Genomic DNA, 144,179 nt, shown 5'->3' with positions numbered 1-144,179 from the left:
CCAAAGAGGATATTCAGGTGGCCAACAGGGATATGAAGAGATGTTCAACAGGGCTTCCCTGGTGGTGCAGTGGTTGAGAATCTGCCTGCCAATGCAGGGGACATGGGTTCGAGCCCTGGTCTGGGAAGATTCCACATGCCGTGGAGCAACTGGGCCTGTAAGCCACAACTACTGAGCCTATGCATCTGGAGCCTGTGCTCCGCAACAACACAGGCCATGATAGTGAGATGCCTGTGCACCACAATGAAGAGTGGCCCCCGCTCGTCGCCACTAGAGAAAGCCCTTGCACAGAAACGAAGACCCAACACAGCCAAAAATAAATAAATTTATATATATATATATATATATATATAAAGAGATGCTCAACATTGTTAATCACTAGAGAAATGCAAATTAAAACCACAATGAGATATTACCTCACACCTATCAGAATGGCTGTTATCAAAAAGAACTCAAATAAATGCTGGAGAGGGTGTAGAGAAAAGGGAACCCTCATTCACTGTTAGTGAGAATGTAAATTGGTGCAGTTACTGTGGAAAACAGTATGGAGGTTTTTCAAAAAACTAAAAATAGAACTACCATATGACTCAGCAATTCCACTCCAGGGTATATATCTGAAAAAAAATGAAAACACTAATTGAAAAAGATACATGCCCCCTAATGTTCCTAGCAGCATTATTTACAATTGCCAGGATACGGAAGCAACCTAAGTGTCCATCACAGATGAATGGATAAAGAAGATTTGGCATATATATATAATAGAATATTACTCAGCCATAAGAAGAATGAAATTTTGCCATTTGCAACAACATGGATGGACCTGGAGGGTATTATGCTTAGTGAAATGTCAGACACAGAAAGACAAATACTGTATGTTTTCACTTATATGTGGAATCTAAAAACTAAAACAAATGAGTGTATATAACAAAACAGAAAGAGACGCCTAAATATAGAGAACAAATTAGTGGTTACCAGTGGAGAGAGGGGTGGGAGGAGGGGCAAGACACAGATAGCAGATTAAGAGGTACAAACCACTGTGCATAAAATAAATAAGATACAAGGATGTAATGTACATCACAGGAATTTAGCCAATATTTTATAACTTTAAATGGAATTTAATCTATAAAAATATTGAATCACTATGTTGTACACCTGAAACTAATGTAAAATTATAGATTATTATAAATTATATATTAATTTCAAAAATAATAATGGAAGTATCATTAAGCACATAAAATATGTTCAACAACTGTTGGTTGTCAGAGTAACTAAAATCACAGTGAGATATCACTACACCCCCACAAGGATAGTTAAAGGATAGTCAAGTAACATCAAGTGTTGGCAAAATTGCAAAGCAACTGGAACGCTTTGCACAAATCTTTTACATAAAATGTTACAATCACTCTGGAAGTATTTGGCAGTTTCCCTTAAAGTTAAACAAAATCCATGATTCAGCAATTCCATTCCAGATCCTCTGAATTTTCCCAAGAAGAATAAAAACATAAATCTACAAAAATGTTCATAGCAGCTTTATTTAGAACAGCCAAAAACTGGAAGCAGCTCAAATATCCACTAACAGGAAAATGGACAAATGAATATACATCCAATAAAAATAAATAAACAAATAACATGGATGAATCTTAAGAAAATGATGAGGAGGAAATGAAGCCAGACACACAAGAGTACATTAAGTGTATGATTTCTTTTAAATAAAGTTCAAGAACAGGGTAAACTAATCTAAGGTGATACAAATAAGAATTATTAACTCTGGGAGAGCAGAGACTTGCTGCAATGGGGCAGTTTCTTGAGGACGGAAATTGTCTGTCTTCATTGTGGTGGTGGTTACCTAAGTATCTACATTCGTATAAATTTGTCAAAACTAATCAAAACATGCACGTGAGGTTTGTGTATTTACTGTATGTGAATGATGCCTTAATTTTACAAATAGATCAGGATCAACCCAGTGAAATTAAAATTTTACAATGCAGTAGTTTCCTGTGTCAAATAATTAAAAAATATAATACTCCGATGAAGTCCCTCCTGTCATCAAAATCTTCCTATTGCTTCTTTGGCTTTTTAACAAAATCAAAGTACTTACTGTGATTTACAAGGGGGGCCTGATCTAGCCTTTTTCCTCTCCACACTCAGCTATCACTCACTCTAATGGTCACTTCATCTCAAACACCCTGGCTTAAACAGTCCAGGTCCTTTGCACTTCCCTTGCCCTCTCTTTAGAACACTCTTATTCCACATCTTCTCACGGAGCATTAATTCATGAACCTCTTCATTTACTCACAGCCCAGATATCTTTGTTTCAGAGACATCTTCCCTGACACTCTATCTCTTCCTTCCCATTGGCTGTAATTCTTCATAGCGCTAATTTTACCCAAAATTAAACTGCATATGTATCAGTTTGCTTATTGATCACCTATCTGCCCACTGGATTGTCAGCTTCTGGAGACAGAGACCTTGCCCATCTTATATTTCAGGGCTTAGAACTGCCTGGTGCATAGTAGATGTTACATACATACATGTTGACTAAGAAGAGTGGGCAGAGCCATGTAAGACAATTTCTCATTGGTTTGTACTTATAAGGTGCTTATTTCTACTAGAAAGTTGAGATCTTGTAAAACTCCACATATAAATCTCTGCAGGAAGCCCTCTGTTTCTCTATGTGGGACTTCTACTTCTTATGTCCACAGAAATGTGCTGTAGAATACATTACACAGTGTTTTGGATAAAGAAATGTACCAAGTTCACATGAAATTTTAGCTGCTCTTGACCTCAACTGGAAATTTGTGTGTGTGTGTGTGGTACGTGGGCCTCTCACTGTTGTGGCCTCTCCCGTTGCGGAGCACAGGCTCCGGACGTGCAGGCTCAGTGGCCATGGCTCACGGGCCCAGCTGCTCCGCAGCACGTGGGATCCTCCCGGACCGGGGCACGAACCCGTGTCCCCTGCATTGGCAGGCGGACTCTCAACCACTGTGCCACCAGGGAAGCCCGGAAATAAAAATATTTATCAGCAAAGAGGTATCTGGCTTGGGTCATTTTTCTTGAAAAATAAAAATAATTGTTTCATTTATAACTCAATTTTAAATAAATAGATAAAGAAGGGCAAAATCAATTAAACCTCAATTTTAAAAGAAATAAAGGAGAAAAAAAAAGAGGAAGGGAGGGAGGAAGGGATGAATAAGTAAATAAATTTGTAAGAATTCATCTAGGAAAGTCAGTAAATTGTAAAGATACTGAAAATCATGTAATTTGGCTTACTGGCTAGATGTATGAATTCAACCAGTAGCAGTCTGATCAGCTAAACATTAATAATAACATTCCTTTGTCAGCAATACCCAGGACCTTTCCAGGGCCAAAGTTACTGGATTTTACAAAGAAATAGCATGCTTTCAATAATCCTCCCAAGTCCTGACAAATAAATAAAATTTAGTTCCCAGGCACATCTCTGAATAGCTATGTGAAAATGGCTGTGGGATGTGATATGTAAATGTGACTATCATTCTAATTTGTATGTTTCTTTGATCCCACAACAAGAATGATAATAACCTCTCTTCCCCCAGCTTCTCTTATATGACCCCAATATGCACCCTGGACCTCAAGGGCCATTTCTGGTTCCTACATCCTGGTGAAGGAAGGTCACAATCCTTGATGTCTGGTGTGCTCTGGACCAGTGTGTCTCTCCCAAGGAGGGTGGCAGCCTGCATAAATGATCACATGGAGGACTCAAGGTGTCACCATTGGTGACATTTGTCTTTTCTCATTTTGCTGGGATTCCAATAACATCCTTATTATTTGGTGGACTAATACAAAGTGGTTAGTCTGTGTTTTGAACAGTGAAAATGCATTACAGAGGTTCTGAAATAATTGCACCCTTACTCCAGAAATCTATTCTCTGGTCACTGGAACATTAAAGACAAAATTAGGTTCCAGGAGCAGAGAGATCTGGGTTCAAATCCTGGTTCTAAAACTTCCTGCCTATGTGACCTTGGGCACATTACCTCACCTCCTTTTCCTCAGTGTCTCCATCTGTAAAATGGAAATAATAATGGTCCCTACTTCACAGGCTATGTTGAAGAAAAAAATTAGATACAGGAAAATATTTTAGCAAAGTGCCTGGAGCTTTTATAAATATGTATTTAGTATAATTTATAAGCAAAGGGCTAGGGAAGGTCTTCTGAGTGCAATGAGAAAAAGGAATTGCCCTATCTTGAGTAAAAAAGCTGTAGATGTTGCTATCTGTACTAGAAAAAAAGGAACTGGAATCTAAGGAGTTATAAATAATAAATAAATGTTAATAATAATAAATAATATTCATTGATGTCAGGAATCTTACACAAGTTATTGCTTTTAGACTTCACAACAACAAAATATAATAATACTTTCAATTGCTAGAGATGTAAACCTAATTCAAAATGGCTTAAGGCAAAAGGGAGAAAGAGCAAGGGAGGAAGAAACTGAGAAAGTAAGAAAGTGAGAGAGAGAGAGAGAGGGGGAAGATGTGTTGACTTTCACAACTAGAACATCAAGGAGGAGATTTGATATAGCTAGAAGACCTGCAGGTTAAATGATGTGTGAATGTTTTCTCTCTCTTCCTTGCTCCATTCTCCCAGCTACATTGTTCTCTCTTTCTTCTTATTTGCTGGCCACATTCCCTCCTACTTCAGAGAGGCTGTCTTAGTGAGCCAAGAAATTATGACTCTGGAAGCTCCAGGGACATACCCTTGCAGTATGCAATCCAACAGAAGGACAAACCCACCCTTATCCATGATTCCTATGTCAAATCTTAAGGAAGCAGTCTAGGTGGGCTCTAATTGAGTTACATGCCGACCATTTGTCCAGTCACTAGGCTACAGGCATGGGGTACCCCAACTGGCTCTAGAAAAAGAAGAACAAACTAAGCCCAGAGTTAGGAGGAGGGAGGAAATAATAAAAATAAGAGCAGAAACAAACTAAATGGAGAATAGAAAAAAATGAACAATACTAAGGGCTAGTTTTTTTTCTTTTAAATCAGCTACTTTGACAAACCTTTAGCTATAAGAAGAAAACAGAAAAAAGACTCATATAAATAAAATCAGAAATTACAACTGATGCCACAGAAATAAAAAGAATTATAAGAGACTACTATAAACAATTATACGCCAACAAATTGGATAACCTAGAAGAAGTGGATAAATTCCTAGAAACATACAACTTGCCAAAATTTAATCATGAAAACATAAAAAATCTGAACAGACCAATGAGTAAAAAGATTGAATCAGTAATAAAAAAACCTCCCAGCAAAGAAAAGCTCAGGACGAGATACCTTCACTGGTGAATTTTACCAAACTTTCAAAGAAGAATTAATGCCTTCTCAATTCCTTCTCAAACTCTTCCAAAAAACTGAAGAGGAAAAACACTTCCTAATTCCTTTTACAAGGCCTTCATTACCCTGATACCAAAAGTAGAAAAATGCACTACGAGAAAAGAAAACAACAGACCAGTATCCCTGATGACTCTAGATGCAAAAGTCCTCAATAAAATACTGGCAGACTGAATTCAACAGCACGTAAGAAGGATCATACACCATGATTAAGTGGGATTTATCTCTGGGATACAAGGATGATTCAACATAGGCAAATCAATAGATGTGATACACCACATTACCAAACTGAAGAATTAAAAAAAAAATCACATCATCATCTTAACAAATGCAGAAAAAGCATTTGACAAGATTTAACATCCTTTCATGATCAAAATAAACTAAAAACAGAAGGAAGTGATCTCAACAAAGGCCATGTATGAAAATCCCACAGCCAACATAATAATCAACAGTAAAAAAACAATGTTTTTCCCCTGCAGGTTAAATACCAGCAAGACACTCTCATCATTTCTACTCAACACAGTACTGGAAGTTCTAGTTAGAGAAACCCAGTCTACGCTCTTGACTATACTGCTATATTTGTGACAGCTGTCTCTAAACTAGACTGCTGTGGCAATAGAGGATTAAGTCTTAGCTCTAGAAGGCAGCCTTAACACCAAAGGAGAGATGTCTTAGGATGTAAAAGTGTTGATCAATATGAGAAAGAACTTTATAAAAATTGGGTTCTCTGAAAATGGAACAGAGATTCTAGGACTGTTCTGATCCTACACGCAGACCCTGGGAATAAAATGTCTGGAGGCACCTATGCCTTTATGGATGCATCAAACAGGCCCCAGAACAGAGCCGAGTTTCCAAGGGGGTCCCACATGCACCAGTGTGGGCACACATGCTCATATGCAGAGCTCCTGCCACTGGAAGGAGCTCAGAAGGGATCCTTTCCTAAGTAGAAGCACAAATCCCCCAACACAAGCCTGCTCTTGGTGGGCTGGGCTGTCTGAATTCCCCAGGGAAGGGGTGTCTCCAGCTAAGCCAAGGCTGGCTCTGGGAGAACCGTGTGGAGGCACAGACGGGGCTGCCTTTCCCTCTCCTGACCTGGCAAGCTGGCCATTTTCCCGGAAGCAGAGGCAACATCCTGACGGAGTGTGAGTGAATTCAACTGCCTCTTCCCAAGGTCATTGACAGAATGTTCTCTGGAAACATGAGAACATGTGGTTTCTTTAAAGCAAGAAAAAGGGAAACAATTTTAAATACAGAAGCACATGCTCAATGTGAAGGCTCAGCTGGCAGGAGGAAGCTGATACACTCCCTGTGGTATAACTGCCACTTTTTCTCAGAGGTGTTTTGGGGTTTTTTTGGCAAGTTTTTAGGTGTTTTGCTCCGGACTTTGTTTTCCAGTCATCTGCAAACAAACCCTGATAAAACTATGCACCCACCGGAGACTGTTCTGAAGTAGAAATTCTGACAGCTATGAGAAGAGGCTTATCGAACCTGGGTGGCCACCAGCCTCCAGGGTCTCACCCCACACTCACCTGGTGAAAAGAAGGGGTGTCCTGGCAAAGCCAGCAGCCCTGCCCAAGGGTGCTCTCCTGTCTCTCCTGCCACAGCCCAGAAAATGTTCGCCTATGGTTCTTGACTTTGCCTTTTCTCTGACAGCCACCAAACTCCCCACCAGAACCTTGATTCTCAGGATGAGTTAAACCAAACAACCATTGATTCTATTTTTAATGATTACAATCATAAACTCTTTGTTGTTTCTGCTGAATTAGATTGCCACAGAAGGAATTTAACTTGTAATTTAGGAAGAACTTTCTAATTATGAGAGTTATTAGTTTCTAAGAAAAATTACTAAGGGTTCCTTTCTGTCATTATGGACTGGGCATCTATCCAAAGATCTTTGGTTATTTAAAAGGACTTAAACAAAGTCAGGGGAATTTTTTATTTCTTTCTTTCATTGGTTTCTACATTATAGAATCAAAGAAAATCAGATCTCAAAGGAACCTTCAAAAGTAGAAGGTCCAGTCTTCTTGTTAAAAACGTAAGTGTGAATGTGATTTTGTCTTATTGTCGGTAGTGAAGTTTAAACAAGAAAGGACACTGAATGCAGCCTGGAATCCTGGACTGGATCCTAAAACAGGAAAAGGACATCAGTAGAAAAGCTGATGAAGTCAGAATAAAGTCTGCAGTTTAGCTAACAGTATAGTGCCAATGGTAATTATTCAGTTTTGCTGAATGTTCCATGGTTATATAAGATGTTAACGTCAGGGAAATTGGGAGAAGGGTACATGACTGCTCTCTATAGCATTTTTCCAATAGCATTTTTCTGTAAATCTAAAACTATTCCAAAATTAAAAGTTTCTTTAAAAAATGGAAGACAGATTTCCATTTATTAATATATTTCTGAGTCAAATTTGTTTTCTGTATTGAGTAATAATACATTTTTTAATCCTTTAACGTGTGTTTAAATCAGGATCTCTATTCAAGATTCCCAAGGGTTAAACAAATCAACACTGCCTTCTCATTGTCATTCATGAGATAAAATGAAAATTTTCTGAACAGTTAAAACCTTTATAAATGTTAAAAAGAACTTAGAGTGAGCACCACACATGGATACAAAAAAAGTTTGACCCTGATACTCCTAGGAAAATCAGCAGGCACCATAATTTTTTGAACAGAATCATTCTTTTAAAAAGTTTGCATAGTAGTAATACCTTCAATGAAAGAAAACAGAACTTTTTTTCCTTTTATATTTTTGTATTTTCTTCCTTTCATTATTATATATAAAAGAGCAAGAGTGAGAAAGCATATGATAAATATTTCATATTTAATATAAGATTTAGAATAAGCCAAGACATAACCTCTGGCTTCTGGAGGGTGGCGGGTAGGTGGGGTGGTGTTGGGGGTGATCAGGTCCCTGCAAAGGTCACATGGAAGAAGACAGGAGTTGGAAGCCTTGTGACCAGAGGCAGCCTCAGTGGGCTCTGAGGGTAATGAGACCCTTTTTTCTTTTTCCTGACTATGACCAGGGTAACCCAGCTCAGAATAGCTATTCAGTCCCAAGTGACTTGAATGTGCTTTTCAAAATAGAACCTAACTTCCGGTTAAATAGTTTCTGTCTCTTAAACTTACTTAATGTGTTATCTCCAACGCTACACTATGCCACCTGTCTCTGACTTTGGGCAAGGAATCCATGCACTGTACAGAAGGACCATAATACTCTATAGATAAACTCCTTGAATAATCTAGTTGTTTATGTCAGAGGTCCACACACCTGTTCCGGGAGCCAGATAGCAAAAATGTTAGGTTTTGTGGGCCACGTGGAATCGCTGGAGCATAGTCAATAGTGTTTAGTTTTTGTGTGCACTTTTAAACAGCCCTTTAAAAATATAAAAACCATCCTTGGCTTGGGAGGGCATAGAAAAGAGGCCACTGGCCAAATTTGGCCAGCCGTTGTAGTTTGCCATGCCTTATCGCTGCTGACAACTTCTTTAATTTTTACTTTTAATAAAATGTCTCAAAGGAAAAAAAAAGAATGAAAAGGCCTGTTAAAAACCTTTCCCTAAGATGACAAAATCTTCCTAGATTAACAGGGTCATTTCGCAGGTCGTGGTTTACTCAGACATCAGCCTCTGCAGGTTCCAGGCAGGAGGGCTGTGGATTTGCAGGGGGAGTGTGCCAGTAGCCAGAGGCTCACACTACCTCTGGTCAAGGACTTCCTCCTGAGTGCAGAGGATCCTGAGGGCTCTCCAGGATCTGAGGGTCTGGTCCCAGGAGCCCAGAGGACAAGCCAGCAGCCTCCAATCTTGGGTGTGGCTATGAGTCTGCCTGATACCTGCTCACCTGATGCTCACTCACCTGAGCTCAGTGGCCAGCTGCATTCCCTGCTTCCCCTCCCCTGCATTTCATGCCCTCCCCTCCCCAACCTGCTCAGACAGCACATCCAGGAAGCTCTAGTCCTGTTTCTCCTCTGAGATGCCCCTGGACTACAAGGACACTGAGACCAGGTGGACAGCAGAGGATGGTCCAGTCCTGATGGAGCCATCAATGGCTTCTCATCCACCATGAGTTATTCTAATGCTCTGGTTGCTCAAGGTGTTTTCGGCCCTCAGTGCAGCCTCTGAAAAGGAGGAAGGATGCAGAATGGGGGACCTATTTTGGATCACTGCAAGCCATACCTTCCATGTTACCGAGGTTGATGACCTCCACTGCTGAGAGCTCCACGCAGGCGCTCCCTTCCCATCATGTGGCAGGAATGTAGGACACTGACAGGTCCCCTGCTTCCTGCTGCTTCAAGCTGTCCATCCTCTGAGTGTGACTACAGACACTGTTCCTTCTAAATCTTCAAGGGTCCCAGCATGTTCTAACATTTACCTTCTCTAATACAGAAGATTGGAGTAGGGAACGTGTCTATATATTGCCTTGCAAGCTATAGTCTTCTTAACTGTAGGAGAAATAAATAGCAGAAGTCTTTAAGTACTTAGGTTCTATGTAGTTTGTGTGTCCGTATTTAACAGAAAGGTTACTCCAATGTATACTTCCTATTAAGGAGTCTCTTCATAATATCAAACATATACTGAAAGTGGAAAATCTAGTTACATCAGTTATTCAAAAAACAACTGTTGACAACAACCACAGCCTCTGAATTTGAACTAACATAAACACATTCTATAGCATAAATTATAGTTTAACAAATTTATATTAAATACAAATATGTCCAACAGCATTTGTGAAAAGACAACGAAGTGTAGAGTGATCCACACTTGTTTTTTACTAGCTCATTCTGCTGCAGGTCACCAGAAATACCAGAAAAATTTAACTTCAATGTAGATCACTGTAGGAGAATTGTGGGATATCACTATACCAAACTCACTTTTCCACTTGATAACCATGAATTGGAGAAAAATTTCCCTTTGTTTTCCTCCTTCATCTCAGAACTGAATCAGAGAGTCTGTGATCTAAGAATCCACATGCATACGCATTTTCTCAGTCTACTAATGATAAAACTAAACATCCTATCATGTTGGGGGAGGGGCTTTTGCTATCAAAGAAGACTTTTTCAAATCCTGAGAAATAATTATAATGAAGCAAAATTATGGAGCTATAGCAATTAAAGCAGTAACGTCCTAGCATATTAGACAGATAAATGAAACAGAACAGAAAGGCCAGAAATAGACCCAAGTGTTTAGCAATTCAGTATTTGATAAAATGTAATTATCGATCCGTGAAAAGATGGACTGTTGAATGAACTGACTAACCATTTGGGGAAAGAGACTGAATATCTATTTCACTCCTTATGGTCAAATAAATGCCAGATGGATTATAAACATTTAAATATAAAAAGGTGTGAGTGTTTTTATATATTGGAAGATAACAAAGGCATTAAAGCTAGAAATGATAGGTAATTTTTATATAAAAAATTGAAATATTATTTTTGGCATAAATACATAAACAAATGAAATATAGGAAGCTGAAAGACAAGAACAAATGGGGGGAAATATTTACAACATAACTGGTGAACATAGAAATAAGGTTTCTAATCCACAAAATCTTTTTATAAAGCAATACAGAAAAATTAGCATCTGGTGAAAATGCTGGGAAATGTAATGAATAGGCATTTCACAAAATAAGTAAATATGAATAATCAATGAACCTATAAAATGATACTCAATCTCTCTAGTTAAAATGATACAAATTAGAAATAAAAATGAGATCTTTCACCTCTCAACACTACATGGCATAAAGGCATCAATGGTGCTTGGAATTAATTACAACAGGTAGCAAACTCGCAAACTGCTGGCTGGCCCAAGGGCTTTGCTTGCCCCAATGGCACCTGTGTACCATGAAGAATCAGCACCCTTCCTCCAGGCAGATGCTGGTCAAGCAGAGTATGAGGTAGATTTCAGCCCACCCGATCCTGTGCTGAGCACCACCTGTGCAAGGTGGAAGTATAAATCAGACTCACATCTTTCCAGAGTGCAAATCAGCAACAAGCATCACAAATAAAACTGCACCTCCTCTGACCTTCTAACTCAGCTTGTAGGCATTTATCCCAAAAAGATCCATCAAGGATCAAAGATGCATAAACAGGGATGTTTGTAGTAAGGCTATTCATAATAGCAAAACTCTGGAAACAATTAATGGTATATGAGTCAGGGATTGGTTATAAACCATTTTTCATGCATTCCAGAGCCAAAATGTAGCCAATAAGAAGATAACATAAAAGTATTTCTAAGAGGAGCTTCAAGATGGCAGAAGAGTAAGATGCAGAGATCACCTTCCTCCCCACAAATACATCAGAAATACATCTACATGTGGAACAACTCCTATAGAACACCCACTGAATGCTGGCAGAAGACCTCAGGCACCCCAAAAGGCAAGAAACTCCCCACGTACCTGGGTAGGGTAAAATAAAAAAGAAACAACAGAGACAAAATAATAGGGACGGGATCTGCACCAGTGGGAGGGGGCTGTGAAGGAGGAAAGGTTTCCACACACTAGGAAGCCCCTTCTCGGGTGGAGACTGCAGGGGGCAGAGGGCGTAAGCTGCGGAGCCATGGAGGAGAGCGCAGCAACAGGGGTGCGGAGGTCAAGCGGAGAGATTCCCGCATAGAGGATCGGTGCCGACCAGCACTCACCAGCCCGAGAGGCTTGTCTGCTCACCCGCCGGGGCGGGCGGGGCTGGGAGCTGAGGCAACGGCTTCGGAGGTCGGATCCCAGGGAGAGGACTGGGGTTGGCTGCGTGAACACAGCCTGAAGGGGCTAATGCGCCACAGCTAGCCGGGAGGGAGTCTGCGAAAAAGTCTGGAGCTGCTGAAGAGGCAAGAGACTTTTTCTTGCCTCTTTGTTGCCTTGTCTCTGGTGCGTGAGGAGAGGAGATTAAGAGGACTGCTTAAAGGAGCTCCAGAGACGGGCGTGAGCCGCGGCTATCAGTGTGGACCCCAGAGACGGGCGAGAGATGCTAAGGCTGCTGCTGCAACCACCAAGAAGCCTGTGTGCGAGCACAAGTCACTATACACACCTCCCCTCCCGGGAGCCTGTACAGCCCTCCACTGCCAGGGTCCCGTGATCCAGGAACAACTTCCCCAGGAGAACACACGGCGCGCCTCAGGCTGGTGCAACGTCCCGCCGGCCTCTGCCGCCGCAGGCTCGCCCCGCACTCTGTGCCCCTCCCTCCCCCCCGGCCTGAGTGAGCCAGAGCCCCCGAAGCAGCTGCTCCTTTAACCCCGTTCTGTCTGAGTGAAGAACAGCCCTCAGGTGACCTACATGCAAAGGCAGGGCCAAATCCAAAGCTGAATCCCAGGAGCTGTGCAAACAAAGAAGAGAAAGGGAAATCTCTCCCAGCAGCCTCAGGAGCAGCAGATTAAATATCCACAGTCAACTTGATGTACCCTGCATCTGTGGAATACCTGAATAGACAACGAATCATCCCAAATTGAGGAGGCGGACTTTGGGAGCAACGATATATTTTTTTTCCCCCTTTTTCTCTTTTTTTGAGTGTGTCTGTGTATGCTTTGTGTGTGATTTTGTCTGTATAGCTTTGCTTTTACCATTTGTCCTAGGGTTCTGTCTGTCCATTTTATTTTCTCTTTACTTTTTAAACATTTTTTTCTTAATAATTATTTTTTACTTTAATAATTTTATTTTATTTTACTTTATTATATTTTATCTTCTTCTTTCTTTCTTTCTTTCTTTTTTCCCTTTTATTCTGAGCCGTGTGGATGACAGGCTCTTAGTGCTCCAGCCACACTTCAGGGCTATGCCTCTGAGGTGGGAGAGCCAACTTCAGGACACTGGTCCACAAGAGACCTCCCAGCTCCACATAATATCAAATGGCAAAAATCTCGCAGACATCTCCATCTCAATGCCAAGACCCAGCTCCACTCAACGACGAGCAAGCTACAGTGCTGGACCCCTATGCCAAACAACTAGCAAGACAGGAACACAACCCCATCCATTAGCAGAGAGGCTGCCTAAAATCATAATAAAGCCACAGACACCCCAAAACACACCACCAGACATGGACCTGCCCACCAGGAAGACAAGATCCAGCCTCATCCACCAGAACACAGGCACTAGTCCCCTCCACCAGGAAGCCTACACAACACACTGAACCAACTTTAGCCACTGGGGACAGACACCAGAAACAACAGGAACTACAAACCTGCAGCCTGCAAAAAGGAGACCACAAACACAGTAAGTTAGGCAAAATGAGAAGACAGAGAAACACAAAGCAGATGAAGGAGCAAGGCAAAAACCCACCAGACCTAACAAATGAAGAAGAAATAGGCAGTCTACCTGAAAAAGAATTCAGAATAATGATAGTAAACATGATCCAAAATCTTGGAAACAGAATGAAGAAAATACAAGAAACGTTTAAAAAGGACATAGAAGAACTAAAGAGCAAACACAGAGTGATGAACAACACAATAAATGAAATAAAAAATTCTCTACAAGGGATCAATAGCAGAATAACTGAGGCAAAAGAATGGGTAAGTGACCTGGAAGATAAAATAGTGGAATAACTACTGCAGAGCAGAATAAAGAAAGAAGAATGAAAAGAATTGAGGACAGTCTCAGAGACCTCTGGGACAACATTAAAGGCACCAACATCCCAATTATAGGGGTCCCAGAAGAAGAAGAGAAAAAGAAAGGGACTGAGCAAATATTTGAAGAGATTATAGTTGAAAACATCCCTAACATGACAAAGGAAAGAGTTAATCAAGTCCAGGAAGCACATAGAGTCCCATACAGGATAAATCCAAGGAGAAACACACCAAGACACATACTAATCAAACTATAAAATTAAATACAAAGAAACATACTAAAAGCAGCAAGGGAAAAAGAACAAATAACACACAAGGGAATCCCCATAAGGTTAACAGCTGATCTTTCAGCAGAGCCTCTACAAGCCACAAGGGAGTGGCAGGACATATTTAAACTGATGACGGAGAAAAACCTACAACCAAGATTATTCTACCCAGCAAGGATCTCATTCAGATTTGATGGAGAAATTAAAACCTTTATAGACAAGCAAAGGCTAAGAGAATTCAGCACCACCAAACCAGCTTTACAACAAATGCTAAAGGAACTTCTCTGGCAGGAAACACAAGAAAAGGAAAAGACCTACAGTAACAAACACAAAACAATTAAGAAAAGGGTAATAGGAACATACATATCGATAATTACCTTAAATGTAAATGGATTAAATGCTCCAACCAAAAGACATAAACTGGCTGAATGGATATAAAAACAAGACCCTCATATATGCTTTCTACAAGAGACCCACTTGAGACCTAGGGACACATACAGACTGAAAGTGAGGGGATGGAAAAAGATATTCTATGCAATTGGAAATGAAAAGAAAGCTGGAGTAGCAATTCTCATGTCAGACAAAATAGACTTTAAAACAAAAACTATTGCAAGAGACAAAGAATGGTACTACATAATGATCAAGGGATCGATCCAAGAAGAAGATATAACAATTGTAAATATTTATGCACCCAACATAGAGCACCTCAATACATAAGGCAAATACTAACAGTCATAAAAGGGGAAATCGACAGTAACACATTCATAATAGGGGACTTTAACACCCCAGTTTCCACAATGGACAGATCATCCAAAATGAAAATAAATAAGGAAACACAAGCTTTAAATGATACATTAAACAAGATGGACTTCATTGATATTTATAGGACATTCCATCCAAAAACAACAGAATATACATTCTTCTCAATTGCTCGTGGAACAGTCTCCAGGATAGATCATATCTTGGGTCACAAATCAAGCCTTGGTAAATGTAAGAAAATTGAAATCATATCAAGTGTCTTTTCTGACCACAACGTATAAGACTGGATATCAATTACAGGAAAAAGTCTGTAAGAAATACAAACACATGGAGGCTAAACAACACACTACTTAATAACCAAGAGATCACTGAGTAAATCAGAGGAAATCAAAAAATACCTAGAAACAAATGAGAATGAAAACACGATGACCAAAAATCTATGGGATGCAGCAAAAGCAGTTCTAAGAGGGAAGTTTATAACAATAAAATCCTACCTTAAAAAACAAGAAACATCTCAAACAAACAATCTAACCTTACACCTAAAGCAATTAGAGAAAGAAGAACAAGAAAACCCCAAAGTTAGCAGAAGGAAAGAAATCATAAAGATCATAGCAGAAATAAATGAAAGAAATGATAGCAAACATCAATAAAACTAAAAGCTGGTTCTTTGAGAAGATAAATAAAATTGATAAACCATTAGCCAGACTCATCAATAAAAAAACAGAGAAGACTCAAATCAATAGAATTAGAAATGGAAAAGGAGAAGTAACAAGTGACATTGCAGAAATACAACAGATCATGAGAGATTACTACAAGCAACTCTATGCCAATAAAATGGACAACCTGGAAGAAATGGACAAATTCTTAGAAATGTACACCCTTCCAAGACTGAACCAGGAAAAAATAGAAAACATGAACAGACCAATCACAAGCACTAAAGTTGAAACTGTGATTAAAAATCTTCCAACAAACAGAAGCCCAGGACCAGATGGCTTCACAGGCAAATTCTATCAAACATTGAGAGAAGAGTTAACACCTATCCTTCTCAAACTCTTCCAAAAAATTGCAGAGGAGGGAGCACTCCCAAACTCATTCCATGAGGCCACTATCATCCTGATACCAAAACCAGACAAAGATGTCACAGAGAAAGAAAATTACAGGCCAATATCACTGACGAATATAGATGCAAAAATCCTCAACAAAATATTAGCAAAGAGAATCCAACAGCACAGTAAAAGGATCATACACTATGAAAAAGTGGGGTTTATCTCAGGAATACAAGGATATTTCAATATATGCAAATCAATAATCTGATACACCATATTAAGAAATTGAAGGAGAAAAACCATATGATCATCTCAGTAGATGCAGAGAAAGCTTTTGACAAAATTCAACACCAATTTATGATAAAACCCCTCCAGAACGTAGGCATAGAGGGAACTTTCCTCTACATAATAAAGGCCATATATGACAAACCCAGAGCCAACATCGTCCTCAATGGTGAAGAACTGAAACCATTTCCACTAAGATCAGGAACAAAAGAAGGATGTGCACTCTCACCACTATTATTCAACATAGTTTTGGAAGTTTTAGCCACAGCAATCAGTGAAGAAAAAGAAATAAAAGGAATCTAAATTGGAAAAGAAGAAGTAAAGCTGTCACTCTTTGCAGATGACATGATACTATACATAGAGTATCCTAAAGATGCTACCAGAAAACTACTAGAGCTAATCAATGAATTTGGTAAAGTAGAAGGATACAAAATTAATGCACAGAAATCTCTTGCATTCCTATACATTAATGATGAAAAATCTGAAAGTTAAATTAAGAAAACACTCCCATTTACCAATGCAACAAAAAGAATAAAATACCTAGGAATAAACCTACCTAAGGAGACAAAAGACCTGTATGTAGAAAATTATAAGACACTGATGAAAGAAATTAAAGATGATACAAATAGATGGAGAGATATACCATGTTCTTGGATTGGAAGAATCAACATTGTGAAAATGACTCTACTACCCAAAGCAATCTACAGATTCAATGCAATCCTTATCAAACGAACACTGGCATTTTTCACAGTAGTAGAAAAATAAAAACTTCACAATTTGTATAGAAACACAGAAGACCCTAAATAGCCAAAACAATCTTGAGAAAGAAAAACGAAGCTGGAGGAATCAGGCCCCTGGCCTTCAGACTCTATTACAAAGCTACAGTAATCAAAACAGTATGGTACTGGCAAAAAACAGAAATGTAGATCAATGGAACAGGATGGAAAGCCCAGAGATAAACGCACGCACATATGGTCCCCTTATCTTTGATAAAGGAGACAAGATTATAGAGTGGAGAAAAGACAGCCTCTTCAATAAGTGGTGCTGGGAAAACTGGACAGCTACATGTAAAAGAAATAAATTAGAACACTCCCTACCACCATACACAAAAATAAACAGAAAATAGATTAAAGACCTATATGTAAGGCCAGACACTATCAAGCTCTTAGAGGAAAACATAGGCAGAACACTCTATGACATAAATCACAGCAAGATCCTTTTTGACCCACCTCCTAAAGAAATGGAAGTAAAAACAAAAAGTAGAACCTAGTGAAACTTAAAATCTTTTGCACAAGAAAGGAAGCCATAAACAAGACAAAAGGACCACCCTCAGAATGGGAGAAAATATTTGTAAATGAAGCAACTGACAAAGGATTAATCCCCCAAATTACAAGCAGCTCATGCAGCTCAATAACAAAAAAACAAAGAACCCAATCCAAAAATGGGCAGAAGACTTAAGTAGACATTTCTCCAAAGAAGATACACAGATTGCCAACAAACTCATGAAAGAATGCTCAACATCATTAATCATTAGAGAAATGCAAATCAAAACTACAATGAGATATCATCTCACACCAGTCAGAATGGCTATCATCAAAAAATCTACAAACAATAAATGCTGGATAGGGTGTGGAGAAAAGGGAACACTCTTGCACTGCTGGTGGGAATGTGAATTGGTACAGCCACTATGGAGAACAGTATGGAGGTTCCTTAAAAAACTACAAACAGTTCTACCATACGACCCAGCAATCCCACTACTGGGCATATACCCTGAGAAAACCATAATTCAAAAAGAGTCACGTACCAAAATGTTCACTGCAGCTCTATTTACAATAGCCAGGACATGGAAGCAGCCTAAGTGTCCATCAACAGATGAATGGATAAAGAAGATGTGGTATATATATATACAATGGAATATTACTCAGCCATAAAAGGAATTAAAATTGAGTTATTTGTAGTGAGGTGGATGGACCTAGAGTCTGTCATACAGAGTGAAGTAAGTCAGAAAGAGAAAAACAAATACAGTATGCTAACACATATATATGGAATCTAAAAAGAAAAAAGAGAAAAATGGTCATTAAGAACCTAGGGGCAAGACGGGAATAAAGACGAAGACCTATTAGAGAATGGACTTTAGGATATGGGGAGGGGGAAGGGTAAGCTGTGACAAAGTGAGAGAGTGGCATGGACATATATACACTATGAAAAGTAAAATAGATAGCTAGCGGGAACAGGGAGATCAGCTCGGTGCTTTGTGACCACCTAGAAGGGTGGGATAGGGAGGGTGGGAGGGAGGGAGACACAAGAGGGAAGAGATACGGGGACATATGTATACGTATAACTGATTCACTTTGTTATAAAGCAGAAAGTAACACACCATTGTAAAGCAATTAAACTCCAATAAAGATGTTAAAAAATGTATTTCCATAACATGTTATGTAATCCTATAACTGAGTGATAAAACATCTTATATAATCACACATTTATATGTCTCTGTATGCAGAGAAATGATTGAAACTACATCAAGAAAAGTTTGAGTAGCTGCCTCTAGAGTTGTGACTTGGGATGACTTTTATATTTTACCTCTTTTATTAGATATATATTTTCTTTGGAAGTCCAGAGTTCTTTCTTGAGTCATTTCTGTGTATAAATTCTGTCTTCATTTAACCCCATCTGTCTAGTAGCCCCCTGACATTCCTTGCAATCTATTTTGTCTTTGACTCAAATCAAAGAGCCCCCATTTGGAGAGGAGGGAGACTTGAGGGTCCACAGACTCAAAAGTCAAAGTATGTATTGACAGATAACTTCAGTCAGTCACTCCTTTCTTCAATTTCTATATGGCAACAAATTTCACAACAAACTGTGTTAATAATATAAAAGATACATTAATTTGAAAGCTTTTCATTTTTAATTTCAAAAATAAATACAATTTTTTAAAGCAAAAAAAGACAAAAACCATTCACCCATTTCTCCTGTCCCCCACCTCCCCTGGCAACCACCAGTCTGTTCTCTGTACCTTTGGGCTTATATATATATATAAGATTATATAAGATTATATATATTAGATTATTAGATTATATATTATTATATATTATATATATAAGTATTAGATTATATATATTAGATTATATATATTATATATATTATTAGATTATATATATTAGATTATATATATTATATATATATTAGATTATATATATTATATATATATATTAGATTATATATATTATATATATATATTAGATTCCATTTTTAAGTGAGGTCACATGGTATTTGTCTTTGTCTGACTTATTTCTCTTAGCATTATGCCCTCGAGGTCCATCCATGTTTTAACAAATGGCACAATTTCATTCTTTTTTATGGCTGAGTAATATTCCACTGTGTCTATACACCACATTTTCTTTATCCATTCATCCACCAATGGACACTTAGGTTGTTTCTATATCTTAGCTATTGTAAATAATGCTGCAATGAACATGGGGGGGCAGATATTTTTTCGAGTTCGTGCTTTTATTTTCTTCAAACACCAAGAAGTGGAATTCCTGGGTGATATGGTAGCCCTATTTTCAAGGTTTTGAGGAACCTCCTTACTCTTTCCCATAGTGGTGGCACCAATTTACATTCCCGCTAACAGAACAAGGGATCCCTTTTCTCTACATTCTCACCAACATTTGTTATTTCTAGTCTTTTTGATGATAGCCATTCTAACAGGTGTGGGGTGGTATCTCATTGTGGTTTTGATTTGCATTTCCCTGATGATTAGTGATGTAGAACATCTTTTCATGTACCTGTTGGCCATTTGTATGAATGAAAAGAATGACAAGTTTTCATTTTTAACTGAGTTTCAAGGTGGCAACTGCAACCCCATATCAAACCTGAAAATTCAAATCAGTCAAGTTTTTCAAACATTATTAAGGGAAGAGATATATGGGAAATGCAAGCAGGAAATGCCCATTCATGGAACTGCAACATATTTTGCATCAGAATATGTTTCTTTGTTTCTAGGCATACTTTTTCTAGGTACACTTGAAATAGATTATGATTCCCAGGGTATAAATATTTAATAGAATTTCATACCAATACGCTTAATGCTTTACATTAGAAGACTTTCTTAAAGTAATATTTTCTCATCAAGTTATTTACTTTATATTTAACTTAATTTCCTCCACAAATCATTCACCATCTCCCTAAGACCACATATAGACTTAAAGAAACAAAATTCATTTGAGTACTACTGAACTAAAAGAAAAATACCAGTCATTTTTTACAAAGTGTCAATTTTTTTTTTTTTTTTTTTTTTTTGTGGTATGCAGGCCTCTCACTGTTGTGGCCTCTCCCGTTGTGGAGCACAGGCTCCGGACATACAGGCTCAGTGGCCATGGCTCATGGGCCCAGCCGCTCCACGGCATGTGGGATCTTCCCGGACCGGGGCATGAACCTGTGTCCCCTGCATCGGCAGGCGGACTCTCAACCATTGCACCACCAGGGAAGCCCAAAAGTGTCAATTTTATAAGTTTAATTTTCTACTGTCTGAGATAGGCAAGTACAATCTCTAGCATGCATGCCAAGGAGGGTGCAACAATTATTTGTTTGGTTCAGGGATGAGCAGGTCCATAGGGACTAATGTTAGTTAATGGGAATAGAACATAATGAAGTTCACATCTAAAAGTGTTGTTAAAAACAATAGAGGTTCTGGAGGTGAGCAATTAAAAGGAAGATGGTAACTTAATAATACTAGTAGCAATAAGCAAAACAGACCAGCTGGAAGATTAACAGAACCAGAACAAGAGGTAGCTAAAAAGAGCCTTCCTGGGTAGGAGCAAGCCTCAAAGCCTAGTAACATCTGTCCCTGCAAAGAGAACTGACTTTAATTGGATCAGACAGTTGAGCAATTTATACCCAGGGCATTGTTGAAAACAACAAAGAAATCAGCAGGCAATTAAAAGAAGTTAAAATCTTGGTGTGACACCAACAGCAAACCAGTCAGAAACTCGTCAGGGAGATCAGGGAAAGACAAAGTCAAAGAGACCCCATTAAGACCACAATCACTCCCCATGGTCAGAGATATTGTCCCACACCCAAGGCTGTGCCCTCAGAGGAGTGACATCACAGGCTTCCCACAGCCAGGAAAATAGTCCAGCCAATACCAGACAAATGCACCAGCACACAGGCAAACATCAACAAGCGCTGGTGGAGAGATCAGTCTCCAAACTTGCTATGTATAACCTAAAGTGTTCAGTTTTCAACCAAAAAAGAAAATGAGGCATGCGTAGAATCAGAGAATCATCACCTATACACAGGAATAGAAAGCAGGCAACAGAAACAGCCTTTGTAGGCCCAGACGGTGGGCCTAGTGAACAAAGACTTCAGAGGAGCTATTATAAATATGTTCAAAGAAATAGAGGAACCATAAAAAAGAAAGAAAAAGAAAGAAATTGAAGAAGACCTAAAAAAATGGACCATGTTCATGGATAAGAATATTTAATGTTTTTAAGAGGGAAATGCTCCCAAATTGATCTACAGAGTTGACACAATCCCTATCAAACCCCAGCTTCTGTTTTTGCATAAATTGACAAGTTGATCCTAAAATTCATATAAAAAATGCAAAGGAACCATAACAGCCAAAACAATCTTGAAACAGAACAAAGCTCGATGACTCAAACTTCCCCATTTCCAAGTTTACTACAAAACTACAGTAATTAAGATTCTGTAGTTCTGGTGTAAGGACAGATACACAGATCAATGAGATGGAATGGAGAGTCCAGAAATAAACCTTTATGTTGATCTTCAACAGGGTGTCGAGATAATTGTGGACAGAATAGTTGTTTCAACACCTACTGTTGGGAAAACTGGATATGTGCCTGAAAAAAAGCTGAAATTGGACCTTTGCTCCAAACTATATATAAAAATTAACTCAAAATGGATCTGAGACATAAAGGTATGAGTTACAACTATAAAAATCCGAGAGAAAAACATAGGAGCAAATCTTCAAGATCTTGGGTTAGAAAATGGCTTCTTATATATAATACAAAACTACAAGCAAAAAAAGAAAAACTGAGAAAACTGAACTCCATCAAAATTAAAGACTTTTGTTTGGTATATGATACCATCAAAAAAGGGAAAAGGCAACCCTCAAAGTGGGATAAAATATTTGCAAATCTTATATCAAATAAGGGACTTGTATCCAAAATATGTAAAGAACTCTTACAGCTCAATAATAAAAATGAGTCAACTGAAAAGTGGGCAAAGGATCTGAATAAACGTTTCTCCAAAGAAGATATACAAATGGCTATAAAGCACATCAAAAGATTCTCAGCATTATGACATAAAGGAATGCAATCAAAGTCACAGTAAGATACCACTTCACATGCACTAGGGTGGCTATAATCAAAATGACAATAACATGAGCTGATAAGGATGGAGAGGAATTGGAACCCTCCCACATTGCTGGTGGAAATCTAAAAATGGTAAAGCCACTTTGTTGTTTTTTTTTTCTAATTGAAGTATAATTGATTTACAATGTATTGGTTTCTGGTGCACAGCAAAGTGATTCAGTTATACATATATATATTGATTTTCATATTCTTTTCCATTATGATTTAGTACAGGATATTGAATATAGTTCCCTGTGCTACACAGTAGGACCTTGTTGTTTATTTATTTTATATATAGTAGTTTGTATCTGCTAATCCCATACTCCTAGTTTGTCCCTCCCCCACCCCCTTTCCCCTTTGGTAACCATAAGTTTGCTTTCCATGTGAGTCTGTTTCTGTTTCATAAGTAAGTTCACTTGTGTCATATTTTAGATTCCACCTATAAGTGATCTCCTGTGGTATTTGTCTTTTTCTGTCTGACTTACTTTATTTAGTATGATAATCTCTAGGTCCATCCATGTTGCTGCAAATGGCATTATTTCCTTCTTTTTTATGGCTGAGCAGTATTCCATTGTGTATATATACCACATCTTCTTTATCTATTCATCTGTTGATGTACATTTAGGTTGCCACCATGTCTTGACTATTGTGAATAGTGCTGCCATGAACACTGGGGTGCATGTATCTTTTCAAATTATAGCTTTCTCCAGGTATATGCTCAGGAGTGGAATTGCTGGATCATATGGCAACTCTATTTTTAGTTTTTAAGGAACCTCCATACTGTTTTCCATAGTGGGTGTACCAATTTACATTCCCACCAACAGTGTAGGAGGGTTCCCTTTTTCTCTGCCCCCTCTCTAGCATTTGTTATTTCTAGACTTTTTGATGACAGACATTCTGACCTGTGTGAGGTGGTACCTCATTGTAGTATTGATTTGCATTTCTCTAATAATTAGTGATTCTGAACATCTTTTCATGTGCCTATTGGCCACCTTTATGTGGTAAAGTCACTTTGGAAAACAGTCTGGCAGTTCTTCAAAGTGTTAAACATAGAGTTACCATATAACCCAGCAATTCCACTCTTAGTTTTATATCCAAGAAAAAAATAAAACATATATCCACACAAAAACTTGTATACAGATGTTCATGGCAGGATTATTCATAACAGCCAAATAATATCCACTATCTAGAAAATAATAAAGAACACTTCCTCCTCTTTCACCCACACCTCCCTTCTACCCCTTCCCAGTAAAAAAAGGAAGGGGGAGAAATAAAAATGTAAGTTACCAATAGTAACCGAACAAGAAAAGGAGAAGAGCTTAACTGGATGAATTTAGAAAAGTGCTGGCTCATCTACAAAACAGAAGTTTGAGAGTATCACAATGAGGTCATGTCCCCACCTCCCAAAAACTACATCTTGTGAGTCTACAAAATCCTGACAATTCTCTCCCAAATCTTGAGAGAAGAAAAAGGTGTAATTACAATCTAAACCATCAATCAAACTTGAAGGTAGAAACTTTTGGGATATGGAAGGTCTTTGAAATACCTACTTCCACTTCCCTTATCTGGGATTCACATCCCAGTTAGTGGTCAGCTAGAATTCTAAACACATTGGAGGCCACCACTACATGGCTTCTCTTATCAGTGGCAACATACCCACCCCAGGTATTGATAATTAACATAGGGATGTTAAATATGGACTCTCATTGGGGGTATTAGGGCCATTAGAAATATATGATTGCCTAAATTATTTTAAAGACACGATTCACCTGTGGAGTCATATGAACTGTAATGTATCTACTTGTTAATATGTTTTTTAAAAAATAAATATCTGTGTACAGGAAAAAAATACCTACTTCTGCTTCTCAGGAAACTCCTGAAGATTGTGTTCCACCAAAGTGATGGAGTGAACTAAGGGAGAGAAAGCATGGAATACAAAAAACACGGACTCAAAGATTAAAAGAAATGTGAATGGAAGCACAGAGCAGAGCACAGAGCATAAGAAATGAATCCTTGAGAAACAGTAACCACCAGCTGACCAAAATTGTGCCCAAATTTCCAGCCCAGGTTCATATCACCTAGGTGGTCCCAAAACACAAAAGCTGAGAATTTACCTTAAATTGTCCAAACACCAGTTGCACCCTAGGCTTCTGACAGAAGCTAAGGCAAATTCTCTCTGAAAGAAAGTACCTTCTCCCTAGGCCTCAATTAATCTCCACAAATAATTTTTCAAGGACAATGAGTGTCTCACATCCAATGTAACCAAATACACAAGGAAGCCAGGCACCATGAGCAAGAAGCAATGGTAACACTCAGACAACATAAGTGTACATTAAAGACTTCATAAGGTGAAATTAACACAGCAAAACCACATATAAAATATATATTTACTATTTTCAAAGAAATATAAAAATAAGGGACCTCCAGGTAACAGGAGACTTTAAAAAGTAAAGGTGTCAGGAGTCCCTGAGACCCTCTGGGTGCAGGGCTTTGTTAGGAGGGCTTCCAGGACTCGGCATATAATCACAGCTAAGATTTATTTCAATGAAAGATAAAAAGCAAAGTCAGCAAAAGGAAATGGCACATGGGGTGAAGGAAGAAAGGCTGGGAGAAATGTGTTGACTTTTAGGAGGATTCTTTTTCTAGGCATTTGCGTGATGATTTTAACTTTTAAAAAAGTCATTAAAAGCATACTAATTAACTTTCAAGATGACTCAAAGGTGGGAAGGACTGCAGCAATGCTAAAGGGTGGCTTAGAGATAGATCCAAAACTTCATCTCATCTCCCACTAGCATTCCCTAAGGAAACGTTGTAATCTTAGTAAAAGCAAGACAGATGACCCTCCTGCCCATTTCCAACAATATTGCCAGAGGATCTGCAGCCTCTGTTTAGACAACAATGGATATTTCATTGGTTATTTGCAGTAAAATTAAGTCCAGTGGTTAACAAATATATCCATAATAAAAATCTTTCACTTGGAATAAAAATTTCGTGGCAAAAATAAATGGAAGAGAATGTCCCAGTGGGAAATGCTGAGGGGCTCCAACCGAGTGTAAATGCTTCCTATCACCTTATTTTTCTCCATGGCAATTATAATCTAATACACTATATATTTTATTTTATTGATTGTATTTTGGTTCAGGTACAGCTTTTAAAACAGGCACTGTTAGCCACTGTTACCAAGAATGTGAAGGGCTTGAAACTTTTATGGGAAAATTTTAAAGAGGGTTAACAGAAAAAAGGGGGGAGGGGAACCACATAAGTGTTTTTAAACTATTTTAAAGACTACGGAGAAGGATGAAACTTTAATTAGGATGAAACAGAACCGTTCGTGGGTAAGAAGGAAGCAAGTTTAACTCACTGTCAAGAACCTTGTAATAATTAAAGCCCTCAGAAAACTGCCTTGTTGGACAGGCTGGTCTCACCCAAAGGTGCGCTATAAAATCTGATGTTCACCTAAGGCAGAAGCCACCTGGCAGGATGACAGGGGCCTTCTGATCACCAGTCAGCAGAAGCGTCTTGGGTTGGTAACTGGGAATACCCGCACAGTGAACAAGATTCTCTTCCCAAGCAATTGCACAGCAAATGAGCGTGCCCCTGAGTGCCTGTCCGTCCTTGTAAGGATCAGGCAGCAGGCAGGCCAGGTGGCAAGAGGCTCCTGTTGTTGGCCGCGCGCCCTTTTTTGGTATGAGGCCCCCTTGTCCAGGCCTTCTGCGCCCGGGAATTGGCAAGGATCGCCCACCCGGCTCCTCTCTCTTCTCCCCTCCGGCCTCCCGCCTTGTAGGCCAACCCCGCAGGCTGGGTTCCGGCGCGCTTCGGCCGCCGCTGCCCTGCCCTGGGCGCTGGGGGCGCACATGGCACACTGGGCGCTCGCGGCGCAAGGGCTGCGGGGCGGTCCCGGGTCGGTGGAGCGCGGCGGCCGGGAGGAAGTGCGGGGCCTGCCTGGGAGCGTTAAGGAAGTTGCCCAAAATGAGGAAGCGCCATGCACTGGGCGACTGAGGCGACTCCGGCGGCAGGAGCAGCGAGGAGGAGGGGGCTGCTCGGCGCGGCGCCCAGAGCTGCCCCCTAGTTCGCGCCAGTCCGGTTCCCGGAGACCCGCGCCCCGCCCTAGCCTCACCTGATACAGGTAGGTGTGGCCGCTCGCTCTCTCCGCTTGGGCAGTGGACGCACCTTTAGGCTTGGGAAGGCGGCGTGGAAGGGGAGAAGGCGCCGAGAGAGGTGAGGATGCGGCCCTTCCTCCTTGGCCCGCGCAAGGTCTGTGCGCCTATGCAAACCCAGACGGGTACGCCTAGGGCCCTCGTGCTTTGATAATCGGAGGGAACATTCGATAAAATTTTTCGATTGAAAACTAGTCAGTTGTGCCACCTTTTCTCCTAAAACTAGTTAGTGCCTCTTGGGGTCCAGCTTTTGTACGGGGAGCCGGGCCTGTGGGTGGGGGCCTGTGCCGAGAAGCCAAAACTTCAGGTGCTGCCGCGAGCGCAGGGAAGTGCGGAAGCGGCTGGGTCCTGGGAGACTTAGCTGGAGTCCGCAGGCACAAGAAACTCCGTGTCGGGGTCTCGGAAAGGACACATTTTCGTTTGGCCATTCACAGAATGCACTGGAAAATTCCACTGTATTTGTCGAAGTGACTCAATGTAGGGATGTTTATATGCCTGCAAAGGTTTTATTCATACTTTTACTACAGAAAGAAAGAGCAGTTGCATAAAAACATGAAAGTTTCTGAACCACTACGACAATGTAGCATCATTGCCCTTTTTTCCACATTTTCATGGTAAAATAACTTCATCAGCCAGTGAATGACTTGAAGAGCAGTGAAGTTTTGTGTAGTAAAATGTGAATTTGAGTTAAAGATATTTTTGGCCGTATGGCTTCAAAACCTTAAACCCACCTAAATAACGATACAAAAGCGAATTTTTTTTTTTGGTTTGTTTGAATATCAAGAACTAGCAAGACAATCACTGGAGAAGTTAGAGTTTCAGTCTTTTGGCTGTTTGAGGTGCAGTTGCTTGGGAAAGAGAATCTCATTCACGGTGCAGAGTGTTCCCACTCATTAACCCAAGACGTTCCCGGCTGGTGATCAAAAGGCCCATGCCATCCTGCCAGGTGGCCTTTGGAAACAGGATTGCAGGTTATTTTAATGAGTTTGCTTGACTTGCCAAAGATTCCCGTTTAACCCAAGTAAAACTGTTGACTGGAGTTGTTCATTTTCTTAAACCCTGGAGGCATTTCAGTGTGTAATTAAGACTTGGAGATGTAATTTAAAGACTTGGAGATTCAAATTGTCACATCTGAATCTTCACGTTAAAAAAGAAAAATCATGGGATAATGGAGAATTCCTGAAAGAAATGGAATTGATTCTAGTATTTGTTTTCTTTGTTTTAGTAAGAACAAATTCATTGCTGTTACACAGGTGGCATTTTACTTAAATGCAATTTAATTCACTGATGTGCATATCACATCTCCCTCTCCCTGCAAAAAAAAAAAAAAAAGGCGAAACAGTGCCTGGATATGTTTGTCTTTGAGGTAAAAGATTTAAATACTTGTAAAGTATTAGGTATTTTAAGTGAGAAATCTTGTCTACTAAAAATATTTTATCAAATTATTTTGTTCTGTCTGCATTGAACTTTTGATCTGTTTAGGGAAATTTTGCGCTAAAATAGAAACATTTATATTCTTTGTATTTGGAGTGCTTCAATATGTAGGATTTTGTAAATCATCTTAATAACGAGAATGTTTTTAATGTTTTAAGCCAAGGATAAAAGTGAGGTGTATATTTTAGCTCTTTATCTTTCCTGAGGGATGAAATTGTCAGAAAGATAATTTTATCCCTAGATTTGCATTTCAGAAATAAGTTACCTTAGCCTTCTTTAGGTTCATATTTAGTATTCTAAGTGCAGGTCTGATTTCTCTATTAAACCAAAGACTTCTTAGTAGGACATCACTTAGCACATAGCATATCCATAATCATTATCCAAAACCCTTGTGCCAAGATATGTTTTGGAATTCAGGATTTTTGAGAATTTAGAATTCAAATTTAGAATCTGAATTTCAGCCTTGAGAAAGGCATTTCTCAGAATTTAGAAAGGTTTGCATACATACTGATGCCATATGTTACACACCACTCCAACACAGCCTGGGCAGCATCCTATAATCCCACATGTTAATATTTCTGCACAAACAGTGTGAAAAGTCTCACTAAGTGGAATAAGAGAGGCTACAAATAGCCGTGTGTCAATGTCACTAAATGAGGTTCCCTATAAAACTCACCAAAAAACCTTGTTTTTCAGCAGTTTTTGGAGTTAGGGCTATGGGACTGATTCTGTATTAGATTCTGTCAAGCTACTGATTGCTTTTGAAAGCAAATTACATTTCTACTGCCCAACAACTCACACTTTACAGTAATTAGATGGGTAGTTCCCCCCTTTCCAGGAAGCCTGAAATAGCAAGACTTTCCTGAATTTTCAGTGATAACAATCAAAATACAGATCCTCCAAGTGAGAATACGATGTTTCATCCTTACTGAGAGACTTTCCAACAGCAAAGTTTCTGACAGTCTGATTCTAGAGAAAGAAGGCAGTAGTTACTTAAAGAAGGGCTATTACCACCCTTCACAGCTACAGCATGGCCTTGGAAGAAATACTGTTTCCTGTTCACTTTGCAGCTCATTCTATCTCTGTCTGTTATCTGTACCTAAGGAATGGCTGGGTACTTTGTACAATCTGAGCTAATTTTTGCTTTCTCAGCTTTTCACCAAATAAATTTTTTTTCCAACGATTCCCTAACTCACCACCACCCTGCCCCCCAACACTTTCTTCCACTTCTGGATTGATTTACCTGCAAATGAGTAGAGAGAAAATTAGGAACTTAGGCCTTTGGGTAAGAAATTTTTTAAAAATGTCTGCACACTGAACATTGCTTTTCTTTTACAGCAGTTGAAATCAAAAGGCAGAGTCTTAAAGAGAGATTGGAATTAAATTGTCTGACTTAATTATATCTTACCATCTTACTCTTCTACCTTGGAATTGAACAAGTTGGGTTTTCTTTTTTTTCCACTCAGAAAAAGAGTTTTTTAAAACTGAGGAATTGTAGGAAGATTAAAAAAAAACTAGGCTGATTGGATTTTAAAGGAAAAGTTTATTCATTCATTTTGACTTTATATTAGCAGGAAAGTTTTCTACTAGCTTATAATTTTGTCTGGCAAAATGTTAGCCTGCGTCGGTTTGAATTTTTATTTTATTTTTACTTTAATAAGAGTTATGTAAGTTTTGCCCTATGAATCCTGAAAGGTGGTTGCATTGGAATCTTAAGTATAGTCAAATTTAGCCACTGCCAAAAATACCAGTAGAAGAAAGAATATTTAGTTTCTATTATAGTAGGTTTAACAACTCAAAAGTGACTCTTTCTTGATTCATTTATTTCTGGGAAACTGTGTATTTGTTTTGGTGGCTGCCAGAGGCTGATGATGGGAAGAGGAAGGTGAGGATGATTTAGAATATTGTTAACACCTCAATTACTAAGGGGGATATACTGAAAGCTTTTATGATGGACAGTATCTGGTAAGCAGCATCCTCTGTCCTGGGGGTACCTGTCTCTGGCCCTGGAGTCCTGGCTCCTGAAACTGGAGAAGGCAGTACCCCTCAGTGCTGTGCTGGAGCCCTGGAGGGGAGCACAGATGTGGGAGGACACTGGGCTTGCAGATTGGCATGCTGAGTGTCACATCTTTGATCTGAAGAGAGTCTGGGCAGGCAGCAGGATTGACAGGAGAGTGTAGGGCTGATGTCAGGGTCAGTGAGGCTCAGGCCTGGATACAGTCAATGGGGGGAGTGTGGAAGGAAGGAAGAGGGCCAAGGGCCAAGTGTTAGGAAAAGTCACAATTTAAATATTGGTTTGTTTAGTTATACTCAGAATGGCTACAAAGAGCATTTGAATGTCCAACAGTTAACCTCCTACATTCCCACTCCATCTCTTTGTCTTAATTGCTAAATCTTCATGCTGTGTTGGTCAGCCCAACAAGTTATTAAATCTATCCGTTTCTGTTCAGTTGTCATGGAAATCTTTTGGTGGGACCAGAGTTAATCTTTCTTTTTATTTAATTTCAATTTATAAGAATACCTTCCAATGCTCTAATACTGCTCCCCAAAAGCAATCTTTTAATCTTTTTAGCTCTTTCTTCTAGAATTTTCCTTCTTATTTCCTGATGTTATGTTCACTTGTGCTTTTTTTTTTTTAATGTATCAGTTTCAGACAATGTCTCCTGACTTCCTACTCTGAGAAATAAGTGCATGGCAGCCCTAGACTCTTATTACCCAGGATAATCTTTCTACAATTTAAGGTTAAGATGCTGTTTGGTGTTTGTTTACCTTGCTGTGGTTATATTTACTGCTAGAGCACAGTATATAATATAGTTCCATTTTCTTTCATTTGCTCCATGTTGTTTTTCCTGGTGTAAACTCTTGTTTCATTTTTGTGTTTTCTCAGTTGGTCCTGTACCTGTTACAATTCTCTCGCCAACTCTCTGACACAAAGCTAAACACCCCCCCACTTGACTCAGTTTCCCACTGAGTCAAATATACCAAGCAACCTATCAGTTCCATTTCTCTCTTCTTCTGGAACCCTCTGCCTCCTTATGCCAGTCTGACGGTTTCTTTTCAGTCTTGCTACACACCTATTAATAACTGAAGCATATTTTGGGGAGTTGGTTAGCTAAATATATTTTCTGCAAGTTGCTGCCCTGTATACTTTTTGGAGTCTTAACATAACTCTTATCAACATTCATGTAGCTTTCAAATCCATTGTAAATCCATTGTCATAATTGTTGAAAACATTTTCCCCAAACTTTTGATTTCTATGGATATTTGCTTATTTATATAACTTATTACTTTTTGTAGCTTTTGGAACTTTTATAATTTCTCCCGTCAGGACATATCCTGAGTCATGCTTCGTGAAAGATTACTTTTAGCTCCAATTTAGCGGTTAGCAGCTACGTTTTAAATCAGTCTCAGTGTCACCTCTGTATTTGCTCTGACCCTGATGGTTTATTATCTGATTGATGGGAATATGTATTTTCCTGGGACTAGGGAATCCACAGGGCTTTAATCAGATGGCCAGCCTCGATTCCCTGGACTTCTGAAGTGGGTGCTGTGCAATTTTAAATGGTATTCCCGAGGAAGCTTTCCTTGTTGAAGTGAGTGAAATGAGAGACAGAATAAAGTTGAGTAAGCAGGGTAATTGTCGTGGGCTTGTTCAGAGCCGTTGTGCAGGTGTTGTGCATGGTCAGGACATACGTCACTGAACTCTTACACCCCTGTGGTCATAGCATGCATTCATTGGTTCTTGGAGCACCTTGGGGACCAGGACTTCCACTTTGGGAAGACCAAGTCCACTTTGGGAAACACTGGGTAACCTGCTGCCCCTTTACAAGATCCTCGGGCTTTGCTTAGGTGGAGGCAGAATGCCTCTTAAATGCTAAGGGTATTTTTTAATTAATTAATTAATTAATTTTTTGGCTGTGTTGGGTCTTCGTTGCTGCGTGCGGGCTCTCTCTAGTTGCAGCGAGCGGGGGCTACTCTTCATTGCAGTGTGCGGGCTTCTCATTGCGGTGGCTTCTCTTGTTGCGGAGCATGGGCCCTAGAGCGCATGAGCTTCAGTAGTTGTGGCGCTTGGGCTCAGTAGTTGTGGCTCACGGGCTCTAGAGCACAGGCTCAGTAGTTGTGGCGCATGGGCTTAGTTGCTCCCCGGCATGTGGGATCTTCCCGGACCAGGGCTCAAACCCGTGTCCCCTGCATTAGCAGGCAGATTCTTAACCACTGCATCACCAGGGAAGTTCCAAAATGCTAAGAGTATATGAATCAGTTGATTGCCCTAATGCTTCAAACTCACAGTCACTGAATATTTTTATCAACAGTGGTTGAGAGTAGGGGGGCTGAGGTCCCACTGGGTTCAAATCTCACTGTGTTTTCAAGCTACTGTTTTTAGTTTTTGTAGATGGAAGGATTACAGAGGATTTCACTGTGATGTACGGTGGAGATCATGCATGCAGTGCCCATACCTGGCCTGTGGTTAGAACTGGCACAACTGTCACAGTCTCTCCCAGGTGGGTGGCTCTGGGAGTCTGCCCCTGTAGTCTTGGCTGGAGGCTAATAAGAGCAGTCCCAAATAGGTCACAGATGAGTAAGTACTGTCTCTGAAGTTAGTTTCTCTGGCCTCCAAGATGGGAGAACTTCCTATCATTTTCTTTTTGAAAAGTGTTAAATTGCATAACTGATGTCTAAGTACATATCCATTGGTGAAGAATTCAGATATAACAGGCGACATTGAAGCCCTCCTTAACCACCACCCTCAGCCCCAGCCCATCCCCACTGAGGGAGGGCAACTTGGTGCATATTCTTCTAATCTTTCATCCTGTGCATTCATGCATGTGTATATATGTGTGTATTTTTAGACAATGTAGTGGTGGTGGTGGTGGTATGTGTGTGTGTGTGTGTGTGTGTGTGTGTGTGTGTGTGTGTGTGCCTTCTTAATACCAATATCATCCTGCAACTTTCTTTTTTGAATCAACAGGATTGGGGGAGCCCTTCCTATCAGTGATCATCGTGCTTTATTCCAGGGTGAAAAATGATTGTTTATTGATAGACATTTAGGACTTTTTTCTAATTTTTGATACTGTACACAAAGCTGCAGGGAATGCACTTTTTTTTTCATTCTTTCCCTCTGTTTTACCCTTTTCATTGCATTTCATGGAACTGACAGGTTAATCACTTTCTCAAGAAGGATCTTCAGCCCTGTCCACCCTGTTATTCAGGCCATCTATTGAGTCATTTATATTTTAGCAAGCACAGAAGGTAGTTAATTATTTATTTTTTAAGTGATACATTAGGCCCTTGCCTAATATTTGTTTTTATTACTGGTTCCAGCATAGATGTTCTCTTCTTGCTCCATGACCTCTGTCTTCTTTGGCACCTACTCATCTGTTTGCCCATTGGGTGCCTTCCTTTGTGCGGTTAGCTTTCCTGATGTGCTTGGTACTTCTAGGATGTATGCTGGTCTTGTTTTTGAGGTGCCCTAGGAGTTAGTCTTTTAATGCTGTGTGTGTTGCATGGCCCTCTTGTAACCTGTCCCCCATGAGATGTGAGGAAGGTGAGATGTGAGCAGGGCAGGACGAGCCAGTAACCAATGGGGGGTGGTGCAGGTGCTCTCTGTTCTTCATGGATGTGGCCATACCCTGCCTCTCCAAACGCACGTCTTTCCTGCAGAGGGACTCCTGTTGCTCTTAAGGGTGCTGGCAGCTGAGGAGTTGGAGAGAGCTTGGCTGCCTGCCTGCTCCCCGCTCTGCTTCTCCCTCACCCCATCCCACCCAGGCTTTGTCATTTCCAAGGCACCACACCCTTGGCTCTTCACAGCCATCCCCAGCTGCCTGTACTTAGGCTGTGGTTTTCCTCTTCAGTTTGAGCCCATCTTGCTTTGCTTCCTTCAACGATAGCAGTAGTTTCCAGCCCACCGGTAATATGCCTCCTTTGCTCTCCAGCGTGGTTATGGATTTATATTCTATGTTATTGTTTTCAATGCTGTTTCTTTTCTTTCTCTGCATTTATAGCTGATGTATTTACTTGAAGGGGAAGTCCACCACTTCCTTTTTTTCTTTCTTTTTTTTTAGCAACACCAATCAGCTGATGGTCATAGCTGTGAAGGAAGTGACAGGGAGGAGGGAGAGGAGCTCCCTAGAGCAGGCATGAATGGCAGGCTTGGGGCTTCTTTGGTCTTCACTGTTGTCCTGGGAGCTGGGCCAGCCATCCTGTAGCTTAGGCAGGAAGTGTGTCCAAGGAGAGGGCTGCAGTGGTCAAGTCTGTACTGATTATTAGGAAATTGCTAGTCCCAAATCATAAGTTTCTTAGAAACATGTTTAAGGACGCCAGAGATATTAGAGGGAGAAAGGATCTTGGAGAATGTCTAATTCAACCTGCTGGTAAGCAGTGAGGCCCAGAAAGGTAAAGTGACTTTCACTTATCCAGCCGCTAAGTGATGGTGCTGTGATTCGAAGCCGAAAACCCAGGTGTTTCTAATCCAGAACCAGAATTCCTATCCACTACTCCAATGAGGAGCAAAAAGGGACCTGCCATCATGCCTGGTGGTGAGAAGATTTCAAGTCCTATCAGTGGAGACAGGAGCCTGAGAAGGCAGCCGGAGGGCATAAGCCCAGTTTTACGTGTTGATTTCACTCTTTTACCAGGAGTTTTAGAAAACTTTATTATTATCTTTATAGCTTTGTGTTGAGAAATTAAGCAAATTCAGTAGGAATTGGACAAAAAAATCCTGAATCAATGAGAGGTTAATATGAGAATATCTGATGCTTTTGCATACATCTCCTTCCAACACAGATTGAGCTGACTTTCAAATTTACCACCCAAAGGGCACTAAAGTAATGTGAGAAGCTGGTTTAAAAGGACGCACCAAGCCTTTGTCTGCACATCAGGCCTGCATCTCTGTGGCTGTCCCCACACAGGACAGAATTGCTACTCTCTGCGCACATTACTGTCCCTAGAGTTGGGGAGGGTGCATACATGGGGTCCTGAAGGTTGGAATGGAGGAGATAAAGGAACATTTCAAAAGTAGTTCTATTTCATGGTGGAAACACTTGTGATGCAGGTGGGATTTCAGTGGTTCAGTGAAAGAAAGGCAGCTTGACAACTGCAAAGAAAAGATGCCTTCTAGAATGAAGCTGGAAAAGTCATGTATGGTTTCCCCGAAGGAGCCAATATCTGCAAAGATGTGTGCACGATATTCTTTCTAGATTATCCCTTCTAAGAAAACTCTGGCAACTGTCAGTATCCATTAATAGAGGAATGGCGTATTAGTTTGCTAGGGTCACTGGAGCAAAGTACCACAGACATTTATCATGTCACAGTCCTGGAGGCTGGAAGTCTGAGATCAAGGTGGGCAGGGTTGGTTTCTCCTGAGGCCTCTGTCTTTGGCTTGTGGACATCATCTTTCTGTATCTTCACATCTTCTTCCCTCTATTGCATGTGTCTGTGTCCTAATTTACCCTTTTTATAACGATATCAATCATAGGGGATTAGGGCCTACCCTAATGACCTCATTTTAACTTACCCCTGTAAAGACCCTATTTCCAAGAAAAGTCCCATTCTGAGGTACTGGGGGTCTGGAATTCAACATATGAATTTGGGAGGGGAAACAGTTCCTCCCACAGCAGGTGGTTAAGTGGAGCCTGGTCTCTCCTCCCAAGTGGCCTTGCTGTGCTGCCATTGAGAGCACAGGGAGCTCTCCGGTATCATGATGGAGAGATTTCTAAGCCAGCTGAAGTGAGCTTTGTGCACAGATGGTTATGGAACATGATGTACATGGACACCACACACAAAACTAAGCAAATTAAAATGCTCAAGAAACAATTGTCCTTCCACCTTAGATTAGCATTATTTTTAAGAAAAGAAACTTATGAGACCCAGAGAAAAAAATGAAACATAAGAATGATGAGGAGAGACAAATTCTATAAGATCTTAAGGCAAAACTGCAATGGAAAGTGGGGCAACGGACACAAATTTCACGTGGAAATTAGTGCAAACAAAGCAAGGGTGGCCTTTCCCATCAGTCAGGAAACGGAGCATGGGTTATCAATCAATGGTCTTGGGAAAACCAGCTGATAATTTGGGAAAAATAAAGCTTTGCTCTGTATACCAAAATAAGTTCCGAATTTAACAAAGAATAAAAATATAACAGTGCAATCATAAAAGTGCTAGAAGAAAACAGGTGAGTTTTAAAATAATTGTGGAGTGAAGGCCTTTATAAATATGGTAGGAAATACGGAGCCATAATAGAAAACAGTTGATAAGTATGGTTTTCTAAAATTGTAAGCAAATCCCTATACAAATGAAAAAAATATATATAAATAAGTGAGGGAAAAAACCTATAAAATATATTTATTTTCAAGGTCTGTGGTAAAGGACCAGTAGCCTTCATATGCAGTGAGTTCTTTCAAATCAATGAGAAAAATAAACACACTCCAATACAAAGATCAGTCAAGGACGCAAACAGGCAACTCAAAATGTAAATGAACCGAAAGCACACAAATGTGCTTTGCCTCTGTGTAATCTTGCATTGATTTAAGGGTTTGCTGTGTGGTGAGGTGTGGGGAAAAGAGACACTCCCACAGGTCAGCACCAGCAGGGCGGTTGGGTAACGTCTTCTGAAATGTAAAGCGCACATGTGTTTTGATTCAACAATTTCACTTTTAGGAACTTTATTACACACATAAATTAACAAAGGTGGGGAAATATATGTGCATACAGTAATTCATTGCAACATTTTATTTTGTAATAGCAAAGAAAGAAGGAAGGAAGGAAGGAAAGAAGGAAGGAAGGGGGGGAGAGACAGAGAGAGAGAGAGAGAAAGAAAATAAAGAAAGAAAGAAAGAGAAAAGGAAGGGAAATATGTATCATGCCTGGTTAAATAAACTATGGTATATCCATGCATTGGAATCATATGTGGGCTTTTTAAACATGTGTAATCTTGTAGACCAAAAAATAAAGATGTCCAAGTTATATTCAGTGAAACAGCGAAATGTAATATATAGCTATATTTTTAAAAACACGTACATGCACATAGCAATGTAGGCTCTATTGGAATGTTATTTACTACATGTAGATGCAAGTCTGCCTATACCGATGTGTGTGTGTAAATATGCAGAGAGATCCAAAAGCAAAGGTACCAAACTGTGAGTAGCAGTTGTCTGGGGAAGGCAGTAAGGGAATTGGTTTTGAGAAAAAAGTGCAATGTACATTTTTACTCTGCATACAGATGTTTGAAATGATCATGATAAAATGAAGTTTGCTTGGGGATCTGGGGGCTAAGTAGGATGAGACCAGGAAAAGAACTAATTCAGCAACAAAGCATTAATCATGGCTGTTGGGACCATTCTGTCTCCAAACAAGGCATTAGGCTTGGAGAGGTTGGGTCGTTTGCCCAGAGTTATACAGTCGAGGCTCTCAAGTGTGCCTGTGCACAGCCGTCACCCGAGCTTGTCTGGCCCACTGATGCCCAGCCTGCCTCCAAAGTTTCTGATGTGGTCTAATGTGTGACCTGCCTTTGGAAATTCATGATTAAGGCCTCCCCACCAAGTACAGCAACCAAGGTTGAGAACCACTGGTTTAGAATGAGTTAATGGGATTGTATAGCACACAGGCACATCTTTCAAGTCTAATACAATTTCCACCAAATTTGAATGTATTGGTACACTGGGTATAGTGGCAGCTGTGTGTGCCTTTGACTGTAGAGACTTTGGGCATATTAGCTGGTGCATCCCCACTTTGTGTGTGTGTGTGTGTGTGTGTGTGTGTGTGTGTGATAGAGCGAGAGAGAGAGAGAGAGTGAAAGATTGAGAGAAGGAGAGTGATTGAGAGAGAGAGCTCACATGTTTCTATGCCGTAAACGCTCCATTTCTTGGGAACGTGGATTCATAAAGTCTGGAGGCCTGTGGCAGTTACAGAGGCAGGCATTTGAGGGAGGATGTCAGCGTGTTCTCAGCACACTGCTGTGAGACTCGTGGGAGGTGAGCGCACGTTGAAACAATTCTCAGAGAAAGAATGTGCGCACTGGTCTGATAGAAAAGCCACCAGTAACATATTCTGCCCAAGATAAACTGAATGATTTCCATCTCTCAGATTAGTTCTTAGTGTGACTCCAAGTCCACTGTACTTATTTTCTGTCATCTGCCTGTTTCATGTGAGATGGTTTTTCTCAAGAGAAGGATGTAAATGAACAGTCTCGCTGTGGGTGGAGAGCCAGGGCCTGGGTTTCTTGGTGTCTGTGGCTTCTGGGCCTCGAAGCCTGCAGCAGATGGTGACAGAGGGGCTGCTCCCACTATGGGCCATTTGGGGACAGTCTGTGGCTGGGCCTCCTGGTACTGACCCTGTCCGTCCAAGCACACACATGGGAGCACCATGCAGCACTCACATGGGGAGACCCTGGGGCTCACCAAGTGCACCCACATCTATATTTTGTACTAAAACTTCTAGGACCACGACTGTAACCCATAAACGTCCAGTTCTGAAAGCCCCTCTGGGGGCAGTGTGGGTGGCGGAAGCAGACCAGGCACACACCTCTGATTCTGTTACTGACCAGGATTCTTGGCCTCCTTAAGCAAAAGAAATTGATCAGAGGCCAGACAAGAAATTCAGGCAAGGCTTTATTGGGGCCCCTGCTGCAGCAAGGGGGAGCGGGAACAAGTTAACAGGTTCCCTTGCTTGCTCCCTGAGGTGGGGGGGTGAGCTGTTTCCTTATATGGGGTGAGGGTAGGGGTAGGTCCGGGGGGTCAGGCCAGAGGGGTGACTTAGGTGGGCTGCCCACCCCTTTGGTGGTGCTGAGTGCAGGGGGCATGTGCAGTAACCTGCTTTTGTTCCTGACCCCCTGCTTTTGCTCCTGGCTCTTCAGAAGTGGCAGTTGGGGCTTTTTTGGTCTTTTTTGTACCTTCTTGTCCATAATTTGCCCCAACTGCGCATGCATATGGTTATTTTTAGTCTCTTATAGTTTCTTTGTATTTTGTTCCTGGAGGAGACGTTTGTCCAGGTGTGAACATTGCAGCAAAGGGTCCCAGGTCCCGGGTCCCAGGTCCTGGGTCCCAGCCTGTCTCAATTCATCCTTCCTTGAAACTCCTTCAGCTCTGGCCACCTCATCTTCAAAACTAGGCCAGAAAGACCTGCCCCTGGGTGGTTGTGGCACCCAGAGACCCACTGTGCAGAGTGCCCATCAGAATGGCTTGCAAAGAGGTGCCCTGCAGAGCAGTCGTATTTGGGTACAGGAAGTCAAGGAGCTACGTAGCCTCTGGTTACCTGGGGATTGAAAAGGGGGTCTTCTGGGGACAAAATGATATTAGAAGACTTTATGGGAAGGTCACAGAAAGAGTGGCTCTGGCCCAAGTGTCATTTGACTCTGAAGCTAATGAGTATCTATTCCCTGGCGGTACACCTGGGAACACTCCTGGGTTTTAACAGGCAGCCCTTAGGGAGCGTGCTCTCCTGTCCCCAGTGATTGGACAAGGATACCTTGCTCAGGGGGTCCTGGCAGCACTCTCACCTGAAGTGCTAAAATACTGTGTAATGTTATTTTGGCCCTTGTCATATATTTTTACAACATCCGTTTGGAGACCATGCTGTGGACATTTTTGTGAGCTCTGTGCTCCCAGCATGGGGCCCACTGTGCATGTGTAGGTGCTCTTAAAGTCCCCTCCTTACATTTCAATATGTCACATAGGATTTGGATACAGTAAGCTAGATATTTGGAGTAAAATGTGTCTCTCGTTAATAGAAAGAAAACCTAGAGCCCCAAGCCTGGCCCAAGTAGGAGAAACATCTGGAAGGGAGAAGTGTCTGGACCATACAGCTTATTCCTCAGAGTGAATTTATAATATTCCCTTTGTCGACCTGCAATCCCATCACGTTGGTCCCAGGGAGGTGCTGCCTGCTGCTCCACCTCGGACACCTAGCCCAAGTGAGGACAGACGGCCTCTCCCCAGCTTCCCTGGCAAGGACCTAGAACTGTGCTGTTCAGGACATTGCCACCAGCCACATGTGGCCATTTACATTTCAAATACTTAAACTGAAATAAAATGTAAAAATCAGTTCTCAGTCACAATGGCCACATTTCAGGGGCCACTAGCCACATGTGGCTGGTGGCTCTGTGTGGGGCAAAGTAGAACAAACATCTCCATCATTGCAGTACGGTTTTTGGGACAGATTAACCAATCTGTGTTACACCTGAGCCCCACGCGATTCTTCCTGGGGAGTCAGGAGACACAAGCTTCTACCGCCTCCCACGTTTCCTAGCCCTTGGTACTACTGCGTGTGGACAATGCATCATTACACTTTTCCATGTGTGGACCCCGGTTGTCTCCCATTTCCTTAAGAGGCTCTGACCCTGGAAAGTGGTGGTGGCATCAGAATGCCCACATCCTTCAGATGAGACCCCAAGTCTTGTCCACAGGATCTGGCCTGGCCCTTTCATCCTCAACACAGCGACAGTCTCCTACTCACCACAACAGCTTCCACCAACACAGATACACAGCACACACCTACACGTGTGTGCACACGCACATGCAAACAAACCATGGCAGTCTGGGTAAGTGAGAGGTTACTAATGAGTAACATAGGAAGGGAAATGGTTCCCAGTTGTTTTCTTGGAGCGGTCTAATTGGAACCCACCCTTGGAGAATACTAGGCTGGGGTTAAGCACCCTTAGGTTCAGTATAGTTTCTGAAAGAATAAACTAGTTTTTTGTTCAAGAGGATTTAGAGGTAATGGAAAAAACTTTAGTACTGACTAATTTCTGTGCAGTAAAAAAAAAAAAAAAAAATCCAATGTCATTTTCTCAAAATATTTGGAATCCAAGGTTCTGTCCACTTTAAAAGGAAGATTTGAAGAGAGAGTGTGCTCCTCGTCAAGACAAAATGAGGAAAATGCAGTGCTTACCACATGACCATGTTCTGTTTTTGCAAATACAAGAAAACAAGACTCATTTCTGGAATGTGCATTTGAGAACTCCGAGGGCAGTGGCAGGGGTGAGGTGGGCTGAGAGGCAGGTCATCCTGTGAGAGGCAGCACCCGAGGAGCCTGCGATGGGGAGGGGACAGGTGGAGGGGCCCACCACAGGCAGGGCGACCCACTCCACCTGGGCGCCTGCCCCGTCCACTAGGCTCCATCTCTGCCTCATTCTCATCCTGGGTGGCAGGGGAGAGATGCGCCATTTGCCTGTCTCTGGAATTCCTGTGCTGCTCAGTTTCAGGAGAGATAAAACACCACAAGAGAAGCAGTTGGAAGGGTTTGCGAATTATAGAACTTCCTTTCATGATTCAGCCCGACATCAGGAAGTGGAGCAACACGTATGCTATTCCCAAGCTGACTTCACGCCCCGGCCAATACGCATGCGTGATGGGCGAGGCGAACACGGGCAAGATTCTTTTACCTGAATTACTGTGTTAGCAAAATAAGTACGTCTCAAAATCAGTGTGTGTGAGGAGGTTTTATTGAACTGAAAGTGGTTTCCTGAATGATGCCTTTCCTGTTTCTCCTTTAGAATTCTATGTAAAACTGAAGTTTTTACTCTGCCCATCTTCCTCCGTTCCATAACCCGTGCTGCTGCTCACTGCAGTGGTCACCTCTGTTTGGATGTTTTGAACCTTCCATACAGAGGTAGTAATTCTAGAGCAGTGATTCTCAGTCCTGGCTGCTCATGAGAATCACCCGGAGAACTTAAAAAAAAAAAAAAAATTAGTGCTGTCGGGGCCCCAGCCCTGGAGGTTCTGAGTTAGTTTGGGCTAGGACCCTCTCACCAGTACTTCAAGTACCCTGGTGGTTGTCACCTGCAGCCAGGGTAGAGAATCACTGCTCTGGCCTAGAGCTTTGCTATTGAACTTGCTGTTAAAAGCACTCTTCTGTGATTTTATGTGCATACCCAACACCTGGGGCAGCAGCCCAGGCCCTCAGACTTAGACACCCCTAGGCTGCTGTGGGCCCCGAGTCTGCACAGATAAGAAGCATCTGGAGTGATTTTGAAGCCGTCTTGGAGGTGTAATGGGCCTGCTTGGCCTTTGGACTCTTGGCAGAAGCGTTAAAGCCTTCTTACTTTTCACAGTCCTCTTAGTCCATGTCCTGAAATTGTGCTGCTTGTAGACAGCCCTTAGCCCAGCTGGACCTTTTGTCTCTGGGCTGGACACTCTTGCCTCCTCTGGGGACCTCAGCTCTCTCTATGCTGGCTGGGAACATGGCCCAGGAGAAGTCTGAAGCCCAGTACTTTCCTCCCCTTTATAAGATCCTGGATAAGAGAATCCAGGAGAAAAGTCCTCTTTTATTTCTGGAAATTTGCTTTATGACTCTAAACATCTCTTCCACTCCTTTATTTAAATTCTCTACTTCAGGAACGTCCATCTTGCATATTTTAGATCTCCTTTGTCCTTCTAGTCCTTTTCTGTTGAATTCTTTCACTCTTTGTTCACCTTCATTTCATTTTTCTCAGGCTACTCCATCCTGTCCACCACCTTCTTCACAGTGTTAATGTCTGCTCTCTTTTTGCTGTTTGAAATAATAGCCATCATTTGTTTCCTGCATTTTCCCCTGATCTCCAGCTTATTTCCCATGACTTTTCTTGCCTTCCCGTCTCATCCCCTGCCTTTCATGTCTCCATTTAGAGCTACTGTTTTTAACAGTGACTCTTCTGTGAAGTCCTTTGATTCCATGGCTATATGTGTGGTTGTGATTTCATCTCCCCCTTGGGAAGATTTTCTGACCAATGTTCTTTGTGTGCTATTTGTTTCTCTTGTTGCTTCTCTCCTTTTATTCTTTTAGTGTAATTGTACAGATCCAGGGTAGGTTCCTCATCTTGGAAATGAATCATGTCAGGGAGCGGCCCAGCATGTGTTCTAGCCTAACAGAATATCTTCCTCATTTTAAGTAATGCTGTGTGTGTGTGTGTGTGTGTGTGTGTGTGTGTGTGTGTGTGTGTGGAGAGAGAGAGAGAGAGAGAGAGAGAGAGAGAGACAGAGTGGGGGGGAGAGAAAGAAAGAGAAAGGAAAGGAAGGAAGGGAGAGAAAGGAAGGAAGGAAGGAAATGAAAGAAAAGAAAGAAAGAAAGAGAAAGAAAGAAAGAAAGAAAGAAAGAAAGAAAGAAAGAAAGAAAGAAAAAGAAAGAAAGAAAGAAAGAAAGAAAGAAAAGAAAGAAAGAAAAAGAAAAGGAAGGAAGAATTGCTTAAACATTTACTTCTTCCCATGGAGGCTGCTAGCCATTCAGAATCTCCTCTCCACCCCTGGGCGGTGGCTGGCTTCCTCCTGCTCTATAGAGGCTACACATCTGCAGGCTTTGAGGTCTGCAGCAGCACCTCCGCTTCCTTGACCATCTTCCCTAAAAGTCTTCGTGCTCCCAGAACAAGCCTTCGCTGCATTTTGTTGTTCCTCTTGGGTTGTTGCTCCGGGTGAGAGCGGTCTACTACTTCCATGACATTTCTCTTTCTTGTTCTTTTTGGGGGGTGATTTTAGAGAGAAGGGGGTTGTGACATCTTTACTCGGTCAACATCCAGGCTATCTGATATTTTGATATTCATCATACAGGACAACTTTAGCGTGTTTGGCATTTTTGTCAAACAACTAAGTTTCTACAGGAACAGTTAAGAACAAACAAACAGAAAACTTCAGAATGACCACAAAAGTTCATGTGGCACTCTTTGCTTCTGCCAGCCTCTCTGATCTACCTGGCCAACTGGGGCCGTTTTATTGGCTGGTTTCTTGATCTGTTCATTACGTTGATTCACTGGCCACCTTCCACGAGCCAGGGATGGTGGCAGGTGTTGAAGCTACAGCTGTAGCCAATATCCTTCTCTGCTCTCAAGTTGTTTACAGTCAAGTTGAAAGAAAGAGCAGGCCCAGCACCAGGACTTAATCAGATGTAACCTCATTTATTCTTCACAATAACCATTTAAAAAATTCAGAAAAGTGCAATAACACTCTTAACAAACACTGCCAGTTTACCATTTTTGCCTTTATTTCTTCTAAAGAAAGAACATCCCAAATAAAGTAGAACCCTTTTTATGGAGAGTAACTTGCTCAAGGCTGGAGAGCTGGTGAGCAGCCGGCCCCTCTAGGTACAAAGCCTGTTTATTCTTTTATTTACTTTGCTGCATTGCCTTGTGTACGAGGCATTGATTGTGCCATGTTAGCTGTGCGGCTCATCTACAGCAAATATCAACACCTACGATAGTAAGCCAGACGGATTTTTCTTATGCAATGGACTGATTTTTAGTAAATGTAAATAAAGCCTACATTTTTGAGAGTGCCAAGAAACATCTTGTTAGAGAGTGAAGCAAATAAAGGGAAAGGTGGTTATCAGAAGCTGAGATGAATTGAGATGTGAAATTTCCAAATGTTAGTATCTCTTTACCCTTGTGTTGATTTTTACAGTAACTCATACTTTTTCATCTAGTTTGTGACCATTGAGGCCCCTTGTGAATATTCTAGAAGTCACTCAAAATGGATAATGAATCTAAGACTTATATTTAGCATTCTGCAGGTTCCATATTTGCAAATTCACCTACTCACCAAAATTTATTTGTAACCCCCAAATCAGTACCCATGGTGCTTCTGTAGTCCTTTGTGGACATGTGCAGAGCAGCAAACTACTTGAGTCACCCTACATGCGTGTTCCTAGCTGAGGCTGAATAAGGTGAAGCTTTGCCTTCTAGCTTCAGCTCATCCTGTAAACAGTGTCATTTTGGGGGTCAATTGAGTGGTACATTTTAATTTTTGTGCTTTTTGTTGGTGATTTTGCTGTTTAAAATGGCACAGCGCTGGGGCATCCCTGGTGGCGCAGTGGTTGAGAGTCCGCCTGCCAATGCAGGGGATACGGGTTCGTGCCACGGTCCGGGAAGATCCCACATGCCGCGGAGCGGCTGGGCCCGTGAGCCATGGCCGCAGAGCCTGCGCGTCCGGAGCCTGTGCTCCGCAACGGGAGAGACCACAACAGTGAGAGGCCCGCGTACCGCAAAAAAAAATTAATTAATTAATTAAAAAAAAAAAAGACACAGTGCTGAAGTGCTGTCTGGTGTCCTAAGCACAGGAAAGCTGTGTTGTACCTTATGGGTAAAATACATGTGTTAGATAAGCTTCATTTAGGCATGAATTATGGAGCTTTTGCTGTGAGTTCAGTGTTAATGAATCAACAGTATATATTAAATGAGGTATCTTTAAACAGAAGCACACATAAAACAAGGTTATGTATTGATTGGTTGACAAAAATGTGACCTTAGGCTCTTTGGAACCTAGCTGTATATTTCCCTTAGGAGCAAGGGTTCAATATTTGCTAATTCAGTGTTTGTGGCAACATTATAAAACATAATTATCACAAATAATGAGAAATGACTGTATTTTATTATTTTTTTAGTACAAATCAGGGAAATGATTTTTAAAACCCAGTTAGATGTGACTGTTTTTATGAGACATATCTTTGAAAGAAAAGAACTATTTTAAAATCCAGTGAAAATCTCTTTGCCTTGCATTTTGTATTAGTTAATTAAATTAGCAGGTTCTTCTTGAGCTTCTACTGTGTGCCTGACACTGTTCTGGTACCAGAAGGACATTGGTGAACAGGTCCAGAAGTCAGATCACAATCATCAGGATTAAAAGTCCTGACACTTCATCAACATGATTTTTGTTTAAATTTGGTAACAACCTTAGTGAGTTCTCAAAACAAGAGTCTGATTCTCACACGAGTGTTTTCTTATGAAAGAATAGTTTTTCATAGCAGTATTTTTAAGTAAATATCTTTCTCATAACCAGGGACTGATTTTATGGCAAGTTCCCTCCCAGCTGCACAGTTGGAGGCTCGTGATGAAATGCTGTAATACACACACACCAGAAAGTCCTCGTGGCTCCCAGTATTCAGACCCCTAGGTCATCACAGGTCATATTGGCACTGGCTGACTCAGAAGGTTGTCAGGCAGAAACTGCTCTGTGCAGCAGGGCGACAGCAGGCATTTCCCTCCAGTGGGGTCTTTACTGCATCATACAGCTCAGGTGTAAAGAGCCAGGTCCACACCCAGAGCATGCCCAGGAAGCCAGCTATCTCTTTGAACAACACTCAAGACAGCCTAAAGGTCCCACTGGAAACAGGCCAAACCTTTGGTTTTTATTAGATATTTATAGTTCCTCCAGTCCAGATGCAATTTATAAAATTAAATGCTAATTAGCATGAGCAAAAGTGGTGTTGCCTAAATAGGTGGGCACCACATAGCCAATGGGAGAAGGGCATCCTCTGGTGGGGCAGAGCCTGTTCTTTAGGTAGGAGATGTTGAACCCAAGTAATTCTTGTGATAAAGGGTCATATGTTCCTTGGAGGGTAAAATGTTGGTCATTTTAGCAGTTGGAGGTTTCTGGGAACAAAATACTTTCAATGATGTCATAATAGAGAATGTTTTTTGTTTAAGGTTCTATGTTTTCAAAGTTTCTTGCACCTTATTCTTGATCCTCTGTATCACTTTATGTGCTAGGAGTGTGTTTGTGTCTAGGGTGTGTGGTCATCCCCACTTTTTCCACTAAGATCCATAAAATACAGAGCGTCTTTACTGATCATCATTGCCCAGGGCTGCAGTTGATGTGCCTGAATATAATCATGGGCCCTCGTGTAGTCAGAGTGGTGGCTGATGGGGACAGGCTGCAAATTTGTCTTTAAAGCCCATATTATGGAATGTAAGTTTTATGCTCATTTTTTAATATTTTTGCATGAAAAAAAAGCTTACATTTTTATCATGAATATTTTCTCATATGCAGACACATGGAGAAAAGAGTGTAATGATCATGTGTATACTCATGACTTAGTTGTGGTAATATTTTTCCATATTTTTTTTCTGAAGTGCATTCCAAGTAAACTACAGATATTATAAAATTTCACCCCTAAACACTTTAATGTTCCTTTCTGAAAAAAGGCATGATATCCCCCCTAACACAATTAGCATTAGGTGACATTTGTAATTATGGCATCACCCTAGCTGCAGAACCACAGAGACAGGTGAAGAGGAATGTGTGAACACACCATCCTGGGAGTGATTGGATAAGAAAATCTACGTAAGGAGGTCATTTCCAATAGTGAGGGTGTGCACTTAGTCGTCACCCTGCCTGCCACTAGGACACTTATCCTCATGGCCAACCCGGGGCATATACCAGGTGCCAGGCTACATGCTGTGAGCACTTCACGCAGGTTGGCAATGGAATCCCCACACTGCTCTTTGGAGGTGGGTTTCACCAAGATTCTCGTCTTGCAAATGAGGGAAGCTGAGGCTCAGCTGCGTGGCTTAAAAGTAACAGGTCCAGTGTTTGGACCCAGGGACTCTGTCTTAAGCTGGAACTCATGAGCCTGTCACAGACCACCTCTCCACTCCATGTATGCAAGGCTTTCTGTGACTCTACAAGAGGGTTCTGCCTAAAATAAGGCACAGAAAATGCTGCTTGACCTTGCTCTTCAGGTGAAAGTGAAAAGTGAACATTGCTGTCAAAACACAAGGCCCTTAATTTTGCAGAGTTATTGTAGTTTTCTTGGTGTAGACCTCAAATGTTGTTAAAGGTTGTGCAGAGGGAAAAAGAAGGGAATTAAGACAATAAGGCCCACAACTTCTCTGTAATTTGGGACAAGATTATGGTTTATTAATTAGCCAGGTAGACAATAACACTGGTCAATATCTAAATGGGGCATATCAAGGTTTTCTAAATATATTGTATTTGGGGGAGTGTGAAAAACAAATATTTTTTTCCTTCTACATTCCAGACCTGCATGAAAAAGCAGAGACCTAATCATTTGAGGCAAAAGTAGTTTACGACTGTCTCAGAGCTCCTGAGGAGAAAATATGGAAAGGGTGTACACTGTGTGTCAGAGGATGTTGGGTTCTCTAGTGATTTGGAGTGAAATAGTGTGGAGTGGACTCAGGACCCCGGAGCACCTGTGGGCTGCCTTAGATTTGAGATGAGCAGTTGGGACGCCTGTCTGGATAAAACTGCAATCACATCTCACTCACTCACTCATTCATTATTCATTTGACAAATGTTTATGGACCAGAAAATCACGTCTGAATCATTCTTTCATTCATTCATAAATTCATAGGTATGATGTGGTTATGGACCATCGATTATGGAGTAATCACATCTGGATCATTCATTCATTCTTTCATGTGACAAATGCTTATGGACCATCTGTTATAGAGTAATCACATCTAATTACTCATTCATTTATTCATTCATCTGACAAATGTTTGTGGGCCATCTCTAATAGGATAAATACCAGGTAAGGGTGAAAGAAAAGAGACACCATCTTCCAGTTTCAGCTTCAACAAATAAAGAACTTAAAATAGGTGTTCTCACTTTTATTCTTAGAATAAGAAAGAAGCTGGACTAATTGTGATTCAGTGATTCTTCTTAGACTATCAGAGAACTGAAGTCTTAGGGCAGATTGTCACCTAGAAGTCTGGAAGAGACAGGTGTATTTAGAAACACCAAAACCTGCTTACCTGGCCTGATGCTGCTGGAGCGCTAACCAGGCAGGAACTCTTAAATGGTCACTTTGGTGAGGCCAAGTGTGGACTAGTTTGAGAGAGAGAAACTCCAATAGGTCACAGTCTCAGAAGCGTCTCCACTTTCTTGGGCTTTACCTGTAGAAACCTTGTTTTAAGGGTACCTGGGTTATGTTCTACTGAGGTATGGTAAGACACAAAGACACAGAAATAACTGTCGTGAAGATAGAAGTTTTTATATTCACATATCTCTAGAAATAGCAGGCACAGCATACCATGCTGGGCAACATGGGGAATCACCAGGTTTGGTCAGGAGGCAGAGGGAGAGGGGAAAATGTGGACAAGAGCCTTTGTTGTGGTTTCTATGGGAAAGAACAGGTGAGGTAGGGTAAGTAGGCTTGGGATTGGCTAGTTTGAATGATTTCAGTGGGCTATGGTGCATAGGGGCTGTCCCTAGTTGCCTGGTACCTGACCTTGGGATGATTGGGGCAGGGGAATAGTGGCTTGACATGTAAATGAGGTTGGTGGGGGATTGATTATTTCAAATACAAAAGACACACTTTTAGGAGAGCCCAGATGAAAAAAACAAAAACAAAACTCTTACCTACAGAGGAATAAGGATAAGAATTATAGCAGACTTCTCATCAAAAACAATGCAAACAAGAATTGGAGTAGTAAAAGATATGAAGTGTTGACAGGAAAAAAATAAAAGCAACAACCTAGAATCTTATATCCAGATAAATTTACCCTTCAAAAGTGAAGGAGAAATAAAGACTTTCTCAAACAAAAACAGAAAATTCACCACTGGCTGACTGGCCCTACAAAAAATACTAAAAGAAGTTCTTTAGTGGAAGGAAAGTGATATAGGTCTGAAACTTGGATCTCTCTGAATAAAGGAAGAGCATTATAAAGAAGAGAAAAATAAAGGTAAAATAAGATATTTTGTTTTTCATAATCTTAATTGGTCAAAAAGTTAACTGTTTAAAGCAATAGAAGTAACTGTGTATTGTTTGATTATAGCATATGGATACATGAAATGAATGACAGTATTGTCTTAAAGACAGGATGGAGGAATTGGGAATACTATGTTACGGGGTACCTGTATATATGAAACAGTATAGTATTATTTGAAAATGGAATTTAAATTTTAAAATGTATTGATATATTGTAAACTACAAGACAACCACTAAAAATTTTTAAAAGTTATGCTGGGAAGATATAAAATGGAATCATATAAAATGCTTGATTAAAACCAGAGAAAACAGAAACAGAGGAGAAAAAATGCAGTGAATTAAAAAAAAAACAGATACAAACATTGTAGATATTAATCCAATTAAGTCAGTAATCACTTTAAATGTAAATGGTCTAAGCACACAAATTAAAGTACAGAGATTGTCAGAGTGGATCAAAAACCAAGACCCAACTGAATACTGTCTACAAGAAACCCACTTTAAATGTTAAAACCCATATAAAGTAAAAGTAAAGGGATGGAGGAAGATAGTCCATGCTAACACTAATCAAAAGAATGCTGGAGTAGCTATATGAATTTTAGACAAAGCAGACTTCAGAAAATGGAAGATTATCAGGGATAAGGAGGTATGTTACGTAATGATAAAGGGATCAGCTATCTAAGGAGACAGAGCAATCTTAAACTTGTGTGCACATAACAAAAGAGCATCAAAATACAAACACTGATAAAACCGAAAGAATAGACAAATCCACTATTACAACTGGAGATTTCCATCACCCTCTGTCAGTAATTGATATATGAAGTAGATAGAGAATCAGTACGGATGTAGATGACCTGAGCAGCCCTGTCAATCAACTTGATCTCCTTGATACTTATAAGATATTCAGTCCAACAATGGAAAAATACAGGCATAGCTCGTTTTATTGCACTTACCTTTATTGTGCTTCACAGGTTTTGTGTTTTTTACAGATTGAAAGTTTGTCATAACACTGTGTCAAAAAACTCTACCAGTGCCATTTTTCAACAGCATTTGCTCACTTCATGTCTCCGCATCACATTTTGGTAATTCTCACAATATTTCAAACTTTTTCATTATTGTATAAATATTTGTTATGGTGATCTATAAGTGCCTCTCCTTAAGTGTGGGCTGTGCAGTTTCTTCCTTCCAAGGAGGGTGGTATGGAAAGGGGATGGGGTGGGAGAGCAACGTTAGAGTGGAGAAACCTGACAAACCCCATTTGCCAAGGATCAAAGGTTAACATCAGTGGTGATAAGTCATGTTGATAGCACGCACCCTGGTAAGATCTAAGGAGAAGGGAACTTTACCTCTGTGTTCTTCCTCCCCAAAACACATAACCATCAGTCTAACCATGAGAAAAACATCAGACAAATGCCAATTGAAGCACATTCTACAAACTACTTGACCAGTACCCCTCAAAACTGTCAAGGTTATCAAAAACAAGGAAAGTCTGAGAATATGTCATGGCCAACAGGTGCCTAAGGAGGTATAACAACTAAATATAATATGGTATCTTGGCTAGGGTCCTGGAACAGAAAAAAAAATACATTAGGTGAAAACTAAGGAAATGCAAAGAAAGTAATAAAGTATGAGCTTTAATTAATAATAATTTGTCACTATTGGTTCATTAGTTGTGAGAAATGTACCATAATCATGTAAGATGTTAATAATAGGGGAAGCTGGACGTTGGGTACATGAAAGCTCTCTGTACTATCTTTGCAACTTTTCTGTAAATCTAAATACATTCTAAAATTAAAAGTTTATTTAAAAAGTAAGAGAGAGAGATGAATAGATATAATCTCGGCCCTCCTCAGGTAGACAGGAATTCATCATATAATCAGACACGTCTAAGTAAAGGTAAATTAAAATTTAGTCAGAACAGTGGTCAGTATTGCAAAACAAAGGCACATGGTACCTTGAGGGGAGCTGGATGGTCTGAGAGCATCCGAGGATGCTGTACAGAGAAAGCCCAGTGGGAGTGAGATCTGAGGGAAGCTGATGTGGATGCTGGGGGACAGGGGCACGTTTATCCTGAGATCAGAGAGTGGACAGTGGTGGATCTTCAGCACAGAAGTGGTGTAATCAGGTTTTGTTTGAAGAGAGGACGTGTTTGGAAGACTGCAAGATAAGATTCGTGGAATTGGTGATGCACTGCTTTCAGCAATTCGGAGGACAGCACTATCTGAGAGGACTTAGGTTTTCGTCTGTAGCCATTACATGGATGGAGTCCTTGAGCCAAAGTTCCTGCAAGTTCCTGGTGATGCTGATGTTGCAAAAGTTCTGACTTGCATTTGGATGTGCTGATAGAGGCGCCTTTTCACATCCACCTGAGGGTCTCTAAAGGCAGTAGCTAAGAGAAGGGCTGGCTTCCAACATTGGTCTCCCACTATTACCTGTGTGTTTTTTGGAAAGTAACTGACCTTTTTGAGCCCAATGTCCAAGTCTGTGAATTGGGGGTGACAGTAGCCGCTACCCTTAGGGATGTTATGCAGGTCAGCCAATGCCCTACGAGGGAGCTGCTTCTGCTTGTCATCCTTATCATCTTCGTCATCATCCTTCTCACAGTCATCCTGGTCAGCATAAACCTCTTTGTGGCTTGAGTTTATCACCTGTAAAATGGTAATGCTTTTTGCATTGAGCTGTCATTTTTGCTGGCTTCAGGTGCAGGTTGGCTACTGTTACTTTTCTGAACACATCCTTGGGAGTCTCCTGGCCTCACCCCTGTAAACCACCCACTGAGCTCCTTCCAGCTTCAAGTGTCTGGAGAGCGTGTCTCTCCATCTTGCCTTTCACGGATGTTTCCTCACCTTTTCAGAGTGAAGCCTGGCTAGGCTCTTCCCAGCTCTTTTTCCAAGCGTGGGGGATGACGCAGCCTGGAGTGAGAAATTCAAAATCATTCTTCCTGCAGAGGGTGTGGATATTTAGGAGATGCTTGGAAAGCACCTCCTGACTCAGCTTGAAGGACCTCACCAGAGGTCCTCTGTGGAGTTGTGTCTCTTGCTGGTACCATGAGCGGCTGTTTGCCAGGAGTCCTGGGAGCAGAGTCGGAGAGGGCTGGCACATGTACTCTGACCCTACACTTTTGCCTTCCTGCCATAATGACCTGCTTACCTCTCCAGTCTCCAGCCATAAATCAGTATCCTGAGTTCTCTGAGAAGGCCTTTCCTACGATTCCTCTCCTATTTGATCCAGCGTTCAGGTGGAATTTGAACTTACAATGTCCTAGGGCTTTTAAAAATATAAAATAACCAAGATGATTTTGGTATACCCCACCTAGCACTTCAGGACAAAGTTCGCTTAGCAAGAACTCTTGGGAGAGTGCATTTCCTGGCTGGCTCAGCGTAACAGGATCAGCCATCAGTGCAATCTGTTCTGTTGGGTTCCATGTCCCTGGGGTGTTCTTTCGCACCCGCAAGTGAAGGAGGCTGGTTGCGTGGGGAACTGCACTTCTGCTTTCTGGTTGGTTTGCCGATTTGGGAGGAGAAGGCCCACTTCCCTAATTGCAGACACAGTGCGGACAGGAAGTATTCCAGCTGGTAAGGCTTGTCTTCTGCTTTCTCTCCATTTCTGCTGTTCTCCCTTTAAATACATCTGTCCATCTTGGGCTCTTTTCCATCCCATACTCCATGCTGTCCTGGGCTTCTGATTGCAGACCTACGCTTGAATCCAGAAAAGGAAGGTGGGTCAGATGTGTCTGAATCAAATAAATCCAGAAGGGTGACCTCAGAGTTCTACCCTCTGTGGCTGCCCACAGGAAGGATACCACACTCGTGCTTCAGTGAGTTCATGTCTGTGCTCATGTGTTGCGTGTACTCTTCCCTGTACAGCCAGCCTTCTCCCACTGACCGCATGCCCAGAAGAGCCGGGGCTCAGGTCTTTGCCATCCTACTCCTTGCCTGCAGTTATTGTGTGGTCAGATCATCTCTCTCTCCCTCATAGAACCTTTTGCCACTTGTTTAAGCACGGGGTATATATATGTCACAGGTTTATGAAAGCTAAGAATACGATCATAAGCTTCTATAATATTTTGCCATCATGAGTCACTCACATTATTCTTTCACTGACTAGAAAAAAAGTGATGGCTATTTTTAATGTAAAAATTATCTACAGAAAGTAAAACTTTCTGTAGATGATGTAATCCTTTCATTTAAAGGATTTAAAGGCGTGTTTCATTTAAATCAGGTAGTATGGTTTTTCTAGCAGCTGCAGGGTCCCTGTAAATATTGTGTGAATGAGGTGGGGGGACAGGAAAGTAAAATAGTGCCTGGAAGCTAAAAACTTTCTCCAGGTACCACCACAGGGGACAGCAGAGGCCAAGTCACTGCGAGATGACCACGGCCTTGCCAGGAGCTCTGTTCTCTGAGTGGGAAAGGGTCTTGGAAGGTCATCTGAATCAGGACCAGGGGAAACTCAGTCATTTTGCTGCCTGTTCAGATTCCCTGTGTGGTTTGCCCATAGGAAGAGAATGCCAGTGAGGGCTCGCAGCCACTTTCAATGTGAGTTCTCTCATCTATGACTTTGTGTGTTGCTTTTACCTTTCCCCTAAGCAGAGTGGGTGACAAGGTGGCTTTCAGGACACAGTGGCTGAGTGAAGTTCTCAGAGGGGTGGGGGGATGTCCTGGGACGCACTCCGGGGCAACCTGGGCCTCAGCCCACTGACAGCAACTACACTTCTCCTCTTCTGCTCAGGAGAGCATGAGAGGGCATCACCCAGTGACAGCTTGGATAGGGTCCCGTGCTCATTGATTCTTCACTAAGTCTAGCTCATTTTTTTTTTAACATCTTTATTGGAGTATAATTGCTTTACAATGGTGTGTTAGTTTCTGCTTTATAACAAAGTAAATCAGTTATACATATACATATATTCCCATATCTCTTCCCTCTTGCATCTCCCTCCCTCCCACCCTCCCTATCCCACCCCTCTAGGTGGTCACAAAGCACCGAGCTGATCTCCCTGTGCTATGCAGCTACTTCCCACTAGCTATCTATTTTACGTTTGGTAGTGTATATATGTCCATGCCACTCTCTCGCTTTGTCCCAGCTTACCCTTCCCCCTCCCTGTGTCCTCAAGTCCATTCTCTAGTAGGTCTGTGTCTTTATTCCCATCTTACCCCTAGGTTCTTCATGACATTTTTTTTTCTCTCTTAGATTCCATATATATGTGTTAGCATACGGTCTTTGCCTTTCTCTTTCTGACTTACTTCACTCTGTATGACGGACTGACTCTAGGTCCATCCACCTCACTACAAATAACTCAATTTCATTTCTTTTTATGGCTGAGTAATATTCCATTGTATATATGTGCCACATCTTCTTTATCCATTCATCTGGTGATGGACACTTAGGTTGCTTCCAGGTCCTGGCTATTGTAAATAGAGCTGCAATGAGCATTGTGGTACATGACTCTTTTTGAATTATGGTTTTTCTCAGGGCATATGCCCAGTAGTGGGATTGCTGGGTCATATGGTAGTTCTATTTGTAGTTTTTTAAGGAACCTCCATACTGTTCTCCATAGTGGCTGTACCAATTCACATTCCCACCAGCAGTGCAAGAGTGTTCCCTTTTCTCCACACCCTCTCCAGAATTTATTGTTTCTAGATTCTTTGATGATGGCCATTCTGACTGGTGTGAGATGATATCTCATTGTAGTTTTGATTTGCATTTCTCTAATGATTAATGATGTTGATAATTCTTTCATGTGTTTGTTGGCAATCTGTATATCTTCTTTGGAGAAATGTCTATTTAGGTCTTCTGCCCATTTTTTGGATAGCTCATTTTTAATCACCGCATCCTTGTGCATAAATCCGGCCTCATGACGAGCATGCCTGTGACTTGGTGCCCTGGTAGAGTAGTGCAGGGGTAACTTTCCCTCCCTGATGGAGTTGAAGCTGAGTTTTCCTGCCCCGGGCTCAGCAGGCACACTATGGGGGACTTTAATTTTCTTCCCTGGTTCGCTTCGCTGCCGTGGCAGCCGGCAGCCCAGTTTCGGCCCATCTCCTGATTCCCTTCCTCCCTACATCCTGGAGGGAGACATACTCAACTCTCTTTTCTCTCTGCCAGTTCCACTTGGGGAGTGATACCTTGGATTACGGCAGAGGTTCTCAAACAGGAGAGTGCTTGAAAATCACCAGGAAGTCATTTAAAATCCAGACTTGCCTTCTCTACCTGCGGGCCTGAGCTGGGTCGGGACCCGCATTTCCAGGGCTGAGCCTGAAGTGCACGGCATGGGCATGGTGAGTTCCCGCCTAGAAGCTGCGTCTGCAGTGGTCCTGGCCAGTCACACTGGGTGGTGAGAAGAGGTATAGACAGTAGAGACCCTGGATCTTCACAGTCCTGGGCATGGAAGCAGGGCCTCTGGAACAGATCCCACCACCCATGAGCCTCTTATGCCTACTCACTGTCTGGAGGCAGGAGGTCCCCTTTCTATTCCACAGGGCACCCAACAAAATGATTTGCATTTAGTAGATGCCCAACAAACATCCTGAATGAATAAATGATTCATATTTTAAAGTTAAATTCACTATGGTGGGCTGGTGGCTTATCTGTAACCAAATATGTTGAGAGTGAATGTTTATGTTAAGAGTTAACGTTTATGTAGGCGTAGTATCCGTGAGTTGTGCTTATTAGGTCGAGGGAGCAATATTAGGTGGACATAGTAAAGAGGTTCTTGAACATCTCTTGTGGAGTCTGAAAATCCAGATGTTGTTGGTTGAGATACATCAGTCTTTCCTTGATGTGTTTTCAGGACCTTCAGGGTTTTTGAAGGCAAAGCAAAAAAACTCAGTTTTGAAGGTTTGGATAATGTTTTCAAGTATTGGAACAGCCCCTGTTTTCTAAATATTAGTGAAACATCATGTTCTTGCCAGCCTTAGACTTACTTTCTGTTTCTGAAATGTGTGTGTCTGTACCTGAGAAACTGTGCCGTACCACAAATGCAAAACAGGGGCCACTCCGCGGAAGTCGCGAAGTATGTTTCTGTCTCGGAAGACCAGGTCTACAGCAGCATGACCGGCCCAGCAGGCCTCAGGGGGCCTGGGGACAGCCCTTCATGAGGCCAGCTGGTGTCACTCAGGAGGCCGGGTGGACATGGGGCCAACTCAGGCTGGGTCCTTGGGTTCTGTTTCTCCGTGTTGCGGCTGCAGATGTGTTGACGAGTTTTCTTTTTTTGCGGCAAAACCCTGCTGCAGAAGGCAGTGCCCAGGGCCCTTTGCAGACTGATGGAGGGCAGTTGTCTGCAGGTGCTGTTTGGGGTGGATCTGCATCACCTGCATCTCCCTTTGCCTGGTCATTTCTTGTAACTAATCAGCCAGTCCCTGACTGACCCAGGAAGAACCCTTCTCCCTCTGGGCCGGGCTCTTTCCTCTTTCTTATGAAAATCAGTCAAACCCACAGATGAAATTTTTCCTTTTACCAAAGTCCTGGTACTTCATTTTCTCAGCTTCGACCTGCAAAGGAAATTCCCAGGCAAATTTTATCAGGGCTGCTTTGCATTGAGGTGGCTGTGTGGCTTTGAGCATGATAAGCCAAGCTATCTTTTTGCATCTTCCTGATTTTGTTCCCCTATATGGTAGGGCAATGGCAGAAATTGTCCCCAGATGTTGTCTCCCCAGGGTACCATTTACTTCTTGCCACTGTCACCTCAGTCCACATTATGTGGGGAAACTGTGGCCCAGTGATGAGAAATCAGCCACCTTTAATGTGCTAAGCGCTGTTGAAATGTTCTCCACAGGAAGTAGAAAGGGCTGAACCCTGTAGTCGAGAGGACAGCACCTGCAGGAGCCATGGTTTGATGGGTCTTAAGAAAAGCAGAAGCCTTGAAGCGCAGGTCTGGGCCAGTGATAACCAGGGCAGATAGGGTTTTAAAAAAGAACTTGAAAAAGAATAGACACATGTATAAGTATAACTGAATCACTTTGCCACACACCTGAAACTAACGCAACATTGTTAATCAACTATACTCCAATATAAAATAAAAATTTATTTAAAAATTTGGAGGAAGAAAAGAACAAAATGTATATAAGTAAGCAAATGATCGTTTTGTAGCTGATATTTTAGCATTCAAGTGTTGGGATTTTTATGGAATCTATGATTAAGGTATACATTATTATTCAATAAAAATATTCTACACTCTTAAAAAATTTTAAAAATAAAAATTAAAAAACATTAAGAAAAATTAAAAAAAAAAATAAAGTACAGAGACATAGGTTACCTCTTCTGGTTCCACACCAAGTTTAAAAGCACTGAAATGGAGGCTTCCCTGGTGGCGCAGTGGTTGAGAGTCCGCCTGCCGATGCAAGGGACACGGGTTCGTGCCCCGGTACGGGAAGATCCCACGTCCCGCAGAGTGGCTGGGCCTGTGAGCCATGGCCGCTGAGCCTGCGTGTCTGGGGCCTGTGCTGCGCAACGGGAGAGGCCACAACAGTGAGAGGCCCGCGTACCGCAAAAAAAAAAAAAAAAAAAAAAAAGCACTGAACTGAACACAGATTTGGATAATAAGAATAATACATTTAAGAGCATGGTCTTATATTAAGGCATCATCGTGTATCTACCCACGAGGTGGGGGCTTTTCGGGGCAGGTGGGGGAGAGTGGAGGAAAGTCACTTATAGTCGATCCTCATTATTCACGGATTCCATATTTATGAATCCACCGTCTCGCTAAAATAGATTTGTAACACCCACATCAATACTCACCACACTTGTGTGGTTATTTGTGGACACGCGCAGGGCAGTGAAAAACTTGAGTCGCCCAAGACATACGTTGCCAGCTGAGGTTGAATGAGGAGACACTCTGCCCTCTTGTCTCAGCTCATATGCAAACAAGGGTCCTTTCCGTGGTCTGTTTAGTGCCAAGTGTGTTGTATATTTCTGTGCTTTTCTTATTTAGAAGAGCCCCAAGCATAGTGCTGAAGTGCTGTCTGGTGTTCCTAAGGGCAAGAAGGTTGTGATATGCCTTACAGAGAAACCACATGTTAGATAAGCTTCCTTCAGGTGTGAGTTATGGTGCTGTTGGCCGTGAATGCAATGTTAATAAGTCAACAATATATATGAAATAAGTTTCTTTAAACAGGAATACACATGAAACAAGGTTATATATTGATCTGTTGACAAAAATGTCGTGGACCAGAGGCTCGCAAGAACCTAACCCAGTCTTTCTCCAGGAGCAGTGTTTCAGCATTTGAAAATTCATTGTTCACAGTGCCTTTGTAGAGCCTAACTACTGCCGCCAAAAATGAGAGCTGACTGTGCTTTGTTTTATGCATTAGATGGAAAGAGAACAGAGGCAAGGGTAGCAATATTGACATAGTGGAGAGAGGAGGAAGAAGGGAAGGAAAGGATGCTGTGTAGGTGTGTGAGTTACAGTTGTCAGAGATAGTAAATTAATCTGAACTCTGGGATCTGATCCTGGTTCCCAAGCCTTGCAGGGCTTGGAGTCAGTGCCTCTGACAGTCTTCAGCGGGTAGAAGTAGGGAATGAAGGAAGGCAGACTGAGATGGCAGCTCCTAGGGACACTCGCCGGGCACAGGTACTTCATTTCCCTCCCTCCTGACCTTAGGGGTTTATCTCCTCCTCTTCTTCCCTCCCTAGTACCAGAAAGTTTTATTCGAACTCTGCCAGAACCCAGCATCTAATTACTTCCCTCACTCACTCCCCAGATTTGGGGGCCTTGTTTGTCAACAAATCATTCAAATATTTATGAAGCCCCTTTCTCTCATGTGACCCTATTCCACATGCTGCATTAGTTATCCATTGCTACATAACAGATTACCCTAAACTTAGTGGCTTGAAGCAGCAATAATCATTTAGCATCCCTCGCACTGTCTGTGGGTCAGGAATTTGAGATGGGTTGGCCTGGATCAGGGTCTCCTATGAGGCTGCAGTCACATGTGCTGCATAGTCTGAAGGCTCATTGGGCCTAGAGGACCCTCTTCTGAGGTGACTCCCTCCTATGGGTGGCAAGTCCATGCTGGCTGTTATCTGCAGGCCTCAGTTCCCCAAAGAGCTGCTTGAGCACCCTCACGACTTGGCATCTGGCCTCTCCGAGGGTGAGAGACCCAGAGACCAGGGGTAAACTGTAAAGGCCTTTACAGACTAGGCTCAGGCATCCCACACTCTCACTGTGCAGGCAGCCCTCAGTCAGTGTGGGAGGGACCACACGAAGGCCTGGAACCAAGAGATGAGGATTGATGGCGTCATCTAGGAGGCTGCCTGCCATGTATACATTCTATAATTCTCTACCGAGCTTTGCAGGGTGGAGGCCCATTCTTAGGGTAGCCTCTGTTCTAGGCAGTAGGGAACAATACAGTAAACATACTGATCCTTAGGGAGTATCTGTTCTAACGGCTTTCAAGATGCAGACAAGGAAAAAATAGGTTATAAAGCTGAGGTGGGTGGGCATGCAGAGCCCAGCCCCGCTTCATCACGTTGACTTCACTCTGGTTGTCCTCTGCTGGGGACGAAATTTCCTTGTGGGTTCCAGACAGCTTTTTCAGCTACTAGCCTAGATGTGAGCAGCTGTACCTAATCTTCCACTCAGGCTGCCCCCAGTAATGTGACTTTTTAAAAAAAATTAGCTCAAATCTTATCTGAAACATTTTGTTTATGATGGCAAGCCTGGGCTATTCCTCTTAATCTATGAAACTGCTGTCTGATAAGCTAGAACTTAGTGATATTTTCCAAGCTAAATGCATTTTAAAGGGCAAAGGTCATGCAGGCAGCCTTGGTTCTGGGACTGGGGAAATGCACTGTGAGAGTCTAGTTGGCAGGGGAGATTGTAACATGTCAGGAAGTGCAAAAGGATACAGTACTGCATAGATCAAACGAGGAAGACATGAGAGTGCTAGTTGGATTCAAGGGGCTAATCGTAGGTCACAGGAATTCGTTTCTGCAGGCTCTGGGAGGGCTGCTGGTGGGGCTCCTGGGGGGGGGGGCAGCCAGAATCAAAGCCCAGGGATGATATAGGCTCTATTCTAGATGTAACTCCTCAGAGTGCATTGGATGGAGGATGAAGCCTTACCTGACTAGGCAGGATTTTAAAGTAAGAAAACATTGTCTGTGGTTCCATTCAAGCCTCCATCTTGCCTTTGTGAAGGTGTCTACTGGGGTTGCGTGCGCACACACACACACACTCTCCTTTCAAGTGTGGGCTGCCCATACCTCCCCTTCACCATTCCACCATGAACCACTCCTTCTCTCTTTTATTCAGAACTCCCACTTGTGAGGTACCAGTTGTCATGGGCACCCCTCCACACTCTCCATCATGACTGCGGTGAGTTACGGCGACTTTGGTGCCACCGTCATCGCTCTCACAGGTGCAAAACTGTGATGCTAATGTGCCCGGGTCACACAAGCTGGGATGGGACACCAGCCTGTCCGGCTCCCAGACTCTTCTCTGCACCCCTAGCTCTCCTACAGGGTCAGCGCACATTTACTTCCACGGGGCTCTGATCCTTTCCACCCCTCCCTGTCCTGTGCTCAGAGTGATCATGGTAATAAATTAGATAGAGGGATATTCATTTATCTAATTTATTGGTGCAGGTGCTCGAGCAGTGGAAGGAACACATCAGATTTGTGGACAGGCCAAACCACTAACACAGTGGCTTCCAGTCAAGGGACATTTGGGGACACTGCCCCCAGGAAACATTTGGCAATGTCTGGAAATGGTTGCCATGATTGGGGAATGGGAGGAAGCTGCTGGCATTAGTGGCCGGAGGCCAGGATTGCTGCTACCCCAGCCTATAGTGGACAAGACAGCCCCCAGAACAGAGAATGATCCAACCCAGATGTCAAGAGTGCCGAGGTTGAGAAGCGCAGTGCTGATTTAATGAAAGGTGACAGATGGAAATGGGTGAGACCAACAAAATGAGTGTGAGAGGGGGCAAATGCAGCGGTTTTAGTGTGTAAATCAAGGGTGGGGGACGTGCTTTGACTACATGTGAAAAGGGCAGCTTTTCATTTGCCAGAAACCCAGTGTGGATACTGGGAGCTGAGGCCACCCATGGCTGCATTTGTGGGCTACCGACAGCAGCCCAAGAGGGGCCTGTGCACTTGTGTGTTTAGATCTCGGTGGTGGTGGCATTGAAGCCAACTATACCTTTAAGAGGGTCTTGGGCAAATTGGAATTGTGTGGGTCTCGAAGGAGGTTGGACGCATGTTCTCCGAGGTTCTCTGACTCTGCAACCATGCTCTCCACCTGGGCGAAGCAGCAGCTGCACAGTGAGAGTTTATATTAGTAAAGCAATGGCATTATTCACTGTAGACACTCTAAAAAGGAGAGATCAGCAGGTTTCCATTTAATAGGTATTTTGTGAGCCCCTGGGAAGCCCCTAAGTGTTGGGGATGCAGGTCGATACTTCCAGACCTTGGACCTTACCTTGTATGAGGGCAGGCTTGTGGTGAATGTGATGCAGGAAATAAACCTTTTCAGGAGATAAAGATGAACCGGGTCATGAAGCCACCTTAGACTCGGCCATCAGCATGCACCCCTCTGAGGAGGTGACATGAGTTGAGACCACAGGCCTGAGAAGGAGGAAACCAACCATGGGGGAAAGTACAGCGTCTGGGACAGGAAGGAGGGTGGTGTGGCTGGACGTGGTAAGCACGGGTGAGATGGGAAAGTGGTCAAGGTGAGGAGGGGGCTCGGGCCAAACCAAGTAGGGCTTGAAGGCCGGAGGAAGAGGGTTTGGGATGTGTCTGGGAGAGGGAGATGGCTTGCTAGCATCACTCTGCCTGCTGTGTGGGGAATGGTCCATGAGGAGGGCTGGGTGGAAGGGAGAACTAATGGGTAAGACTTCCATCCACGTGAGTGAGAGATGATGGACCTTCTACCCAGGGAATGTCAGGGGAAAAAGAGAGAAGACATGGCTTTGGGATATGTTTTAGAGGAAAACTGATAAGAGATCCCTGGAGACCAGCTGGTCCAACCTCCTTTGAGATTCCCCAGCCCATGATGGAGCCCATTGGTCTCTGAATGGAGCTCACTGCTTCTCAAAGGGACATGTTCCAGGGTGGCCTGGACACATCTGAAAGAAAACATGTTCTTTTCTAAGCTAGTGGATTAGACATGCATGATGAGTGAAAAGGAGGGATCCTGAAAGTCTCTAGGGTCTCGTCCTGAGCAACTGGTTAGAGTTGGTGTCATTTCCTCAATTAGAAGGGGCTCAGGGAGGACCAAGCGTGAGCAATTGAAAGTCCCATTTTAGGCACCTGAAGGTTGAGTTGCCCTTTAGATGTTCAGGTGGAAACGTCAGGTAAGCAGCGTTTAGGTCAGGAGCTCAGCCTGGAGAGATGGATGTGGGATCCATGGGCACGTCATTGGCAGTGGGGCCATGTGCTGGGAGAAGATGCAGCTGAAGACCCAACCCTGGGTTGCAGATTAAGTGAAGGAAGGAGCCGTGGACTGGGGAGGGGTCGGCCAAGAAGAGGGACTGACCCACTGAAGTGGGAGTGCTGGGTGGTATCCAGCACTGCTGGGAGGTCAAGCAAGATAGGGCCAGAGGAGTGACCTTGAGTTTGGCCATTTAGAGGTTGGTGGCATTGGCAAGAGCAGATTCATGGAGTGTGGAGTAAAGGCCAGGCAGAGGACAGTAGGCAGAAGAGGATGGGGCAGTGCAGAGGCTTTGACAGAAAATACAAAAGAGGCCAGTAAAACCAGCCAGGGTTCTTCCTCCATACCCACTGTCCTCTCAGACTTTATGTCTCTTTTCTCACTCTCTAGGTGTATGTTATTACATACTTGGGTACATATAACCTTTTAAAAACAAAACTAAATTGCTCTGGACACATTATTTTGAAAGCTGCTTTCACTTAATCATACTGTTATCAAGTCCAAGATCGACGTACAACAGGCCAATACATAGAGAGATGAGGTATTGGGGCGAGGAATAGCAACTTTATTCAGACCGAGAAGATGATGGACTACTGTCCCAAAGAACCATCTAACTGGGGTTTGGATGCTAGTTTCTTTTCTAGAGCAAAGAGGGGGAGGTGAGGAGGTAAAGTAAAAAAGGTGACACTAAGTTGTTGCAAATATTTCCTGGTTCTGGCCAGACTCTGCAGGCAATGTGTTAATTTCTTCTTTTCCTGCGGCCATTCACAGGTGGGCCTTGTCAGGATATTTCCTGTGAGCTAAACGAAGGTATTTTAGCTTAACACTCAGGCATGGGAGGAAGGGTTTCCAGAGATGGGCCATTATGTGTTTTCTAAGCTATGGGCAACATCTCTTTAGTGATTAACTTGTAGCAAAAGCAATAGACTACAAAGGTTAAAGTAAGAGAAACACATCCAATATGGAGTCAGATTTGTTCTTCCCTATTACAATACCTATTAATCAACAAATATTTTTGACCACCTGCTGTGTGCCGAGACAGGGCAGTGAACAAAGGCATCCTCTTCTCACCTCTCAGAGCTGGCGCTCTGGTGCAGGGACCGAGACAAGAATCCAATTCAACAGCAAGTTACACTGTGTTAAAGGGTTGTTACCCACGGAGGTGTGCTCTGGAGAAAAACTAAGCCAGGAAGGGGGATAGGCTGCCCAGGCATCACAAAACATTATTTTATGTTATAAAACATTTTTCTAGTGTGAAATCCACCTTGAACCTGTGTCATAAAAAGGCCCCAAAAGGCAAATGATACTGTAGTGTTATTATTTTTTTTAATTGAAGTATAGTCGATTTACAGTGTTGTATTAGTTTCAGGTATACAGCAAAGTGATTCAGTTATACATATATATTCTTTTTCATATTCTTTTCCATTATGGTTTATTACAGGACAACAAATATAGTCCCCTGTGCTACACAATAGACCCTTGTTGTTAATCCATTCTATATGTAATAGCTTACATCTGCTAGTCCCAAACTCCCAATCCAACCCTCCCCAATGCTGTAGTGTTTTGAGGCACTCACCTGGCAATAGCATGAAGCCTCACCTTACTCAAGAGCTACCTGTGCACCAGCCGAGGTGCTGGGGGTGTTTGGGGAGGAGATGGGGGGCCTGGTCCATGGGGATCAACGGCCTCTTTTGTTTCTGTTTTGAGCTTTGGAATAAAGCTGATTTATCACAATAAAGTGATTTCACACATGGCGAAAAATAACTGGGAATTTGAAATAGACAAAAAAAATAGGTAGCAAGTTCTAGGCACTGTTGAGGAGAGTATTATCCCTGTGTGTGTTAAACAGAGTTTGAGCTACAGACTTTCCCTGGGGTCCAAAGAAAAGGAAGATTTAAGCAGTGCCTGTGAGCAAGTGTGGACGGAGAGGGGCCCAAGTCAACGGGCTTGTGGAGGGGAGTACACAGCACAGCGGGGAAGCTGCTGTCTGTACTTATTTACCATAGTGAGCGAGAGCTACTGTCTGAGGAACAGGGCTGAGAGCAGCAGTGCGGTCACGCAGCTTCTGTGGACAGCAGCTGCAATGAAGGTGACCGTCTCCCATCACCGTGGCCTGTGTTGTGGAGAAGGCCCCGGGTGGGCAGTGGTGGGAGCCGGTCCTGAGAAGGCATCGCAGATGTTGTTCATCTCCCAAATTTAATAGCCCAAGAATGTGCCCTAAGCTGTCCTTGCAGTAAACCATCTCTACTGTCAAAACCACCACCAACGGCAACGGCCCAGTGCATTTGCTCAGGCCCTCCAGCCCAGGAAATCACACCATTATAAGAGGGCTGCTTGGCCAGGCACTGCTGACACTGAGGGCAGCCAGGCTTTTCCCCTCCCAGGGAAGCCAGAGAGGTACCACCCGCTTAGGGGTGAGTCTGACATGCACCATCAGAGCCATTCAGGGGTATCCCGCATGGGCCTGGAAGATGGGCCTGGCAGGCTGCCTTTCCGCCTGTCTTCTATCTTGTCATGTTGGTTCGCTTCAATGTGGGATTCACAGCAGAGGGCCAGCACCGATGTAAATCTTAGTGGCAAACTGATGAATTTTAAAAATGATAGTTGTTAAGGTTTATGTAAATTAAAAAATATTTGTAAACACTTACAATATTGTTTTTGAAGACTTACTGTTGAGGCCAATGGTGGGTGGCAGCTCTGTGAGAAGTCCCAAGTACTAGGGACAGCTGAGATCGAGGGCGCATCTGGGGCAGGTGTGCAAGATGGTGTGTCCCTCAAGCAGAGGGAGTGTGTGAGCAAGGAGCTAGGAGGGGACAGCCGTGACCTGTGGACCGAGCCTGCTAGGAATGAGGCTGATAGGCAGAGAGGGATGGGGCAAGCTGCAGGGAACTGTGGGCCTACGGGGCAGATGAAGCAGAATAGGAGGGGAGGGGATGGCAGGGCAGCAGGACATCAGTGCTTACAGCAGTGCAGCTGGGAGGGTGCATTAGAAAGGGCAGTGGTAAGAGATACAGAGGGAACGGAACACACACCACAGCCATTTGGGAAACCAGCCTGAGAGAAAGCAAGGACTCTTGAAGGACTCTGTGTTCCTGGCTGGGGGGCCTGGGCTGAGGAAGGCAGGTGGGTAGTACATGGAGATCTCAGCCTCAGATACGGTCAGGGGCCCAGCATCAGCGTCACCCAGATTGTTGGCACTGCAGCTCAGCTGGCCCCTGCGCTTAACAGAGTTCAGGTGATGTGTAGGCACGTGGAGGTTGGAAAAGTGCTGAGCTGCAGGGGACAGGAGTTGGAAGTGCAGGTGGGCTCACTGTGCGTGACAGATAGGTGAGGCCCTGGACGACCCACTGCAGGAACAGAGCAGAGCATGAGAAAGGAGTCCAGAGCCCTCACTCTTTGGGGGATGGGGGGGCAGGGGCTGAAACTGTAACACAAATGGCATAGAGGGATTAGCCTGAGAAGAAGAAAGAAGCAGAAGGGAACTACTGCTCCCCAAAGACACATCTACTCACTGTCTTTCCAGGGATGTCTTTTGGTTAATAGCAGATGTCTTTGCTTTAAGAGCAAATATGGATGGTACTTATAAGAGAAAACAAAACCTTGCTGGAAGATGAATGTTTAGAAACTTTGACAAAGAAAAATTAGTGATTGATAGTCAAATATTAAGAGAAGCAAATGAGAAAATTATTTGTACAATCTAATTATAATAAAACCCATGTCTTTTGGGGGGCTCACTCAGGAATACTGATTTGGCAGTATTGCCTGGAGAAAATTCTGTTACCTCTACCAGGCAGGCACTATGTTCTACTGTCTTTTGTAAGGTAAGTCCTGTTGAGAAGAGGCTGTTTCACATAATCATGTGTGTGTGTATCTGTGTCTCTGTATGTGTGTGGTGTGTGGGTCTGTGTGTGTTTCTTTGGGTGTCTGTGTGTATGTCTGTGTGTGTAACATGAAGGGGTATGTGATTTGCTCCCTAGATGCACAGATGCAGTCATCTAGATACTTTTCCATTGATGAAAATCCCCTTTTGGTTAAAATATACACTTTTTTGGACTGGCATTATAGATCCTTCTCAACTACAACCACAAATGATCAAACAGTCTTCCTGTCAAATTGCATTCACTGCCTTCACACTTCCCCTCTGAAGTGTGTTTCTGTTTAGTGCGAGAAGTATCTGTTTTTGGTGACAGGTGTCCTCATCAAATGTGGAACCTGCACTATTTATTTGATACTGTTCCGGCGGATGGTACAAGGCGGGTGCCAGGAAGTGGTCCGGAGGAGGGTGGGAAGGGGACAGTGTGTCTCTGAGGCCTGGGGCTCTGGGAGGATGGCACTTTCATGGCTCAGGGCAGCCACTTGCCCGTCCAACCTCCTGGCCAGAGGTTTGACATATATAAATGTGGCCAGTGCTCAGCTCTCTGGTGTCCAGCTATAGCGTGTGACACAGTAGACCCTCAATGTTCACGTAGAAGGAGTCCAGTGACATCTTCACTGCACATAACTCTGACCAGCATGAGTGTTCTTGACAGCTGCATCTCCAGAGAACAAGGGGCTCGTCTGGGTTCTGCCCCTGTGCCCTACTGACTGTCAGAGAGCTCCTAAGCCCTGTTTTGGAAGGGGACTTCTCTTTTTAGTTTGTCTCTTAGAATTCTCTGTCCCCCCACCCCGACCCACACATGCACACAAAAGATTAATTTGACTGCATTGGTCCAATGCTCTGTTTCTTGGTTCAATACTGAGAGGGTGTGTTTGGAAATGTAATGGTTATGTGGGCAGAAAGGACGAGGGCACAGTTAGTTCAGGCTCTAGACCCGAGTCTCAGAGGGAAGAGCTTCCACCTGGCGGGAGGACTTGTCTCCTTATCTGGAGGGTCGGTGCTCTAACAGTGTCGTGCCGCTCAGGTCCTGACCACTGCCCCGTCTTTGTTTTGCCAGGTGGACACTTGAGGGGAAGGCGCAGGGATGGGTGACAGCGCTAACCACCTGCCCTTCTTCTTCGGCAACATCACCCGGGAGGAGGCAGAAGACTACCTGGCCCAGGGGGGCATGAGCGACGGGCTCTACCTGCTGCGCCAGAGCCGCAACTACCTGGGCGGCTTCGCCCTGTCAGTGGCGCACGACCGGAAGGCACATCACTACACCATTGAGCGGGAGCTAAACGGAACCTACGCCATCTCGGGCGGCAGGGCCCACAGCAGCCCCGCCGAGCTTTGCCACTACCACTCCCAGGAGCTGGATGGCCTCATCTGCCTCCTCAAGAAGCCCTTTAACCGGCCGCCCGGGGTGCAGCCCAAAACCGGCCCCTTTGAGGACCTGAAGGAGAACCTCATCCGGGAGTATGTGAAACAGACATGGAACCTACAGGTGGGCGGCAGCCGGTCCCCTGGTGGCGTCGGTGCACGGTCTCGTGTGCTCGCGGGCCCTGGAATTCCACACAGGCACCCAGTTGCATGAGAGCCATGCAGTGGTGCCTCAGATAAGCAACCTATTCCTTAGTCATCAGCGTGGGCCCCCAAATGCCTCACTCCAAGAAGACAGCCTTTCCTCTTTTGCGGTCACACTTGAGAGGGTGGGCCCCTACAGTGCCAGCCATGTGGGTTTCTCCACCACAGGAAACCACTGTTACCCAATTCGTGCTGGGCCCTTTCAGAGAGGCATCACAGGCATATACTGGTTTTTATTTACCCAAGAGGGTCATACTGAACACACTGATTGGCACTTGATTTCACACCTTCATAATATCTCTTGCAGAACTTTCCATGTCGATAGACACACAGCTGCATCAGCCTGTTACTGGCTGCCTGATGGTCCCTCCTGTGCACCATAATTTATTTTACTAGTACCTATTGATGGACACCTTCATTGTTTATGAGTAATCCTGCTAGTAACATTCTCCTAACGCTTTATGCAGCATCAGCAGGATAACCCTGAACAGGTTGGATTTGCCACAGTGAAGGATTCGGACATATTGACAGGTTGTCATCCAGAAAGGTCCCAGAGGTTGTGACAACTTACATTCCTGCCACACTCTCAACAGCACTTGATATCAGGAGCCACCAGGCTGGCTGATGGTCTCCTGCTCAGACCCACGTGTTCAACCATTTCCTTGTGTTTCCTGGATGTATGTTTTCTATATATCCATGTGGATGTATGACACTACAGGCTTTCTGAGGATTCTATACACCGACTTCTTTACTCCTTTAATATGTTCTGCACTGAATTCAGTCTTGCAAACAGATACTATGTATTCAGTATTTTTCATCAGTATTCATTACATAAGTCTTAGACCATCTTTTTACTCTTTTATAAAATCAGATAAATCAGATTTATTGAGGTGTAATTTACACACTGTGAAATTCATCCTTTTTAGGTATATGGTTCTATGATTTTATTTTTATTTATTTTTTTTTGCGGTACGCGGGCCTCTCACTGTTGTGGCCTCTCCCGTTGCGGAGCACAGGCTCCGGACGCGCAGGCTCAGCGGCCATGGCTCACGGGCCCAGCCGCTCCGCGGCATGTGGGATCTTCCCGGACCAGGGCACGAACCCGTGTCCCCTGCATCGGCAGGCGGACTCTCAACCACTGCGCCACCAGGGAAGCCCCGGTTCTATGATTTTTTGACAATCACATGGCATCATGTAGCCCCCCACCCCAGTCAAGACATGGAACAGTTCCATCACCCATCAAGCATCCTCATGTTCACCCCCAACCCCAGCCCCTGGCAACTCCTCATCTGATTTCTGTCCCTATAGTTTTGCCTTGTCCAGAATGCATATAAATGGACTCACACAGCTTGTAGCCTTTTCAGACCAGCTTCTTACACTCCACATAATGCATTCGTGAGTCAGCTGTGTGTCAGGGGTCCGTTCTTTATTATGGCCGAGTAGTATTCCACACCCTTTTGCTTTTGCCCTCTGCTCACTTTGAATCGGATGCCTCTCTGGTATGTAACTATTACTGCTTTTGTTTTTCATTCCATCTGTGAAGCATGACAAAATTTTCAAATTCACCTTCCCTTCTGCCTTCCCTCCCCCCTTCCATCTCCTCATGTGGGTTGGTTATGTTTTTATTTTCACTTCTGATTCTTTTTATAACTTGGAATAATCAGCTCAGGTTGTTTATTTACTACTGTGAAAGATATCTATTTCTCTCCCACTAAGAACAGTTGAAGAAGTGAATTCACCCAGCTGTCAGCCTTTTTCTCATTTTTGTTTTCCATGTTCTCAAGCTTTATCTCCTCTTTCTGTGATCACATCTCTTGCAGTTACAGGCAGCAACATGTGTAAGTGCTCAGAGTGAAGCCTTGTAGAGGCAGACAGGATAAAGCACGTCTTACATCTTCCTGATTGTTATTATGTGATCAGGGTCTAACACAGAACAGTCAGTTCTAGGAGGCGACTGACTGGAAGAGGGCAGGAAGACCATTCTCTAGACCTCATGGATTATACCAGATGGTTTCTGAAGCCCAATGTGGCTTTTAAAGGGCCCACCTCTGTATCCTAAAATCTATTTTGTTAGTTATATACTTGAAGGCACTTAAATAATATATAAGATCTATTGGCTTTATTTATTGAATGAACATACAAACACATAAATAAATGTGATTACATTTTACCACGTCAGGACTTAGGATAGATTGGAAATGCTTTCTGCGTCTTTCTCGTCACTTTTGCTTGGCATGGCTTCACTCTCTTCTCCTCGTGGCAGGGTCAAGCTCTCGAGCAGGCCATTATCAGCCAGAAACCTCAGCTGGAGAAGCTGATCGCCACCACAGCCCATGAAAAAATGCCCTGGTTCCACGGAAAAATCTCTCGGGATGAATCTGAGCAGATTGTCCTGATAGGATCAAAGACAAATGGAAAGTTTTTGTAAGTATTGTGTCTTTTCCCTTCACCCAGTAGCTCCAGGCCTGCTTGGACAGTTAGGGGTAGCTCAGCCTCCACGTTCCTGGAGTCCTGGTGACCCTGGGGAAGGGATCGTGTGCTGTCATCAAAACACGTGTGTTGGTTGGCTGCACAGACATCTCAAATTGAAGCCATCTCATGGAATTCAGCATTTGTTTTGCCCAGTATGGCCCCAAAGTGAACACTTTTCTTGGGCACTGAGGGACATCATTGAAGAATATCTATTCAGCCACGTATTCTGCTTTTAATGACAAACATGGGATGCATAACACCATCTGTGGCTATCCATCCAAGCTAAAGATACTGCAGTGTGTTTGCTCACATTTGCCCCAAGATCTCAGACTTTTCTTCTCTTTGGGGAGAAGTACCAATAGGATGGATAATAAAGAAAATTTGCTGGGAGTCGCTCATATGAAAGGTTAGTGCAGGAACTTGATCACAAGCAGGTGTGCAGACTCTGGCCTCATAATCTCAGAAATGAGGTGTGTGTCTCAAGGCCTGCTCACTCTTATCCTCAGTGCTCAGTGCACCTCAATCCTGGAGGTGCTGGAGATGCAGGCTGCCTTGGGGCAGGGTCGGTGGTCCAGAGAGGGCAAGGAGCTGTCTTGGACAGGTGTCGACCTCATTCCCCTGAGGTGCTGTGGCTGGTGGGATGCCGGGGGGCTGCCAGCCAAGGCATGTTCACCTGTGTTTGTCACTGCTCAGTGACCCCCGCCCCGGACATGATGACTGGGTGCCCCGATCTGGCCTCAGACACTTACACAGCAGTGTAGCCCCATGACCAAGGATGTGGAGTCACACCCAGCTGGCACTGTAAACTTTTCCTAGAATTGAAGTGTTTTCTCTGAGTATCCATCTATGTAAAGAATTTTCCTCAGACTTTCCCATAATCCCTATTATTTAAGAAATGATCTTAAACACAATACTCTTTAAAAAAAAAAAAAAAGATCCTAAAAACAAGTCCAGAGCAGCCCAGGCTGGCACACTGCATGACTGAGATGATGGCTTAGTGGATGCAGTAATGGCCACTGGCAGAAATCATGGGACAGAGGGATATTTTTTGCCCTCAGTGTGGCACCTATCAGCTCATTTTCCCCTGAGGTTTGAACTTTTACCAACTTCTTAGGAATAATTTCCAACACACCTGTCATGGGACTGCATACATGGCATCTTGGTACGTTAAGTCAGCCCCAAGTTGGGTTATCCAAACAGCAAGGCGTCTGCCCTCTCACCGGTTCAGAAGCCTGCACTCAGACTCTCGCCAGGGAACAGCTGCGTTCAGGGAGACCGCCTGCTCCCCACTTAGACAAGGGGGTGTTGCAGGGAGCACCCACCCTGGGACAGCCCCACAGTTGTGGGGTCCTTCCAACTGGGTCTTCTCCGGCCTCATCCAGGTTTCCCTAAAAAATGTGTCTCCTGCCTACTTTCCCATCATTTAAACTGACTCGTCCATCTGTGGACCAGCATTTATTGGTGTCCACAGTTGCGTGAGGCACTGGAAACCAGCTCCATCCTGGGCATTGGAGACGGAGGCGTCTGCCTCGTGGGGCCCACATGTCACTGGCAGAAGTAAACACTGAATGATTGAACAAGAGTTGCACAGTGCATCGGAGCATTTAAGGAAGGGACTAGAGCATGCTGTGGTTGGGGGTTCTGTTTTATGCTGGATGGCAAGGAAGGGCCTGACTGTGAAGGAGACATTTGAGCAGAGACCTGAAAGCAGCTGGGAGCCATCCTGATGAGGGAACAGCATGTGTGGGTGCCCAGAGGCCAGGAGTGTGCTAGGAGGGCCAGGCCACCACGAGGTCACTGTGGCTGGTGCAGAGTGAGAGGGGGAGAAATGGAGGATAGGGGCCAGTTTACTGAGGGCTCTCGGGCATTGGGAGGACTTTGCTTTGGGAAAACCAGTCTGTCCAGCTTCGGGAAGGTGTTTGGGCGGATCCAACTGAAGTTCAATGGGACCCGTCTGGCTGCGTGTAGAAAAGAGCCAGTGCAGGGCTTCCCTGGTGGCGCAGTGGTTGAGAGTCCGCCTGCCAATGCAGGGGACACGGATTCATGCACCGGTCCGGGAAGATCCCACATGCCACGGAGCGGCTGGGCCTGTGAGCCATGGCTGCTGAGCCTGCGCATCTAGAGCCTGTGCTTCGCAACAGGAGAGGCCACGACAGTGAGAGGCCCGCGTACAGCAAAAAAAGAAAAAAAGAAAAGAGCCAGTGCAGAGGTGCAGAAGTGAGCATGCTCACCAGCCACACTGTGCATGTTTTCTCTCCTCTTGAACTATGGCATGAAATCCATTTGCGGTAGCAGAACCCCTGAGCCAGAAGGGACCTCACTGCTAATGGTCTAAATCCCTTGATTGTCAGACAAGGACTTAGGCACAGAGGAGCTTGCCCAAGGCTGTCAGGCAAGTAGGAGATGAGAGCTGGAATGCGGTGTCCCTGGCATGTCTGAGCTGAGAGGAAGCAGAAGCAAAAGCCACGTCCAGGGCGTCCACTGTCTCTGGCTCCACCGCTCTCCCCATGCAAGGCGTGGTGCCAGGGCACGTGACTCAGAATGCCCACTCCCCCCTCTTGTCTCCTGTCCACACAGCTCAGCTGGGACAGTTCAGGAGTGGCTTTGTGAAGAGTGGCTGTCAGGGACTTTGTACTGTCCTTGGAGAATAAAGGCTCTTTACAGAGGAGATGGACAGTGTGGCCTATAGACCCTCCCTTGCAGTCATCTGTGGCATTTCTAGAGGTGGCTTTTCATCACCTGCTATGATGGGCTGAATGTTTGTGTCCCCACAGATTTGTAGGTTGAAGCCCCAGCCCCCAGTGTAACAGATTTGGAAGTGGGGCCTTTGAGAGATGATTAGGTTTAGATGAAGCCATGAAGGTGGGGCCCCATGATGGGATTATCTATGAAAAGGTGGAGGCTGGACTCTGCCTACAGCAAAGAGGCAAGGCCATGTATGTGAGCGTACAGCCAAATGGAGGCCGTCTACATGCCAGGAAACAGGCTTTCGCCAGCATCGTGATCCGAGACTTCCAGCCTCCAGAACTGAGAGAAAGAAACGTCTGTTGTTTAAGCCCCTCAGCCTGTGGTATTCTGACTAAGGCACCTGCCTACGTCTGCGGTCTGGCTGGCCAGAAGGGAACACCAGACAAGGACCCTCAGCCCAGGTCCTGTGGGTCGGGGCCGGAGCTCTGCCTCATTCGTGACATCAGGGATAGAGGCAGAGTGGACAGGCTGTGTTGGGGATGAGTCCCCTCAGCTCTCTGAGGCCTCATATGACAGCACAGTTTGCCATTTTGAGAAATTAGCTACAGCTCAGGCGTGACTACAAAATGGATTTGTTAGGAAAGAGAAACAAAGCTTACTTTCTGAAAATGTTGTATCCTCTCCCCCAAAGGAAGGATCCAGAATTGGTGGGGTCCAAAGCATATATAATTTGGAGACCCTCTTTAAGGTCCCTCTTTAAGAGGGTCCCTCTTAAGACCCTCTTTAAAATTAGATACAAAATACAGTATATTTTAGAGTGAGAAAAAATCACAATGATCTACAATTTTTAAAAGACTAATCAATACCTTAAACATACAAAATTTAGAAAAAGTAATATTTTTATTTTTACTTAAGTTCCTGACACATGTCTATAGCACCTTTTATTTTTTACATCTTTTGACGGCATAATGTTTGCCTCTTCATTTGACAATAATTTGGTAGCATTTTCTTCATTTTGAAAAAAGAAAACTCAGTCCTTCCTCTAGACTCACACCTCATTCTGAGTAATGCATGTCCATTTTTAGGATCATTGGCAACTCTGGAAAAGGAAGTTGGAGTGGAAGAAAGAGTGGTCTTCTCTGGCTGTGATTAAATATCTTTTACAAATCATACAAAACTCTAAGGCCGTGTGGTCACACTGCTGGGCCCTGCTTGGGCCGAACGAGGCCGTGGGGACGGGCTGTGTTCAATGGTTCTCTGACTGTCCAGTTCAGAAATATCTCACCATGTGGTTCGTGCAGGACAGCTCAGAGCTCACATTCACAAGTGCTGCTCCAAGAGCACATCACATCTGCTGAAATGTAATGTACTAGTCCCTTCGTGTCATCATGTAAGGGATCTCAGAACAAAAATGCTCTAAAATTTCCATGTTCTGCAAACGAAAAACAATGGAATTGTCACTTGTTTTGTGCTTAGTACCCAGGAAAACATTTTATTGTTTTTGGCTAAAAGTCCTTGCAAGTCTTACAGAGTGAAGAGTGAGTTCTAGGTGACCTTTAAAATACACAGATGGCAGCTCTCCAAACGGGTGAATTAACATGGCACAGAAAAGATGGTATCTCAGATTTGTCAAAGGAGTCATCAAGCCAGTAAGTCGCCAATGCCATTTTCACTGTAGTTCTTATTCTCTGACTTTAGAAGTATGCTGTTAAAAAAAAAAAAGCTGCAAAAATAGCCTTTCATTCCACAAAATAATGCATTCCACCAGATGTGTGCCAGGCATTGTGATAGGACTGTGACAAACAAGATAGACTTTAGTCCCTGCCTGCACCGTGCTTACAGCCTAGGGGAAGATGTTAAATTCAGAAACACGTACTGCAAAGTGTGTGACGTGTGACTACATGTCCCGCTCCGTCCATCACGGTCGTCCCATCTAATGACACTGTTGGCATGTTTATTTCTGTTCACTTGTTTGTTGTCCGTCAGTCCCACTTGTTCTGCATGCCCAAGTGCAGGGACCGGCCTCCATCTTCACGGGTGGAGCCCCAGTGCTCAGAACAGGTCTCAGTGGTAGGAATCTTTTTTCTGGGGAAAGGGACATTTCAGCTGTGTTCTGAGCAGTGAGGAGAAGAGAATCAGTAGAGAAAGAAAAGAAAGTGGTCCTGGGCAGGAGGAAGTGTCAGTGCAGAGTCTTAGGGGTCAACACTGCCACCTGAGCGTGGCCTGGCCCAGGAGCAGGGCAGGAGTGACAAGCTGTGTGAAGGAAAGGCCATCCAACCAGACAGGAAGTCCCTCCTGACCCTAAGGGGTGGACCGGGGAATGGATTGTCCACTCAGGGAGAGGGAAAGGGGGCCGATAACATGATGGGAGGGGGTACAGCAGGGGTCAGCAGGGCTGTCTCAGACCAGAGGGTCATCCTATTTCCACACCAACTGTAATATTTGCCAAATGATCCTTAAACTGGCTGATTAGATTTAGCTGAGGCTGAGGTGGTAGTAAGGCAGTTCTGGACTCCATCAGGAGGGAGGAAGAGCCACAGCAGGATGAGTGCCGGGGCGGCTGTGCCCAGAGCCGCTGGGTGAGAATGGTGGAAGGCAAGAGGTGCTGACTGCAGGTCTTATTTTGGAAATGCTTGGTGAACGCCAGGCTAGCGTTGCCGTGGGACTAAGAGGTGGAGGGGATTGAAGGAGATCCCAGGAGAGCAGGTGGGGACGAGGTGCTGCCAGGTCAAGTCTCCTGGGCCAAACCAGTGGTGCAGTCAGGTCTGGGAGACTTGTGAGGTCCTGAGGAAGACCCTGACCTCTGGGCTGGTCCCCTGGATTGTGAAGAGAGGGGAATGAGGGTTCTGCAGGGGGAGAGATGGCGGAGAGTCAGGTCTTAGACCAGGACAGTAGTTTGCAGAAGTCAAGAGCGAGTGTTGCCCATGCCATAGCTGAGTAGTGTGGGCAGGGCAGGAAGGTGAGAACAAAGGCCTAGAGGAAGCCCAGGAGAGTTGGAGTCCGAGGGTCTGAGAGGCACACGTGCTGGGGAGTGTACGAGCTGTGACCTGTGGGCTTCGCGGGTCCTGAGGTCGTAGAGCGTTACATCCCCTGCAGTTGGGGGTGGGCCTCAGCACCCTGCGCTGGCCTGTGGTTGTTGCATATGATGGGTGGGACTCCTCGACCCGTGCTTTCCTCATGACAGCTCTTTAATATGTGACAGTCATCCCAGGTATCCTGGGGCCCTGTATGCAGAGAAACAAGACAGTGCAGAGGCCTCTGAGCAGGTACCAAGTAGTGGTGCCGTTTATCTTTCACATGCCCTCCACAGTCAACCACCTTTCCAGCCCTGCAGAACAATTGAGTTCCCTGTGTGATGTGCTCTTACGTGCTCTGCATCTGAAATCCAGGTACCCCAGATCTTCCTTCCCCTGTCCCTTTCAAGGAGAAATAAACACTTGAATCTTTCAGTCATCCCTTCTTCATTAGCCATTTTCTAGATGGAGTATGACATTCTCATTGTTTTCTCCCATCCTCCCTTCTCTTTCCTTCCCTTCCCCACCATATCCTTTTCCATTATAGCCTGATGCCCCTCACACCCTCTCCTCCTTTACACACATGTACGGGTACACACACACACACACACACACACACACACATACACATTCACTTATTCATGCCTCTAATGTTCGGGGCCCTGTAGGAGGCCTTCCAGGGGAACCTACAGGTAAAACAATGAGCAACATGCACAGATGGTCCAATGAGGGCATACACCATTCTGTACACAACTGGGTACTAGAAGATTTGGTGACAGTGGCTTTCTAAGGAAAAGGGTTTTGTCCACCCAGAATCAGGAATGTGCTAAACCATGTGGTCCTTGTCCAGGTTAGACCTGGCTTGGGGACACTGGGTGACATACCGGCCATCCTTGAATATTAGAACAATACCTTTCACCAATGCCCTCCCCCTCCCTCTCCCCCTTCCCCATCAGGTATACTGGATGGCAGGTGGATGCCTCTCTTTGGAAATAGCTATTAGTAATCTTTTTCAGTGCAAGTACAACTCAGTGTAAGGTAACCAGGATAAAATGTATTCAGAATATGCTACATTTTTTCAGAGACATTGAGATAGCTTGTAAGAATATACACTTGTATTCCCCATGAGCTAGGAACAAATGTAAACTAGGAGAAAGGATGAAGAATGGAAACGGTACCTTCAGTGGGGTTCCACAGGATGGATACAAAGTCCAGGGCAGATGATGTAAGCAGTGATTCTCAACCTTCTGTTTGTGTGCAAACCACCTGGATGCTGGTTAAAGCACAGATTGCTGGGTCAAACCACACACCCCCACCCCCCAGTTTTTAACTCACTAGGCCTGAGTTATATCTCAGGAATTTGGATTTCTAACAAGTTCTCAAGTGATGCTGGTCTGAGGACCACATTTGAGCCTGCTCAAGATGCTGGATGCCTACCTAAGCTCTGTTAAGAATAGTGATCATTTGAGATTTTCCAAGTTCATTGGAGGGTCTTTAACCATATGTGCATTAGGGAATGTTCCTGTATTATTTGACTGGTTGAGACAGAGTTAACCTTGAAACTGCTTCTATTTGTAGAAACTTAAGTTCAGGCAAGTGCAGCCACTTAATAGCTCTGTGATTTAGATAGCTTAATTCATCTCTCTGACCTCAGCTTACTGAATGATAAAAAGGGGAAACTACTGTGTTACCTGAGTTGTTACAGAGATGAACAAGGTAATATGTTTAAAGCTAAGCCAGTGGTTGTCCTGTATCTGTGCTTCCTACAACCATGGATTCTTTCATCAGTTCTGGAAAATACTCATCTATTTTTTTCAAATATTATCATCCTTCTTTCTTATCATTTCTTCCTTCAGAGGCTCCTATTAAACATGTTTTAGACCTTCTTAATTCATCCTCTATTCTTTCTTAGTTTCTATTGCCTTTTCTCTTTGCACTGAACTATGTAATGTTCTTGGATTTGTCTTCCAGTTCATTAATTTTTACCTCATCTGTATCTAATCTACTTTAAATCCATCCACTGTTTTTTTTCCATCAGTTATATTTTTTAAAAATTTCTAGAAATTCCATTTGTTTTTGTTGTTTCTCAAATAGTCCTTTATATTTTTGAGAGTATCTTATTGCTTGCTAGTTTTTGTGATTCCATCTTTTGTCTCTTTGAATATTTCATGTATAGTTAGCTTGTATTCTGTATCTGATGATTCCAATATAGAAAGTCCTTAGGTGTATAAATCTCTGTCTCTCCTGCTCTTTTTCCCTCCCTGACCTCTTTCTTATAACTCCTGTTTCCTTATGTTTTGGGTGATCCCTTTGAGCTCGTATTTGATTGATATTCATCTGTGGGACTCCTCAGTGTTCTATGCTGGGAACACTGTGCTCCGGAGTTGAAGAGGTTTTCTTCTTCACCGTCCTTGCTTTAATGGGGGAATCTCAGGTTCAGGTGCCCACCTTGCTGCTGGCCCGGGATGTTCTCCCCCTGTCCACTGCAGCACTGATATTGGTATTTGTCCTTAGGCAAATCTCACTTTTTTTTTTTTTTGCTCTTATTTGCCACTCACTTTTCCCTGCTTAAGTTATAACTCACTTTTTGTTATATATTTAAATTTCAAAAGTGATCTCTGGGTTTAGAAAAAACCTTATTCATAGATGAATGAGACTGCATGACCCTCATATGCCACAATAAAAGCTGAGTTCTGTGAGCGCTCTTAGGTGTTGCCATCATGGATCAAAGTGTGCCATTTTATTCGACACGTGTGGTTCTGCAGCCGCAGGTCAGCATAAAGTGTCATGGCCTGTCTGAAGTGAAAAGTTTAAAGGGGGTTGTGGACTAACGTCAGTATCACTTCATTGGTCTGATCAAGGTCCCCATGAAGGTGGAGGAGAAGCAGCATGACCTAGTTTCACCTCATAAACTAGAGCAGAGGGAGAGAGAGGGGAATTGATAAAACTTTTTAAAAGGCAGACGTGTGAAAGAATAGCTTGGCATGGCCCCATATTTAGACCTGTGTTCCATATTGATCCTGCTTTCATTGCATGTATGGAATGCTCACGTGCCTAAATTTTGCTATAGTGCAAAGCAAAAGCACCCAGAAGTTGCATTTCTTCTTGTCTCCCGTGGATCATTAGTGCTGATACCTCTCCTGAGTCTGGGGGTGCTCTCAGCGTTATACTGGCAGGCATACTACTGGGCGTGCCACTCCCATATCCTCTCCTTCCTTACTCCTCAGCTGCTGTCTCGAAGCCACCATTGGGCCCCATGCCACAGTATCTGACCACCCGATACAGCGTCAGCCCTGGAAGTGAGCCCCTCCCTGTCTCTTTATACAGCCCATTCCGGCCATAGGCACACAGCTTATCCCAGGCACCCCCTTTCCCCTCCAGCCAGCCACGCTCTACTCTGCCCATGGGAAAACAAATGCACAGGACAGTGAGAATGCCTGGTGGACTAGGATGTGCCCCAGCTGTCCTGTTCTGTCTGCAGCAGACACAATGCACTGTCCCCAGACCTTGCTGGGTGGAGGTCACCTTGAGGGTCCCAGCACCTCCTGGTCCTCACTTCCCTGTCAATATCTGGGCATCATTACCACATGTTTTCTCCGATCCAGGAGGTCATAGGAGGGTGGAAAAGGGCTTCAGCCCCCCCAGGCTGTGCCTGGCAGAACGAACACTCTCCCCACCTCAGCTTGGCCAAGTGCTTGGTGTCTGTGAGGTGCAAGGCCTGCTCATCGCAGAGCCTGAGACCATCCACCCGCAGAGGCAAGGTGGCTCTCCTGCCCTCTCACCAAAGACCTCAAGATGGTCTTAAGGCCAGTTAGGACAACTTCACAGTTCAAGAGCGCTGAAGTCCCACACCCTGTCATAGCAAAACACAAATCTGTCGTGAGCCTACTTGTTCCAAGAGACTCACTGGGAAAAAATACAGTATTCTGGGGCTTCCGGGAATATGCCTGAAGATAGTTGACCTGGAGGGTGGAGGCCAGCAACCCCAAGAGAAGGTGCAAGACTAGTCTTTGCTCTTTCCCCTTTGGGTGTCCATGTGACAAACCTGGCGGGTGTCCCAGGGCAAAGGGAGGCTTTCTGAGGAACAGGAGGGGACCAGGAGGAGGAGCTACTTCAGCTTCCAAACCAGCATTTTCCGTATGTTAGATTAAAAATAGCCCAGCCCAGGATCTGCCTGCAGCCAGCAGACACCCCACAGTTACTGGCCGTTAGTGTCACCAAGCCTCTGGGCTTTGCCACCTACAGATGCTGGGCCTGTGGGTTTCCCTTCTCTGCCCTCGTTTCCTGCCAGCTGCTTCGGGGGCTGCTCAGGCTGCATGTCCACAGCCTGTCCCTGTGCCTCCCGGTCCTTAGCTTGTGCTCACCAGGTAGCTGTTGCCACTGGCATCCCGGGAGCTGAAACAGGTTGCCTGGCTGGAGCTCTGGGAGAGAAACTCCTCTGGGACCTATTCTCGGGGGGAGCCTCAAGGAAGCGTGTGCCTTTGCAGAAATCACTGCCCAAAAGCAAGAGATGCTCTATTTCTGCCTTGCATCAGCTCTCTTTTAATGCTGTTTTTCTTCTGAAAATACTAAACACACAGAAGAGTGAGTCACTCTGTAAGTGCAGCTTAATGGATAATTCTAAAGCAAACACCACTGGAGTCAAGAACTAAAACACAAGCAGCATCGCGGAAGGCCGCTCACTCACACCCACCTGTTACAGGACACCACTTCCTGCACCCTTGTGTCCAGCATGCCCTGGCTTTTTTCTTCTTTTTTCTTTCTCGTCACCACCTAGGACCTAGGCGTACATCAAAACCGTTTGCATTTGCCTGTTTGGGAACTTCATGCATGTGGAATCACAGTATACGTTTTATACTTGTAAGAGTCATCTGTGCTTTGTATCACTGCCATTTGTTTGTTTTATTCTATGACATTCTGTGGTATGAATACCCCACAACCTACTTACTCTGCACTTAGTGAACACTTAGGCTGCTTACGGTTTTTGATAATCGCAGATAAAGCTGTTATAAGCATCCCCACATACTTTATAGGTGCAGAATGCACATGTTTTGTATATCTTGGAGTGTTTTGCTGACTCAGAGGGGATAAATAGGTTCAATTTCAGTAGAGAATTCCAAACTGTTTTCCAAAATGATTGAACTGATTCATGCTCCCACAGGCAGTATACGAGGGTGCCTATTGCCCTCATTCTCAGAAATATTTAGCATTTTTGGTCTTTTTAATTTTTGCCAGTCTGAAGGGCGTGTAATGGTATTTCCATTGTGGTCTTAATTTGCATTTCCCAGTTTCTAATGAGGTGATTGAACCATCTCCCCAGACATTCTGTGATCCTCCATCCCAGTTTTAACAACAAAAGGTCAATCAGGGCATAAGGCAAGGTGGAATGGTTGGGCATTGGACATGGATCTGGAAAACCAGAGTTCAGATCCAGTTACTTGATTCCAGGACCCTGAGGTCCAAGATACAAAGGACTTTAAATCAAAGAGAGTGGTATTTTGGAATGGCCTATGAGCATCATTATCCCAAGGTCACCTTTTATATGCATATACGTAAATTGATATTGCTTCATATTAAGAATTTGTATAGTTCTTTGTACCTCCAAACTATCCTATTTGTTTGCCACGGATGCTTATAAAATAAACAAAGCGGGTGTGAGTAGCCCCCCATTATAAAATAGCTTCCCTACAAGATAGACTCAGTTATCCCTCATATAAAAATATGTTTTTCCTTTTCTGTGTGGTGGTTTTTCGGTTTGACAGCAACCAACTGGCCTTAATGGGCCGTGTAACCGTGAAAGGGAGCTTACACTTTGGGGTGCCGGTGACCTGGTTGGGTTGGGAGGAAGGGATGTTTTCACAGAGCAGAAGGTTTCAGAAGTGGCCCCTACCGATGCCGAGGCGGGTCTGGGCATTTCCCGCCACCCACACCAGCTGCCCTGAGCACTGGTGCATGGAGGGAACCCGTTCATCATGCACAGCCAAGCACGACTTAAACTTATTTTTAAAACGAGGTTCCAAAGACACAGCTCATATCTCAAGTCCTGGGTTAGCTTTTTGAGGTGAACCTGCAAGGCCAAGGGTGACCACGTCAGCTTCCAAAGTGCGTCTTGTGGATGTGGCCTCGTACAACCGAAAGGAGGCATGAGAAATTTCCCGTCAACATGGAAATACGACGGCAGCTTGGCATATTTGAACTCTTCCCAAAATACAGTGCATTGGGCACATTGCTTAACATTTGGGGGCCTCAGTTTCCTCATTTTAGAAAGTGCCAAGGCTGGAGAGGCTTTCTGGGACAGCTGGGACCTCGGTGACTCACTCTCTTGCAGATCTTGTGATCCCAAGGGCTTGAGTTGCTGAGAGGGGAAGATGGGCTGAGGATGGCGATGACTAAGGAATTCAGCTGGGGAGGGGCTTCACCTCCATTCTGTGCCTTTGCAGCCCCACCTGGCCTGCGCCCTCCCCAAGTCCCACAGGCCCTCCCCGTGGGTGGCAGGTCCCCCTGCATCACAGCGGGTGCCTCTCTGCTTGGTATCAGACTCACAAGACTCATTTCCTGAATAAGGGAAGGGGGTGGTGCCCAGGAGCACCCACTGGGACCAGGAGGTGGAGCCTGGGCGCCCAGCACAGCCAGCGCAGACCTGGCTCTGCTTGCTGCTCACCACCCCACGCTGGAGGACATTTTCTTCTCCTGGCAACGTCATCTGACCGCATCACATGGAACATTTTAAATACCCGTCCTGGTCCCGCCCTCCCCTCCCTGCAAAGGGGAGAGCGAGCTTGAGGGAGTGAAGAGGGCTTTCAGCCCCCTCCATCTGGGGTCCAGAAGGTTCCTAGTTAAAATGCCCACGAGACACTCCCCCACTCCATGCCCACCCTTGGCTAGACAGGGGAGCTGCACTCCCTGGAATTGGATCCAAATGCAGACCTCACTGAAGAGAGGAGGTGAGTGAAGAGGGCTCTACAGACTCCCCAGCTGCGGAATGCTGAGGGTCCCACTTACTGGTATGCTGAGCAGCATTGCTGCTCCAGGCAAACAGAGGACTTGCCCCCAGAGCCCAGGCCTCTCCTGATGCCCACCCAATGCTCCCCAGCCTGCTGGGCTTGGCTGTGGCCTGTCCCTGACCATAGCATTTCCTTGTCTGGAGCTTGCGGTGTCACTGAGCTGTGGGCTGGGCCTCCCTGGGTACAAAGTCCTTGACCCCTTGTCCCCGAGGTTGGGACGCTGTTGCAGGGTGCCTCCCCAGGGCGCTCCTCCCTTCCAGGCGGTAGGAGTGATGGTGATGCGCTGTCTCCTCTCTTCTAGGATCAGGTCCAGGGACAACGGGTCTTACGCCCTGTGCCTGCTGCACGAGGGGAAGGTGCTGCACTACCGCATCGATAAGGACAAAACGGGGAAGCTCTCCATCCCTGGCGGGAAGAATTTCGACACACTATGGCAGGTATACATCATCCTCAGAAAAGAGAGGAACCGGCCCCTGGACCTTGTTAGAATATGCCACCTGGGTCCTTGCCAAGACCTGCCCAATCAGAGTCTGCTTTTCAGCCTTCAGGTTCCTGGATGACTGGTCTAGGGTCATCATGTCAGGTGACAGAGGCTCCCATAGCTTATCCAGGGCCCCTTAGCTCTTGGCACTAGGAAGTGGTACCCACTCAGGACTGTGCTTAGTTTCAGCCAGAGACCCAGCCTTGGGGCGCTAGAGGCATTTCTTTCTAAGACATTCTGCCTGGAACCCAGAACAGCCTATCATACAAATACACACAATAGAAAGGTGTGGATGGCTGGGAAGGTAGGCCTAGAAGTGGCTAATCAGACTGTTTTTTGAGTTGTGAGAGGCCAAATTTAATATAAAATGCCAGGTGCCATTCTCACTGCAAAATGAATCTTGCTGCAAAATTAGGGCAACCTGGCAGTTGAACCTGCGCTTCAGGCCGCCACTCGTATAGGATTGTTCAGCCCTGGTCTAAAAAGGGGTTCTTCTTGACCTACCTGATAGTAAACCCGAAAACAGAGAGTAATTTGGGAGTTTCTTAGGCACTAATGAGCCCTAATCCGGTGTTCATCCCTGCTTTCCATTGGGCACGAATGACTTGGCTTCATTCTAAATCACAGCTCCATGAGGAAATGGCAAAGCATCCTATAAACTGTAGTGGGTCCAGAGACAGAGAAAACCAAGGGACTCTGCCATCCCAAGAGCAACAACTACGTTGAGCTTTTGTAGGTGCGGGACATCATCGGGGATGGGTTCAAATGTCCACACCAGGCCCCACCAGCAACCTCATGTGTGGTTACAGCAGGAAAGGACCCGACTCAAAATCTTGCCTTTTTAAAAACTGTGATCAGGGATCCCCATTACCTTTAAAGCACTTAGAGTAACCACCACACGGTGTATTTTGGTTCCTAATGCTGTAGTTGGGGACAAAATCTTCTTCTTTGAATGCTGGGTATTTTAATATTTATTCATATTAGTCATAATGCTGACATTGTCTTTTGGTTTGTAGATCATTAGCATGTAGATTATTATCAACCACAGACTTTGCTTTGTTTTATGGTATCGCTTTGAAAGAGTATTTAACCTATTAGGTACTAATGCCCAATGCAAATCAGAGAGATGAGTAGGGAATGTTGCCTTCTGGTATTAATTTCCCATCAGAGTCTCTCACTTCCTACAAGAATTGTTGATGGTGTGCATTTAAAGGCGCTGGAGTGCATCTGTCAACCCAATGCTTGAGGTTCCTGGGCTCCATCACTGGTACACAGCCATTATACTTCTCCTGAATGACCATTTTCCCTGTCTGAGCCCAGTCACAGTTTCCAAGTCTGCATGCTGACTATAATGTTAAACATCTTTAATTGTTGGAAAGTTCCTTCCCAAGACTGTTTCCCATATTTACGCTTTCCCATTTACTGATTCCTCCAGCATCTCACAGTATTCAGCCTTAATTAAATCTTTCCCCTTGTATATATGTTTAAGAAAGAGCATAAAAATGCCAGCAGTACCTTCCATTTTTACAAGTGTGATTTCATTGGTTTTCCTTGACATCAACGTAAGGTACCTCTGTGCCCTTCCTCCACCCAGGAGTCTGAGAGGTGGTAACTGCTACACTACTCTAGTATTCCTTTCTTTAGAGCTAGAGTCAACACATCCGTGGACCAGATCTGCCCCTGGTCTGCTTTTGTGTAGTACTTGAAGACAATGGCTTTTATACATTAAAGGGTTGTTTTTAAAAAAATAAAGAACTGTGTGACAGAGATGCCATGTGGAGTGAAAAAGCCTAAAATATCACTATCTGACCCTTTACAGAAAAAGTTTGCAGACCCCTGCCCAAGAGGGAAATCCTAACATGTATGCCCACCTCCCAGACACCCTTGTGGCATAGATTATCTGAAAACAGAAGCTTGTAAGGAGATATTTGAATGACATTGGAGAGATGTGTGATATTTCAGCTGTTGTAGGGACCTCAATACTATTTAGCCCTAGAACACACTATTGCATTTAACAGAATAGAGAGAACTTTGATGTCCATCTCAGTAGCGTGTTAGGGCTGGTCAGATTGAAACATTTATTAAGAAGGTGGATCTCATGTTGTGTTCTTTCCACAATAAAATAAAATTTAAAAAACAGAATGCTCCCTGGAAGGATAAAATATATTCATTCAACAAACATTCATCTAAATAGGTAAGTTTTGAGAGGAAAGAAGATTCAGAAGCAACAAGTCCTTAACTGGAAAAGGTACCAATAAACAGATAAGGAAGAAATATCAGATAGGAAGATTTTAGATTGTCTGAAGAGGAAATGTCTGTATGAGAAAAGTAAATGTGAAAACTAAGACTGTCTTCGTATTGCATAATTTTGATTAGATATAAATAAATCTATTTGCCATTCATTTATTTTTTAATGTAGCAATCAGGCATCATGATTCATAGTTTTCTGGGAGCCATTAGCCGAGGCTGTCTATATCCTGTCAACATAAGGCCATTTGCCAAAGGGTCAGCTTTCCCCATGTCCCAGCTCTTACATCACCTGTGCTGTGATGTCTTCTCTCTGAAACTTTTGGGCTGAATTGTTTGGTCCTTCCAAAGCCTTTGCCCACAGCACTATTACACCATTAATCACTTTACATTGTTCATTTATATCTCTCTCCACCGAGAAAGTACGTCAACTGTAGGATGATTCACCATAGTTTACCTTTTGTCCTATCTCAGGACCTAGCACACAGCAGAATGTTTGTTTAATGACCGAATAAATGAATGAACATTAGCGTGCTGAATTCATTGTTATAATATCACACAGATATGGGAGAATATAAACAAATAAATGCAACTTGCTACCCAAAAAAAAAAAAAGAAGAAAGAAAGAAAGAGGGTGAGCCAAGAGCAGAGTCCAAAAGGGAAGGTGGCATGTGGACTTCTGTCCAGAAGTCTGAGGGTGGCAGGAGAGAGGCATGGGAAGGGATCAGGAATACCACCAAGGAAGCACCTTCTGTTGTTAAGCGCTGTCCTTGAATCACTTTTAAAGTCCAAAAGGGGAGTCAGCTGCTCCAGGTCAGGATTTCTCCATTGCCTGCCTCCATTATTTATTATACTTTCTTACTTTCTTCTTTTTCAGCTCGTCGAGCATTATTCTTATAAGTCAGATGGTTTGTTAAGAGTTCTTACAGTTCCATGTCAAAAATTTGATGGGCAAATGGGTGAGTAGCCAAGACATTGGAGTCTCACTCTTTCAGATGTTGATAATAATCAGCCTCGTTTTAGATTTGGTCTGTTGCAAACTCAAACAAGATGGGATGAGGCTTTGTTTCTACTGATTGATTAAAATAATGTCAGATTGCTCCAGTTTTATAGATATCGTTCATCAAAAATTAGCTGATAAGTTTAACTTTAAAAAACAAATTCATTTTAATTGCTTATGTGAGAAAGATGAAAGAGGGTATCAAGAAATGTATGCAGAAAATGTACTCTACTCCTCAAGTAATATTTTACAGTCACATTGATTGATCTGCAGTGGGGAAGGGGATAAATAGTTGGTTTTCACTAACATAGCAGTAACTGTCCATGTTCTTTCTAACCAGGAAATATTAATTTCCGTCCACAACTTCCAAGTTCCCATCCCGTGGTAAGTGTTACTTAGCCATGCTGTTAAAAGTGAAACAGTTGTATATTAGCATGATGAAAAGCATGTTTAGATAACAGGAGTCATGGTAATTGTTTTCATCACACTTGGTAAACTGGGATTGTGGGTGTCAGCTAGAATCAGCCTATTTTCAGATCCGAGCTAGCCAACTTAACTTCTTAGGTAGGTTAAAATTCCTCCATTTTCTAAAAGTATACTAAATGACCATGCAACCCAATGTTAAATCAGAAATATGCCTCCTGGCAGATTTGGGAAATGTAGCATATTGTTCGGGCTCAGTCCCTGGTCCGTCCATGTGGAGGCATGTGCACGATCAATGTGACCACGTGCATGATGGTGTGGCAAGCCAGGTGTGTAAGACATCTCACTGAGGTTGACTGCCCGACTCTTTTGGTTAAATCAACCGAGACATTGTTATCAGAAAAATCACCCTTTCCAGGAGAGCTGCTTTGGCCATACCTTGGTGGAGGAAGGCTTGGAATGGGGATGCTCTGTGCCATCACATGAGAGAAGCCCTTAGAGAAGTATGGAGTCAGGGGCTTGGCCAGAACCCACATCTCCCTCCATGTCAATAGGAGGTGAGAATTGTGGTTTGTCCACACTTCTCCACGTGGGTTTGCCCAACACATGCCTGATACTCCCAAAAAGAGAGAATTCCAGCTCTCTCCTCCCTCCAGACTGTTATGAGTTGACACACGGATTTATACTCCAAGCAGGAATGATGTCCTGCTACTTTAAGGGGGACCTCACTGTGGACATTTGATGCCCTTTGATGCCATCTGTGAGGAATGAAAATTACCCCATCGTGAGCTGTGCACTCTATACCTCACTTTCTGCCTGTTAACCCTTAAAATCTGCAAAAGGCGGAATGCCCACTCTGCCCTCTGAGGGAGCTATTGACTTGCTCAGAAGCTGCAGCTATGCTGAACCAGGCAGGTTCTCCGGGCACAGCCCCTGTCCACAGACTGGGGGAACTGGAACTTGCTAAAATACCGATGAACTTTGGGATCAACCTCTAAAATATAGCACCTTAATGGAGTCATCATTTTATTTTACCCTTTATACAGCTCATGGGCCTGGCGAGTCAACTTTAAGGTTGTACCCATCATGAGACAGGTCCATTTTCTTCTAAGAGGCATGAGGGCTTAGGGCTGAGTACTCCTAAAAGAATATCAAGCCCTCTATTTAACCTTGCATCACCTAATGGCTTCAAGGAGTTGGACATTTTGGGAAAACTTTTTATTGACTAGTGAAAAACATATAGGAAAAAAATGCATGTTCCCTAAGGGCCAAACTCAGTGAATTTCCACAAACATCATGGAACCAGCACTCTCAAGAAGTAACAAAATTGGGCATGCAAAATTAGTTTCTTTAGGATGATTTGTCTTGAGTTTGTGACTTAATAATTCTGTATGAAAAGTCGGCTATTTAATGTAAAAGCTCAAATTTTATAGCCTTCTGTGGAAAATATTGCCAAAGTATTTTTCCAGATCCTTCTGCTCAAGTGGTCGGCTTTTCCTGAAGCCTTTCTAATGATCATGTGTTACCCCTAGTGCATCTCATCAACAGAATCTGGAGGGCGTTAGTGTAATTATAGAGCAGGTTAAAATAGCATGTCATGTAATGTAGCCTGTATTTGTTTTCTGAAACATTTATTGTTCCTCTTTGCCGTTATGGTTTCTAGACTTGGTCAGCGGGTGGAATAATCTCAAGAATCAAATCATACTCCTTCCCAAAGCCTGGCCACAGAAAGGTGCTAAAACGTCCCCTGCTTGCTGTCCCTGACTAAGTGGTAGGACAGACCCGCACTCAGCACCCACACTCTGCCCTGTGGCTGCCCACTCCGTGTGCCCTGCTGCCGACCCTCCTGCTGCTCTGGTCTCATGTCCCTGCCATATGTAGCCCTCCTGGCCAGCCCACGCCCTGCTTTCTGTGTGGTCCGAGTCCCTTTCCTGCAAAGTCCATCACCGTGAGTGTGCTCTCTCCGCTATAACGTGCTCTTGGAAGTCATTTCAGTCCATGTGATAGGTGGGAGGGAATTCTCATATGGCAAAGTCTTTTCAAAGCAAGCCAGAATCACATGCTGCCGCGTTATGGTAATTGACTAGATAAATTACATGTTGGCAGAAGGAACAGCCAAGGTTGTGTGGATCCTGCCCAGGGACTACACAAGGCCATTGGTTTTATAAATATCAAGTGCCACAGTAACTTCATTGTGGCTGTAGAGTTCCAACACAGAACTTTAAATATAACATGTATAAAGACAAGGTGGAATTTGAGAATTAGAAACGCCATTTTTATTTATGAGACAGTAAAGCTGACATATAGGGGCTTCCCTGGTGGCGCAGTGGTTAAGAGTCTGCCTGCCGATGCAGGGGACGCGGGTTCATGCCCCGGTCTGGGAAGATCCCACATGGCGCGGAGCGGCTGGGCCCGTGAGCCATGGCCGCTGGGCCTGCGCGTCCGGAGCCTGTGCTCCGCAACGGGGGAGGCCACAGCGGTGAGAGACCCGCGTATCGCAAAAAAAAAAAGCTGACATGTAATGCATTTTCATAGTTTGCTATATGATTGAATTATGAAGGAAATAAAAAGTTCTTTTTTAAAGATTTTTATTTATCATGAATCACCTCCCTCAAAAAATGTATTTATAACTTGTATATGGATTGCTTTTTTTTTTTTACTTTTCAGTTTTATCATTGGGGTTAAAATTGATTATTTTATTAATAACTCTTTCCATTTTCATATCGGTTGGTATTTTTCCAAACATTTCAGCATATAATTGAGTGTCAGTTCATGAAGCAGATTGCCTAAAGTACTTATTAGAAACAACGGAAATAAAAAGCATAAAAGCCCTGAGATTTTCTTTCCAAGTGGCAGTCATATTCTAGATGTTCTCAATCTTGTTGACCACAGAACAGAGAAGTGAGTTTAGTGTGGTGTTTGAGGGGAAAAGTTATGTAATAAACCTGAATGGAATAACTGTCTGTTTTGATATCATGCTCCCAGTCAGTATGGATCAGCTCGTGGGAAACATCAGCCATGAGGGGGCATCCCTTTTGCGGGGGGGGCGGGTGACAGTGACGGCTACCCATGCCAGGGTGGCATGTTAGGAGTTGGGGACCAGGTTGTCAAGGCAATACACGCTCTATGTTGGTGTCCCTTTTGCCCCATGACTTGGTGTTTGTTTCAGGCCACCAGGGCCAGTAGGTGATTGAGGCGTTGACCTTGAAGAGGTCAGCATTCCCCATGATCAAAGGCAAAACTCATGGAGAGTTTCCACAGTGGCCACCTTCTGTCCCACCTGGCCCTTGACCCCTGTTGGCATTCGCCCCTTCTCCTTGGACAGGGCTCACCTGGTTGCCAGGATGGCATCTCACAGGACCATTGTCTGGGGGAAATAGGTCAGATGGTACCCCATCAACTGAGGTGATTCAAAATGTGTTCTGGTTCAGGGTGCTTTTCAATCATGAGTCATCTTTTCAGGAGTCCTGATCAAATGCTGCATTGACGAAGCTTCATAGCACAACTCAGGGAGGGACACTGAGTTGCCCATGCATGGTGCCCTATCAGCAGGCCCAGAACCTTTCGCTCGTCTGGCTTCCTTGGCCTCTCCACGCACCAGGTCTAACTGGCAGCCATGGAGGAGCCCCCGTGGACGTGGACCACGCCCCTGGCTCCCACCGCTTGTTTCTTCATTGTTCTCTTTATGATGGCCCACAGCTGGTGTGCCAACACATAGCCCTTCCCCATGCACAGTCCCAGAAATGAGCAGTTTCACTGCAGAGTAGACAACAGCAATCCACATTTATCCTAATTCTGTGGTTTCCAAGGGCATCATTCAGGGTTCACCCAGAGAAGCGTGACCAGTCAGAGATTTATGCGTGAAAGACACACAGCACACTCACACACATACACACACATAGGTACCTACATAACACACACATGTACATATTTATACATACACACATCTATATACATGTACACACACACAGATATACAGACTTATCACTAGGACTTGGCTTACACAACTGTAGGGGCAAGTTCAATGTCCATAGAGCAGATCATCATGAAGCGAGGATGAGCAGGGTGGAACCACTCAGGGAAGAGCCAAAGCTATCATTCACAGCCAGCCAAGGGTCAGTCACCCCTCTCCCCTTGGTGCCCTTTCTCTCTTAGGAAAGCCTCAATCTCTTCTAAGGACTCTTGACCGATTAAGCCAGCCCCATCCAGGATAATCTCCTCAAATTAAATCAGCAAATTAAGGATTTTAATTACCTCTGCAAAATCCCTCCACAGCAGTACCAAGATCACAGTTTGATTCATTAACACAGGAATATCATTCAGGCTAGCCAGGTTGACACATCAAAATGCCATCACCCCAGGAAACAGTAACCCAACACTGTGAGGAGACAAGCCCCACTCCCACCCCTGTCCTTGTCCCAAGCAGGCTGAAGCCAGCTCAGGTCACCCACAGTGACTAAAGAAATATACAGAAAATAAGTTTTAGTAGATCTTTAAATTAAAGAAGAACATGTCTAAGGAAAGTTGAAGAAAATATCAGTAAGACTGCCTAAAAATAAAATATGTGTGGATAAGAACCATAACATCATGAAAAGAAACATAATAAACTTGGAATAAGTATTAGTAATGATGATACATATATAAGGTTAATATCTTTAATATGTAAGGAGTTTCTATAAATCAATGAAAGTTTTAACTGTCTAACAGATTAATGGACAATAGTTTATAGTAAAGCAAACATAAATAGCTCTTAAACATAGGAAAAGCTGTTCCATTTCATATAAGAGAAATGCAAGTTAAAACTGTGGGGCTCCCTTATGTCCGCCTGTGAAACTGATCCAAATAAACAAGCTTGGTGACACCACACAACAAGGGTAAGCACAGCTGTAATTCATTGGAGAAGTGTGAAATGGTACAATCTCTAAGAAAGGCAATCTCACAACATCCATCAAAATTGAGAGTACATATAACCTCTTAACTGCAATTTTACTTCTAGGTATTTATCATACAGATATTCTTGCATTTATGTGTAATCATGTATATATGAAAATGTTTATTCTAACGTTGTATCATTGACAAAATCTGGAAATAATTTAAAAGTCAAGCAATGAGAAATAAATGAAATCAGCTACAATAAAATTCATATTGTGATGGGTAGCTGAGATCTAGAATTGTTTCCAAAATACAATGTTAATTGAAGACAACAAAGTCATGCACGTATATATGTGCTGATATAGTGTAGAGTGTTCCAGAAGAATACAGAAAATACTGATAACACTAGTTGCCTTGGGAGTAGGAAATGGGGTGTCAAGCAGACCCACTTTTCATAGTAAACCCTGTTGTGCCTTTTAAAATTTGCCCCTCCTAAATTATTTAATCAATTTTAAAGGATAATTAAATATTAGAAACTAATCTGATTAATACTGTGGAAATACTTTTCTGGCTAAAAGAGGGCTGTTGTCTATTTATTTTTAAAGCATGCTGTTGCTGCTTCTTTTTATTTATTATTTATTTATTTATTTATTTTTAATTTTTGGCTGTATCGGGTCTTAGTTGCGGCACATGAGCTCTTTGTTGAGGCATGCAGGATCTTTCGTTGCGGTGCGCGGGCTCTCGTTGTGATGCATGAGCTTCTCTCTAGTTGTGGCATGGGGGTTTTCTCTTCTCTAGTTGTGGTGCACAAGCTCCAGAGCGCGTGGGCTCTGTAGTTTGTGGCACGCGGGCTCTCTAGTTGAGGCGTGTGAGCTCAGTATTTGTGGTGCACGGGCTTAGTTGTCCCAAGGCATGTGGGATCTTAGTTCCCTGACCAGGATTGAACCTGTGTCCCCTGCACTGTAAGATGGATTCTTTACCACTTCCCGGGACCACCAGGGAAGTCCCTGTGTAAATTTATAACAACTTTGAAGTATGCATTGAATTTTCATAAATATCAATAGTTAATTGATAAAGGAAGGATTGTGTGATTTAAGCAATGGATTAAAAATATTTTAATTGCTCACCAGAAATATTTTAGGAGAACTAATACTTACGTTTTCACAAATAGAAGGGGAATTTTCCATTATTTAACCAGTCATGAGAAAAGACTTGTGGGAATTATGTCAGATATCCCATTTGTTAAGCTAAGGTGTAAATAATTTTCTTGAATTTGTTAATTTGATCAATATAAATAGTTGTTTTTAATAATTCAGGCACAAAATGGACATGCTCGAACTTGAATTAACTCTAGCATGTAGGTAGTTAATGACAAGTGTTTTTTGATTTGCAGAATATTATTAATCAGATAATTTGAAATTCCAAAATAAAAACTTTAGAGCAGGTGTATTTTTCTTCTCTTTAGAGATTAGTATATTTTAACACTTAAAAATATAAATGGATTTAATTGAAAAATAAAAGTATAATTCACCCTCTCCTTACCCCCTGCCATCACTTACTCTAAGGACTTGTAGTCCTTACAGGAATAAAATTTCTCCTGTTTTTAGCCTTGGAATATTTTTCTTTGCTACTTTAAGTGCATAAACCTATCCTTCTATTAAGGATGATTGGCAGAGTTGGAACAACAGCAGCCTTAAAGACTGTGCTTCTGTTTCACAGTTCAGAGGCACAGTCTCTAAGATGAGACATAGCATTCACATTTATCTTAGTTGTGGAAAAGTGTTCCAGAATTTCAAGTTAAAACCCATTTTACATGTTTTATTCCAACACATACATTGCTGGTTGGAATATTTTAAGACTTTTTTTTTTTTGTGGTACGTGGGCCTCTCACTGCTGTGGCCTCTCCTGTTGCGGAGTACAGGCTATGGACGCGCAGGCTCAGCGGCCGTGGCTCACGGGCCCAGCCGCTCCGCGGCACGTGGGATCCTCCCGGACGGGGGCACAAACCCACGTCCCCTGCATCGGCAGACAGACTCTCAACCACTGCGCCACCAGGGAAGCCCTAAGACATTTTCATACATGATTCACTAGTGTTCAGCTGGGAGAGAAAGAAGAATCCTTAAGTCATACCCATTTACTTGGTAATGTGGGAGCAGTGGACCAGACCCCTGAGAAAATATTTCCACATGATTATAAAGGGCCAGATTTTAGATCTTTGCTTCTAAGGTGAGGGAAGATTAACTATGAAGGTGAAGTGTTTATTTTCATGGATGTGAAGCAAACCTAAGATTATCTCATACCCTGGCCAAGAAGAGTCTGCCTTCACCTGTGGAACCTTAGTCCCCATTAGGACCACGGTCATTCCACCAGAGACCAGAACCATGTCTGGTTTGGGCAGCCAATATTTCTGAAGCCTACTGGCTCTTTTTGTCACTTCAGTTGTGACAAATATGTTGTCATCTTTATTACTGCTGTTGCCTGATTTGAAAATGTCTTTTAAGAAGTCTAAAAATTAAAGTCTATAAATGGCCATCAGAACATCTAGCAATACTCCCCAATCAGGAAACTCTGAATTAGCCTACCAGCTCCATAACAGCGATATTTTTTTCTCTCTTTTGTTCACTTCTGAATGTGCACTTCTTAGAAACAGGCACGGAAAGAATATTTGTCAAATATATATCCTACTTGCAGTTAAGCCTGGCCAGTCAGAGATCACAGATCATAATTTATAACCTAAACAAATATTCTTTTTATTGTTGTGGAGTGATCTGTTTTTACCTGAATTTGCAAAACTTAAAAGAAAAATCGCAAATTGCTCTTTGGAAGGTGGAAAGCTAAGGTAGCTAGTGCCATCTAGTGGTGTCTTTCAGCTTTGACTTCTGTTTCGAATACCAGCAAAAATGAGGAAAAAAGCAACAGTCAACGTTTCATTTATACCTTGTTCTCTGTGTAGAAAAGGGGATGCTATTGATTAGGGCAGAATAAGTTATCAAATACAAGGAAGAAAGAATAATGACAAATGATAGACTGGAGCAGCAAACTGGACCAGCAATATGTTTTTCATTAAATTAAAATTTCTTTAAAAATTCTTTAAACTCTTCAATAATTTATCATTTTGCCTTAGAGCTCATTCTTTACAAAGTCCTCAAATTCTCCTTTTCAACTGAGCATTTGATTCCAGAGGGCTTTTGTCATTGTTTTACTAATGGCATATTCACCGAGTACTCTGGGAAAGATGAAACTTGTATTTTGTATCTTCATCTTCATATAAAGTCAATACTACCCTTTTAACAGACACAGCAGAAAACCTCCCATTTCTTCCAAAGAACAGTCTCTCGAGTGTAGTTCCATCCTCTGTCCCAGTCAGGGCAGGGAGGGCCGAGGGGTCTGCACAGGGAGCTGATGTGGTTATTGAGGGAAACTCAAGGCTCTGCAAAGGCTCATAGTCAAGTAGTGGTCCATGTGGGCAGCATTGAAATGAAGTCCTGAACCACCTCAGCTTAAAAGATGGGACCCAACCTTTCAAAGAAGACCCCCAACCCGTTTCCTTATCCATAGCCAAGACAGATGAGGGGTGAGCACCACACAGCTAATCAGAGTATATATTACTGTGTCCAGGGCTTTAGGCAAACTGTGTCCATCCCTACTGATTCTTACTCCTTGTGCCCTAGTATCCTTTTCAGTACTTTTTACACCCCTACCTCTGTTTTTAAATTCTCTCCCACAGGATTCATATGGCAGGTAATTGCATTTTGACTTAATTGTAACAGCCTTTATGAAGTCCTGCTCTGGAGAACATTCCATCAGGGATGGAGAGGCTGCAGCCCCAGGATACATCTCTAAGTGAACAAAGGGTGGGAGGTCTTCCAGTCAAGAGAAGGGGTGCTGGTGCCCTGTCTTTGTCCATGATGGTTGGTCCTGGTGTCTTGAAGTTTTGTCTCTTTGGATTCAGAACCTCCCTGCCTCGAGGGAAAATCAGAGAAATTGAAATGATAGTCAATGTGAACCTAAAAGAGACCTTTTTTTAAAATTTGAAAGCTATTTCCATCTTAGAGTTTGATTGCCAGAGAGAATTGAGCAGAGCAGGAGGATGGCAAGCCTTGGGAATTACCTGGTTTCTCCTAGGACAGTTCTGTTGAGACAGGATAATTATTTTATAAATGAGAAGTGAGCTCACAGCACGTCCGATAATCTCGTAATTATATGTAAATTTTTAAAAGTGGTATATTGTCATTTGGAATTGTCCACACCTATTCTTTGTTAATATAAGAACTTGAGAGAGAATTCACTTTTAAATCACATTAAGTTTACACTTCACATCTCCCAGTTTGAAGGGTATCTCCATTCATTCATTCATTCATCATGTGTTTGTTGAACCCATTTTTGTTTAGCATCAGTGGTGGGTTGAGTGAACCAAATTTAGTAGAAAAGCTCTAATTCAGTGAATAAATGACTATGCCCCCTGTAACTTATATTCTGTTTTCATTCTTGCTATATCATAGCTACTTCTATTAAACAGTTTGATAAGAATGCTGAGATAGTCGTCAGAAAATGGATCCAGTGACACGCCATTGACACATATGAGCGAATGTCCCATAGGCTGTCAGAAGGGCCTTTGCCCAGTGAGCAGTGGCTCTGTAGAGCTCAGTAGGCAGCAGGAAGGTTTGGAGACAAGTGGACAAGTGGCGGCAGTGATGCACTGTGACTTTGTTACTGTACTTTTGGTTCCTGGGCTTTTTGGGATATCAGGAAGGCAGCAGAAGGTTCAGTGTGTGCCAGGAGATAAGTGACTGTGTAAAATTAAGCTTACTGTCTCTGTTTCTTTAAATTTCTCCAAAATCTGGCAGTATCTCATTCCTTTGTGGCCGGTGTTTGGGCACTGCTAAGGTAAATAGATATATAAAATTTCCACTCACTCATGCCAAAAAAATAGTTTGAATCGTGGTTTTCCCATGAACCAAATTTAGTAGCAATATCCTTGTTTTAAGTTGGGGTGAAGGTGGATCAGACAGACTTTGAGATAGAGACTTTCGGAAGGGAAAGGATATAGGAATATAACAGTGGATTTTTTCCCCCATTATTTCATGCTGCAGGCTGCTGCAAATTGAATAAATAATAGGGAAGGTTGCCATTAATAATGGCCAGCAAGGCTTTGTTTCCATACGCTTCAGTTAACCTGCTCTGAGTACAAGGAAGAATTACTTTCCTTCTGGCTAGCAAAAAGAGGCTTCCCCATCTCACAGGGTCCATGATGATGATGATGGTTACGACAGTGATGAAGATCGACAGCAGGGGCAGTGGACCCTGGGCTGCTGGCAGCCGCTTCCTCTTGGGACCTCTAGCTTACTGACCAGCGCTACCCTCTGGCATCTACCCAAAAGTTGCTACATCTCCATGGATGATAAAGATACAAGAGGATACTAGGAAGGCATAGATATTTGGAGTTGGGGAGTGGGTGGGAGCAGCTGGTGGATACCTAATGTTTCTTTTTAAATAACTTCCCTACAATATAAAATTAAAGAGAAAGAAGTAATGGAGGAAAACAAATCCAAAGGGATAATGAGAATTTTCAGCAACTTTTAGTAAGTGGAAGTAGGATTTGAAAGGGCATGTAAGTAGGAAGGAACACCACCCAAACAGTTATGATTAATTCTCTCACAATGGGACCCCTGCCTGCCCCTTTCTTTGTGGGAGCAAGAGCTTTATTTAACCCTCACAGCATCCCATCAGTTGCCCAAAGAATGAGATAAGCCATGTCGTTGTTATTTTCCCATCTCTTTTCCTAGTTCCTTCCTTTGTCTTCCCTGCTTAAGTTAAAATGTGATTATTTGGAAATAAACATAATTACGCAGATCAACTCAACAGTGTTATCCCTGAAGAAAAGTGAGCTGTTATCATTTGTGTGCTTCAGGGCTCCTCATCCCAAAGGCCAGAAAGTTTGGTGACGTTCAACCCTTATGAGCCAGACCGAGGGCCCTGGGCCAACGAAAGAGGTGAGAGATGCACCTTTTGTCCCTGGGTGTTCACAGCACAGAGCTGTCTCCCACAGTCCCTTGCCGATTGCAGGGTGGGCTCACCCCACTGTCAGCAGCTGTAACATAGCACTGGTTAGCAGCAAGTGGTCCTGTCATCTGGTGGCAGGGGACAGATGCCACGTGTCTGTGAGCAGTGCTGTCTGTTGGATGAAATGGTCTGTACGGCCTCCATCACAATAAATTGGCCACGTTGAAAATATCCTTCAGTCCTGCTGCTTCAGGATTTCTCACCTCTTGCAACAATAACTGATACTGCTCAAAGTTTCCATTTCTAAGATCCTGTTCTTGGAAAAATGTCTGTGTTCAGGAATACGTTTCAGCAGGAGGTGCAGAAAGAAATGGGTGACTGGTAAAAACTGAAGGAATGTCTGAGTTGTTGGAATTCAACACATGTTCAGGGAATTGTAGTGATTCTGTGAGGCCAGGAGAGGATAGGATTCAGAGAGGCACCCCCTCAAACTCCATAGGCCTCTACTAGACTGATCAGAAATGGGACCTCTGGGTGACCTTCTTAGGCTTTCTAGGTGGCCCCAGGTTTTTTTAAATTGGTGAACTTGGTCTGTTTAATGCTACAAAAAAAAAGCACCCCCAAACTTAGGAGCTTAAATCAACCGCAATCATTTAATTATCTCATGCAGATCATGAATCTGGACAAGGCTGAGCTGGTCCGTGGTGGCTCAGGGCCTCTTGCAGGGAGATTGGGGGTGGAGCTGGGCCAGCAGGGGGTGGAAGCTGTGGTGAGACTGGGGCCAGGGCTCTGGCGGCTGGCCAGCATCTCCCTGTCTCCACAGAGCCTCGGAGGCTCTCAGTCTGGTCTCTCCGCCTGGGCTGACTGGAACATTCTCACAGCATAGAAGGGGTCGGGGCAGTCAGACAATTGCATAGCGTCTGAAGCTTCAAGAGGCAGATTTCCAGCAACCCAGGCAGAAGGTGCATGGCCTTTTAGAACCTTGCCTGAGTATATCACAGACATCACTTCTGATATACTCTGTTGGTTGACATGATTACAAAAGCCACTGAGGTGAGGTGACATAGATTCCACCTCTCAATGAAGGAGGGTCACAATTTTCAGACATAGTTTAAAGCCACCACGGCCCATTAGGAGGGCCCCATCCGTCTTTGCCTCTGGCAGGAAGACCCTTTCTCGATGTTCATTAGTGCAAGAACAGGAGTCAAGTACAACAGGGATGAAGGGCTTTTTCCTACCCCGCTACCAGCTGCCTTGAGTGCCTTGAGCGCTCACAGACACCATAACTGCCCAAGGTAACCAAGGTCTTAAAAGGCAAGCTGTGAGCCCAGGAGGTGGTGGTGGGGGGGACGATAGCAGTTTCATGGGGGATCCAGCCCCAGAGTTGTGCATTTCTTGACTGCGTTGCAGAAGCCCAGAGAGAAGCCTTGCCCATGGACACCGAGGTCTATGAAAGCCCCTATGCAGACCCCGAGGAGATCAGGCCCAAAGAGGTCTACCTGGACCGGAAGCTGCTGACCCTGGAGGACAAGGAACTGGGCTCTGGGAACTTTGGGACGGTGAAGAAGGGCTACTACCAGATGAAAAAGTAAGTCAAAGCTGTGCTCTGTCACAACACACTCATTCTCATGTGAGCTTACATTCTAGAAACTACCACATACACATGTATTGTGTTTATTTAATCTCAAATGCAAAATTTAACCTGGCATGACTAAATCCTTTGTTATCAACACTGTAGTTTTTGTTCTGTTCTGGTACAATTGAAGTGAAAGCATCCATTATATATATTAACTGTGTATGTAATAATTATATACATATTAGTTTAGATGTATTATGTGTCCCTTCCAGAGAATTAGAAAATAGAAACAAGCAAAATATAAGAAAATAAAAACATCCTATTTTACCACTCAAACACCCCTACTGTTAACAAACGTGTCTATATTTTTTTGATCTTTATATGTACACACGTGCACCTATGTACTAATTAATTAAAATGCAATCATTCAGTGATAACCCAGTGTTTTCACTTATTTTCTTTGATTTTTAAAAATTGTGTCTCATTTCCCTTAACCAGAAAATTATTGATTACAAATATCCTTAGCATAATTATTTGCTTTATCCTGTAATTTCAAATAATAGTATATATTACATAACAGAATTGCTAAATTACTAAAAATCTCTTTGTACTTCATTTGGTCTTTAGAAGGAATCCAACAGGGAATGTTCAGTAAAAGTACTGGTTCCTAAGTACTTTGAAAAATACTGGTTTCTAAAGTCCTTTGAAACAAATCTCTGAAAATCTGTTTGATAGGAATATAATTGAGTTTGGTTGTTTGATGCTATTTTAAATTTAAGGAATTAGTGTAAATTTTTTTTCTTGACCCTTGAATCATGTAAATGATTCAAGGGTCAAAAATATAGACAAAAGTATGCACAGAAACTTACGCTTTTAATCCTGCCCCTTCCACCGTATGTGTGTGTGGATACATGTATATATATATATATGTATGTGTATATGTATATATATATATATGTGACTGCTATGCTTATTTTTAAATATATATGTATACATATATATATCACAGTTATTTTGTAAAATGAATATAAATTATCCTGTATTAAGGTATAGATTTTCTCAACTAGTTTGTGATACTCAAATTCCTTGCTTAATTAAATATATAAATTAACATAGATATAACTATAGATACATAATTTCAGCTAGAGATTTGGGGCGAGGAGAGGCCATATAGGTGAATTTGGGGCAAAATGATGTCTTTACAATCCTGAGTCTTCCAATCAATAACAGTGACCCATCCTTCCATTTACTTGGGTCTTTTATTTCTCTGAGAAGAGTTGTTTAGTTTTTTTGTGTAGAGGTCTTGTACAACTTCTTTGTTGGATTCATTCATAGGTATTTAGTATTTTTGATGTTAATATATGTGGTATAATTTAAAAATTCTTACTTGTTATTTCTTGGCATTGCTTGAATGCAGGAATATGACTGGTTTAGTCTGTTGGCCTGATACCCAGCAACTTTGCTTAAAGTCCCCTATTATTTCTCACTTATTATTTCCAGTAGTTTATCTATGTATTCTTTGACCCAGAAATATATCTATAAATAACAAGTTTTATTTCATCCCATCCAATCCTTATATTTTTATATTTCTTCCTTGCCTTATTGTACTAACTAGGAACTGTGGTTCAGTGTTGAATAAAAGTGGCAGTAGCCTCATTCCTCCTTCCTGATTTCAGGGGGAAAACTTTCCACATTTCACCATTAGGTTTATAGCTACTGTTTATCAGATTATGAAAGTTTCCTTCTATTCTACTTTTCTGAGGGATTTGTTTTTAATCCTAAATGTGTATTACATTTTTTGTGTACTTCTTCTCCTCTGCTGCTAGGACCACAGGCTTTTTCTCCTTTATTGTGTTCATGTGGTGAATTACACTGATTGACTTTCAGATGTTCAACCCACCTTGCATTCCTGGAATAAACCCATCTTGTTCATGAATTATATATTCATCATATCTTTTTCATAAATCACTGAATTTAATTTATTAATATTTCCCTTTGAATTTTTACATCTACGTTCGTGAGGGATATCAGTAAATTATTTTCTTGTAACTTCTTTTTTTTTTAATGAGGTTAATGTCATCCTCATAAAATGAGTTGAGAAGTTCCCTTCCTCTTTTTGTTTCTGGAAGAGTTTGTGGGTGTTCTCTCTTCCTTAAACATTGGGAAGAATCAAGAGGTTTTTGCTTGTTAATTTTGACCCCTACCTCACACCATACATGAAACCAGTTCCAGGTGGATGGCAGACTGAAATGTGAAAGGTAAAACAATAAACTGTCTAGAGATAGCATAGGATAATATTTCCTTGGTCTCAGGAAGAGGATGCAGGGGTCTCCTAGGGTGCTGGTGATGCTGTGTATCTCTATCTGTGTAGGAGCTATAGCATGTGTCCAATGTGTAAATACTCTTCTGAGTTCTGCACTGAAGCTGTATGTTCTTTTCTGAATGTATGTCAGACTTAGTCTGTTACTCTGTTATTTTACCTATTTTATGGGATAGTTCTGTTTTTATTCTCCCATTTCAGAGTTCAACAAAAGAGGTATATTTCTTGTATTTGTGGGAACTGTATCATGGAGAGATGCAGTTTCTTAAATCATATGTAGTTAAGTTCCATTCATTTATTTAAGCCCCACTATATCAGAATATTTTCAAGAGTTGAAACATGACCCAGGTGGTGTTTTTATTAGAAAATGGAAAGTAATTAGTTTTTTTCAAACTTGTTGAAGTGTGCTTAAAATTAGCAAAGCTCAGTTTTTATAAGTTTTATAAATGATGAGCTTTAACAGTATATGTTTTTTAATTCTCCAGCTAGAAATTCATTGTAACATATATTAAAGGCATGTTGTATTTACATACATTACACATAATCTGAGATGATAAATCTCAAGATGTTACTGGAATTCATGTATGTCATAGTTTGTAAAGTTTGTTGGAAAGTTATTTAAATACTCTACAATGTGTTGGCTTTCTGCTTGGTTGTGGCATTCTTCAGCACTCTCCCATTATTTTTAACCAATTGAGTGTTACTCTCCTTGTCTATAAAATGAGAGAACATGATTGGAAAATTAGTCATGTATAAACATGGCTTCTTAAGACGCATTTCCATTCTGTGACAGATATTTCTCTAACATCATTTCTAGCATAGGAATTATGCTTCATGAAAGATAGTTACCTACATGTGAGCCACTTTGAAAGGCTTCTTATGTGTTGTGATTTCTTTTGCAGAGTTGTGAAAACAGTGGCTGTGAAAATCCTGAAAAACGAGACCAATGACCCCGCTCTTAAAGATGAGTTATTAGCAGAAGCAAACGTCATGCAGCAACTTGACAACCCTTACATTGTGCGCATGATTGGGATATGCGAAGCCGAGTCCTGGATGCTGGTTATGGAGATGGCGGAACTTGGTCCACTCAACAAATATTTACAGCAGAACAGGTATCCTTAGGTACCCCAGAAGCTCATACTGTGAGGGGCAGGGCCCACCTGCCCAATGCACATCATAACCTGATTTCTACAGGAAGCCTTGTCTCCTCCCACACCTTCCCAGGGTTGGTCCACACTCAGGGAGACAAGAGAGCTGTAGTCTTTGGATCAAGTGCTCTTTAGTTCTTAATGTGTAAAGAAAAACTCTAATCCAACAATTTGGTCTCCTTTGCTCACTCTGTACTGGCCTGGTGATAGAATCAGCCTTAGACTATCTTGGCAAGCAGTCTCCCCTCACCAAGCAGAGAAAACATGCTCTTTTAAAAGAAATATTTAAATAAACAATTATAAAAGAAAACAGTGATATTTTACATGTCTGGCTGACCTCTACATTCCCTTGAGTAATTACTTCTGAAAACATCCGTTGCTATTAACTGATTACAACCATCGATGGGGTAATCATTCTGTGCTCATCTCCAGCCATGGTTGAGATGGAGGAACTCACGTGGAATAAGTCATAATAATAGCCACTGATTACTTTATCCCATTTGCTACATTATGTTTATACTTAACTGAGACTCGGGGTTGGTTTTGCTAGCTGTCCAATATCGGAAGGGGGATTCCAACTGAAGCCTGTCTGTTGGTGAGCCAAGTCTGACCACCCCATTATACTGCTTTTCATGCAATTCAAAGCATACCTTGAAAATTCTACCAGCTGAACACCAGTCACCACCATTTGTGACTCTTGCTTAAGAAGAATAGGAAGTGAGTGGGTTCATATTCTGTGTGCATGGTTGGTTGTTCTAAAATGGACTCTTGTTCACTATCACTAATAACACATTTGTGACTTTCAGGCATGTCAAGGATAAGAACATCATAGAGCTGGTTCATCAGGTGTCTATGGGAATGAAGTATTTGGAAGAGTGCAATTTTGTGCACAGAGATCTGGCTGCAAGAAATGTATTGCTGGTTACTCAACATTATGCCAAGATCAGTGATTTTGGACTTTCCAAAGCACTTCGTGCTGATGAAAACTACTACAAGGTAGGAACAACTTAGCCAGTATTCAGAGCATCAGGTAGTAAAAATCTGAAATGCAAATGTATGTTTTCTTAATTTATTATGGTAGGGTTTCAAGAAGCAATTTCCCTATTTAAAAATAACTATGTAAGAAATTTTCTTCTTAAGCTTTGATTCTATTGTTTAAAAAAATGGAAATACTCTAATATGTCACAACTTGGGATTTACTCAGAATAGTATCTTCCAAACTATGTTCCTTGGAGCAATAGGGAATCAAGGTATTAATGATGATTCATTTGGAAAAAAACAAGAATAGAATTCCTTTGTTAAATTGTTTTGGAAAATATGCGTTGAACAAGGTGACTCTTACAGGACTTTTCAAAGCTCCTCTCTGAGCCGTCAAATGAACTAATAGCAACTAAAAGAAGGGGAAAAAATAAGAAAGCCCCATCCTCATATGAATTCAATCACAGTCTGTATGTAGAGTCTATGTTGATCAATTAGAAGATGTACTAGGATTGAGACCAGGTGGTGGAAGAGTGTACCAAGAACAGATTCCCACCTCTTCAGGTCCCTGGGAATGTCCAGCCACCTCAGAAATAAGACAGCATACCTTGAAGATCTAACTAGTGAATGGCAGGATGGGATCTGGGGGATTGCCCTGTGTGCCACACCCTGGAGTGGCTGGAGAAATATGCCTAAGTATCCACACCTACCCACCCACCCTTTCTCTGAGAGCCAGGTGTGGGTATGACAGATAGCAGCAGATAGCAGCTCTTGGTCAGCTAAGGGTCAGCACAAAGTTACGAGCAACGGTAGCAGAGCTCCCATCACAGCTCCTCACTCCATTCTTCATAGAGAAGCTGGCCCCAAAGCAAAGCTGCTTCAGAAATGAGCCATCATGAGAAAAGTATCAAGTGAGCCCTTTGCAGGGACTGCTGGGAGATGGAGCAAAGGGAACAATAGCCTAGAATAACAATCACACATGCACACCAGAAAAAAATAGATTTTATGTTGGAGACACTTTGTAACATGCACTTCATCAAGATAATTAGAGAGAAGAAAATATAGACTAAAACAAGGACTCAAAGAGGTGACGAAGAAGTTGAGATAACAAATAATCCCAAAACTTAGTGCATTAAAACAATGCCAAGCATTTATTTACACACAGTTCTACACTGTAGGCAGAGCTTGGTGGAAATGGTGCATCTGTGCTCCACACAGTGTCTCAGGAGGTGGTTCCAAGGGGGCAGAGGATTTATTTCCACTCTGCTCACTCACACAGCTAATGACTGATTTGACATGGGCTGTGGTCTGGGACCTCCACTGGGCTGTACCCATTAAACAATAACTTAACTACATGTGGCCTCTCCATGTGCCCCTGAGCTTACTCACAGCATGGCAGCAGGGTCCTAAGAGCAAGTTACTCAAGAGGCAGGAAATGGAGGCCGCCAGGCTCCTAAGTTCAGGGCCCAGGAACTGACTCAGAGTCATGTCCACTTATTCTATTGGTCAGAGCAGCCACAGACCACCCATATTCAAGGGAGTGGGGAGGAATGTCAAAGAACACGAGGACCAATTTTTTCCACTGCCACAGATATTAAACAACATACCATTGAAAGTAAACCAGTGAATCTCTGAAAATCAGTGGGGAAGAAAATACAGAAGGCAGTATAGAAGTAAAAGGCAAAGGATCAGGAACAAGACGATGGAGTAGGAGACCCCAGCTTCTGTCCCCCAACAAAGATCAACAGTTAGATCCATGAATGAAACAGCTCTGGGAGAATGCTGGAGTCCACTTAAGAAGCTTTAGCAGCACAGTGGAATGAAAAACTTGAGAATAACTACATAAAAAGGGAAGGAACGATAGCTTAATTTTGCTTACATCATCCCATCCCTCAGGTCAGCACTGCTCAGTGGAGGCAAGAACCCAGCTAGAAAGAGTTCTCTTCACCAGGAAAGGGAAAGCAGGGTGAGCAACCAGCTTCCCCAGCCTTTTGGAGCAGTGCACGAAGGACCTGCTTCAGTTTCACCCAACCCAGAGGCCAGCAAAGCTGAGCTGTCTAGAGACAGCTAGGAACAAGGAAGAAGGGAGAAGAGTGGGGGCTACCACTATCAGCTACACAGCAGGAGTGAGCATGGTTCCTGGTGACCTACTCTGCAAAGGAACCCCAGCAGCCTTCACTACTGAGGACTTCAACCGCCCTTGCAGATCCTGCAGATCCCCCCAGCTTTCATCACGCAGGATCTCATCATGGACTCCCCACAGATTTCTCTGCTGAGGGTTTTTGCCCTACAGGTTTTCTAATTCACCAGCCACCTGAGTCCCTCCCTACTCCCCCCACCTCACCCACTGGGGAGCAGGATCCATACCAGCAGTCCGCTCCAGCTGCTGCAGCTGCTTGTATGCAAAGTGACAGCCTGGACCCCAATGGCTGATCCCCACCAGCATGTGTGCACTCATGGCTATCTCCTGCAGCTGTGCACCTGCACACTGCCAGCTCAAATCCCATTACTGGCCTCCACTGCTGTGCATGTACCTGGGATGAGCCTGTGCAGCTGCAGGAGTGCACTCTGACAGCCAAGGCCCCTATGGAATCTTGTGGGCTTGGATATGGCCCTGTCTCCTGTCACTGGCCTGCACTACTGGGCTCACCTGCAGCTGTGCACCTGCACACTATCAGCCCAACTCCCATCACCTTTAGTGCCATGCATGTACCCACGGCAAGTCTCTGCAGCCACAAAAGAGCATGTCAGTAGCCCAGGGTCACTGCAGCTGCTAGTGCACCCACAGTTGGCCTCAACCTGTGCTGCTAGGCCCAGCCCTTACCACTATGTGTTTTGCAGCCAGCCCCAGTCACTACAGAGGCAGCTGCAGCCAGCCCCCACAGCTGAGTATATGCACACCACTGGCTCTGGCCACTGCCAACACCTGCCTGGTCCCTAGCTGCTGGGCCTGGAGGTACCACTGAGGACCCCAACAGCCCTTGCAGCCACTGCAGATCCCCTGTAGCTATTGCCAAGGAGCACACAGTTGTTGTTTTGTGAACCACAGAGATGTAAGCAAGTGAGACATCAAGCCCTACCCCCAGACCTGCAGTCATCACATACCCTTGCACTTGATATCCTGTACCCTAGACCAGGAGTCCCCAACCTTTTGAGCACCAGGGACCAGTTTTGTGGAAGACAGTTTTTCCACACACAGGGGGTGGGGATGGTTTGGGGATGATTCAAGCACATTACATGTATTGTGCACTTTATTTCTATTATTACTATGTTGTAATAGATAATGAAATAATTATACAACTCACCATAATGCAGAATCAGTGGGAGCTCGGAGCTTGTTTTCACTTGCCACTCACTGATAAGGTTTTGATATGAGTCTGCAAGCAATTGATTTATTATGGGCTCTGTGCAGTCAAACCTCTCTGCTAATGATAATCTGTATTTGCAGCCACTCCCCAGAGTTAGCATCACCACCTCAGCTCCACCTGAGATCATCAGGCATTAGATTCTCATACAGAGCGTGCAATGTAGATCCCTTGCACGTGCCGTTCACAGCAGGGTTCGTGCTCCTATGAGAATCTATGCTGCCACTGATCTGACAGGAGGCGGAGCTCAGGTGGTAATGCGAGCAATGGGGAGTGGTTGTAAATACAGATGAAGCTTTTCTCGCTTGCCTGCTGCTTACCTCCTGCTGTACAGCCCAGTACTGGTCTTTGGCCCAGGGGTTGGGGACCCATGCCCTAGACCCAGGGTCAAAGTATGCTCCAGCATGCTCCCACCCACAGGTGAAAATCCTTCCTTACTGAAGTCACCCCATACAGTCTGGAAGAGGTGGCTGCATCTTCAAATGTACAGATGCCTACACAAGGCTGCAAGGATCATGAAGAATCAGGGAAACATGACACAACCAAAAATAACATGGTAAACTCCCAATAACTGATCCCCCCAAAATGGAGATATACAGATTGTCTAACAAATAATTCAAAATAATTCTTCTGCTCAGAGAGCTACAAAAGAACATAGATAAACAATTTAATAAAAATCAGAAAAACAGTACAAAAGCAAAATAAGTTCAACAAAGACATAGAGAACATAAAAAAGAAGCAAACAGAACTTTTGGAGTTGTACAATACAAAGACTGAACTGAAGAATTCAATGAGAGTTTCAACCACAAACTGGACCAAGCAGAAGAAAGAATCAGTGAAGTCAAAGACAGATCATTTGCAATTAGCTAGTCAGAGGAGCAAAAAGGAAAAAAGAATAAAAAGAAGTGAGGAAAGCCTACGGGACTTATGGGACACCATTAAGAGAAACAAGTTATATATTTCTGAAGTCCAAGAAGAAGAGAGGGTGAAAGGGGCAGAGAACTTATTTTTAAAAATAATGGCTGAGGGCTTCCCTGTTGGCGTAGCGGTTGAGAGTCCGCCTGCTGATGCAGGGGACACGGGTTCATGCCCCGGTCCGGGAAGATCCCACATGCTGCGGAGTGGCTGGGCCCGTGAGCCATGGCCGCTGAGCCTGCGTGTCCAGAGCCTGTGCTCTGCAACGGGAGAGGCCACAGCAGTGAGAGGCCCGCATACTGAAAAAAAAAAATTAAAAATAAAAAAATAATGGCTGAGACTTCCCAAATCTGAGGAGAGATTTGGACATCCAAGTTCATGAAGCTCATAGGTCCCCAAATAAATTCAATTCAAATAGATCTTCTCCAAGACATAAAATAATAAAATTGTCAAAAATCAGGCAAAGAGAGAATCTTAAAAACAGCAAGCGGAAAAAAAGCTTGTCCCTTACAAGGGAGCTCCCCATAAGGCTACCACCAGATTTCTCAGCACAAACCTACAGGCCAGAAGAGAGTGGAATGATACATTCAAAGTTCTGAAAGAAAAACATTGCCAACCAAGAATACTTTATGTTCCAAAACTGTCCTTCAGAAAGGAAGGTGAGACAAAGACTTTCCCAGGCAAACAAAAGCTGAGAGAGTTTATCACCACTAGATCTTCCTTACAAGAAATTCTGAGTTCTTCAAGCTGAAATAAAAGGAAGCTAATTAGTAACATGGAAGCATATGAAAATGTAAAACGTACTGATAAAGGTAAGTATATAGTCAAATTCAGCATACCCCATTACTCTAGTATGGTGTTGTGTTAATCACTTAATGCTGATATAAAGATTAAAGAACAGAAGTATTAAAAATAGCTATAGCTACAATAATTTGTTACTGAATACATGATATAAAAAGACATAAATTGTGATATCAAAAACATAACATGGGCTTCCCTGGTGGCGCAGTGGTTGAGAGTCCGCCTGCCCATACAGGGGACATGGGTTCGTGTCCCAGTCCGCGAAGATCCCACACGCTGCGGAGCGGCTAGGCCTATGAGCCATGGCCGCTGAGCCTGCGCATCCGGAGCCTGTGCTCCACAACGGGAGAGGTCACAACAGTGAGAGGCCTGCATACCGCAAGAAACAAAACAAAACAAAACATAACATGTGGGGAGGAGTACAAGGGTAGAGTTTCTGCATACAGTCGAAGTTAAGCTGTTATCACCTTAAAATAGACATATTTATAAGATGTTTTATGTAAGCCTCAGGGTAACCACAAGTCAAAAACTTGCCATAGATACATACAAGATAGAGAAAAGGGAAGCAAAGTATACCACTATGGAAATTCATCAAATCAAAAAGGAAGACAATAAGAGAGGAAGAAAGGAGCAAAAGAAATTTAAAACATCCAGAAAACCGTAATATGGTATTAGTAAGTCTTTACCTATGAATAATTACTTTAATTGTAAATGGATGAAATTTTCCAATCAAAAAAGCATAGAGTGGCTGAATGGACAAAAAAAAAAGTCAACTATATGCTGCCTACAAGAGACTCATTTCAACTTCAAGGACACAGAAAAACTCAAAGTGAAGGGATAGAAAAATATATTCCATGCAAATGTAAACCAAGAAGTAGCAGGTATACCTATGTTTATATCAGACAAAACAGACTTTAATCCAGAAACTGGTACAAGAGACAAAGGAGGTCAGTCATCTTATAATGGTAAAGGGGTCAATTCATTAAGAAGATAAAATAATTGTAAATATACATGTACCCAACATTGGAGAACCTGAATATATTAAATATTAACATATCTGAAGGGAGAAATAGATAAAAATATAATAATAGTAGCAGTCTTCAGTACCCCACTTTTAACAATGGATAAGTCATAGAGACAGAAAATCAATAAAGAAACATTGGACTTGACCTGTGCTTTAGACCAAATGGACCTAACAGAATTTACAAGAGAATTCTATTAAACATATCAAGAAGAATTAACGCCAGTCCTTCTCAAACTTTTCCCAAAAATGGAAGAGGAGGAAATACTCTCAAATTCATTTTTCAAGGCCAACATTATCCTGATACAAAAGCCAGATACAAGGAAAGAAAACTATAGGCCAATATCCCTGATGAACATAGATGCAAAAATTCTCAACAAAATACTAGCAAACTAAATTGAACAACACGTTAAAAAGATCATACACCATGGTCAACTGGGATTTATTCTTGAATTCAAGGATAGTTCAATATACTCAAATCAATAAATGTGATACCCCACATTAATAGAGTGAAAGATAAAAATCATATGGTCATCTTATTAGGTGCAGAAAAAGCATTTGACATAATTCACATCATTTCATAATAAACAGTCTCAAAAAAGTCAGTATAAAAGGAACATACCTCAACACAATAAAGGCCATGTATGGCAAGCCTACAGCTAACATTAGACTCAGTGGAGAAAGGTTGAAAGTTTTTCATCTAAGATAAGGAATAAGACAAGGGTGCCCACTCACACCACTGATTAAACAGTACTAGAAGTCCTAGCCAGAGCAATTAGGCAAAAAAAAAAAAAAAAAAAGAAAGAAAGAAAGAAAAGAAGATAAATAAAAGGCTTATAAACCAAAATTACCTCATCTCTATTTGCAGATGACATGATCTTATACAGTTGACCCTTGAACAACAGAGATTTGAACTATGCAGGTCCACTTACACATGGATTTCTTTCATTAGTATGTACTACAGTACTACACAATCCACTATGGGTTGAATCCATGGATGCAGAACTGTGGATACAGAGGGCCAACTGTAAGGTTATATATGGATTTTTGACTGTGTGAAGTGTCGGCACCCCCAACCCCTACATTATTCAAGGGTCAACTGTATATAGAAAACCCTAAAGACTCCCTCAAAAAACTGAAAACTAATCAACAAATTCAGTAAAATAGCAAGATACAAAATCAACACACCAAAAGCAGTTGCATTTCTATACACTAATAGTGAACTAACCGAAAAAGAAATAAAGGAAAAAAATCTCATTTACAATTGCATCAAAGCAATAGAATACTTAGGGATAAATTTAACCAAGAAAGTGAAAGATCTATGTACCAAAAATAAGACATTGATGAAAAAAATTGAAGAAATGGAAAGATAACCTGTGTTCATGGATCAGAAGAGTTAATATTGTTAAAATTACTACACTACCCAAAGCCATCTATAGATTCAATATAAACCCCCATTAGAATTCCAGTGGCATTTTTCACAAAACTAGAAAAAATAATCCTAAAATTCATGTGGAACCCAAAAAAACCCTGAATAGCCAAAGCAATCTTGAGAAAGAACAAAGCTGAAAGCATTATGCTTCCTGATTTCAAACTATGCTACAAAACTGTAGTAATCAAAACAGTGTGGTACTGACATAAAAACAGACACATAGATCAATGGAACAGAATCAAGAAACTAGAAAAAAACCCATGCATATATAGTCAACTAATATTTGACAAGAGAATCAAGAATGTTCAATGGGGAAAAAATAGTCTCTTCAATAAATAGTGTTTAAAAAACTGGATATTCACATGCAAAAGAATGAAATTGGACCTCTATATTATAACATTCACAAAAGTTAACTCAAAATGGATTAAGGACTTGATTGTAAGACTTGAAACCATAAAACTCCTAGAAGAAAACATATGGAAAAAGCTCCTCAGTGTTGGTCTTGGCAATGATTTTTTGCATATGACACCAAATGCACATGCAACAAAAGCAGAAATCAACAAATGGGACTACATCAAACTAAAAAGTTTCTGTACAACAAAAGAAACATCAACAGGATGAAAGTTCAACCTACAGAATGGGAGAAAATATTTGCAAGCCATCTATCTGATAATTGGTAATTATCCAAAATATATAAGTAACTCATACAACTCAATAGTAAAGCCCCCCAAATAATCAGATTTTTAAATGGGCAAAGGACCTGAATAGAAGTATTCTATTTTTTTCTATATTTCTATGACAAAAGAAGACATTCAAATGGCCAACAAATACATGTAAGGGTATTTGACATCACTAAGCATCAGAGAAATGCAAATCAGAACCACAATGAGATGCCTCTTCATACCTGTTAAAATAGCACTCACCAAAAAGATAAGAGACGACAAGTGTTGCTGAGGATATGGAGAAAGGGGAATCCTTGTACACTGTTGGTGGGAATGTAAATTGGTGCAGCCACTATGGATAGCAGTATGGAGTTTCCTCAAAAATTAACAATAGAACTACTGTATCATCTGGCAATCCCATTCTGTATATGTATCCAAAGGTAATGAAATCACTATCTCATAAAGATATCTTTACCCCCATGTTCATTACAGCATTATTTACAATAGCCAAGACATGGAAACAACCTAATATCCATCAATAGATGAATGGATAAAGAAAATATGATACGTGTATGTGTGTGTGTGTGCATGTGTGTGTGTGTGTATGTGTGTGTTGGCTTAAAACTGTAGACAAATATATGGGATATATTCAGACATAAAAAAGAAGGAAATCTTGCCATTTGCAATAACATAGATGGACCTTGAGGGCATTATGCTAAATGAAATAAGTCAGAGAAAGACAAATACTGTATGATATCATTTATATGTGGAATTTTAAAAAGCCAAACTCATAGAAACAGAGAGTAGATTTTGGTTGCCAGGGTTTGGGAGGTGGGGGAAATGAGAAAATGTTGGTCAAAGGGTACAAAGTTCTAGTTATAAGAGGAATAAATTCTGGGAATCTAATCTGCAGCTCGGTGCCTAGAGTTAACAGTACTACATTGTATAGTACTTGGAAGTTACTGAGAAAGTAGACCATTACAACAGCGACAACAAAAATTAACAATTCTGTCAGGTGAAGGATGTGTTAACTAACCTTATGTTGTAAACATTTTGCAATATATACGTGTCTCAATCATCATACTGTACAAAAAAAAGAAGCCATGTTAGAAGCAGCTAAAAGAGACTGAACACAAATGGAAAGATGGAAACATGGAGAATTTCTTTAAGAAAACAAAGTGAAATGGAAAACATTAAAGAGTTAAGCAAGATTAAAGAGAAATGATAGTGATGAAAGCAAATTAGCTCAGTGCTCAGAGAACTGTGCATGACAGCGTGAATTTGTGCAGCAGGACTGTAAATGCAAATGCCCTTTAATCCAGCAACTCCTTACAAGTACTCTACACACAGGGAAGATACACACTGTCAGTAATGATCATTCAAGCATGATGTGTAATAGCAAAAATCAGGAAACGACTTAATGACCTCTCAGTTGGAGGCTGGTTAAATCAGTTGTACCAGATTTATGCGAAGCATACAATTAACTCTCCTAAAAGTGACTTTCTTTGCATGTGCTGACATAGACATATATCTATGACACATGGTTAAGTAGAAAAAGTAAAAAGTGCAAAATGTATATACCTATAGCTTGATTACCCCTCAAGAAAGCATATATTACCAGTTTATACTTATATGTAGATTTTTCTGGAAGGATTCAAGAAAAACGATCAAACGTGCTGTCTTTCTTGGTGAGGATTTGGAGTTTGTGGTGGAGAGAGATTCCCTTTTCATCATATTTAGGGTTTGTCAAAGGTTTATTTTGTGATCAGTTTAAAATTCAGAATAAACTTGAAATAACACACATGACTAGATTGTTCACAACTTTTGAAATCAAAATCTAGAAATAATACATAACATGAATGAGACAGACATATAAGCAGTGTGTCATTTAGAGAAGTGCCCTAGCACCCGTGGTCTCAGATTGATATCCCCGAGTTGTCTCCTCTGGCCACCGTAGGGCAACTCACCTCCCTCCTCCACTTCAAGAGATGTCACCCAGGTTAGAGTGACTTCCATGGGAGGTATCAAGACTTCACTACACCACGCTGAACGCTAAAGCCCCAAAGAAAGAGTTTTGCTGGCAAGATTTTTATCTCTTTACTAGCACCTGCTTTTTTAAATTAGAAAGTTTACAACTTTGTTTTAAATACTAGCAAACCGTCTCCCCCAAAACAGTGTTGGCTTAAAGATGTAGACAAATGTACAGTAATAGTTAAATATATTATGAACAACCTAGTATTTCTTGGAGCAAAACCATGAAGTAATATTCAGGCCTGACTCTTGCATTGCCACGCCAAGCTCCAAGAAGCTGTGAGTAGACAAAGGAAGAGGTAAGAGAAAGCGACTAAAAAATACAAAAACTTCAGTCTGAACCTTAAAAATATGTATTTAAATTTTAAAAATTTAAGATGTTAAGATTTAACATATTTTTAAGATTCAGACCAGATATATACACACAGGCATTTTGTGAGTCATGATTTTATTTCTTTTTTTTTAATTATGGTAAAATGCACATAACATAAATTTTACCATCTTAACTGTCTTTAAGGGTACAGTTTAGTAATGTTCAGTACATTCACTTTGCTCACAACCAATCTCTAGAATTCTTTTCATCTTCCCAAACCGAAACTCTATACCCATTAAACAGCTACTCTCCATCCCACCCTCTCTCCACAGCCCCAGGCAACCATTATTCTACTTTCTGTCTCTATGAATGGGACTACTCCAGGGGCATCAGATGAGTGGAATCATATAATATTTGTCCTTTAGTGACTTGAATGGCCTACTTCACTGAGCATAATAAAAGGTAACCGCATGGTTCATCCATGTCGTGGCGTGTATCAGAGTTCCCTTCCTTCCTAAGGCTGAATGATACTCCACTGTATCAATATACCCCATTTTGTTTATCCATTCATTTGTCGATGGACATTTGGGTTGCTTCCACCTTTGGCTGTTGTGAATAGTGCTGCTATGAACAAACATGATGTCCACCATTTTATTCTTAATGAAACATCTCTTTATGTGCTTGGTTTTCAGGCCCAGACCCACGGGAAGTGGCCCGTGAAGTGGTACGCTCCGGAATGCATCAACTACTACAAGTTCTCCAGCAAGAGTGACGTCTGGAGCTTTGGAGTGTTAATGTGGGAAGCATTTTCCTACGGGCAGAAGCCGTATCGGGTGAGCTACATTTGTTTCATTTCCTAATTAACAGACCATCAAAACAGATAAGCCCCAGATTATCTTTAAAGGACCCTGAAAATCATCAAATCTGGACACCCTTTCTGAGTCTTTATCTTTTGAGAGTGGGGGGTGAATATGATCTCACTTTATTCTAAACTGAAAGAAATATTTGAAGCCATCTGGACAGTATGTGGGGTTTTTTTAATTGTGTATTACACATATAAATATGCATAAAATATGTCAACGAAAATTCAATTAACTATCAAGTTAAGAAGGGTAAAAGGGAATTTTATTTGAGCCAAACTGAGGACTATAACCCAAGAAGTAGATTCTCGGAAAGCTCTGAGAACTGTTCCACCGTTAGAAGTCGAAGGCACAGTCATATATATTTTTGAGACAAAGGATCATACCTCAAAATGACATACCGATATTTTACATAAAGGTCACTAGGGATACATAGTCCAGGTAAACATGTACAGAGGGAGCGGCAAGTCACCATGACCTACAGAGCTAGGAAAGAGCACTATTTTTTAAAGAAGTTACAGTGCTAGTGTCAGAAGAAAGGAAAAAAAGTGATCTTTATGGCCAAGCAGGCACTCCCATCTTTGAGGAGCTCTGGTTAATGTGTAATGCAGATGCACACTGCACAGCAGGGAGGGAGGGAGAATGTCCAAACAAACACAGAATTTTATGTTTAGTTTTTTTCTTGTCCTGCCTTAAAATATAAATTTTATTTCATCAAATATATACCCAAATCACCATTTATTAGATTTGAAATAGAAATAATGGCTATCCCCATTATCAAATTTGTAGCTGTTACCTTTTTTCGATTTTTTTTCATATATATATATATATATATATATATATATATGTGTGTGTGTGTATGTGTATATATATATATATATATATATATATATATATACTGAAAAGTGCACAAATCCTAGGCCACAGCTTGATGGATTTTCACAATTGGGACACACCCATGAAGCCAGCCCCCAAATGAAGAAACAGAACAGAAGCCCCCCTTTCCCCCTGCACACACAAAACTTACCCCAAGGGTAACCCATCTGACTTCTAGCATCATAGATTAGGTGCTCCTGGTACTTCCCTGGTGGTCCAGTGGTTAAGACTCCACGCTTCCAATGAGGGGGGCCCAGGTTCGGTCCCTGGTCAGAGAACTAGATCCCACATGCCGCAGCTAAAAAGATCCCACATGCCACAACTAAAGATCTTGCACGTGACAATGAAGATCCTGTGTGCTGCAACTAAAACCCAGAGCAGCCAAATAAATATTTAAAAAAATAGATTAGGTGCTCCTATTTTTTGTACTTTATATAGTTGAAATCACACAGCATGTACTCTTTTGTTTCTTTTGGGGGGTAGGATGTATTTGTTTTGTTTTGCGGCATGCTATGTTTAAAAAGCTCAAGAATATTTTGCATGTTTTAGGGAATGAAAGGCAGCGAAGTTTCTGCTATGCTGGAGAAAGGAGAGAGGATGGGGTGCCCTCCAGGGTGTCCGAGAGAGATGTACGAGCTGATGACCCTGTGCTGGACCTATGAGTGAGTACCCAGCCCTTCCTGCCATTTAGCCCAATGCTCTGGAGGCAGATAGAATTGCCGAGCACTAAAAAGGAGCATGAATTCTGTCTTTTCATGAATCAGGGATGGGCTCCTTTCTAAACAAACAATGCGGGGAGAGGTCTTGCTTCCTGGACCACACACTTATATTCTTTAGTCTAAAGAGTATAGACAATTACTCTAATTCGGGATATCAAAATTTAAACGTAGATAATATTGGCCAAAGGGTGGAGGGGTGGTCAAAGTAAAAACATATGCTTAAGGGTCTGGTCTGGTGATACGTGCTATTTTGGCATGAGCGGATGGCAGAGGTACTTAGCAGGGGGATGTCATACTTCCTAATTCCTGATCACCTTTCAGAGTGAGGCATGACCACGGATGGTGGCCAGTTCACAGATGGATTGGCCAAGGTAGCACTTCCCGAGAAGCAACTCAGAACTTGGAACAGTGGCCCTAGAGTCTGCACTGAGGGGCCTCACATGGCCTGCCTGGTAGAGCACATGTGACGTTGTAGGCAGGTGATGTCCAGGGCAGCTCAGCTGGCAAGGGAAACACACTGCACCTAAGAATCAGGGACGTGGCCTTTGACCTTGCCTGGGTTTGGCAGCCTGGACATGCATCATGGGGAAACCTCCAAGCCGTGGTCTCTGTCCCTCTGACACTGAAGTGTGCATATAGCGCCCTTGCAACTTGGCAATGATGCAGATCTGTCATCCGGGGGAGCTCATATATCTGCCAGTAGATTTGATACTTCGAGGGTCAGGTTTGTTCTCAGATATGACAGCTGATATTGCAAGAGTATCTTCAGGATGATGGATATTTCAGGTGCTTTCAGATGCCATCTGGGATTCTGCAATGCCCCGGGAAGCATCTTCCACAACTGTAGCTGGGAGTGGAAGTGAAGAATCTCATTATTATCTAGAAGTGACCCAGGGTCAGCAAGAGAGAGGGCAGTTATTTCCCTGCCACTTTCCTCATGGAGGTTACAATTCTGGGCTAGGCAAACAGGAAATAGATTAACCCCAACATAAACGCCTGATTATGTATTGTGATGGGTGCTATAGAGCAAGCTACAGGGAGCTTTGAATGAGAGTAGAGAGTTTTGGGGGGAGGGTCATACTTCCATTGGAGAGTCCATACTGGCCTCTTTTAGGGAGGGGCATTCCAACCGAGAACTGCAGGTTGAGGAGCTTGAGTGCCGGAAATGCCCCCACTGGGCACGAGGGTCAGAGCGGAAAAAGCAGCCCAGACCCAGGTAGTCGGGAGTGACCAGGACGCTGGCACACACACAGGACACTTGGCCACCCTCCTCTGCAGAAGCTCAGTGATGTCCTAGAGGCAACCTCACCCGTGGTATAAAGGAGAGATTCCCTGGGAAACCTGACCAGGTGTCTTTGCTGAGGGCCAGTCTGTACTCCTGTTTCCCTACACTAGTTTGTTTGCTTGGTGCTAGGCTGTTGGGTGGATGAAACCCTTACAGCAAGACTCAGAGGGACTCTTGGTACATTCGGATCCCCATGGTAGGAGTAGAACACCCTGTCTGGCAAAGATGTTGAAGTTGTGTTCTTTGGCTTGAAGTTTAGTAGCAGGAGGGAGGCTTTCCTTCTGTGTGGACACAGGTTTCCACACATGGTCCTACATCCCAGGCTTGGCCATCACGTCCCCTCCTGCAACACAATGTGGTGGCCAGAGACATCTTCCCACAGTGAGTGTGGTCTATAGACATGACCACAGATGGCTGATATTTTTACGCAGTTTTATTGCCTGCTCTTGAAAGCTGTAGGTGCAACCATTTGTTTGATGCCATTTGACAAGACAACCTATTTTGGTTCTGTAGAAGCCACCCTGCCCTTATAACAGTAAATGATTCTTGGTTCCCATGTGTGGTTCCTGGCTGTTCTCTTATAACTCGACTGAACCATATGAAATCACAGTTGTTGTAGGTCAAAAAGGTTGAATGTGGACAGTTCATGCAGTTTAACCTCAAGTTCTATGTCACTTTTTGGGCAGTTTTACCCACTTGCAATATAGCCAAAAATCTTGCAAAATAAAATTAACTTCCAAGCAAGGATAGACTCTCCGAATTTTAAGAAATACTTGCTTCCAACTGATTCTGTTCAGTATGCCCATGTTAGAGAAAGCAGAGATGTCTATAGAAGTTTGTTTAGAGGTTGCAAGTTGTTACAAAAACTTTTACCCATGGTTTATATACATCATCGCCTCACCTGCCAACAGTGACAGAAGTAAGGCCTGGCCACGTTAAGGTTTAGAATAGCAGCGTCTTTTCAGAAAATCCAGAGCCATCTGATTGGGGTGTGGGGAGGGGAAGTTTAAATTGTGTCCACATTTTAAAAAAAAAAAGATTGAGTCAAACGTTAAATATATATCTGCAGCACACTGACCAACTAAGTATTTTCAGACACGTTCTGTTTTGCTAGGCCATAAGGAGACAGTCTCTGAACCTGCGGTTAAAAGATCCTGACTTTGAGAACAAAACTTTCCCATCTTTAAGGTGGACAGGAGTCACCTGGGGACCTTGTTGAATGCAGATTGGGTTCTTTAGGTCTGGGGTGGGCCTAACACTGTATTCCCCAGAGGCTTCTGGTCAGCCACACTTAGAGCAGGGATGCAGTGTGACCGCAGGCTCATGAGGAAGTGGGGCGCCGCCACTCTACTAGCGCTTGGCCTGCAAAGACCCCTGCTGTGACCAGCACTTTTTCACAAGCATTGATAACAAACAATAATGCCTCTCTTCCCTTTGCAGCGTGGAGAACAGGCCCGGATTTGTAGCAGTGGAACTGCGGCTGCGCAATTACTACTACGATGTGGTTAACTAACGGCTCCCGCGCCCGTCTGTGGCTGCCTTTGAGCAAATGAGCAGTCGAGGGAAGACTATTCCAATGCTTTGATTTTGAGTCTCCATCTTCCTCCGCCCGGGAGAGCCAGCTCAGGTGGAATGTTCCACTGACTGTCGTTCCCCAAAGCCTGTCCTGGAACACGCCCTCCACAAAGCAACCCGTCCCAGAGGAGCGGTGGGAAGACAGACGGACACCAGGACCAAGGGTCCCTTGGATTCGTGTGTGTTTCTTGTCTGTGTGGCAGGTTATTTGCAGGATTTGTTTCCAAATTTCTTTCTGTCTTTTCAGTTCTCGGGCTCCTGGGCTGCATTTGAAAACCCAGCATCACCATGGGGTGCTGAACCCTCTTGCCCATTTCGGCTGCATTTTCAGTGGCCAGAGGGTGCCCTTGGCTTGTGATGCCTGCCATGGAGGGAAGGAAAGGAGAGGAGAAGAGGTTTGACTGCCTCCAGAACATGGCTCCTACAGGTCCCAAGACTGAGCCCTGCCACTGAAAAACATTCCCCGATAAAAGTGTTTTGAGGCTTAAAAAAATCAGGCTGGACCACTGCAATTTCTAAGCCTGTAGCCCAGTTAAGGGAAAATAAAAAGTATGGATACTGCTTTTGCTCTATGTGTTCTGAGGCAGAAGACTCACATCTGTATGAAAAATGGAGCCTGTTGGAATGAATTGGCTTGGCTTACTTTCCCCCCAAAAGCCTCTCTGAAGACTGTACTTGACTGGAGACTAATAAATAAAGTTCTTTGTGGAGACCCAGTAGGGAAGAGGATGTCTGTCATCTCAGGTCTGACCTAGGACAGACAGCAGGGTACAGCGGGCTGTCGTCTGCTTAGTGGGGTCCAAGCTTGCTCTCCCCTAGAGAGGGGCTGCAGCCAGAATTCCCTGACTTTTTCTGTATTCATAGTGAGGGACAACCTGGTGGCCAAAGTCATCTAAAGAGGAGTTTCTAAGGCAAGTATCAATTCACAATAAAGCCACAGATCCTGACCCTCTCCACAAGTAAACCTCATTGAGTGTGACTTTGGGTTGAAGATAACAAGACCCAAGAAATTTTTTCTAGTCCCTGAGTCTTAGTTAATCCTTGGCTAATGTTTGATCTCATGCAGATCATCAGCCCATTGATATCAGATTTGCTGTAGCCATCCTTCTTAGGTCAGTCGAGACACATAAACTCAGACCATCTTGTCTTCAGTGGTACCTAAGACATTTTAAAGTGTACATCCAGCCTATGGCCAGAGAGGAGGCCCCACTCATGACAGGGGAGCCAGGCACGGAGAAAGGCAGCAGTCGGCACCCCAGCTTAGCCAGCAGAAGACATGGGTCCACTGGTAGAACTTGTGTTAAGAAACTTTCAGAAGCCGCCCATGCTTTTTTGCCACATGGTGGCTTAATCATCGTGTTAAAGAGAGGATCCCTGTGTGCTGAGCAGATACTCAAAACAATGGCAATGCACATTTAGAGTCCCTGAGATTATAACGATGAGTGACACAATCTCTGTGGCCAGGTTGTTTGTAGAACCATCACAGAAAGGGCTGGATAAAGCAGTAATGGCATCTGAGAAAGAGACCATCCATACACACTGCTGAACTCCCAGGGTCCTTCTTCTACCCGCAAAGTGTGTCTGTAGCAAGGCCACACACTTACAGGAATAGAGGGCATGCATGTCATAAGCATGTAGAGCTCTTGCCTTCTTTCCAGTGGGATTTTCCACACTGTCTAGCAGCTCAACACCCTTCCCAGGAGTCTGGGGATGAAGAACATCTAGAATGTGAGTGGGCAAGAGATGCTCTGCCCAGGAGGCAGCCAGCACTCCCCTCCGCTCTGTCCTCTGCTTCTCCCCGTAGTGGAAAGAGGCCTGTGTGTAGAATTTTCACTGTGGCCGCTCGCCCAAGTCTTGTCTAGTGAAAATTGTGTCCTGCGTTAGAGATAACTGTTCTCCTCCCTGGGGTCACAGAGGAAGGCACATAGGGAAAGGCACCTTTGTGGAAGGATTTATGATGTAAATGAGCAAAATTTGGAAGCTTAGGGCTTACTGCAGGGCTGGGCTTTCACATGCATGCTGCCCTTCTGATGGGTCTAACCACGTCTTTACCTGGGTCTGGGTGCCCTCCATGTGCCTTCACCTTTTGGTCAATGTTTAGCAGGAACAAAAGGACAGCACATCAGACACACGGCCCTGGCCAGTACCAATTGTCTGCTGATGCCACAAACACTTTGTCACCTCAGTGGGACCAAAAGTTTTTGTAGCAGAAACACAGTTCATTCTGTGGTTAAAATAATTACAAGTGCTTTTCGTTTGAGCGTGTCCTTCCCCTGCACTTGCTGGTACCAGCCTTGCCTTTGTCCTTTGCGTGGTGACTTCACATTTACCCCAGCCCAATGACTGCAACCCCACCTGGGTTTTCACATGTAGGGGTGACCGCCGGTTTATCAGGCTCCCAGACTCCCAAAGAGCACACTCTACCTGTCAATCCAGGCATCATATTCTCCATTCATTTCAGAAGAGCAATCTTTTGTCACTGGACTTTTTTTCAACTGTGATTTTTAATAAAACTTTTAAATGAGCTTTGTGATGATTTTCATGGATGTGATTAAAGTATGATAGGTTATACTGTCAAATACACGGTGCCAAACAGCATTGTCAAATGTGCAACATGTATTTTAAAAAATGGTAAGTCCCCAGCCACATCCTAAAAAGATGGATGTATGCAGGCTGGTCGGAGCAGATCTGGAAGCTTCTGCCATGCACAGAAGGAAAAGGCCTGTCAAGGAGGGCTCTGGCCTGCCATGATCCTCTGTTCACGGGCAGGGGATCTGCCCAGCGAGAGCCTCACAGCTCACATCGTACACTAATGAGAGGTGGGCTAACAAGACAGAAATCCCAAAAGAGGCCAGAGCAGCATTGTGGCTGGTGAACTTTCCCTTTCTCTGTACAGATAGCTTAGGGAGCACTGGGGATATCAAGAAAAGATATCCAGAGCCCCCATCCCCTGTTTTAAAGGAGGTTACACACATGCATGGACATCGCATACATACACATACATACACACATACACCATGCACATACACACACTGCAGTAAGCACACATGCACACTGAACCTTATTCCAAATGACCACTTCAATGCCACTGTGGGGCAGACATCCTGCCTCAGAATACATGCTAGTGGATCTAGTCATCTCTCTTCTACCTGCTCTGGGCCTGGGTCAAGTACCAGAGTCTCTCCTGGCCATCAGCCTCCCTCCCAGCCCCACTACAGGTCCTCCGGCTCCTGGCAGGCAGAGGTTTGGAGGAGACCTGGGTTGGCTGGCCTCACACTCCATTGGTGGGCCCTGAGACCAGGAGGGCCCAAGAAGGGGGATGACTGCCAAAAAGCCCTTTGGCTGGTTTCCCTGGAAGCAGGGCACAACAGGTGGTCTCCGGCACTGACCTTGGGCGAGTCATACAAACTCAACCTCCTGATGTGCATGACTGCAGCTGAGGGTTACCCACTGACCTACGATGACACGTGTAAGTGCTGGCCACAGAGGCCAGGAGCCATATTCTAAAAATGCCAGCGGGCCCCATAGCCTGTGCCCCCAAGAACAATGGGCGACCTGGTCGATGGGAATTCTGCAGGCCAGCAGGTGGCACTGTGTGACAGCTCAGGAAGTGACTTCTTCAACCCCAGGGAGGGCGCAGAACCCAGGTAATCACATGTTTGTGATCCTTGGAAGCAGGGATGTGAGATGACTTTGTCACCAAAGTGAGCTCTGGCAGAGAGAGATTTTAAGACCTGCCCTTGTCTTTCCAAGGGGAGGAGGGGACTTCAGAACCAGCCAATAAACACTTTCTCTTTTTAGAAGAAGCACCCATTAGACCTTGTCTGTCCCGAGCTGCAGTGATGAGAGCTGCTGGGGCCCGAAGGAAAGGGGGCGGCAGAGAACAGATGACTTCCTGTAAGCTTGGGTGACTTCTTGTCCACTCAAGAGTTCCATTTCATTGAAATTGGCCCATTCTGGTGTTGTTGACTGGAGGAAGAGAATATGTTTTTCCCATCCCACCCACACAGGCCAAACTGAAGGGTCTGAAAACTAACCCCCCATATGGGGGGGAGGGGGCTATGAATGACATTGCTATAAATAAACGTTATCAAATGACCACCTGATACATGGAAGTGACAACTCATTGTGTGACCCTGAACTGCCTATCAATTTGTAGAACACCTAAGGCCAGGAGCATCAGTGGCTCCCAGCTTCTGAAACATAAAGCTGATTTTCAAAAAAATGAAAATAATTTGAAAGAGCCAGAAAGAGATTCTAGTTCAGGACAAACGATGCTGCCATTTCCACTTTATGCAGCAGTTGCTTCCTTCTAGACACTGGCTTGTGGCCTCAGGGTGGAATTTGTCCCTGCTTCAGGGAAAGCAAGTCCTCCTGAATCATGGCCTTTCTCAGGTATTGGGAGCCCAGCAGAGGCAAAACACAGTCAGGCCCCCAGGCCCTACACCTTTTCCTTCTCCCTGCTGTCCATCCAAAGAAAAACCGGAGACACAGCTCACAGGTGTCTTCCTGCAAACATGAGTCTGGAAGACAGAGCTGTGCTCTGCACCCAGCAGTTCCCTGATCAAATAACATGGCTAAGTGCATTCCCACGTAAGGACACTGGTGCCCCATTAGCCCAAAGTTCAAGGAATAAAGTGCAACAAAGACCTTTTCACACATTTTTTTCTAGCTCATCATTTTCCCGGCTTCTTTGACCACAGAAGCACTATTGTGCTCAATGCCTACTAGCAAGACCAAGCTGGTGTTCCTCACAGACTTTAGGAAATGCCAGACTTACCACGCAGGAGGGAGGGGTCTCTACAGTGGGATACTGTGCACTTGTGGGAACGTAATTCTGTCCCTGAAATCATCCAAGGAAACAGTTACCCTGTTCTTATTAGCTGAAAAACCAGCCCTGTCCTGTTCTCAAATGTGGGTTATTTATGCATCATGTTCCCTCTCTCTCTTTCCTTCTCTCTCGCTCTCCCTCTCTCTCTCTCTCTCTCTCACTCTCTCTCTCTCTCTCTCTCTCTCATACACACACACACAAACACAAACACACATACACACAACACTGGGACACATATAATCAATCTTTCCTTCCAAGAAAAAGAAATAAAATGATAGCATTTTGATACAGAAGGAGGGCCCAGGGCACATAACTTGATGTTTCATTACATAGAGATCTTTTTAAGACCACTTGTTTATTATTTTGTAGTTTTACAAAATTAACCTACATTAAGAAAGTACACATTTCCAGAGCCACCACCACCAAATCCAGCAAAAATCCACCTGGACACCCAGCACGTCCTGAGCTGATTCAAACCCATCCTATGCCTGTTTAAACTCATGATCTCACCAGCAGGGCGCTGCCAGTCACTGCCCCCTTATGGGGCATTAGCTGACCAAGTGATGCTCTAAGCCCACATGTTACTCAGCTGAGGACATTTCCAGGAGCTATTTTCTCAGTGAGGCGTTATTTTACCCAAGTCGTGATTCATGATACTTTATGCCTTTGCGGTCTTTGAGGTCTTCAAATGACTCAGTTTTCCATGACAACCATTCAACTGTGGAACAGTCAGTGGAAATTGTATGTTGTTCACAAACAACTCTTCCTCATTCATAAAAGTAAAGAGCCAGTGTCTAGCACTGTTTATTCTCCATAGCACATATGAAATGACACCATGAATTTCTATAAACCACCAAGGATGTCAAAGCTCTTTGGAAGACAGCACTGTTAATACCCACGGCTTGTGAACAGTTGCTCTGAGTCCCTCCTCCCCTAACATGAGGGAAGAGGTGGTGCCTCAGCTACACAGACAATGAACAGGAAAGGAAAGTTAGGAAAGATCATTGATCAAGAAAACCATCTGGAAAATTAAAAAAAGGAAACCATTTGAGGGACCTTCAAGATGGCGGAGGAGTAACATGTGGAGATAACCTTCCTCCCACAAATATATCAAAAATACATCTACATGTGGAACAACTCCTACAGAATACCTACTGAATGCTGGCAGAAGATCTCAGACATCCCAAAAGGCAAGAAAATCCCCATGTACCTGGCCGTGTGGCTGACAGGGTCTCAGTGGCCCGGCCTGGTGTCAGGCCCAAGCTTCTGAGGTGGGAGAGCCGAGTTCAGGACACTGTACACCAGAGACCTCCCAGCCCCATGTAATATCAATTGGCAACAGCTCTCCCAGAGATCTCCATCCCAATGCTAAGGCCCAGCTCCACCCAATGGCCAGCAACCTCCAGTGTTGAATCCCCCATGACAAACAACTAGCAAGACAAGAACACAACACCACACATTAGCAGAGAGGCTGCCTAAAATCATAATAAGTTCACAGACACCACAAAACACACCACCGGACGCAGCCCTGCCCACCAGAAAGACAAGATCGAGCCCCACCCACCAGAACACAAGCACCAGTCCCCTCCACCAGGAAGCCTACACAAGCCATGAACCAGCCTTAACCACTGTGGGCAGGCACCAAAAACAACGGGAACTATGAACCTGCAGCCTGCGAAAATAAGACCCTAAACACAGTAAGTTAAGCAAAATGGGAAGACAGAGAAATATGCAGCAGATGAAGGAGCAACGTAAAAACCCACCAGACCAAAGAAATGAAGAGGAAATAGGCAGTCTACCTGAAAAAGAATTCAGAGTAATGATAGTAAAGTGATCCAAAATCTTGGAAATAGAATAGAGAAAATAAAAGAAACATTTAACAAGGACCTAGAAGAACTAAAGAGCAAAGAAACAATGATGAACAACACAATAAATGAAAATAAAAATTCTCTAGAAGGAATCAACGGTAGAATAACTGAGGAAGAAGGACGGATAAGACAGCTGGAAGATAAAATAATGGAAATAATTGCCAGGGAGCAGAATAAAAAAAAAAAGAATGAAAAGAATTGAAGACAGTCTCAGAGACCTCTGGGACAACATTAAACACACCAACATTCAAACTACAGGAGTCCCAGAAAAAGAAGAGAAAATGAAAGGGTCTGTGAAAATATTGAAGGGATTATAGTTGAAAACTTCCCTAACATGGGAAAGGAAATCGTCACTCAAGTACTGGAAGTGCAGAGAGTCCCATACAGGATAAATCCAAGGAGAAACACACAAAGACACATATTAATCAAACTATCAAAAATTAAATACAAAAAAAAATATTAACAGCAACAAGGGAAAAGCAACAAATAACATACAAGGGAATCCCCATAAGGTTAACAGCTGATCTTTCAGCAGAAACTCTGTAAGCCAGAAGGGAGTGGCAGGACATATTTAAAGTGATGAAAGGGAAAAACCTACAACCAAAATTACCCTACCCAGCAAGGATCTCATTCAGATTTGATGGAGAAATTAAAACCTTTGCAGACAAGCAAAACTTAAGAGAATTCAGCACCATCAAACCAGCTTTACAACAAATGCTAAAGGGACTTCTCTAGGCAGGAAACACAAGAAAAGGAAAAGACCTAAAAAACCCAAAACAATTAAGAAAAGGGTAATAGGAACATACACATTGATAATTACCTTAAATGTAAATGGGTTAAATATTCCAACCAAAAGATATAGACTGGCTGAATGGATACAAAAACATGACCCATATATATTCTGTCTACAAGAGACCCACTTCAGACCTAGGGACACATACAAACTGAAAGTGAGGGGATGGAAAAAGATATTCCATGCAAATGGAAATCAAAAGAAAGCTGGAGCAGCAATTCTCATATCAGACAAAATAGACTTTAAAATAAAGACTATTATTAAAGAGACAAAGAAGGACACTACATAATGATCAAGGGATCAATCCAAGAAAATATAACACTGTAACATTTATGCACCCAATATAGGAGCACTCAATATATATAAGGCAAATGCTAAAAGCCATAAAAGGGGAAATCGACAGTAACACAATCATAGTAGGGGACTTTAACACCCTACTTTCACGAATGGACAGATCAACCAAAATGAAAATAAATAAGGAAACACAAGCTTTAAATGACACATTAAACAAGATAGACCTAATTGAAACTGATATTTATAGGGCATTCCATCCAAAAACAACAGAACACACTTTCTTCTCAAGTGCTCATGGAACATTCTCCAGGATAGATCATATCTTGGGTCACAAATCAAGCCTTGGTAAATTTAAGAAAATTGAAATCATATCAAGTACCTTTTCTGATCACAGTGCTATGAGACTAGATATCAATAACAGGAAAAAAACTATAAAAAATACAAACACATGGAGTCTAAACAATACACTACTAAATAACTAAAAAATCACTGAAAAATCAAAAAGGAAATCAAAAAATACCTAGAAACAAATGACAATGAAAACACGATGAGCAAAAACCTATGGGATACCATAAAAGCAGTTCTAAGAGGGAAGTTTACAGCAATACAATCCTACCTCAAGAAAGTAGAAAAATCTCAAATAAACAACCTAACCTTACACCTAAAGCAATTAGAGAAAGAAGAACAAAAAAACTCAAAGTTAGCAGAAGGAAAGAAATCATAAAGATCAGATCAGAAATAAATGAAAAAGAAATGAAGGAAATGATCTCAAAGATCAATAAAGCTAAAAGCTGGTTCTTTGAGAAGATAAACAAAATTAATAAACCACTGCCAGACTCATAAAAAAAAAAAAAGGGAGAAGACTCAAATCAATAGAATTAGAAATGAAAAAGGAGAAGTAACAACTGACACCGCAGAAATACAAAGAATCATGAGGGATTATTACAAGCAACTATATGCCAATAAAATGAACAACCTGGAAGAAATGGACAAATTCTTAGAAAAGCACAATTTTCTGAGACTGAACCAGGAAGAAATAGAAAATATGAACAAACAAATCACAAGCACTGAAATCGAAAATGTAATTTAAAATCTTCCAACAAACAAAATCTCAGGACCAGACGGCTTCATAGGTGAATTCTATCAAATATTTAGAGAAGAGCTAACACCAATCCTTCTCAAACTCCTCCAAAATATAGCAGAGGGAGGAACACTCCCAAACTCATTCTACGAGGCCACCATCACCGTGATACAAAAACCAGACAAAGATGTCACAAAAAAAGAAAACTACAGGCCAATATCACTGATGAACATAGATGCAAAAATCCTCAAGAAAATACTAGCAAACAGAATCCAACAACACATTAAAAGGATCATACACCATGAACAAGTGGGGTTTATCCCAGGAATGCTAGGATTCTTCAATAGATGCAAATCAATCAATGTGATACACAGTATTAACAAGTTGAAGAATAAAAACCGTATGATCATCTCAATACGTGCAGAAAAACCTTTCGACAAAATTCAACACCAATTTATGATAAAAACCCTTCAGAAAGTAGGCATAGAGGGAACTCACCTAAACATAATAAAGGCCATATATGACAAAGCCACAGCCAACATCATTCTTAGTGGTGAAAAACTGAAACCATTTCCTCTAAAATCAGGAACAAGACAAGGATACCCACTCTCACTACTATTATTCAACATAGTTTTGGAAGTTTTAGCCACAGCAATCAGAGAAGAGAAAGAAATAAAAGGAATCTAAATTGGAAAAGAAGAAGTAAAGCTGTCACTGTTTGCAGATGACATGATACTATACATAGAGAATCCTAAAGATGCTACCAGAAAGCTACTAGAGCTAGTCAATGAATTTGGTAAACTAGCAGGATACAAAATTAATGCACAGAAATCTCTTGCACACAGGGTGGCTTAAACAGCAGACATTTATTGCTTCTCAATCCTGGGGGCTGGAAGTTCAAGATCAAGGTGTGGGCAGGGCTGGTTTCTCCTGAGACCTCTCTCCTTGGCTTGCAGATGGCTGTTTTCTCCATGTCCTCACATGGCCATCCTTCTGTGAGTGTCTGTCTTTGAGTCCATATTTCCCCTTCGTTAGGATTTTAGAATTTGGGGCACATGACACAGTCCATAACACTGTGCAGATGGACTCCATGTCATTCTGTTCACTGGCTCATCTCAAGAGACTGGAAATGGCTGGGTCCCCACTGGGGTCCAACCAGAGCTTCACTCCCAGCTTGGAGAGACTCTAGCTGACCAACTCGATGGTTCCTTCAGAGTTGGACCCTGAGGCTTTGCTGTGAGTTGGTGAGGATGATTTCTGAAGATGGCAGGGGCAGCTGAAGTCAGCTTGCCACCTTCTGGGGGACTTTCTACATTTCCCTTGACGGTGGGCAGCTCCAACCCATCAGGAGGGGGCTGCTGCACCAGCCTCACCCTGAGACACTCTGGAAAAAGTGTGGGTGAGTTGTGTCCCCAACATGATGTTGAAGTCCTAGCCTAGTGCCTGCTAGTGTGAACTGACTCAGAGACGGGGTCTTTGCACATGATTTAGGTAAGATGAAGTCACGACGGTGGGTCCTAATCCAGAATGACTTTGTCCTTATAAAAAGGGGAAATTTGGACAGAGAGACATGTACAGAGGGAGATGTCACATGAACTTGAAGACAGTCATTTACAGGCCCAGGAGAGAGGCCTGGACCAGATCCTTCCCTCACAATCTCAGAAGGAACCAGCCCTGCCAATCCTTTGATCTTGGACTTCCAGGCTCCAGGGCTGTGAGGCAATACATTTCTGTTGTTTAAGCTGCCCAGTCTGTGGTGCTTTGTTACGGCAGCTGCAGGAAATGAATACAAGTGTCGGCAGGGAAACCCGGGCTCCCGTGGCCCTGCCTCCTCTGCCAGGTGCCCCTTCTCTCAGGGGCAGTGGAGGCTAGTGCCAGGGAGACCCAGGAGAGGGCCGAGTGGCTCCCAGTCGCTTTCTCACTTCTTCCTGTGCTCACAGATTTTGCACATCTGGTTGAAAAGCAGATTCTGACTCAGTGGGTCTACGGTGGGGCCTATATTCCTTTCAGCTCCTGGGTGAGGCTGATGTGGCCCCACCGGAGTAACAAGGAGTCTGGGTTCTGGTACTCGATTTGCTGCCCTTCAGACTTGCCTGCAGAGGAATGTCATGCTGGTTTCCTCGGGTCTGGGCTGTGGCCTGGGTGTTGGCAATGTTTAAAGGCCCCTGGGTGAGTTTCATGTGCAGCCTTTGGGAGGAAGACACTCCCTGGGTGTTCAGGGGTCAGGGGGAGCGGAAGCATCTCCAGAGCCTGAATCTCATCCAGTCTGGGACCGCTTTGTAAGAATAGACAAATGTGAATACACTGGGAAGGTCCAGAAGGGAGACCATGGTCTCATGCACTGTGCTCAAAATGCCTCCCTTTTACTAGAACATCTAGTCATGTGAACAAGTCACTGCAGTGCGTCCCCCACCCTGGGAAGAAGAGGGTGGGGGCCCCATCCTGAGCATCTTCAGCTGTACCGTGACCCGCCTCTGGTCCACTGGGAAGAGCTCCCAGGACTGAGCCAGAAGCTGTCCCAGAGGGAAACCCAGGGCCTGAAGGAGTATCTCAGGTTCCCAGGGACCTGACTTCATCCAGTGTAGAGTTTAAGCGCCTCGCAGCTTCATGGCATAGGCAGGCCTCCTGAGGGAGGCTGCGGGTGGGTCTCCAACCAGATGGGGTGTCCAGGTCTGTGCAGGTCTGGCGGTTTTGGCCCACCTGGGACAGCTCTGCTGGGTCATGTGAGCCCTGGAGCCCCTGTGGAAAAGCTGCTGTGCCCCTTCCTTTGTCCACTGCTGATGGTATGGACCCTGCACCCTCGTTGATAAACTCTTGCCCCGACGCTCCCTCAGAGTCAGCTTCCCAGAGGACCACCTGCTTTCAGGCTCTTTCCAAAGAAACCAGTGCCCTTGGGACTCCACTCCTGTGTGTCCTGTGTTGTGATGAGTGTGGACTGCTGGGGGTCAGAGGACATGTGTACTTTATTTGTTTTAATAAATTTATTTATTTTTGGCTGTGTTGGGTCTTTGTTGCTGCATGTGGGCTTTCTCCAGTTGCAGCGAGCCGGGGCCACTCTTCGTTGCAGTGTGCAGGCTTTTCATTGTGGTGGCTTCTCTTGTTGCAGAGCACAGGCTCTAGGCACACGGGCTTCAGTAGTTGTGGCAGGTGGGCTCAGTAGTTGTGGTTCACAGGCTCTAGAGTGCAGGCTCAGTAGTTGTGGCACACAGGCTTAGTTGCTCCACGGCATGTGGGATCTTCCCGGACCAGGGCTCGAACCCATGTTCCCTGCATTGGCAGGTGGATTCTTAACCACTATGCCACCAGGGAAGTACCGACATGTGCACTTTATTTCATTTTATTTTTTTAACATCTTTATTGGAGTATAATTGCTTTACAATAGTGTGTTGGTTTCTGCTTTACAACAAAGTGAATCAGTTATACATATACATATGTCCCCATTATCTCTTCCCTCTTGCATCTCCCTCCCTCCCAGCCTCCTTATCACACCCCTCTAGGTGGTCACAAAGCACTGAGCTGATCTCCCTGTGCTGTGCGGCTGCTTCCCACTAGCTATCTACCTTACGTTTGGTAGTGTATATATGTCCATGCCACTCTCTCGCTTTGTCACAGCTTACCCTTCCCCCTCTCCATATCCTCAAGTCCATTCTCTAGTAGGTCTGTGTCTTTATTCCTGTCTTACTCCTGGGTTCTTCATGACATTATTTTTTTCTTAGATTCCATATATATGTGTTAGCATACAGTATTTGTCTTTCTCTTTCTGACTTACTTCACTCTGTATGACAGACTCTATGTCCATCCACCTCACTACAAATAACCCAATTTCATTTCTTTTTATGGCTGAGTAATATTCCATTGTATATATGTGCCACATCTTCTTTATCCATTCATCTGATTATGGACACTTAGGTTGTTTCCATGTCCTGGCTATTGTAAATAGAGCCACAATGAACATTGTGGTACATGACTCTTTTTGAATTATGGTTTTCTCAGGGTATATGCCCAGTAGTGGGATTGCTGGATTGTATGGTAGTTCTATTTGTAGTTTTTTAAGGAACGTCCATACTGTTCTCCATAGTGGCTGTATCAATTTACATTCCCACCAGCAGTGCAAGGGTGTTCCCTTTTCTCCACACCCTCTCCAGCATTTATTGTTTGTAGATTTTTTGATGATGGCCATTCTGACTGGTGTGAGATGATATCTCATTGTAGTTTTGATTTGCATTTCTCTAATGATTAATGATGTTGAGCATTCTTTCATGTGTCTGTTGGCAATCTGTAGACATGTGCGCTTTAGCTACTGGCAGCTGTGGCCAGACTGTACCCTGGACGCCACTGCTTGTCAGTGAGGGTACCTGGCCCATCCCCCCTGATCCCTCCAGCACTTGGCAGCTTCCCGAGGCCTGAGGCAGGAGAAGAAAGGACTCTGTCCCCAGAGAGTCCGCAAGCCTGCAGGGGTCGGGGTGAGGGTCATGGGCAGGAGGGGAGCACCATGCTCACCTTGTGTCCCCTGCTCACCTGAGTGTGGGCTGAGGACACAGTGCTGTGTAAACGGGGGCAGCTATGGGCAGGCGGCCTGGCCAGGACTGGCTGTTCCTGCCCTGAGTCTCTCTTCCTTTCTGTCCCCTCAGCTTCCCCACCTGCACGGACCAGGCTTTGGCCACATCATCCCAGCAAGAGCACAGGGCCCTGGGAGTCACTGGGGCATCCCGGGAAAAACCAAGTGCGAACACCGTGTGCCCGTGTGTCCGCTCCTCTGTTTCCCACGGTGGCCTGTAGGCTCAGAAATGCTGAACTTAGAGGAGTACTCTCATTCAGAGAATCCGACATCAGATGTGATTGCATTTGTGTAAAGATGGCCCTCACTGACCTATGCGTCCAACAGCCTGCCAGGGCACCATAGCCCCCATCCTCTGAGACAGCCCCGGGCCCCTGCTTCCAGGTCAACCAGAGAACTGGGGACCGGCTGAGGCACCTGACTTTGATCTCTGAACGGCTGTGTTTAACAACCTAGAGACACCCCACCTTCACGGCCAGGGGTTCTTTCTCTGGACCCAGCATTCACCCTGACTCTGGCCAGCCGGGACAGTGGGCACAGCGGTGGAGGGGAGGCAGATGTCAGAAGTCACCTGGACAAAATGGGGCTGTGCTAGAATCTGCTAGAGTCCAGTATTCCTTTCCCTGCTCCCCGGGTTCGGCCCACCCTATGCGGCCCTGCAGGCTTTTCACAGACGGGACCAGGCACTTGTGTGACATCATCCACAGGGAGACACTGAGCCTCTGGGAGCACTGGAGGAGGCCAGGCTCACCTGGAGAAAGTGCCCAGGCATTGGTGGTTGATGTCTAACAGCCGCTGTGTTCACCTGTTGGTGTCGGACACAGGCCGTCCGGGGGTGGAGCAGGCAGATAAAGGCACTGGAAGAGATTTTCCGAGGTTCCCACCCACATGGACAAGAGAGCAGTGAGAGGATGGACAGTCACAAGTGGCTCCCTGGCTGTCATCAGGGCCTCTCCGTGTGGATTTGCCCAGCCAGACCTGGCGGGGATTGTGTGCAGTCCAACCACTGTGTTCTGGCTTTGCCCTCTGACCCTAGGAGGCCTTGGTCATCCCAAGGTCATCAGTTTTAACCTCACCCTGCAGGGCCTCAGGGTGGAGTCCCCCTCTGCTCTCCAGCCCCCTCCCAAGGAAACAGCTCAAGGGCTTTGGATGTCAAAGATAAATGTCACCCTGCCACCCATTGTCATCCTTCCTCAGAGGGACAGAGAAACCCTGGGAGGGCTGAGAGACAGGTTTGTATGTGGGGATTTTCAAAATCTGGGATTCAGCCAGGGGTATGTGTGTGTGTGTGTGTGTGTGTGTGTGTGAGAGAGAGAGAGAGAGAAAGAGAGAGAGAGAGAGAGAGAGAAAACTAGAGAAGAGAGAAGATGAAAAGGCCAGCAGAAGGTTTTCTATAGCCCAAAGAAGGCCCAGAGCCAATACCTGGGGAAACACCCCAGGTAGTATTTTGTTCTAGTAAAGTTAAATTCCAGAGTCCTAGGGAAGGACCAATGCGGAAGCAGGAGCCTAGAACTTGGGATGATTTTCCCCATAACCTGTCTGTGGCCTGTGGAGTTGGACCAGACTCCAGTTCCCAGGGGCCCTCCCAGGGAGCCCTGGAGAAAACCACCTTCTGCCTGGCACTGCTTTAGCTGTTAAATCGGGAATGATCATCTCACCTGCATCTGGGGCTTCCTGGGGAGGAGCTGATGAGACACTGGGACAGGAGGGGAACCAGGTATGGGACCCTGGTTTCTGCCACCCAGAGCTCACAATCCCTTGGGCCCAGAAGCCTGTAAGCTGGTTTCTCAAGCTGTCTGACAAGGTCCACAGACACCAGCTCCGGGTCCCTCCAGGTGTGGGATGGCAGTTCTATGCAGTTCATGTTCGGGAGGCACCAACCTGACACATGTGTGGGCCCCTGTGAAGCCACCAAGTGACAAATTGATCAGCTCATGCTGGGCCCCTAGGCACCCTGTTATAGTGAACTAGGGGGACCAGGGCAGAATGACGATCCTTAAGTGAGCCTTATTCCTGAAACCCTGATAGGGAGGGGCCCTGTCCTCCGGAATCTAACAGCCCCCGACCTGCTAGGGTTGAGTCCACCTGTGCCAGGGCCATGCCCAGGGTAATTTCTAAGAGTCGGCAGTGTTCTCTCCAAGTAAAAACCTGGTCCTCTGCTGCAGGAGCTGCCTCCAAGGGGGATTCATTTCATTGGGTTGAACCTCTTTTAAGAGATGGGAGGGGAGGAAAAGAAGGGAAAGACGGGAGCGATGACCATCCCATCGAGTCAACATAGGCGGTCTGGCCTGACCTTGGCAGGAAGGCAGCAGGCTTGCTGGGCCCCTTCCACGGGCATGGCTGACACAGGGGAGCGCTTTGCTGCAGGACGGGCACCGCATGTGGCTGCTCCCCAAGCGTCCACTAGGTGGCAGCATTACACCAGGGCGAGAGCTTGCCAGTCTTGGAGACAGTGATTTAGGTTCCACCTATTTTCACAAAAGCCTGAAATTTGCCAACTGGATGCAGTATTGGAAATCACATTTCGGCAGGTAAAAAAGATGTAGTAAGTGATTTATTTTCGAAGTAAGTGGTTGGCATCTGGCTACTCAATTCAGGGAAGCAATGTCTAATCTTTGCCATTATGTATTGAGGGCTGAAAGGGAATTGGAAAAGTTTCTTATGTCCTCTTGTTAAAGATCTGCCTGGTGCATGTTCATTCCTGCTGGCCTGAACTCGAAGTGGGCTCATTTTGAGGTGGGATGCCGAAAGTTTGAGCTGGAAGGGCCCTTCATCCAGGCTTGTTCATCCGCAATCTAGAGGCCTTGGGAACAGAAGGACATACCACGTATTCCTGGAGAAGGCCACTTAGACCTCAGAAAGACTTGGGTTCCTTAATTCGGGTTCGAATAGTCCAGGCCTTTGATTAAAAGAAATCTAAAAACAATAGGTTTACTATGTAGTCAACATGGTTTGGATGTAGGTTCTAAGGGGGTAACACAAAGGATCCCAGGTCTAATTCACCCTGTTTTACAGAGGGAGCAACTAAGCCCCCAAAATGGGATGTATTGAGCCCGTGGACCTCATAACTGCTTGTTTGGTGCTCTCTCCACTCTGCCCGGGTCACAGAGCCTCAGTGAGTGGAGGAAATCACATTGCAGGGCTGAGCTGTCTTTTCTTGATTCCCAGACATGGAGCGAAGCCAAGGATGAGGCACCTCCTTGACACACCCCCAAAATGTTTGAGAAATGTCAAGAAGAGTGACAGGTGATTCTTCTAGGTTGGAGAAAAGAGATGTACTTCTACATATTCTTTTGCCTCCTTTTAGTTAACTGACAACTGGCCTATGGAAAGCACTACACAGAGGGCAGGGATTTAGACCCCAGATAAATGTGTTTTGTCCTCCCATTTCCCCTACACTTGGGCACATCACCGTGAAAAATTTCAAGCGACCTGCTTGGGAGCTGAGTCCCAACCTTCTCACCACAGCTCCTCCAGGCAAAGTTCCAGTCCATGCATGGGGAGGTTCAGCTTGGGAAGAAAGCTTTTATGTTCCAACCAGTGCGTCGTGACTTATCACATGTGTCTGCAGCATGAGAGGGTGAGGTTAGACTTAGAAGTTATGCACAGGCTGAGGAATGTGCTGGAGAAGGAAAAGGGCAGGCTTTGGTGGCAGTGGGTGGAGACTCCTCAAACTTTGCCTCCCAGGCATCTACAGAGCTGGGCCCTGCACAAGGAGTCCAAGTGGTCCTCGGCACCCAAGAGCAACTCTGGAACCAAGTTCCAAAGGTGGACCTGTAAGAGCAAGGGCAGCTACCACATGATCCTCACTCGTCCAGGCTTCCCAGGATGGAGGGCCAAGGACCTCTCCATCCACGTGGACCCCAAGGCTGGGGGGTGCCTTGTGCCTGGGGACCCCTGCTATAACCCAGGGCCAAGCTCGGGCCTGGTACCCTTGGATGGTCCAGAGTGATTCTCCAGACCTCAGGCCCAGCACAGGGTCTGCTCCTATGGCACAGATGCTGCCTGACCTACATCACCCACTCCCACAGGAGTAGAACTGCCTTCACGGAGTGGGTTTGTCAATATACACTTGTTTCTGTTTTTAAATGTCTGGACTTGGAGATTTTATTGTGCGCCTTCTCTTTCCAACCACAGAGAGAACGATTAAATAAGATCCATTCCCTCAGCCCTCACTTATCCCCTTAACATTTAGCTTGGCCCTTTATCCTCTAAGACAAGTCTCTAACCACACAGACAGAAGCACCATCAAGGGAAGTCATTTTCTGCAACCATCTTCAGCACATGGATAGTTTAAAGGCATTTTAAAAGTCAAAATTGATGGCTGCCACTGCCCCCCACATGTGGTTTCCCCCTTTCACGTGGTTAGTGACACTTCTGGAAGTTCAGCTGTGTTAGAAAGACAAGATTTCCCCTTCGAGGTCATTTTGCATTTCATTCTGAAGGTGGGCTGAGCGGACTCACCCTACACTTTGCATTTCCTTGCAAATGGGCTTCAAATTCGACCAAGAGCTGTGAGCACCTGGGTGAGGGACTCACTCCTCCCTGGGGCCAGTCCTTTTCAGCCAACAGCAGCTTTCCAGCCAACAGCAGCTTTCCAGCTCCACACGCTGTTGACCTAGCAGAGTGTATCAACTCTGCTGTGCATTAGAATCAGGACCCTCTCGTCCCGTCTCCCAACTGCAATTTGTCACCTCCCCATAAGCCTTACGGCCTGCACCATCTGCTCGCATGAGGATTTACAGACTGCATTCTGCCCAGCAGAACAGAGTCTGTGGTTGAATTCTTATGGAAACCTGTGTCGATTGGTTTCCTATCAGAGATCCAGAAAGCACATTTAAAATGCACAGAATGCCTGCATCACAGGAACCTGTTCACGTGACCCCATATGTCTTCGGGGTCCTTGGCCCGGCACCACCCTTCATGCCTGCCCAGTGAGGGCACCTGTCTGCCCGCTCTGGCCTCACTCTCTGGCCTGAGCTCTTCCATCCGGAGAAGTCGGCCCACCCCTCTTTCCCCATAAATCTTCCCTTCCTTCCACTGCCGAGCGCCCACTCCCTCGCATTCCCTCAGCTCTCACGGCCCCTGTAACACGATGTACCATCCAATTGGAGGTGTATGTTTTATGGACGTTTGGCTGTAAGTCCTTTGAAGCAGAAGTTGCATTCCATTCCTTCCTGAGCCTGGACCAGAGCAGCAAGGACAGTGCTGAGTGTGCACCTAGCGGGTCAGCCAACACCTCTGGCTGACTGGACTTTTTCCCAACGCTTTGTTGCTCTGCATCCCTCCTCCTGGACAGCTTGGCTGGGTTTGCTCATTAGTGCCTCTACCAGGGGATGAAGAGGACGGGATGAAAGGCAGAACCCTGACTGACCGTGTCGTTCACCAGGTGCTAACATTGCACAGGAGTTTGCTTGGCCAAAGTGAATGGTTGGTATATTTCTGTATTTGAAGAGCCAAAGGAGAAATTTCCACTGCTGTGTGTGTCTGTGTGTCTGTGCATCTGTGTGTGTGTTTGTGTACCTGCCGATGTGTATATGTCTATGTGTATGTCTGTATATGTGCGTGTCTGTGTGTATATATAAGTATGTGTCTGGGTGTGTCCATGTGTGTCCGTGCATATTTGTGCATGTGTGCCTATGTATGTATCTGTGTAACGTATATTAATGTATGTGTGTTGTGTGTGTCTATAGGTATCTGTGTGTGTCTGTATGTCTGTGGATTCCTGTAGATGTGTGTGTGTGTGTGTGTGTGTGTGTGTGTGTGCGCGCTGTCTACCAGTGCATGAACACAGGGCGTGAACTCAGAGTTAGTCCTGGCCATCCTCTGACATGGAAAATGACAGTCGGGCTCCACTACCCACTCCATCTTCCTGGGCTTTCTGCTGGGCCCAGATGTCCAGGTGCTGGAGCAGTGGGACGCTTTGTTCCAATGTGTCCTTGAGCTGCAGCCCACCGCCCACAGCCCCACGGAGACAGCCCAGCTGAGTTGCATCTCTGCACATCCCGGGAAACTGGACTGGATCCAGAGCCAGCACTGCTGCTTCTGTGAGGAGACAGCCCTAGGAGTTTCACAACCAGCCTGCTTACTGCCCCAGGATGCTGGCTTCTCCACCTCCTTTACTTTCTAGACCAGATGAAGACAAGATGCAGGCTGGGCCACCTGGCTGTTCAGAGTGGGGAGCCCTGGGAAGGGGACCCCTCGGTGCCCACATCCCAAGTGGTCAGCAAAGGAATCCTTACCCAGCTCGGCCATCACTTTTCCTGGTCACTTTCATTTCTTGTAAATGAGCTCTTCTTTTTCTCTTTGGAAACCTCAAAAATTCCCCTTTACCTTTGAAATTCCAAAATAAGCATGTTTAAAATGTATTCTGCTGTGAATTTGTCAGGCTTTTTAAACAGGGCCAGTTACCTCATTCGCAGGACCTCATGCAAAATTTCAATGGGGGACCCTTGTTCAAAACATAGGAAAACAGCATGCTTAAAGGTACCAAAGTATAAAGCTTTCCTTTCCTTCACAGTCTTTCTTGACTAGCCATGGTGTTTTTACTTAATGTCGTTCCAAATAAAGAAAAGTTGAAATTTTAAATTGTTCATGTGCATTTTAGCATTCACCTTTATATTGTGCAATGCCAGTTTTAAATGCAAATGAAAGAGCGTTTTAAGTCACATGAAGAACGATTGAGATTACCTAGCTTATTTTGTACCTCATACATGCAGGTGTATTTCATTCTTACCAGAACAATGAAAACACTGCAAAAAACTAACTCAAGTATTTTTAGTTCACTTACTGACACTTTGGCTTGGTGAGGAGAAAGGAAGGACTGAATCAGAAGGTGCTTCTCAGGCTTCCCTGGTGGCGCAGTGGTTGAGAGTCCACCTGCTGATGCAGGGGACACGGGTTCGTGCCCCGGTCCGGGAGGATCCCACATGCCGTGGAGCGGCTGGGCCCGTGAGCCATGGCCGCTGAGCCTGCGCATCCGGAGCCTGTGCTCCGCAACGGGAGAGGCCACAACAGTGAGAGGCCCATGTACCGCAAAAAAAATAAAAAGGTGTTTCCCTTTCCTGCTGTGTCATCATCACTTTAGAGTAAGTGTTCAGCTGTTACAGGGATGTAAACAGGTGAGAGAAGCTAGGCCGGGGTGCCTTGGGTGTTCTTGTTGCTGAGAAGGCCACTGCCTTCCATTTGCATTTGAAGCAAATTCTGGTTCAAGTGAAGAGTGTGGCTCCTCAAGCTGTCAGCGCCCCACTCCCTCGGCTATAAAGGTACACACTTACCTGTACATGATTTGAGTTTTGCTGAATAAACTCCACACGTCCTGAGTGCATAGGAACCCTATTTATGGGGTGCTGTGAACTCGAATCAGGCAGCAAAAAAACGGCAGACATTAGTTCTGCATGATGTCTCCTCTGCTCACAGGCACGCTTCATTATCCCACCAGACCTCACCTACAAAACACAAGTTCTAAGCTTAAATTATTAACGATTTCAAGTTGGTGACAGCAGGGCATTAAATCAAGTGGAGGGCCTTCTGAGCAGAGGGCCCCGTGTGACTGCGAAGGCCACACAGCAGTGAGGCTAGTCCTGCTCAGAACTGAAAAAAATCTGGTAAATGTTCTTCTATTTGTTAATTGATTATTTTCCTCCCTGGAATCTCTCTGTTTTCCTGGAACTCTAGGAAAATAAGTAACAGGACTTCTGGCTCTCCCATTTATGTGTCCGCTTTTCTCTCTTACTCTGAGTTCTTTGTCCTCATGAACAGTCTGCAGGAAATGCCTGGTCTTCCAGTTCACTGATTCATTCCTCAACCATGTCTATTTTGCTACTGAGCCTATTGATATTGTAATTAGCAATCTTTTTTTTGATTTTCCAATTTCCCTAGTTCTTTTTCATAACAAACTCTTCGTGTTTTATAGATAGTTTACATTCTCTAATTTCCTTGACTATATTAATTATAATTACCTTCAAAACTTTGCTGTATGGCCTTTTTCCATTTGTTGAATTGGATTGCCACTTTTTCATAATGTTCATTTTTCTTTGATGTTTGACAGCTCTCGGCTATCTGCTGATCTTTCTGTTTGGGAGTCCTGGATCAGTCCTGTTTCTCTGTGCCCGGTTTTCTCATTTGTAAAATAACGACCTGAAGTAGATCAGTGGTTTTCAACTCTTGTTAGCTTTGGTAAGTGTTGTCAAATGATAACTTATTTGTGGAAGCACAGTGTATAAATGGAGACCATGTGGCAATAATCCCAGCAGACGCCAAGCCTGGAGACATCACCTTGGAAATCCCTCCTGCAGCTCCACCTCAAGATGGACTTTGGTGGGGCTCCCGGGCCACGCGTCTCAGTGACCACAGCCTGGACCTGGTGATCCAGATGTTCATTTCAGACTCAAATATTGTGTGATTCCTTGTAGGGGAACACCCAGACTTGAAATCTGTGAAATCCCTGCCCACACATTCATTGGGGCGTGTTTCTAGAAATGGAAGCATCCCCCCGGCGGGTACACTCGTGGTGACTTGAATACCATCACACTTCAGATGGGAACAAACCTCCCACGAGCAGCTCCCAGATACAGTCTCGACAAGGATAGCTGCACATAACAGTGGTGATGTAAGTCACCAGGGAACACAATATTCTGCTTCTTTTCTTTAAGTGGACCTCCTGGTTCAAAGCATACATTTCCAGAAAGGACTGGGCTAAGCTCCAATCTTGGCCTCTGTGTAAAATATCAAAGTAGATGCTATAAATCAGTACATTCTCAGCATTCGATCATAAAAAAAGACAGAACTGCCTTTTTGGCTTGACCCCATGCTGCTCTTTCCCAGAACCCGTGCAGAGCAAACGCCAGGTGGGACGGGGCTTTGTGGACCTGCGATCCGGTTTCTGGTCTACAAATAAGTCAAAGCACCAATGTGGAAATACCTGCTGTTCTTAAAATAGGTCTGTGTGTCTCAGTGGTTTTTTTTTTTTTTTTTTCCTTACGTTCACTTGAGATTCAGCAAAAGAAATGAGGAAGTGAAATTTTTGAATTGGTTTGTCCTCTTTTATCTCAAAGAGGATGGTTCTTCTTTTAAGGGTTTCTGACAGGGAAATTTTTACATGAATCAAACTAATAACAGCCACAACAACAATAATAAATCCTGGATTATAACCTCAAAAGAAGTTTGCCACTGGAAACCCATTTCCTTGGCTCTGGGAGTTTTAAGCTCTCATCCTCTCCCAGGTTTTTCCTCCAAAAGCCCTGGGACCAAGGGCTGCCCCTCATACCTCTGCTTCTTCTTACACTCTGGACTCTTTGTCCTTCTGAAGAGATTCTGGAAGAACCCTGGATCTTTGACTTCAAGTGCCAAAATGTTCTTGGGGGTCTTCACTCTTCTGGGTAATCTGGAGTCCTGATGTTGAAAACAACAATAGCAATATTTTTTTGTTTTTTTTCCCCCTTTTGTCAGCCACCTCAAAGCCATGATCCCACGAGAGGGGAGCATTTGGGGATCCCACTGCTGTCTGTGCTGGCCATCCCCTCCTATCCCCAGTTTGTCACTTACAGCCCGTGGAGAGGAAACATAGACCAGACCACCACGCAGGAGGGAAGTGCCACTGAAGGAGGAAAGCAGTGTCTGTAAGGGCCTCTCCTTTCCAAAGGCCCACATGGATCTTCTGACCTGCTTGCCCCACAGCTGATGCAGCCCTTGATTGTTTATTTTATTTTGAAATCTGAGATACACACACACACACACACGCAAATGGAGCACATTTCTGAAGTGCACAATTTGTTGAAGGCTCACTAACTGTTCAACCCATGCATCCAGCCCCAGAACAAGAGCAGATGTCAGTAGTACCACGGAAGGATCACCTGGTTATGGCCAGGCCCGGGGCCATTGTTACCCTGACTTCCAAAAGCACAGCTTAGTTTCCCTTCATTTTGTTCTTTGTACAAATGGAATTATACGTTCCTGTCCAGCTTCTTTGGCTCATGCTGCACTGGCAAGATTCTCCTCTGTGTTGTCTCATGAGCTTGTAGATCACCTCGTCCTCATTCTGGATGCCCGTTCCCTCACTGGGAAGGGTGGGGATGTCAGGTGATGTATTGGTGCATTCCTCTGCTGTGGGGCACTTGTGTGCTTATTCCCACTCGCTGGGGGTGAGCGCTGATGCTTTCAAGAGTATTTTCAGGTTGAAACAGTTGCTATTGTCTAAAGAATTTGAGAAACAAACCAAACCCAGCCCCACTA

The 144,179-nt window shown here is 43.6% G+C and overlaps 1 protein-coding gene across 4 annotated transcripts; it reads left to right on the top strand.

Moving 5' to 3' along the window:
• Positions 1–26,637: 26,637 nt before the first annotated feature.
• SYK (spleen associated tyrosine kinase) lies at positions 26,638–123,046 on the top strand. 4 transcript variants are annotated; one of them, XM_022560711.3, is made up of 15 exons: positions 26,648–26,767; positions 55,734–55,906; positions 67,932–68,360; positions 70,704–70,864; positions 83,920–84,055; positions 87,224–87,305; positions 87,687–87,730; positions 89,433–89,501; positions 98,553–98,634; positions 100,055–100,232; positions 103,443–103,652; positions 104,495–104,684; positions 115,899–116,039; positions 117,492–117,604; positions 120,387–123,046. In XM_022560711.3, the coding sequence occupies exons 3-15, from the start codon at positions 67,959–67,961 to the stop codon at positions 120,457–120,459; spliced, it is 1,881 nt and encodes a 626-aa protein (XP_022416419.1). In that variant the 5' UTR covers positions 26,648–26,767; positions 55,734–55,906; positions 67,932–67,958; the 3' UTR covers positions 120,460–123,046. The 4 variants fall into 4 exon arrangements, with proteins under 4 accessions (XP_022416417.1, XP_022416419.1, XP_089769036.1 ...); XM_022560709.3 differs by lacking the exon at positions 55,734–55,906 and having other exon boundaries at positions 26,638–26,767; XM_022560710.2 differs by lacking the exon at positions 55,734–55,906 and having other exon boundaries at positions 26,664–26,859.
• Positions 123,047–144,179: the final 21,133 nt, after the last annotated feature.

Source organism: Delphinapterus leucas, chromosome 6 (assembly GCF_059928025.1).
Source record: "Delphinapterus leucas isolate spDelLeu-1000000601 "Yukka" chromosome 6, BTC_Dleu_Yukka2, whole genome shotgun sequence".
NCBI classification, from domain to species: Eukaryota; Metazoa; Chordata; class Mammalia; order Artiodactyla; family Monodontidae; genus Delphinapterus; species Delphinapterus leucas.
The sequence above is the reverse complement of the archived record's forward strand: the minus strand, read 5'-3'. Positions and strand labels throughout refer to the sequence as shown.

Coding starts and splice junctions, on each gene's coding strand:
- SYK (XM_022560709.3), top strand. CDS start 67,959: ATGGGTGACAGCGCTAACCACCTGCCCTTCTTCTTCGGCAACATCACC. Junction 100,233..103,442: donor GGCTACTACCAGATGAAAAA/GTAAGTCAAAGC, acceptor TTTCTTTTGCAG/AGTTGTGAAAACAGTGGCTG. Junction 116,040..117,491: donor ACGGGCAGAAGCCGTATCGG/GTGAGCTACATT, acceptor TGCATGTTTTAG/GGAATGAAAGGCAGCGAAGT.